The 120,994-nt window shown below is 34.3% G+C and overlaps 1 protein-coding gene and 1 long non-coding RNA gene across 2 annotated transcripts; both read right to left on the reverse strand.

Annotated features, from left to right (window-relative positions):
- Positions 1–4,754: 4,754 nt before the first annotated feature.
- On the reverse strand, positions 4,755–106,341 carry LIN28B (lin-28 homolog B). Its single transcript, XM_064487121.1, has 5 exons — positions 106,076–106,341; positions 105,064–105,251; positions 53,253–53,437; positions 50,326–50,406; positions 4,755–5,573 (listed from the first exon to the last, which is right to left on the reverse strand). Exons 1-5 carry the CDS (start codon positions 106,083–106,085, stop codon positions 5,204–5,206), a joined length of 834 nt encoding a protein of 277 aa, XP_064343191.1. The 5' UTR covers positions 106,086–106,341; the 3' UTR covers positions 4,755–5,203.
- Positions 106,342–111,229: 4,888 nt separating this feature from the next.
- On the reverse strand, positions 111,230–120,630 carry LOC135321590 (uncharacterized). The gene is made up of 3 exons (XR_010381458.1): positions 120,571–120,630; positions 112,882–112,930; positions 111,230–111,665 (listed from the first exon to the last, which is right to left on the reverse strand). It is a non-coding gene; the product is annotated as an uncharacterized LOC135321590 (long non-coding RNA).
- Between the last annotated feature and the right edge of the window lie 364 nt (positions 120,631–120,994).

The following is a 120,994-nucleotide window of genomic DNA, read 5'->3' on the forward strand; positions in this document are numbered from 1 at the left end:
TGCTTTCAGCTGCTGTTTTCTTCTGAGTCTTCAGATTCAGTCAATGGCTTGAAACGAATCTATATGAAGATTTGGGGGCTCCCTTCTTTGTGAGCCCTGGGGCTTGTCCCTCAACTTTCTGTTCTCTGGCAGCCCTGAATTTGTTTCCTCAGCTCAGTAAGACCACCACTTCCTGGGTGAGTTCTTCCACCCTGGGGCACCTCCGGGAACTGGGAAGTGACCACAGGGAAAAAGCTTGGGGCAAATGTTCTCACCGCTCATGCTTTTCCCTTTTCAGAGCTGGAAGTCCCTCACGTTCCTGGCTGCACTGGCGGCCCTCCACTACATTCAAAAAGTTGTTTTTTATACTCTGTCCCACCAAATTAATCTCTTTACTGATTGACTGAACATGCATTGTTTAGTTTCAACTCTGGCCTTTTGTTTATGCTGTTTCTTGTCCTGGATTCTCCTCTTTACAACCCCAACCACGCCCATCCTTCCTGCCCCACTGAATCTCACTTCCTCAAACCACACGTGCACTTACCAAAAATGTTGTTCTCGAACAATTTTTATTTCTATGACAAAACACTGCATGATGTTAAGAGAAAAGTGTAAAGTTGCAAACCACATATAATTTAAACAAATCATGAAAAATCTCCAAAACTCATCATAAATGCCAACGTTATATGTTTTATTTTTAATCAAGTAATTTCTTTAAACCTCAAAATATCCATAATTGACAGAATAAGACATTAGGCATGAAATGAGATTATAAAATCCACGGTCCGCAGAAAGGCAAACAGTACTTTTAGTCCGTCAAGATGACTGTACACGAGTGAAATGCCATCCCGAACACCTACGCCTTTTTTGTCCTTTAAAAACATACAGTTCAAGTGTTTTTTTTCACTTGTAAACAACATGAGCCAAAATGGACAATGAGGTAATCTAAATACTACTAAGGATAATTTTAAAACACTAGATAAAACACAATATTAAAGACATATAGAAATCAGTGTTCACTTTGGTCTCTGTTATGGTTAAACCTGTTAATACCCAAAAGCAACACAGACTGATTAAAGCCCGCTGGCGGTGGGTGCCAGTGGTTGGTAGATGTAAGTAATTCAAGAGGTAGTCAACACCATCATTTTCAAGCTGGTAACTAACTCTCACAAGTGTGAAGCCACAGATGCATTAAATGTCGTAACAGTTTCTCACAGTACGGTACTTTACCATGACATTGCAGCTCTGTTCCAAACAGACAATTTAAAAGCGATTCAGAGGTCAACCTCTCACTCTAACTGAACAACTATGAGACAGATCACAGGAACCACCACATCCGAAAGAGGCTGTTGACAGCGATGTAAGACAGAACTTGATGCTTTTAACAAGTTGTTCTTCCCTAAAACAAATAAATCTCATTAAGACATCTAGAGAATTAAAGTCATGCAGCTGCACTTGTACATACTTTCCCAAATTCCATAACCAAAGGGGAAACACACATATATATTTTATGATAAACATTTCTTAGAGAAAACAGATAAATTAATTTAAATTAACTTTAAGACTTAATGAGATTTCCCATGTCCTGTATAATTCATCTTACAGTGAATGTTACAACGTCTATTAACACTTATGGGCTTCTATTCACAAACTAAATACAGCTAGCAGTAACTGCGGGCCACAGTGGTGCAAAATAAAACTGGGCCAGAATATGAAAAAAAAAAAAATACCGGCAATAAAAACATCCTGTATCTGCAGATGGACCGATGCTAATAACATGATGTTTCTTGATCTTTTCCCCTACATTGCACGCCAAACTTCCAAGTTATAAGCAGGTAAAAATCTTTCTAAATCTTTCAACTGTAAAAATACATCCAAAGTCTTCTAGTAAAGACTAGAAATGCAAGTACAAAAATGTTTCTACTATAATCCGCCATGTAGCAGTGAATAGCTCACAGGGCTAAGAGATCGGTAGTGCATCTTTCTTAGGAATCACATTTGTGTTGACGTTGAGGGGTGAGGTCAAGGGGCAACTCATTCACAGACCTCTTGCCCAACCCCTTAGCAACTCCTGTAAACTGATGCTTCATGCAGACCCTACCGCTCAGTAGCTAGAAACGGCATTGCACATTCACTCCGTGTTCACTCCTTGGCAGCCAGTGCTAGTTAATTATGTGCCTGGGGCAATTACGCTGCGGTACGCTTGGCCTCAGGGCAGCATAGACACGAATGAAGCAGATTGGCATCTTTTATACTTTTGCCCAGCACACACACACACTCACACACCAACCTCTCTTCCCGACCTTTTCCCACTACCGACCTCTGGGCAAAGCAGCTATTTCCAAGATTGCTTGTGTGTTCTGTTTTACTTCAGTGGAAGAGTCCCCATAAGTCTTTAAACTAAATCCACGACAACATTTAAGGAAATGCTTGGAGACTTGGCTCACTAAATGAGATGCATGATTATTCACAAGTGTTTGTCAGAAACATGCAGTTGTGAATTGCTATCTATAATATAGATTAAAAGGTTCTGTACCAGAGAATTATCAGCCACTGTGAGGCTGGAGCAGCATAAAGGTGTGCTATGCATCAATAATGAGGTAGCCTTTTGCTGTAAACAGAATAATATCTCACCCATGTAAATGGACACTGTGCTTACATCAGTGACATTCACATATGCAAGGAGCTCAGGAAGTCTCCTTTAGAGTACTTTTCACATGAAATAAAAATAGGAGAACTGATATCTGGTATTTGGAAATTTTGATCAATGTCAAAACTCAGAGGTAGTTATTACTATCGTCAGTACACAACACTTATATAAAGGTCTGAGTTATTTGGTTTGTTTTGAGTAAGCAGGACTGTAGACTATTCTGTAAAGAAATGACAATATTAATATGGTATGTTCCCTGAGCAAAGTTCTTTGTCCTGAGTATGTTATGTAATAGTGATAATATTCTTATATAAAAAATAAACCCCAAATTTTAACCATAAGATAGGTTTGGTATGTGCTCTTAGTTCAGTCTGGTAAGATGCTTAAAATGATTTCAAATTGCACCCATAAGGTCCAGTTACAGTTTCTTTCTTCCTTTTTTTTTTAAACCATGATCTCAGCTCTGAACTGTTCCTATGTAAACAGGGAATGTCCAATTCTCAAGTCCATAATTTCCTATTTCTAATAAGGTCCAAGGAACTTTGGTTTGAATTTTCAAAGTGACGTCTTATGTTTTGCATTTTTACTGTTAACCTGCTTATTACACCTGCTAAAAATTAAGCAATGCCACTTTGATTTGTCTACATAATTTAAATAAGCTTACAATCCTCACATAAGGCAAGGAAGTACTTCTCTATAGCTATTTATCACATTCAATATCGTCAAAGGTAAGCTCTGCATCACAGCACACTGACACTTCAGTATATCCCATGGAGATTCTCACAAACACTGTCAACTCAAGCTGAGCTGGGAAGGACCGCGGCCCAGCCTGAGGCACGCTCTCCCTATGCGTGGCTTGCTTGCAGAAATGGTGGCAACCGTAGAAGCCTCCCTCTGGCAGGACACATCGGGGAGGGATCAGAAACTGTTCAGCAGAAAGTGTCTCACTTGAATCATGCTATTTTCTTTTTCTGATTATCTGAGCTTACACCAACAGGCTCATACAAAACTATACTTATTGCCAATGTTAATAAGCATTGTCACTGATCGGTACCTTCTTGGAGATGTTTCCGAAATTTATCCCTAACATCTAGAACCAGGATGACACCAAGATGAATTTTTTTTAATGACTGAAACCTAACGGGACCAATACCATGACTGGTTCCCAGGCAGATTTTTTCAATATAACAGGACCATCCTGAGAGGTTATCTCTGCCCCATCCCTGAATGTTCATCCTGAATCTACCATCTAGGGCCCTTTAGTATGAGTTACAAGGAAATTTCCAGAAGATCAACTGTATTGTATAAAAGACTTCTACCTCTCTGGTTGGAGAGGGCTGGGTACCTCTTGGCCCAGGCTCATCACGCTAGTTGCCTGCCACCAAACACTGTACTTCTTCATGTTATTCAAGGTCATACATATTGGGCAATTGTGAGCATTCACTTCATTTTCCTTCCCAACCCTGGCACTTTACAAATATCTGTGCTGTGTTGTTTGTATATTTTAGAAACAAGTCAGGTGACTCTCCAGGGGGAATAAAAACAGCCACTGAAAATATACACCAAACGATTGGAGTTCTCCTCCAAGGTCTTCAGTAGTAAACAAGGAGGCCCCTGCTCGAAGCGATGGTCAGAAGGATTGACTCAGTCAAGGGAAGCTGCTGTTGCCACAGTCCCTTAAAAACCTCACAACAGGTAAAAGATTATAATGAGCTGGTATCAAAATACCATTGAGAACAATCAAGTCACTACATTTATACATTTGCCCTCCCCTTCATTTCTCTTAATAGGCATCTAATTTACAATCAAAACACATGAATTAAAAACATTGAAATATCGGCACAGAAATTACACATTCATTGTCTTTTCTGGAGTTATGTATCCCAGATTCAAAAAAGTTTATGGCAGTCAGAGGCATATGGAATTAAGGTACTGCCTTCAAAGGGGTTGAGGGGGGGTGGACACACTGTATGGATATCAAGAAAAAGAGGCAATCCCAAATTCGGGAGAACTGGTGTCTTAAAAACCTTTAGTACCATATGATTGGCAGCTCTGAGATTTGAAGTATCCTTTGGTTCACACAAAAGGTAACAGTCATTTTTTTTCCTTAATGTAATATAAAGGGAATGGTATTTCAAGAAAACTCCAGGGGGTATTTTCAAAACCATCTAAAATACTTCATGTGGGTTTTCAGTTCTTGGGGATGTCCAGCTCTGTGAGTGTGGGTGTGTGCTTAATAGCTCTGTACACACATACATAAAGACAAGCCCTCTTTATACATGTGTCTACATTCTCTCTAAAATCCTCCTACACACACACACTCAAGCTCTCCCCCTCTCACACCTGCACATACAGATACTCATAGCATCTCATTCTCTGCGAGTAACGTGAAAACAGGACACCCTGCTCAAAGGTCATTTGCTTAGAGTGATTTGTCTGTTTACAGAAATTCACAGTTCCTCAACAGTAGTTAAAATCCCAGGTCAGCTGCTGTTTGTGAAATACTGTTCCCCTGTACTTGCATGAGGTAGACTTCCCAACTGGGGAGAGAAAAGGATGCGTTAAGGAGAAGGGTTATGTCTTTTTCCTCTTTTGAACGGAAGGCCCCTTTTTGCTTTGTTCTTCTGGTGCCGCAAGTGGCTTGGTGGACGAAGCGTCTTGGGGGGACCTGCCTGGCCACTCCGAGGTCTCGGACCTTGCCTCCTGCGGAAACGGTGGAGACGCGCAGCCGTGCCCTCCCCCCAGCTCTCGAGGGAAGGTCGAGGCGCACGGCTGGGACTCCGCCTCCTGTCTTCCCTGAGAACCGGGGGGCAGCTGCGCCATGCCTTTGTGCGGGCAGTTCGCCACCATGTGCGTGATGCTCTGACAGCAATGGCACTTCTTTGGCTGAGGAGGTAGACTACATTCCTTAGCATGATGATCAAGCCCACCACAGTTGTAGCATCTGCAACAAGAATAATGAACACATCTTGAGGAGGGCTCTATCATAAGATGCTTGGCAGAAAATAAAAAGAAAAATACCATATATCATTTATATGTGAAATCTAAAAAAAAATGAGACAAATGAACTTATTTACAAAACAGAGACAGACTCAGACATAGAAAACAAACTTGTGGTTACCAGGGGAGAAAGGGGGGGATGGAGGGATAAATTGGGAGTTCAGGATTTGCAGATACTAATTACAATATATAAACAAGATAAACAGCAAGGTCCTACTGTACAGCACAGGGAACTATATTCAATACCTTCTAATAGCTTATAATGAAAACGAGTATGAAAAGGAATATATATGTATAACTGAATCACTATGCTGTACCCCAGAAATTAACACAACATTGTAAACCAACTATACTGCAAAAATAATTAAACTAAAAAAACCCCTAAAATACACCAAATGTCAATGAGGGCAGCTTATTTTAATACACCTTCCTAGTAAGTATTAATGCTACTTAAAATATATTGCTTCAAAGATTATCATTACCAAAATGCTCCAGCAAAATTCTAACACTTGTACTGAATACAAAAGTCAATGAAAAGCAAGAATACTAAAGCATGAAAGACTCATCACTCCACAGAGAAATGATTCGACAGTGAGGTTATTGTAAAGGACGTTTAATCCACTAGAGGGCAGCCACGTTCAGCAAAAAACAAAAAAAAAAAAAAAAAAAAAACCAAAAAACACAACCACCAGCAAGCTTTAAAAAGATAGCTAAAAAACACAGCTGTTGACTTAATATGCAATGCCAATTCAACCAGCAATTGGGAAAATTACAGAACAAATTAAACTTTATGAGTTTAACATTTCTTTGGGTATTAATTATTTTGGCTGTGGAAACCAGTAAACTGAAAGAGTTTTTTTCTCTTTGTACACGTTAGTGCAGTGAAATCTGATAAATAAGAAAATCAGACATCTATCGTAAATGATACATGGGGAATTACCAAGTAATTTTAGAGCACAACAGAAAGTATCTGAATCAGAAGAATGCTATAAAAGAAAGCTTCTAGATACTTAGATTGGATTAGTAAAATTTGATGCTAGTTCGGTGACAGGAAAAACTTTTCTTTCTGTAGGAAGTTAGTTTTCCTTTTGCGGTAAATTCTTCTAAATTGAAATAAATATAAATCCATCCTTAATTAATATTAGAATGCACACTGGGGCACAGCTTGTACTATATGTTAGGAATTTTGACTTAGCTTCTAAAAGCTGAGAAATTATTCGGAAGATATATTTGCTCAATTTCAATCAGATTTTCTTTCCTTTAAAATTTTATATTAATAAACAATAAAATATAATAAAGTAGAGGAAATAAAATTTTATATTTACAAAGATTTTAATCTACTTGATTTTTTTTGCTTATTGATTTGTCTCCAAATGAAATGTTTAAGGGTTTCCTATTTTAAATTTATTTTCCAAATACACTTATGACTCCGTAATTCTCACTATGAAATACACACAATAGGTCACGACACTTTTTAAAAAATGATAGCAAAATAGGTAACTATCTTGAGAATCAGCTTAAGGCTACAATGACAAAATAATTAATTATATTAATTATCTGTGTGTGTGTGTGTGAGACTAGCAAGCTTATATAGCAAGCAGATACTACCATATATTTCAAAGACAAGCTACTCCTAACCCACTGGGAAGTATATGCAGGATACTTAGAATTTTATCTTCTGGGATAACTATAAGCTAATTTTTGTTACATGGCAAAAACTAGGATAACTTGTCCTAGTTATCAATGGCCTGCTCCTCTAGTTATCAATATTACCTTACAGATTTTAGAATGATGGATTCACAAGAATAATGGGCTTTTTTACTCTTTGCAGTAATTAACAAGTATTTATGTCAGGAAAAAAGAAAGCATCAGATTTTCAAAAATTAAAGTGAAAAATCAAGAAATCTCTTTTCATGATTAAATTATTATATAATCACATGCCTTAATATAATAAATTAATGAAACAATATTATAATGCAGTTTCAATACTGTTCAGCCATGTGTTCTAAGAGGTAATGCAAAATCAAAGAATAATAAAAATTATGATTAATGCTTGAAATTCAGGTCCCCTAAAAACACTCAAAAATGGCATCTTTAAAAAGTATTTAACCCTATTACTTATAATAATGTTTTCCCACATACTTCTCTTCTATAATGGATAAACGAATTCTTAAAATAAATTTGCTCATCTATAAAATATCTTCTTTTGAATTAAATTCACTTTCTTGAGGATAACATCCACTCAAGGGCTCATTTTTGAAGAGAGAGAAAATAGGTTAAAGGCTTGAGTAATAGAGGCGGCTCTCCTGTGGACACGTCAATTTTGTCAGTCACTTTGGTATCCAATTCAGGGACCCATTTGCCCACTCATCTACCAAGGGCCTGATGTCAGGACTCCATTTTTACAAATGGGGTCTTCCATCATACTGTGTGTGTGCATTTACCATTACATTTGGCTTTTAAAAGTTATTGTTAAGGATACTATGTAATTTTGGTTTCCTTGCATTTTGATCTGCATAGTTAATTCACTTCTTGAGCTTTTCAGATTTATGCTATCATTAGGCCAGACTGTTCTGCACTGAAAAGATTTGCATTCAGTGTAAATGTGTTTAGCCTTAAAAGGGGAGGAGGGGTATGTATTCTCCTCTTCTATTTAATCATTCAATGCCAGTCACTAAGAGTGCAGATCACACCCCATTATGAAACCCCTTCCTTCCCAAGGGACTGACACCAAAATGGAAATATTCAGCTACCTTTCGGCTCACAAGTGATTATCACACCACATACTCCTTGTATACAGAGCTCTACATAGTACCAGTCTCCTTTGTTCACCCTCCACACCTCTCCAAGTCAGCTTGCTTTTTTTAAGTTGAATGATTTTATGTGGTGATGCAAGCATTAAAACAGGTCCCAAAAGTAATTTTTAAAAACTGGGCTGACACTTACACACAGATAAAGAGCCAGCTCTGTTTGACTAAAAGTGCAATGGAAAAAAATATATCATAAGTGCTTCTAAGTATTTGAAAGTATTAACCTAGTAAGAATATATATATGGAAACAAATCTATATTCTGGGGGGTTAGATGGAGGCATTAGGGATGAGGACACAGTGATCTGTAAGCTTCTCAAAAGGAAGGAAACAATGAAAGAACAGTAAGTAAAGCAGTGTCAGAGAGAGAGAATAGAGTCGGAAAAGTGCAGGTGACAGGGCAGGAAGGAGGGATGAACACAGGAAAGGGTACATAAACATATCCGGGAAAGACAGATGAAAGGATCAATAAAATTTCCAAATGGGAGGCCAGAGAGGTAAAGAAAAATCACAGATTGGAAAGAATTTCAGAAACTAATTTGGAGAAACAACAACTGATTCTTTGAAGAGATTGTTTATCACTGTTAACCCTGATACAATCCAACTAAAATCCAGAAACGATGCTGATGATATTCATCAAGTCTACAGTTTTTGATTTTACTAAGTCTAAACACTTGTCATCTAATTCAGTTGTGTGTCAGTCATCCCAAGACCCAGTGCTGGGATGTGCTGGATCCCAGTCTGGAGGTGGGAGGGAGGTGCCGGGAGGAAATGCCATCAGAGAACCCAAGAGAGCAGACGAGAAGCAGAGGGTCCAGAGTGGAGTTTTTCGTCGAAGCAACCTGCCCACCCTGTACCTACTGAGGGTAAGAGACAGATTCTTAGGCTCGCCTTCCTGAAGGCTTCACTTTGTTCTCAGAGCTTCTAATCATCTAAATTTACACTGGGTATAGTTTACTCACTCCACAGGGTCTGCCCCAAGATACCAAGAGGAGAGTCAGAACACAGTGATGAACCAGAGCTGTAAACAGCAGCAGTGCACTGATTTTCCTCTATCAAAGCAACCTATTCTTCATGGGAATTTGCTTCTTTTGTTATTCTTATATCCAAACTCCTAAGGCTGTAAGGCAATTAAACAATAAAACATTTTAATAGAGTTCATTTTTATATATTTTTCCTAAGTACAGTGGTAAAGATATTGTTTTCAAAAATATTGGGAAGTAGGTTCTACAATATCAACGTTGTGTTGATGAAAAAAATGTGAGCCTCAGAGAGTTTACACGGAAGGAAATTTTATTTGAAAATAATAAATTTCACTTGTATTTTCATTATATAAAAACATTATACACAGTAATATTCATGTACATTTTATTACATGTAAGTCTAAAAAATACAGGGTCCTGAATTTAAAACACAGACACATATAGATTTGAAGTAGATTTTTCTTGAGATTTGGGTTACTGTTCTGTCACTATGCTGTGGGGAAGTGAGTGATCCCAACTATAAAATGAAAGGCTGCAACTAGTCCAGTCCAGACTTTTCACTGCCAACGCCCAGTTTTACTTCCATCCCTCTTGTACTTTATATGTTAAAAATTGTTGTCTTAAAAAATCAGTAAATCATTTTTCCATTCTCCTTAAATGTAGGCTTAAGACTATAAATCGAAACTTCAGGTTGACATGCTGTAATCAAAGCTATCAAACTGATTCAATGAAATTCCAGTCAAAATAAAGAAAATAAATTCCAGTCATCTTAGTTATTAGGTTATTAGCCCATGAAGTCACATTGTGATGTGAACAATTTATTTAGGTCTTGAAATAAATATTGCAATGAGATTCTGTTGGCTGGAGCAAATGTAAATTGCTCTTGGAGGGAAACTTGATAGCATTTTTCAAAATACTAATATACATACTCTCTGGCCCAGCAACTCTAAGAATTTGCCCTACAGGAATATTCACTGAAAAGCATAATGTTTTGGGTACTAAAACTTAACTAGAATGTTGTCCATATTGGTAAAAACAGAAAAATTAAATGAAAATAATGCCAAAAACAATAATACTTATCATCAAAACCAAGTAGTCTGGCTACAGTCTTTGCTCTTTACCACTGAGCTAACAATATGTAAAACTGAAGAAGAAATTAAAGCCCACATATACTGAGAAATACTCTATAGCTATTAAAAGGAGTGAAGTAACAGAATGTATTTTTTAAATGAGGTACATTTATATGTATTGACACGGAAAGATCTCTAAGACAAATTAAGTGAAAAAAGCAAACCACAGTATAATACATAAATACAGTATAATCCCATTTATGTTTCAAAAACACTATACATGATTATAAGTAATTGTTTGCAGTTTTAAATATGTGGGAAACCACTGGAAGGATAAACAGGACATTAACTGGTTGCACCTGGAGAGAACAGAGGTAAAGGTGAAGGGGGATGTTTGTTCAGTTTTACTCTACAAATTCTTGTGTACTTTCTTTCTTAAATAACAAAAAATTTATATATTGTATAACTGAAAAAAGAAGAGGAATAATAAAGTTGCACCTGCACTTTGTAATTTGACTTTCATTATCACTGTCAGATGACTGACAGTGAACCTGTATCCCAGCAATTCTAGAATCATCTTGGAAGCTTTCCAAAAAATACTTATGCCTGGGCCCTACTCCAGACCATTAAATCAGGATCTCTGAGCCCCAGGCAAGCAGTACTTTTTTTTTTTTTTTTTAAAGAAAGCTTCCCAGTTGAGAGTGAGCAGCTACTTGATACCCACAGCTGCAGACAAATCTGAGTTTAGCACTGACAGCCTCACCAAGAGAGCACTCCATAATCCCAACCATAAGGAATGTGGTTCAAAGCAGGATACTGAATACTCTGCAGACACTGTTTCAATAGTTCATCCATGCCTCAAAAGGAAGGAAGGAAGGAAGGGAAAAAGGAAGGGAGGGAGGGAGAAAAAAAGGTGTGTATGGATCTAATTTCTTTACTGTGAACTAAAAATGATTCCCTGAAACTTCTGGCCATAACAGCACAGAAGCCCACAACTTTTTAACATCACTGATCCCTGCTTATTTTGGAAGAACATTGCAAAAACCTACTGAGTTTAGTTTCACAAGTAGTTTCTCTGTTTCTGAGGCCATTACTCAATTCTTAGTTCATCAATCAAGGATGGGTTCAATGTATAGGCACCCATGTCATCAAAACGGGTGATAATTTACAGCTCTTGAATCAATTGCCCCTTTCTCTAAACTTCACCATCATTACCAATTAACATTTATTGATTTCCCATAATAACCCTTTTAATTCTCCACCTTCTGTTGCCTACATCTAAAATAATTCTCAAAAGCATATAAACTTCTTTACTATAGATGCTCCTGCAAACATTTCTAATAGCCAAATTCTGTTGACTATTACATAGAAAATGAATATAGATATAATAAAAAGATCTCTGCTTCTTATAAAGTCTTTTAGCCACAGAACTTTTTAAAACTCTAATATTTAAACTACATTTCACCTAGAAGAGTGCTTTCGATGAAGGTGCTACTGCTCACTCTGTTTTCTAAGCTTAGGAAAAATAAAGTGCATAATAGATGGTTTAAAACCTGCTTATTAGTTTGACTATCCTAAGGATAGGTTTTCAATATTTTTAAAAAGCAAAACTTAGTATAATTGCCATTCAGTTCTTTCTGGTAATAAACAGTAGATGTTTAGATGGCTCTGCATTGCCTAGTTTTAGTTATAGTAAGCCAGGGTCAGTCTTTTGTGAATGGAACTAATGTGAACTCAAAACTGCAAAACTGCTGGCAGTGGAAATGAACACTCCATGTCTCCTCTAGAGCTCAGGGTTCAGACCATTTACTCAACTGATCTGGGGTTTGCACCGAGTTCAGAGGGTATTTTTTTTACTTACCAACTGCTGTTCTAACCTCTTTTACTATCTGGTTCTATGATAAGCAGTTATCTAGATATCTGGCCTACTAGTGGATTCAACTGCTTACAATACCCATGCAGTCGTTTTCATAAATTCAAAGGAAAAACAGAAAAAACCAAACACTTAAGAGTATCTACAGTATGTATCACTCTGTACTAGATACTAATGAGATGGATGTGAATAGTTAGCTGATGGTTTTGTGTGTGTGTGTGTGTGTGTGTGTGTGTGCGCGCACGCGCGCGCATGTGTGTAGACAAATAAAATCTTGTTTGATGTCTTCTCCTGACTGCTTTTTGGATTGTCTTGTGTTTATTAGTTTTTTGACACTCTATCTTATTAATGCCATGGTCTTTCATCTGTATCATAACACCAGCTAAAAATGCACCCAAGTGTCTTGACAACCACCTAAAATATAGTAATAGCTCTATTCGCAAACCTTTCATCATCTTATAAAAACTAGAAGATGGAAAATGCGGGGCACAGATACATGATGAACGGTGGTGCAGGGTCAAGAGAAGTAGGGATGAAACATACAGCAGTTTTTAAATAGAGGAGGACATGAAAGGGGAAAGAACTCACTGGAGAAACTGGGGCAAAGCGAGCCTTTTTCATGTAAGGGCCCTTCTATCACATATGATTATAAGCCAGGCATCTTTGTATTTCATTCCATTATGTTTAAAAGCACTTGGTAGGTTGTGCAGCAATTCCACAGAACAATAATAGCTTGTTGAGAATTTGCTGCCTTGTATCATAACCTGAGGAGCGTACCCATGAATTCTAGGTCATAAGTTAAATCTGTATCGAAATAAAAATGTTCTCTCTCTTGTAGGTGACAAACAGTATCCCACACAGGTAATCTCTTCTGGCTAATGGAAAAGTTGAAAAGAACAAGGAGAAGGACATACTTATACACAGATAACTTAATGCTTTTCAATTTTTAGGAGTAAAAGCAGTTTGTTATAAAATAGGACCCAATCTCACATGCTGTGGGCACTCTGCCAGCTTGGCTTTCATGCTCCCATTACAAGTAAGGAGGGGTGTCCAGGTTAGGACCACACACACACACACACACACACACACACACACACACACACACACACACGAAAGCCAAATGTATTTTTGCAGGGGCAGCGCTGCAGCTATCCAAACTGCAGGTTTAAATTCATTCCTGTTGGAATCAAGGTCAATTTATCCACTATATTTGGTCACACTGACCTCTAGGCATAAAGTAGTTGTAGAAGATTAGTGCTGGTATTAAATATGAAGGAAAGAATTCAATATTTAACTTACCTTGAGATAGTTAAAATTAGGTATTTACTTAAATGGGAGAATCAGACTATAATAATCTGACTACAGAAATCTGAAAATGTCAGTTATGATAGCAGCCTTGGTGAAAACTTAAATCCTCCAGGGCCGCTTGCTTTCCACCAGACCATTTCACATTCACCAGTGTCAGAGGTGTGGCACCTGCTGTAAATAAGCACGGGCTTGGCCTGAAGAAAGACAATTCCATGACTACTTTTATATGTGTCAGCGTTTATAAATTTTTTTTTCTTGCCCATCACACGATTTCTTTTTAGGCTCTGGCTCAGAAAACCAGCCTCATTTTTATGGTTAACATTATTTCATAAATCCTTCTAAAGGATATCTTTCTCTTTGTCTACATTGAATTTTTTTTATTATTAAACATTTGGCCAGAAGCACAGACATTTTAAAAGAGGAATTTCATAAGGATTACTTCATAGGTGAAACAATAATTTGTTATCTGGAGAAGTAGGTGGAAACATTGAAACAATATATGATAGAATTTAAACACATAATAAAAATACTTCAGGTATTTAAAAAAAACTTAGGTATTCAAATAAGGATGGCAAAATTTAAAAGCTCATACTTTACAACACACAGTTCCTCTGTGAAAACACAGAAGGAAGAGACAGCATGAGAAATTTCTAAGGAAAGAAAGATGTATAGAGGTCAGGAATCAATTTTAGTAGCATGACTGATGAACTGCCCAGAAGAAGGTTAGATAACAGTTTCAGATTTATGCTGGTTATTTCCAAGCTGGAAGCAAAAAGAGGGCTAGATTAAAAGATGCAATCCTGGTTTTAGCCAAATGAGTCAAGGTTGCTATTTAGCCAAATTGGTTATTCAAAGCTAAGTTACCATGGCTTTACTACCTTTGATACAAGTAATAATGCTGGTAGTATTTGAGTTTCTACGAAGACAGTGTTAAAACAACTCCCTATCGTTGTACTACTTAGTTAATATTTTTAATATTAAAACTGAATTGTTATATTACTGAATTAGAAAGAACTGTGTGTAAACTTTCAATTTTGACAATGTTTATGTGAGTAGCATTAAAATATATTTACAGAGAACCTGTTGTCCTAGAGCATGTTGCTTGGTTATCTATCCAAAATGTACCCACAGGGTTAACTCACATGCAAGATGCAAAAGGAGACTGTCCAAAACCATCTCCCATCACTATAGCTACTCAGGGATCAGAAGGAGTTAAAACTCTTCTGCGGAAATCACCAAAGAAAGGCTTCTAATGATCAATAAGTTTGATCTCCCGTCCCAGCACCAGCTCCTGCTGAGGAAAATGATGAAGTATAGGTGAGATGTAAATGACCGCCTCCTTTCCCTCTCCAGCCCAACTGGTCTTCCTGTGAAGCTAAATACTGCTCTTTGCCAAGAATGAGAAGTTCTTAAATTGCTCACCATGTAGGTAGGTAGGTAAAAACTGAACAAGGAAAATTGCTACTACGTTCAGATAACTTTCATAAACTGTGATGTTATCTCCTCTCTGTGTAGGTCTGATCTCAAAGGGTAAGGCTTCAGGTAAAGTCATGTAAGGTATTCTTGGCCTCATGGCAACTTCTTTTTCCCTCCTTATTGGTTGCAGCTGCTCTTCACGTCACCCATGTGACTAAAGGTGGATGGATGGTCAAGCTGCCAAGGCATCCCTGCAGATCTCTTTTCTGATCACTGATCCCTTCAGGAATCTTGTTTTCCTATTTGAACATTTTAAGGCTGTGATGCTGCAAACACACGGCCACTTTTACAGAAAGAGACAGCTGTTGAGCCAAGGATGGAGGTCAGAGCTGAAGGTAGGTATGAGAAGAGCAGACAGGTCCTTGGACAGAGCCAAGCCAGGATTGTTGACCCATGTCCAAATAAGTGTAAACCACTACAACTAGATTCTGCACATTACAAATTTATTTGTGCATATTCTTGTCTTGAAGACAGTTCCTTTAGCATTTGAACAATGGAGTTTTCATCTCCTTTTGGTCATCCTTTGAATTTGGTTGGTAAAGTTTACATGAAGAATTTGGTTTATTCTCTTAGTGGGACAAAAGAAGCAAAGCCTTTGAATAATTCTTCTATGTTTCTCTAACAGAAAAAGCCTTGAAAAATATCTTGGCAGGTGTAGTGAAAGGAGGTAACATTCTTTGGATAATATTTGATCTATTTTACTCTAGAAATGTATGTATTTAAGAAAACTAATAAATATTTTACAATATGATAGCTGCAAATGGCAAAGCGCTATTTATTGATCACACTGAGTGTGAAGTTCTCTTCATATGTTTTATTTTTATAATTGAATACAAAATATGTGTATGGAAAAAGTTGTGCTTCAGTGGAAAACCATGCCTTGTCTAGACTCACTCACAATTAGGGATCATCTGATTCAGATTCTATGAGTTATTTTACAGCTCTTTAAATTGCCAATAACTGCAAAGTTATTCTTGCCCAAAAAGCGGCAAATTCTGCCTTGTCAGTTTCAATTGACTTTTCCGTGTGGAAAAAGCTAGTGTTGCTTCTATTTGCATGTTAATTTCAATATTCCTAATCGACAAATGTGTCTCCCCTTTGGATTTTCCTTTGAAAAGGTTATAACATCTGCTTGTTTCCCTCATTTAACTGAGCAAAATTTTTAACACTTTCTCATTTTATATCTGCTCGTGAGTTATGTTACCTTTTTTGAAAATTATCCTATAATACTCATACAGTAAATATATATCATAGAAGCCACTGCATGAGATGCAAAGATCATTATGAAATCATGATGACCTTGTTCTTTAAGCACACAGAATCTAGAAAAAAGATAAGATAAATGCACAACAAATTTTAACATTCAGGGTTATTGGACCCAATTTAAGTTTTTGTGTTTCTTCTCAGTGAACTAATTTTTCCTATACCGTGAAACATTCTGCTCTTTCATGATCCTGAGAATTACGCTCAGGAGTTTAAAATAATAAGAAAATTCAAACTTTTCCAAAGACACACAAATGGCCAACAGGTAGACAAAAACGTGTTCAACACCAGTAATTATTAAGGAAAGGCAAATCAAAACCACAATGAGATATCACCTCACAGCTGTCAGAATTGTTGTCATCAAAAAAATCCGAAAGGGATAACAAGTGTTGGTGAGATTGTAGAGAAAAGGGAACCCTTGTGCACTGCTGATGGGAATGAGAATTGGTGTAGCCACTATGGGAAAAAGTATGGAGGTTCTTCAAAAAATTAACAATAGAACTACCATAGGATCCAGCAATTCCACTTCTGAGTATGGACCCAAGGGAAACGAAATCTTTATCTTGAAAAGATACCTGACCCTCATGTTCACTGTAACATTATTTACAAAAGCCAAGACATAGCAACAACCTAAGTGTCTACCAATGGATGAATAGATAAAGAAAATGTGTTTTTTTTATACACACAATGAAATATTATTCAGCCATAAGAAGGGAATCCTGCCATTTGCAACTATATGGATGAACCTTGAAGGTATTATGCTAAGTGTAGTAAATCAGATACTGAAAGACAATTACTTTTGTGTGGAATTAAAAAAACAAAGTCAAACTCATAGAAATAGAGAATATAAAAGTGGTTGCCAGGGGTCAGGGGGTGGGAGAAATAGGGAGAGGTTGGTAAAAGGATACAAACTCTCAGCTGTAAGATGAATAAGGTCTAAAGATCTAATATACAACATAGTGACACAGATGATAATACTGTATTGTATAATCGAAATGTGCCAAGAGAGAACTTAAATGTTCTTACAAAAAAAAAAAAAAGAGAGATAAATATGTGAAGTGATGGATGAGTTAATTAATTAGATGGGAAGAATCCTTTCACAAGGTATACATATATCAAATCATCATGATGTACATTTTAAATATCTTAAAATTTTACCTGTCAATTATACCTCAATAAAACTAGAGTGGGGAGGGACATTAGAATTTTTCCCACTTGTTAATGCTTTTCCTCTTCTCTCATATTTTATATAACTTTCCCACTTCTTAACTCACTATGCTGGAAAATCACTGAAACAAAGGTCAGGAAACTTTGGCTCTTGGTTTTAGCTCTATTATTAACTAACTCTTCATCTCACTTGCAAGATGGCGCTAGTACTTGAATTCTCCTAATTCTCTTGATTCTCTCCCAGTTTAAACTATTTATGATCTTAGTCTTATAATATACAACTTAGCCTGATCTTATGAGTTTTCCAAGAAATATTTGCCAGCCCAGTAGTGGGCAATGGCAGGTACAACAGACCCAAATTTACCCAGTTGGGGTTGGCAAAGTGCATGCTGGGAACCAACAAAAGGATGAAGGGTACAAGTTTGCTCATAGAAGCATTACTGAAATAAGCTGGTCCAAGCTGGGAGGAGAGGCACCTGAGACCAGAAGCAATTCAGAGGATGAAAAAAGGGGGGATAGGGGAGAGATTTTAAATACCTAGACTCAATAGTCTCAGTCATAATTTCATAACCATAAATATCAATTTTACTGTATGTTCATTTGGAATCAAGATTATATAAATTATCACTCAATTGCCCTATGCAATCCTAGAGTTCAAAACTACTGGCAGAGAATTTAATCTATGTAACATTATTCTGATCTGCTTCCTTAATAATCTATTAATTATACAATTAAATAATTTTTGGATAACTGGCAAAAAACCATTTTAAATTTAAGGCTCTCACAGAAAAAAAAAGAAAACTAAAAAATGATCTGATCATCTAGAAGGATGATAAAGTTGAACTAAATCATGGCTATTTCATTATCCTTCTCATTGCACTGCCCAAAGGGCTGCCTGGTCTTTCCAGAAAGCATAAAAGACATCAGGAGACAGGGTTTTTGTCATCTTTTTCTGTTTAACCCTTCATTGAACACAGTTGAGAACCCAGACACTTTAATTTTCTGTCCATAATGGCAAAGAAAAGAGAACTGACAGAAGACATTTCACAATTGTTACATGAATAAGAACACAAAGACAAAAAGACAGACAGCAATACTCCAGACTCTAATGATGATTAAATTAATTGCACAAGCTAAATCTCAGATTATGAGTCTTCACATAATATATCCTAGAAATACATTTTCTCAAACTCAAGAATCAATGAATGAACACTATACTTCTATGGACAAAAAGGAAATGTATTATCCAGTTAGTCATTCTATAGGGAGGATGTCATCATGGAAAATTTTTTTGAAAGGAATATTTGCTAAAGGACATGTAACAGTATTCTTTCACATTTTATCAAGTCTGTGCTAGGGAATTTACTTGATATGGTTCATAAGTGGACATATACTGAAGGCACTGACTGAAAGGAGATAAACAGCATAGAAATGAAAAAGTTCACTAAACTGATCATTCTAATCAATGTCTAAAACTGAAAATATTGTTATTATAGAATGAAGAAAATGACCAGTCTTAATTCAACAAAATTAGCCACGAAAGCTTTCAAAGCATTGCATCTTGATGATATAAGTGCAAGAAAAACCAGAGGCAATAAAAAGCCAGAACCTCTTAGAGATATGTGTGAAATCTGGATCAATATTCATAAGATGGTTATGTTCCAGGCTCATCTATGAGCAATTATTTTTGCTCAAAGGATATTGCCCATTTTGGATATGTATATCTTCACACCAGAAAAATATGGATTAAATTGGGGTTTGTTACATTTAACTTCTTAATTTAATTAATTTCCAATCCAGTTGTTTCTCATAATATCTCTTTACTTTTATATCTGTAAATTATTTGTAAAATGGATTTTTAAAATAGGTTTCACAAGAGTCCATTGGACTCAGATTGTAACAGGTGATGGCTGTTCTTCCTGGTATATTGGTGGCTAATAACATGTAGAATTTGATGAATGGTGTAAGAGATATAAAGTGTTACATCTTTTCAAGAGAAGACATGATTACACGTATTGGGAGCAACAGGAATGGTTTTGTAAAGGAGTTGGCCTGGCTACAACAAGCTAGTCTTCTTGCCAGGTGAACATATGGCATGAATAAGAAGACAGGATTGGGAAACTGGAGGATGTCTTGGAAGGCAATTGGCTAGCTTGGAAAAGAAAACGGAAATCCAGATTACTAAACTGAATGTTAAACATACTTTATAATTTAATATCTTTAAAAATCTTTCATCTTATAGTTGAAAAAATTGAGTTTCAAAGTTGACACATACATGCCTCATGACCACAGACCTAATAATGGGGAGCCCAGGATTTCACCCTGTAACTCCAGTGATGCATGATAAATCACTTAATCTCTCCGGGCTTCCTCGTCCATAAATAAGTTTCATCGTTCAGGAATCCTTTTTCAAAGATAATAATTCCCACTTACTTCACATGGTTACTGCTGGTCTCAAATGAGATAAATATTTTAAAATTCTTTGCAAACTACAAAGCTCTATATAAATGGTAGAAACAATTTCTTTCCCTAATCTTGGATATTACATTCCTGAAGCACTTCCACTCCACTAGTGGTAAGATAACTAATAATAGAAGAACTAAAGTTCTCATAAATTACGGTTGGAGAAAGCAAAAATAAATAACAGGAAAAGCTTAAAATATCTCTCCCTTTTCAAGAATAGTAAAGAGAACAAACTAAATAGCCTAATAATGATATTTTGCATATTTTATGGATACTCTATAAGTAATTTGCATTTATCATTCCTTGTGTACTGGGATTTCTTTACTATCTCTTACTCTGCATTTTGATGAGATACTAGTAAATTAATTTGCTTTGTTGCAGATGCCAACCATTTTTTCTTGTATGTGAGTAACTGTGAAAGTATTCAGTATTTTTGTGATTTACATATTGGAGTCCCTAAAAATCAAATCTAGAGTAACTTTGTTTTAATAAATTCTATCAGAAAATTTTGTAGCTGAAGAAAATTGTAAAGACATTAATCTGTGTATAATACAGTTTTATATATGGGAAATTTGTTCACTATTCCTAGATTCTAGAAACCATTCTTTCATCTAGCTTGTAGGATAGATACTCTATTACACTGGTTTTCTTTCTACTTTCTGACATTATTTTCCTATCTTATTCTCAGTACCTTCATGGATTCACCAAGAGCTAAACATACACTTGTCTATCATCTCTCCTCTGAAAAATCTCTCCTTTAAGCAAACGATTTTCTTTATGTTGATCGCTCACAAATTATACCCACTTTGATGTCTGCCTGTAATCTCAAACTCAACTCATCTCTTCAAGGCCATTCTGACCCCTCATTTCCAGATGTCTTCTAGTATTGATTAATTATCCTTTAAGTTCCATAGTTCATCACTGCAGTCATAGTGTGTATTGCTACATTATTTGGTTGTCTCAAAGAAAAGGAAAAGCTATTATTAAAATCTTCTCTAGCATTTTTGTCCTTTAAAAGCAAAATGGAAACAGAAAGCTTACTCTTGGGTCAACTTTCCTAAGCCTATAAACAGTCTTTTCAATTTCCTATCAACTTGGGGATAGATTCCTGCCTCCCGTCTCTACGCCATGCCACAGACTGGTCATGCTAACTGACACTCTGTGTACATCTATCAACCCACTGGTCCACTCAATTACTAACCAGTGATGAGCATATTAGTATCACCTTATATAATGTAAATGAAACAAACAAAAATTTATTAAATTAGTCACTCTGTATTATTTTTAATAGTGCAATAAAAGAATAAAAACAATGAAAATGGAAAATAATTCTGAATTGTTGGATCCTAAAGATGGGAGAGAACTTAGTATCAAAAGGGCAGCTCATTAAAGTGGGTGAAGTACAGAGTGACTAATGTCAGAAAGAAATAAAAGCAAGAATTCCCACCTAGCATACTTTTTGTACCGATGTCACTGTTATGTACGTATTCTACTCAACATTGCAGAGTAATAGGCACCCACTAGGCTATCATACAACCCTGTGGTAGCAGCCTCATCTCCTGGGCAAAAACTATCAGACTCAGCTCAATTTCCCTTTATCTAGTCATCTTTTGGCAAATCTTTTAGACTCTTGACTAAGTTTCAGTAATCATTATAACATGAGTTTTCAGAGAAGCAGCAACAGGAGAACTAAAGTTAACTGCGTGTTGACGTGCATCTTTGGAGATACTGCTAATCTGAAACTTGAGGAGATGCTGAGGCTGAAGCCACAGATTTGGGAGACATTACTGAAAAGGCACACAGTAGTTAAAGTCATAGGACAGAGGTCAGCCAGCAAAACGTAAAGCGTGAGAAGAGAACTGCAGATAAAGCTTTCAGAAATGCTTCTATTTAATAATTTTCAGGTGGAAGAACCAGTGAGGTGTCTGAGAACCAACAGTCAGAGGAGTAGGAAGGCAAGAAAAGAGGTGCTTCCCTAGTTAAAAAAGAAAATACAGTTTTGGAGTGGAGAAAGTGGCTGATAGTGATCAAATTAGATGAGGTATTAAAATAAGTTGATGGACTCAGCAAGCAGGAGGCAGTAAGAAGCCTCAGAACATACAATGAACACAAAAGAATTAAGGAGCCATAACTGAACTGCAGTGCCAGCGCCCAACTGAGCTTCCTCAGAATCAAACATGCATATCTTAGGAAATAGGAATCCCTCAAGGAGTGGAGAAAAACCTCTTTTCAAAGCTGTATACTATATATTCTTTTGAAAATCACCAGAGTCCAATAGAAAAACAGGAAAAAGACATGAACAGGAAATGCACAAAGAGAAAGAAAAATGACCCAAAATACTTTTCAAAACTCACACTAATAAAAATAGTGTTTTGAATCAACCATACCCCCCCAAATCAATGAATTATTTTCCCATCAAAGTAGCATATAAAAATACTCTGATCATACCACTGAAAACGACTAAAGATACTGGACAAAGTATTTTTAAAACACCATTTGAAATGCATTACTGATCAGGCAAGAAAGCCAGGAATGCTTAGAAGTCAAAAAGGAAGTGAGAGGAAGGAAACCAGGGCAGTAAGTGGAACACTGAAATAGACTCTCACCATGGAGGCATCCACAGAACACTGCCAGCCTTAAGCTTTAAGTTTGTAAGGGGGATGCTGGAGCAGAAGGGTCAGGAAACAAAGTCTAGGATCTGCCTGGAAGCTAAGGGTGCCAAAGGAGATTCTGTCCCATAGAGCTGGACCCCTCTCCCCAGCTGCAAAAATCCTGCACCCACGATGTGAAGATAAATGAAAAATAAACTTCCCTGAAGAAGGGGATGGCATGGAAACTGTTCCACCCCCAACATGGGGCTGGAAGGAAGAGAAGACAAACCTCTGCTGAGAAGTGATAACCACAACCCAGGCAGCAGCTCAAGTGGGGATGTGGTATAAACCGAGCATGTCTTATAACATGGTTCACAGTTGGTACAAGTGTCTCCAGGTACATGATAAAAGCACGCACACACGCACGCACACACGCACACACACACACACACACACACACACACACACACACACACACACACACACACAATAATCCCTGGGGAAAAGAAGTATTTTTTTAGTCAGGAGTCAAAAAAATTCCCACACAGATAAAAGTCCAAGAAATATGACTGATTAAAACAATCATAAAAAAACAAAAGAAAATGGGGCACCATGAACTAGGGCTAGTAGAATCAGACCCAAAGACTTCAGATAGTAGGTTGATCAGATTCAGACTGTAAAATAAATAAATTTTGATATGTTTAAAGCAATGGTTCTTAACATTACCAGGCCCGTGTCTACTTTTTATAATAAATATTTTTGTAATGCCCCTATTGTTATCCTGAAGAAGATTTAAAGTAATATATTCTACATATACACATTAGGTATGCATATGTTTTATATTTATTTATATATACATAACTTAAGCATAAAATATGGGAGAAAAAAGTAATTTATAATAAAATAATACATATTTCAATAAAAAATGCAGTAACAATACCACACTAGAAGACACAATGAAATTGTCAGTGCTTGTACTTGTCTATGATAAATAAATAAGCCATTCCATACAAGTACAGGAAAATAAAAAAGGAGAGGTACAGGGGCATAGTAGAATAAAAATTAGTGTGAGTGAACTATATACAACAAGAAAGGAAATGACCTTAATTTAAGCAGCACAGCATGTCAAGTCAAATTTTAAAACAATCAATATGTAAAATATGAGAAAATACACTCTTCAAATGAGCTAGACCTTATTTATCAGTGCAGTATCCAATTCCCCATGTTGTAACATGGTAGAGATAGAGATGAAGTACAGCAGAAAACAAACCATACATCTTTTAACCCTACCAAATGCTGAGACATAAATTCAGTGTCAAATACATAAAAAGACCTTGGAAACCATATCCTTTCATAGGTGACAAGGAATAGCCGATGGACTAGAAAACAAAACAATAATACAAGAGCTTATAGAAAAATTGTTTCTGGAGACAGTATCACAGTAGGGCTGAAAAACAACTTGCAACCCCCAAATAAATCATTTCTACCTGTAATTCTTTACTTTCTGTGTTACAAACAAATTAAGAATATACAGGTTCAGTAGGCTTCTGGCCATGACAGACTCACTGTTGCTAGGCTTGCTCTCCTCCAGTAAACAACTAAAAAACTGGAAAAGATATCTGAGATAACAGTTTATAGGCACTGGATGGGACAACAGGCAGTGGAATGCACTATAGACGGGAAACATTCAAAGTAAGCACCATGTATGACCTCGCTTTCTGAGCAGACTTTCAGGACTAAGGTTCAAAGAGATGGAACCCAAGCATAGCACTGTGATGTCAGTGAGTGAGAGAATTAAAGATTTGAGCTAAAGGTTTAGGAAACAGTTGAAATTGTGGAACAGGTTACTGGAGAGAAGAAATCTGTGCCAAAGAGCCCCCTTGCATCCATACGCAGAGTGAGACTGCTAAGCACAGAAGAAAGAGGCTGCTATTATTTGGTGGAGAGATAAGCAAAGACGCAAGGTCACACAGTGCTGGGAGATACAGGAATGTTTCCCAGCCAGAGTGGCAAGATCACCACTGGATCTCTAATCCAGCAGCTTGGGCATTCAGTTGAGATCCCAGTAACTCATACCTTAGAAATAAGGACAATTCCTCAGAGGAAGGGCTGCACCTTAGGACTAAACACAAAACCAACGCAAATGTATACTAATTTAGAATAAAAACAAGGCCGGCAGAATAGAAATCTACCAGTAATTCAATTGCCTGCCACAATAAAACTCAACACCTTATAAAGAAGATAAAAATCTAGACTCTTTACAACTGTCAGCAACAACAATCTGCATACAGTAAAAGAATTACTAGACATGCAAAGAAGCAGGAGAAAGCAACTCACATTCAAGGAAAAAAGCAGACAATAGAAAAGACCCTGAAAAGACCCAAATGGTGGAAGTAAGAGAGCTCAAAACAGCTACGATAAATATATTCAACAACATACAGGAAAAGGACATGCTGGATAAACAACATGGGGAAACTTGGCAGGAAAAAGAAAGAAAACTATAAAAAATAAACCAACTGGAAATTCTAGAACTGAAAGCTGTATCTAAAATGAAGAGTTCACCGACTGGATAGAAGCATTGTGGAAACTGCAGAACAAGAATCAGTGAATTTAAAGATAGACTATAAAAGAAATAGTATGAACTGATTTCAGAGAAAATAAAGGACTGAAAAATATGAACAGAGCCTCTGTGACATGTGGTATAATATGAAATAAAGCATTATATATGTAGTTAGTCCCAGAAAAAGAAGAGAAAATGAGGCAGAAAAAAATACTTGAAGAAATAAAGGCTAAAAGGTTCCTAAATTTTACAAAAAACATCTTTAATCGACAGATCAGAAAAGCTCAGAGAAACCCAAACGTGATAAATACAAAGAAAATCACACCTTGGCACATGGTACTTACTACTAAAAACCCAAATAAAGGAGTAACGGAAACAGACATATTTCACACCATGAAATGCAGAAATAAATGACATTTGATGTCTTCTAAGAACTAATGGAGTCCAGGTAGCAATCAAACAACATCTTCAAAGAAAAAATACTTTCAACTGAGTATTTTGAATCTATTAAAAATATCCTTCAAAAATGAGAGTAAAATAAAGATATTTAAAACAGCGAAAAAAATGTGACAACGAATATATGTATGTTTATGTATAACTGAAAAGCTGTGCTCTACACTGGAATTTGACACAACATTGTAAAATGACTATAACTCAATAAAAAATATTAAAAAAAAAAAAGAATATCTGAGAGAACTTGTAGCCAGCAGACTTCCACAAGAAAAAATGCTTACCAAAAAAAAAAAAAAAAAAGGGAGGGGGCTGGAACTTCTTCAAGCTCAAAGGAAATGCTACAACATGAAAACTTCAACCTATGTAAAGAAATGAAGAGAACTGGAAATGGGCAATGTATACATAAACATAAAATGCTATCTATTTTCTACTCTTAATTATTTCTAAGATAAATAACAATATAAAGTAAAAGTAATGACACTGAATTGTGGAATTTATACGTTACGGCAAAGTAAATATAAGACACAATACCACAAAGGATGACATGGGGTGAATGAAATTATCCTTTTGTAAGTACTTACATTTTATAGCATGTGAAACAATATTAAGCAAAAAAAAAATGCAGGGGACGCATAAAGAAAAATAGCAAGCAAACAGCAAAGTAGTAGACTTGTATCTAATTATACCAATAATTAAATACAAATAGTCTCAATTCTCCAATTAAAAAGAAGAGATTGTCAGGTTTGATAAAAACCACGTTTCAGAAACCAGTTTTTAATTAAAAAAAGAATCTGGTTCTGTTTCCCTGGAGATCTCTGACTATTACTCCTATCTATTAAAGAAATTGACTTTGTAATAAAAAAAAATTTCCACAAAGAAAGCTCCAAGTCCAGATAATTTTACTGGTGAATTCTAGCAAACATTTAAAGAAAAAAATTTAAATAAATGATACAATCTTACAAAACCTTTTTTCTTATGAGGAGGGAAATTGTTTATAAGATGTTAACCCTAATACCAAAACCTGACAAATACATTACAAGAAAATAAAACTATACACCAGTATCTTTCATGAATATGGATACACAAATCATTAGCAAAATATCAGCAAGAGTCCAACAATATATAAATTATATAAATAATATAAAAAGATTAGGTATCCTGATCAGAGTTTATTCCAGAAAAACATTTCTGTTGGTACTATCATTCAAAAGTCAATTAATTGACTTAAAAGTCATATTAATAGACTAAAGGAGATAAAAACAACTGACATTTCAGTACCTTCAGAGAAAAGCATGAGAAAATCCAACATTCATTTGTGATTAATATTTTTCAGGAATTAGAAATAGAAGAAAACTTTCTCAACCTGACAAAGGACTACCATAATAATTAATAGGGAAATACTGAAATACTGAATATTTTCCTCCAAATAGAAGGCAAGGATGTCCATTCTCATCACTTCTAAATAAAAATTTACTAAAGTACCTAGCTGCTCCAGGAAGGCCAAAACAAAAACAGAAAACAAAACAAAACAAAACAAAATAAAACCCACAAAAGCAAAACAAAAAAGTGAAGAAATAAAAGTCATAAAGATAGAAAAGGAGGGGAAAAAATTATCATTTGCAGACTACATGATTATTAACATATAAAATCCTAAGGAATCTACAAAAGATAACAGAATTAGTAGATAAATACAGTAGTCAAGAAATCAGTTGTATTTTTATATATTAGCAATAAACAGTAAATAAAATTTAAAGAGATTATATATAATAGCATCAAAATACATAAAATAAGAATAAAGTAAACAAAAGATATGGAACTCTTTGAATACTAAGAACTATAAACCATTACTGAAATACATGAAAACTTAAAATAAATGGTTATACATCAGGTTAATGAATTCAAAAACTCAAAATGGTTAAGATGTAAATTCTCACCAAATTATTCTATAGATTAAATGCAATCCTAATCAAATATCCAGTTTACAAGTTCATTTGTAATTTATATAAAAATACAAAGGACCTTGAATGTCCAAGACAGTTCTGGAAAAGATAAACAAGTTTGAAGGACTGATATTACCCGATTTCAAGAGTTACTGTAAAGACATGACAGGGTTTTTCAATCTTGGCACTATGACATTAGGCCAGATAATTCTTATTGTGGGGGCTGTCCTAAGCATCATAAGATTTTTACCAGTATCCATAGCCTCTACCCACTAAATGCCAGTAGCAACCCTTCTCCTCAGTTGTAACAACCAAAGATGTCTCCAGACACTGCCAAATGTCTACTCCAGGACAAAATCAACCACAACTGACATACAGTAAACAAGATAGGACAGTAGTGGCATTAAGATGGACAAACAGGTTAATATAAGAGAACAGAATCCATAAACATGCTACCTTTATGCAGCCGTTTATTGTTTTGTTTTAAACTTTAACAAGAATGACTTCTGAGAAAATCCTCTCACTGACAGCACAGCACTGACAGTATTTGAGCTGACAACTGGACTTTGAAAAGCAGCCTGGCCATGCACTACAGGACATCAGACTTCCTTCTTGAGCCAAAAAATGAGTGATTTTAGCATGGTTCAAGTGTTTGCAGGCATGATAGCTTTTTAATTTGTAAATAAAATATAATTTAAGATGCGTGGATTTAGGGTCACCCAGAATTTAAACAGGCTTATCTATATAAAAAACACATAGAATAGACAGACAATGCCTTCAGGTTTTCCTATAATTTTCGGTCTGTGATAGGATTATTTATCTCTTTTTTTATTACTACTCTTAACAGTGTAACTGCTAGACTATTCATAATATATATACCTATAGCATTATTTTCCCTACTTTAACAATAACTTTCTAATTATATCATAGACCCAAATTTTACTTATTACACAGTTGTAGGTATTAAGTGTCAGAGGTAAATTATTTTTAATAAATATAAAGATATTAAATTGCTGCTATTAAAATAATTTCCAATGACTTATTAATTCAATTCTTAGAGCATGAAAAATAGATCAAGCTATATGAAGTAACAGTCTATAGCTATGATTAGATTTATGGCTTCATTATGGAAATTTAAATTTCTATTTATAGATTATACCTCAGGTTTATCAACTATAAAACTGGAATTCCTATACCTCAGTAATTTCATGAATTAAATAACTGGAACTCCTACCAAAGTATCAGTGGGATTTTCTTGGTAGTGATGAGAAGACTTGACAAAGTAACTTTAAATTTCACCCAGGAGCTAGAGGAGTATTTTAGGACAGTAATAAAGGGAGATCTGCTTTCTAGGTACTGAAAAAGGCATTACAGATATACAGAACTAAAAACAACTGGTGGAAGAAAAAGCAAGACAATACAAAATTAGAGTCCTGAAACATACACATTAGAAGTAATATATAGAAGAAATCATTACATAACAAAGAGGCTTCACAAATTAATGGAAAGTGTTCAAACAAAAGATACTGAGTATGGGGAAATTTAGAATAAACTTTTATATTATATAAAGTTACAAAATAAATTTTAGATGGATTTAAGAGTTAAAAGAAATAAACCAGAAAAAAATATCCATCAGTATTTATCTAATCGCTGGATGGGTAAGCAACAAAGGCAGAAACAAATGAAAGAAGAATTCACCAAATGAAAGAGCCATAAAATTGGATATGTCAAAAATGATCACAGATGAAGCAAAATTATTATTTGTAGGTGAAATATTTCATACTTTGAAAACCATAAATATATTGAAAAATTATTAAAATTACTAAAAAGAAGTTAATAAAGTGGCTGGTTACAAAATTATTATACAAAATCAATTCCATTTAGAAAAAAATTATATAAAAAAAAGAAGGTAAAAAAATGCCAATTTTAATAGTATGCACACACACACATAAACACACAAAGATAATATACCCCAGGACAGACTTTGTATATGTGTTTAGATTTACTCAAATTTTATTTTATGCTAACAAAGTACAATTTTCATTTTCTCTATTTAGTTCCTGCATGTCTCTTATTAAGCTTTATTCCTAAGTGTTTTCATGTTTGTTCCTTTGGTAAATGAAATGTATTCTTCAGCTTCTCTCCTCGACCCTCCATCCCTCCACACTCCTCTCTCCCTCAGCAGAAGGGTCGTGGTTTGATAGTTTGTTTACTGACAGCTCAGAGGAGCAAGAACTGTACCTTCCACAGTCAGAACCTCTGCTCAAGAAATGCAGCTCTGTACTCTTGTTAAGGGAAGAAAAACCACAACTGGAGAGAAAAAAAAAAAACAGTAACTCACAGGGACAACGTAATCTAATGAAGAAAGAAGCACTTTTAGAAAATGTGGCTCCCACTGAAATTCTCTGAAGAAACTTGTAACATAAACCAGTTAGTTTAGAACAGGGTTTAAAAGGCTCTCTGGAACTAAAAAACTGATTTGAAATTTTAAAATTAAATGGGAAGAACAGTGAAAGGAGATAGTCACACCTGAGAACTCAACATTCTGGAACAATCTTACAACAAAAAGCAAGACAGCAGATGGAAATGCTAAGAAAAAAGATAAGAAACTTTAAAGACCAATTTTGGAACTAACCAGTTGAATAAAAGGAGTTCTACAAGGAGAAAAGGAAACAAGGAAAGAACTCTGCAAAAAAACTACAGAAGAAAATTTCTAAATACATGAAGAAATGAATATTTTGTACAGGCGACACTGGTTTTGTACTAAGACTTTCTCAGTGAAGGGAGTAGTATGTTTTACATTATGACACAAGCTCCTAGTGCTATTGAAAAACGGAAACAGTGTGAAGACTGGCTACTTTGAACAGCACTGTTTTATAGATATCAGTTGTTTTTGCCTAACTCACCCAACATCTCTTTTCATAATAGCACCTTGGTTTTCTTTTAGAGAGTCCTCCTTCCCCTACTTTAAATTCTTGTGGTTTGGATGGGCTTACCTCACTCCTCAGCTCAAGGTGTGGGCAGATGAGTCCTGTCTAGCATTACCAGTCTGATGAATATAATCAGTCCTGGGCTTTTGTTAGAACTGTTGGTAATTCTGTCCCTCTTGGCATGTGGATTGAGCACCCAAATCCAGATGTATCTGAAACTGTTCTAATTCTTGGAATTATGAATTATGTGAGTCAAAAATTTTCTTTTGTCCTCCTTAAGCCAGTGGTTCTCAGACTGCACAGTGCCTCAAAATTACCTGGAGGGTTGGTTAAAAAACATAACCTAACAAAACAGAGCAAAAGACAGACGGCTGGGATCCATATCCTGGGGTAAGTCTTGATGAGGCTCGAGAATTTGCATTTCTAACAAGATTCTATGTGATGCTGATGATAGTCCAGGGGCCACAACTGTGGACGAGTGCCTTAAATCATTATGAGTTGGCTCATATTACCTACATCCCAAAGATTAGTGACCAACACAGCTCCAATTAGATAAAAAAATTAAATAACCCTTGAAGCAAAGGGAAGATTAAAATGAAAATTTTAAATTATCGAGAAGATAATGAAAATAATTAGAAATTCATTCTAAAACCTATACAGCCGAAGCTTTTCTTAAAGGAATACTTATTGTCTGAAATCCTTATTGTTTATAAAAATAAAGCCTGAAAATAAGCTAAGTATTCAACTTTATAAAACCAAAAAAGTATAACAGAATTAACAAAAGTTGATGTTTTACTGTAAAAACTGAAAGTAAAGAAATAGAGAAAACCAACAAAAGCAGCAAAAAATATAAATAAGACAAAAGCTAATTATCTGAAAAGGTAAATCCATGAGAAGCCTAAATAGGAAGAGAGAAAATAAAAATGTTAAATGCTAGGGATTCTTAAAATCCAATTGCATAATGGAAGAAACTAAAACAGTAAGAGAATCTTATTGCAACTTTATGTTAATACAGTAGAAAATACAAAGGAAGTATATAATTTACCAAAATATACCAAATTTGACCAAGAGGCAGCAGAAAAAATTAATAGATAAGTAATTTTTTTAAACTACAAAAGGCAAAAAAGGGCTTAGGTTTTTTGTAGCTTAGTTCTTCTGTCACCTTTTAAAGCTCTGGGTTCCAAATTATTTTGACTATGCAAACTTATCAGTAAAATATTTTTGAACACCCATCCCAGTATATGTATATTTGTTTGTATTTATAGATTATATGTATACTAGTATATATCATAAGACAAAAAGAATAAAATAAATATAAACTCATCATGATATTTTTTCCATGTATGAAGAAAATGAATCTATTATATTGTCTTTCTATTGGAGTGTAGATTTTCCACTCTGGAGACCACTCTTTTAGTTCTTATATATATTATCCCACAAGATAGAAATAAACAGAAAACTCCCTAAAATATAAAGCAGAATAACCTTAATAATAAGACATGATGAGAGAAACATATTGAAGAGTCTAAGTTCATGAAGACCAATAAATATTATGAAACTGAGTATATCAGTGTATCATGACTAAGAAGGGTTTTTTCCTCCAGGAATAAAAGGATTGTTTAACTTTTTAGAATCTATACTTAGAATTTTAATCTATATTTAGAATCTATATATAAAATGAAATTCATTTTATCAATAACTGGTAGTAAAAAATTACATTAATTATGTCAATTGATGCTGAAAAAGATTTTTGATATAGTTCAACAGCTACTCAGAATAAAAATTCAGCAAACGAGAAGGGAAGCAATTAAACATCATGCTTATTTACTGAAAAAGTAAGATTAAATTTGAAATATTAAAGCCATTTTCATTAAATCAGTAGATGCAGTGCCTGCTGTCAGCAGCATTTTCAACAGTGTTCAGTATATTCTAGTCCATTCCATAAGAAATAGTAGGTATGACTATTGGAGAAGAGACAAAACTATCCCCCAAACCCATAGTTTTTCTCTAACGTAGCAATAATCAGTTAAAAGGAAAAAAAAACCATTCAAAATAGTATCAAAAATTATAACACCTAAGAATAATCAAGAAAGGTATGAAATTTATATAAGTAACTTATTAAAGGACACAAAACTTGGAAAAAATGAGTCAATATAACCTACATACTCCTGCAATCCCATTCTCTTGTCTGCCTCTCCACAGTAGCATTATTATGACTTTAGGGTTTATCAGGTTTTTATATTTTTACCACACATATAAGTATCCATAGACAATACATAATATTACTTGATGGTTTTTAAAAAACTAAATAAAAATGAATAAATCTGCATGGGTCATTCTGCAACTTGCTTTATTATTCAACATTATAGTGGGATTTTTAAAAGCGTAATCCAGATTGATAAAGGTAATTCTAATCTGTTGATTTTAACTCTGTATCATTTTGAGAATATATTATAATTTAACCATCCTCTTGTTAACAGACACTTAGGTTGTTTCTGTATTTTTGCTATTACAAACAATGTTGCAATAAACATTATTTTTGCACAATTATCTTTGTGTACATATGACCGTGACCCAAGAGAAAACATTTTGCATCATGATTCAATAGTCACAAACACACATCTAGTACAACCCAAAAGTATATGAAACAATAGTTACTCTTACTACATGCAAAGCACTCTGATGATTTTTATTGTTTCATTAAAAATAGCAATAATACTTGTCTTAATTTACCAAATGAATATCAAAGGCCACTACTGGGTCCCAGCCCACAGTTTGAAAAAGACTGCTCTGGGAAATCCATCTAGAAGTGCAATCAAAGGATATGAACAATTTCCATTCCACCAGATATTGCCAGATTGCTCTCTCAAGTGGATTCATGAATTATGAGTCTCATCAGGATTGGGTGACATTCTTCACACTACTTAGTATAGTTAGACTTTAAAATTTCTGTTAATTCTATGGGAGTGAAATAGTATGTCATTTAAATTAATAATGCTGAGTATCTTTTTATTTGTTTACTGAATATTTATTTTTCTCTTTTATAAGTTAGTTTATTTGCTCATTTTTCTACTGGGTTTTCACTTTTTTTGACTTGCAGTCTTTTATATATTATAGACATTAATTCTTTATCAACTACATGCATTGGAAATATCCCTTCCCACTCTATACCGTATTTTCTTACTTTGTTTATATTATTGGTGCTGGACTATTTTATGTCAATTTACTTATGGCTGGTAACTATGTTTCCCAGAATCTTTTTTCTGGTTGGTTCTGGGTCAGAGTCAGCTGAAAGAGAAACTTCTATACAAGACATGGAAAGCAAAAATAAAGCAGAAGTCATTATTCATGGAGGGTCATTGGGGTCAGACATGGGAGCAGACACAGATCTGCCCTGCAGGTCTCAGCTTGTCCTCTCTGGTGCTCTGTGCTCAGCTTGTCTTCCCAGTGTTGGTCTTGCTGACCAGCAGTAGCCCGCCACTATCCCTTGTCTACAAACCCAGAGAGGCTGTCACAATGCAGAGGTGACCCAGACCTCCCAGGGGCTCCCTCTTCCCAGCTCCTCTGCCATACCAGATATATTTGGCTTTTTGGATTTCCCTGCAGGCTCTGATCTATTTATCTAGTCTAGAGTTTCTGAAGACTAGTTAGTGACTATTTCTCTAATGTACTGGCTCTTTGCTTCCCCAGTAACTCCCACATTTTGCATAAGATCTAAATTTCCAATTTTCATAACATTTAGAGTGGTTCTGTATTTTTGAGTGAAACATTGCCAGGTAGAAATTTTAAATTTTGAAGTAGTCAATTTACTCTTATCCTTTATGGTTTGTATTTTTTGTGTCTTGTTTAAAAAAAAAAAATTCCCAAACCTAAGAACTGTAAAGTTTTGCTTTATACTTTTAGGTCTTTAAATATAGTATGAGGTAGGGGTCCAATTTTACTTTTTCTCTATGGTCAGATACATTGTCAGAATCATTTATAATTTTTTCATGATTTTCTAAGATCTGAAATGCACCTCTGCCATATATCAAGATTTGTATATATTCTCATCCAATGGTCTACTTGTCTTTCACTGGGCCATCATCTCATTCAATCATATATACTCACATGGCTGTATAATAAATACAGAATATCTGGTAGGGGGAGCCTTCACACTTTGTGATTTTCATCTACAAAATTACGTTGTTATTATTGGCCCTATTAACCTCTGAATCAATTTAAAATCAACCTTTTTGGAATTCTGAATGAAATTACATTGAATCTATATACTAATACACAGGGAATTACCCTCTTTAAAATATTGAGTCTTACCATTCAGTAACAAAATACCTTTCTCCATTTATTTAGGTATGCTTTTATATCTCTCAGTATAAGTTTATCACTTTCTCCACGTAAGTCTTTCATAGTTTTGTTAGATTTATTCCTAGGTACAGTATATTATGGTTTATGTTCCAAATGTGAATCAAACTCCTTTTTTTTGAAATTACAGTTTCTAATTGTGAGTTCCTGGGGTTTAGAACTGTCCTTACATTCCAGATATTCAGTTGATCTTAGTTTGACTTTCATGTATTGAACTTACAACTAGCAATCTTGTTAAATTCTTTTGTTTATTCCAATTACTCCAATAATTCATCTGTAGATAACCATGGATATAAAATCATATTGATACAAATAACAAAGCATTTGTTTTTCTTCTTTTCCAATCCTTAGGTCTTTTATTTAGTTTTCTTCTCTTATTGCACTGGTAGCACCCCCAGTACTATCAATAATAAATCCAAGAGGGAACCCTCAAGATGGGGTACTAAAGCTGAGAGGACTAAAAGCAAATGCTTAAATCAGAGAACAGAATCTCAAGTCAGCCACTAGGAAAAAGAAAGAACTGTCTTAATAGCAGTTCCATACAATGGTTCTATAAAAAAGGAAATCACTGTCCCCAGAGGCATTTATTTGTGACAGTATACAATGAGTAATGAAGAAGACAGCTAGGTATAAAGAGACCCTGGTTCAAATTTAGCACAGGCAATTGAGCTCTTCTAACTATGATCATACACCTGCTTTCACAATTAATGAGGACAACTATAAAATTCAGTTGTCCTTAGTAGAAGATTCTTGAAAAACTGAGTTTTAAAAATAATTATTTAAAGTATAGATAATATTTTTAGCCTTCATGGATGAGTGTATTTTTAGCATTTCTAGAGATTATGAACATTTTCTATAGCCAATAAGAGTAAACAAGTAACTCTGTCCCAAAAGGAAGTGAAATATTTGATTTTGATCCTTATTACCCATATATTTAAAACAATCATACAATAGACAAGACTTAAAGAAAAATTTAAAGCTTAAAGAAAATTTTTAGACATCAAAATTCTTGAATTCTTACTTGACTTGTTCTAGATTTTCTTTTAAGAGAAATTCACCCCTTTTTAATAAAACATTTTCTAAACTTAATATTTGTTCTCTGCATATATCCAAAGGACCTACACTTTACATGTTAGCCCTTCATTATGTGAAAATGCATATGTTAAAAATTTTACTTTATATGGAAGTTTATTAGGAATCTGATTTTAGAAAAACAGAACATGCTTTACTAAGTTACTACTTCTTATTGATAGGTGCAAGTGGATTAAAATCTACTTATTAAAATTTGGTGACCCTATTTACACCAACAAAAAGAACAATCTCTTTATCATATCAAGATAATTCAAGTTGTCACTCCTTCAATCTGTTGAACCAAATTTCAAAAAAATAAAATTCCAATGTAAATTTATAAGAAGCTTTGCAAAAGGCTCTTCAAATTCATATGGACAGAATTTGACTTGTACCTCCTTATTAGTGGAGACTGAAGAAAGGCTAAAAACTTTGTAATTCTCTGGATAGTTACCTGGGCTTGAGACACAGGACTAGTATCTCAGTGGAGGGATTTAGCAAAGTATGGAAATTTTCTGTTGATTAGTCTTTATCTTAACCAGCCCTTACTGTTCATACAGGAACAGACTGGACCTCATAACAGACATAAACTTTAGAATTTATGTTTTCTAAAGTTTAAAAGTAACACTGTGAATGGTTATATGTTCATTAAAAATATACAAACTTAGTAAAAGGCTTAATTTATTTCCTTTTGTGAAAGGACCTCTAAGTTTAAAAACATTACTCATTTTCTATCATCCCTTGTATTAAAACCATACAATAAATATTTTCATTTTCAATAATCTCATTTTCACCAAGACCACAGTCTAAAGGAAGGAAGCTATGTAAAATTACTTCTTAAACCCATAATTTCTACTTATAATATTAGTAGAGTTCCTTCTGGACCATTTTTTTCTTTAGGTATTATTTTACTATTTATTTTGCTTAGAATAAAACAGCAATCAGAAAATCAACCCCAAACTGTGATTATTTGCCACTTGGCTTCTGACCATTCTCATCAGACATCTTGGGAGACCTATGCAGCGCCAAATGAAGCTCACCCCACACAATGTCTTGTGGAGGGTGATGAGAATGGCACATTGTCTGCCTAGTCTGAACAGAGGTCACAGCAGGGAGAGCATCTGCTAAGATAATGTGAATGAAGGAAACAACCATAATTGCCTCATTAAGAGATCTCTGGCCAAATAATCACAAGAAGAAAAGCTTGGAAAACCACCCTAAAATTAAGTCTATAATAAGAAAAATTTGGGGTAGAATTTTAAAAATGCAGGAGAATTAAGGAGACTTCAGTGTTCTACTAATTTTACTAACATCCTTAGTAACTATATAAATGAATGGAAACTTGGATGCAACAGTTCAGTTATTCAACTCCAGCCCTTGCCAGTCATTAGTAGGAAGCAGAAGATGCAAATTCACAGCTGTCCAGGATACAAACAAATGTAAAATAAAGGGTGGTGGGGAATTGCTTACAAGGGACCAAAACTTAGCAACTAAGATTAAAAAAAATTATTTTATTGAAGTATAGTTAATTTACAATACTGTGTTAGTTTCTGATGTACAACAAAAGGAACTAAGATTTAAAGTCTGTATTTTGAAATTACAATGAAGAACATACAATTAAAGACATAAGGAATATTTTAAAAGGGAAAGAGGTAAAATATAAAAGAGCCAACTCTAAGAAAGATATAGGGGGATAAAGGAAATTGTCTCTGCTTGACCAATTTACTTTCTTCTGCTTTCTATCTCTTCCTTTTAAAAACAGATTTTTTTTTTTCTTAAAAGTATATAGTTACAACCAAATCCTCAGTCACTTCAAACTATCAGCTTATATATATAATTTATCAACAGTGTTGAATAAAATATGTATTTTCTTATTCAACATTGTTGATAAATTAAAATTATTTCATAGTAAAAGCTAAGGTAAATATCGTCCCACTTTAATTTAAATTAAGCATTTAAACTGGAGAAAACACTAAAATGTATTGAAATGCTGACAAATTATTTTTGCCTTTCCTAATATTTTGAGATTAAGCTTAATGAACTTAATTTGTATTATACAGTTAATACTGTATAAATAGAATCCTGAAGTGAATTATGATTACTAAATTTTTCTGATTCCAAAAACCACAGTAAAATTAGCTTGTTACAACCATAAGCCAGGTTTAAAATAAGCAAACTATTTGATGACTTTGATGTTTTGCACCCAAAATGTGCTGGCTAATTTTTCCATTCCATTTACCATTCCGGTCTTTAAACTGCCTTAATCTCCTGCCCTCAGATGTTGACCCTGTAAGAATAGGGGTCATAGGTCAGACTAGACAGACCTCAAAGGATCTGGACTATCAATTCATGCCTGAGAGATTTCTCTTCCACAATAGGAACCCACTAAACAGCAAATTCCTAAATCTAATCACACAAGTATCAGGGTGAAACAGTTATTTATTGGAATTTCTCGATTTACATTTTTCAAACATCTCCAGCACCTAAGGAGCATTTTTCTTTTTCTTTTGGGAGCAGATTCTGGGATATAATAAATAAGAAAATAAAATCATTACAAGAACTTTTAATATAAAACAGATATCCTTAATAAAATGGCACCATAAACCTAAGTATGGATTTGTTATTTTCAGGAATGCTATGTGGATTTCAGAAACCATAGCACTAGAAGTTCTAACTATAAAGCACCCGGAAAACTTCATATTATACCACAGAGATAATGAGCAGAAGAGGTTATACTGCCATAGAGGTGGGTGAGGAGGTGGGTGGAGGAGGGTTCCTAGTAGTCAATTTTGGGCTCACTTGCTTTAAAGGTGAATTGGTGCATTAAACAAATATTTTTTTTCTTTTAATAAACAAGTAAAAATATACAGTCCGTCAACAGGGGCAGCCTAAATAGATAAAAACAAAATAAAAAAAAATCTTACAGCTTCCAAACCTTCCTAAAAATTTGAAGAATTTGAAATCACAAAACTATGGCCTTATAAAATAACCTTTCTATCATACATCTTCAATTAATTTGAAAAGAAAAAAAGGTAAGATAGCTCTTCTGAGCTGAGAATAATTTGGACATACACAATGAGTTTCTATTTATGTTCACCTTGGTCTTTGTGAAAATAAATGGTAAATATAACATAATGTACCATTCTAACACCATTTTAATACTGGACTATAAGGAATGACAAATTTCATAATCAGTTTTTAAGGGTAAATGAAGAGCATCTTAAAAATAATAAATTAACAAGTCTTTGTAATGTGAACAAATGAAAATAACTTCCTACACTTCCATGCTAAAAGCAGTAATACTGAACATCACAACAATTAACCTTCTTTCTAAACAAAATACCTTAAAACTTCAACTCATGTAGAAAATCAAGAAGCTTACTCATGTGCTAACGCAGTGATGCAAATGAATTATTGCCTGAAATGGAATGAAAGCAATAGAACATTGGTACTATCTTCTAAGTTATTTTAAAAATCTCTAGTCAACATTGTTGAAAGGAACTTGCATTATTATGAATAGCACTTCTTGGACTGTGTGGTTGGGTAAAAAGATGTGGAAGGTTAAGGAGAACAAAGAAGACAGTCACTATGCCTAGAAAAATATTAGAATAAAAAAGGAGGGAAAAAAGAAAACCATAGACAATTTTAAAAAAAAGATATGTATACACCCACTGTATATATCTATAATGTATACATCTATTTCAAATGTTTTTAAAAATTATCCATATTTTAATCCTGTAATTATTCAGAATTAAAATCATTTAACCTACACAAAGATTTCCAGACTAGTTGTTTCAGTCCACATCCTTTTTACTAATGTAACACATTCATTAATATAAACCAAAATTTTATTATATAAAATATTTAACTCTATATTATAGGTTGATATGATTATTTCATATAAATAGGAAAAATCAATAGTGACAAACAAAATCATCATTCTACTATCTTCCCCCACAATTTCATTGTGTTTGAATTTATTTCTTTTTCCTCAGAGTATATTGTGTCTTTTTAAATAATAAGGTATCAAGTATAAGCCAGTTTTTGAGAATAAGAATAAATTTTTAAAATTTTTTCTTAACAACTTTCATTTTAGTATAAAGAAAACTTTTAATAAGGGTCATTAAATCTCTTTATTCTTTTGAGAATAAACATAAGAAAAAGTAAACAGGAAATAAAAACCAAAAGTTATATCATTTAAAATTTTTAGAAAACATTTTAAACGTGGAGGATTCAAAATAAAATAAGGTAATATTGAGTACTATGGAGTAATCAGACACTGGTAACTGCACACTAAAATCAGCAGAATTAAGACAAAATGAAAAACTAAACCCACTTTCTTTTATAAATAGTTTACTTAAAATTAAGACAGAATTTTAAGATAGAATTTTAAAAATTATCTTATATTTCTTGCCACAGAAACATAAATCTTCACACAAAATGGTTCCATATATATATATTTGTATATGGATAGAACAAATAAGTTCTCATGTGGTGAAACCAAATTTTGAATTTGTTAAATATATTAATTCTGTGTAACAAAAACTTTATAAAGTATTAATATTTTTAACTTGAAATGACAGAAATTAAACTTTCTAATTTAAAAACATTTCAAGAGAAAAGATATTCTTTTCAGCAGACAGTGTTTGAACAACTCATATTATTCACAGGCAAAAAAGTGAGCCTAGACTTCAACCACACACCTCACAAAGGAGGAAAAAAACTTTGTGATTAATCAAATGTGGAGTTAATCAAAGATTTTTTAAAACAGGACACAGAAGATTGATAAATGTCTGTATCAAAAGTTAAAACTTTTGCTCTGTGAGATATGTTTAAGGGACTGGAAAGATAAACCACAAAGTCAGAGAAAATATTTGCAAATCACGTATCTCAGGACTTGTACCCACAATTTATATAAAGAGCTCTTAAAATGCAACAGTAAGAAAACAATCTAGTAAAAAGCAGGCAAAAGGTATGAACAGACACATCATCAGTGAGGATATGAGGATGACATAAAAACATTAAAAAGCAGCTAAGTATCAGTAGCTACTAGGGAAGTGGAAACTAAAACCATGATGAGATATCACTGCATGATTAGAATACTTAAAATTTTTTAAAAAACTACTGACAATACCAAATGATGACCAAGATGCAGAGCAATTAGAACTCTCCTATGTTGTTTATGGGAATGCAAAACAGTACAATAAATCTAAAAAAAAAAAAAATTGGCAGTTTCTTATAAAGTTAACATACATCTATAACCGCATTATCCAGCAATCTAACTCCTAGATAAATGAAAACTCATGTTCACAAAAAAACCTGTGCACAGATGCTTGCAGCAGCTCTTTTCATAATTGACAAACTGGAAACTACCTAAATGCCCTTCACAGATGAATGAAAAAACAGTGCTATATCCACACAATGGAATACTACTAAGCAATAAAAAGGAATAACCTACTGTAGTCCCCCCTTATCTGTAGAGGATATGTTGCAAGACCCCAAATGAATGCCTGAAACCCTGGACTGTATCAAACCCTATATATACTTAATACATTTTTTTTCCTATACATACAAACCTATGATAAAGTTTAATTTATAAATTAGGCACAAGAAGAGGTTAATAACAACAATAATAAAATAGAAACATAATAATATACTATAATAAAATTATGTGAATGTCGCTCAAAATATCTCGCTCAAAATATCTTATTGTATAAATTTAATAGCTTTTCCATCTTAACTATGCACTTTTCATACAGTTTGGGGAGCAACAGCAGAACTACCATGAATTTCTTTTACCTTCTTCCCAGTTTCAGACAGAAGATTCCTTCATATCATAGATCTTAGCAACCTCAGCCTATGATTTTTTTCTTTCATTATTAAGTCAAGAACTTTCTCCTTTTCACTGTAAGAAAGCACTTCGCGGCAACTCTTTGGCATATCCAAATTGCCGCATCACTACTCTTGTGCTTTGAGGCCATTATTAAGTAAAATAAGGGTTATTTCAACACAAGCACTGCGATACCACAAAGTAATCTGATAACCCAGGTGGTTACTAAGTGACTAATGGGCGGTATATGCTGGACAAAGGCATGATTCACCTCACAGGTGAGACAAAGTAAATGGTGCGAGATTTCATCAAGCTACTCAGAACAGTGCACAATTTAAAACTTATGAATTGTTTATTTCTAGAATTTTCCATTAAATAGCTTCAAACAGCTGTTGACCATGGGTAACTGATACCCCAGAAAGCAAAGTTGTGGATAAGAGAGGAATACTGCATTGATACACTCAAAAGCTTGGGTGATTTTCAAAGCCATTATGCTGAGTGAAAAAAGCCAATTTCAAAAGGTTACAAACAAACTGAGCCCAGGAGTAGTAAGCGGTGTGGTCCGCTCCCCTCCACTCTTTCTTGGGAAACAGGGGCATACCCTCAACAGACGGCGGGCAATGAGCTGGCCAGTAATTCCCTCCAGGTTTGTGTCTGAACCGGCTATGGTGGTCCTGGCGGCCCAGCACCTGCCTCCACCACCTCCAGCCACCACCTCCGCGTCTTTGGGTAAACGGCCGGAGGCGGCTTTTCTCCGGGCAGGCAGGCCTCACCTGTTTCTGGCGTCTCCAGCTCGGCGCCCATCGGCCCACGATGATGGCCAAGGGCAGCCAGGCCCAGGTCTCTGGGGCGCGGAGCCCTCAACCACGGAGGGTCGGCGCTGGCCGTCTGGAGGGCCCCGGGGCTGCGCCCTTGCTCCGTCCTCAGTCCCACCTGCTGTGAGGCTGCCCAGGCCGCTGTCGCCCTTGGCCTTCAGCCGCCTGCGCCGCCTTGCTCTTGGCTCTGCCTGAGGCGTCAGGGACCCTGTGAGAACTCTCAGCGAGCGCCTCTGAGCACGAGGGGGGCGGGGAGGCGGGGGCGCCGCCGGGCGCCCCCTGCCGGCCGCCCTGGGTGAGACCCCTGAGCCATGCCCCTTCTTTCAAGCCCGAGGATTTTTTTTTTTGGACATTAAAATACGCTTAGAACCGACTATATGGCACAGGGAAATATATTCAATTTCTTGTAATAACATATAATGGAAGAGAATCTGAAAAAAATTTATGTCTGTATATATATATAACTGAATCGCTTTGCTGTACACCTCAAACTAACATCATACATCAACTACACTTCAATAAAAAGCAAAAATTTTAAATTAAATTTAAATAAATAAATAAGTAAAATACGCTCACCAAAGACAAATAGGAAAATGCAAAGTGGACAGAAGGGGAAACAAAACAAAACAAAACAAAACAAACAAAACCAAACTGAGCCCAAATTAGAAGGAAGAAAACAAAGACCAGAGTGGAAATAAGTGAAACAGAGACTAAAAAGGCAAAGATCAATGAAACTAAGAACCAGTATTTTGAAAAGAAACAAAATAGATAAAACTTTAGCTAAACTGAAAATGAGAGAGAAGACATTACAACTGATAAAACAGAAATACAAAGGATCATAACAGACTACTGTGAGCAACTACACAACAACAAATTGAACAACCTAAACCAAACAGATAAATTCCTAGAAACATGTAACCGACCAAGACTGAATTACGCAGAAATGGAAAATCGGAGCAGACCACCAATTACTAGTAATGAGGCTAAACCATTAATCAAAGACATCGCAAGAAAAAAAGTCCTGGGCCACATGGCTTCACAGGTGAATTCTACCGAACACTTATAGAAGAATGAATACCAATCCTTCTTAAACTCATCCCAAAAACAGAAGAGGGAACACTTCTAAACTCATGAGGCCAACATTAACTTGATTCCAAAACCAGACAGGAATACTATTATGAAAATAAAATTATAAGTCAATATCCTTGATGAACATAGATGCAAAATCCTCAACAAAATATTAGAAAACCAAATTCAATGAGAAATTAAAAGGATGATACATTACAATCAAGTGGGATTTATTCCAGAAATATAAGAATGGTTCAATGTCTGCGAATGAGTCAATGTGATATACCACATTAACAAAATGAAGGGTAAAAATCATATGATTATCTTAACAGATGCAGAAAAAGCATCTGACAGAATTCAACGTCTATTCATGGTAAAAACTCTCAATAAATAAAATAGGCATTGAGGGAATGTATCTCAACATAATAAAGGTCATACCTGACAAGCACAGCTAACATTATACAATGGTGAAAAGCCAAAAGCTTTCCTCTAAGATCAAGAACAAGACAAGACACCATTCCTGCCATTTTGATTCACATAAACCTCTGGAAGTCCTAGATGGAGCAGTTAAGTAAGAAAAAAAAAAAAAAAAAAAAAAAAAAGCATTCCAAGTTGGAAAGGAAAAAGTAAAATTGTCTCTACCTGCACATAACATGATATCACCCATAGAAACCTCCAACGACCCCACCAAAATGCAGAACTAATAGATGAATTCAATAAATTTGCAGGATAAAAAAAAATCAATATACAAAAATCAGTTGGTTTCTATGCACTAACAATGAATTATCAGAAAGGAAAATTAAGAAAACAACCACATTTACAACTACATGAAAAAGAATAAAGATACCTAGGAATAAATTTAACCAAGGAGGTTAAAGATCAATACACTAAAAACTATAAGACAAATGAAATTGAAGAAAACACAAATAAATAGAAAGATATTCTGTGCTTATGGATTGAAAGAATTAATACTATTAAAATGTCCATATCACCCAAAGTGAGTTACAGACTCAATGCAATCCTTATCAAAGTTCCAACAGTATTTTTCACAGAAACAGTACAAACAATCCTTAAATTTGTATGGAACCACAAAACACCCTGAATAGCCCAGACAATCTTGAGAAAGCACAAAATCTGGAGGCATCACACTCCCTGATTTCAAACTGCATTACAAACTAACTATGGTATTTGGCATAAAAGCAAATATATGAACCAATGAATTAAAACAGAGTGCTCAGAGATAAACCTATACATAGATAGTCAATTATTTTACAACCAAAGAACCAAGAATATACAATAGGTAAAGGATAGTCTCTTCAATAAATAATGTTGGAAAAACTGGAGAGCCACATGCAAAAGAATAAGGCTGGACCACTGCCTTACCCCATACATGAAAACCAATTCAAAATGGATTGAAAACTTGAACATAGACCTGAAATATAAAACTCCTAGTAGAAAACATAAGGCTTAAGCTCTTTGACAAAAGTTTTGGGAATGACTTCTTGGATTTGACACCAAAAGCAAAGGCAACAAGAGCAAAAATAAATAAATGGAACTATATCAAACTAAAAAGCTTCTGCACAGCAAAAGGAAACATTAATAGAAAAGGCAACCTATAGAAGAGGAGAAAATATTTACAAATTATCTTATCTGAGAAGGGGTTAATATCCAAAGTATATAAAGGACTTATACCAGTCAATAGCAAACAAATAAACAATCCAATTAAAAAATGGTTAGAGGCCATTTACAAACTTATCAAAAAGAATGAAGTACCTAGGAATAAATCTAACTAAAGAGGTAAAAGAACAGCACTTGCAAAACTGTAAGACACTAATCAAAGAAACTGAAGAAGACAAAAACAGATGGAAAGATATACTCTGCTCATGAACTGGAAGAATTAACATTGTTAAAATGATCACACTAACCAAGACAATCTACAGATTCAAGACAATCTACAGATTAATTCAATGCAATCTCTACCAAAATACCACTAGCATTTTTCACAGAACTAGAACAAATAATTTTAAATTTTGTATGGAAACACAAAGACCCTGATTACTCAACACAATCTTGAGAAAGAAGAACAGAGCTGGAGTTATTATGCTTCCTAGACCTCAGACAATACTACAAAGCTAGAGTAATCAAAATAGTATAGTAATGGCACAAAACAGGCACATACATCAATGGAACAGAACAGAAAGTCCAGAAATAAACCTACACACTTATGGTCAATTAATGTATGACAAAGAACGTAACAATACAAATAGGGGAAACACAGTCTCTTCAATAAGTGGTGCTGGGAAAACTGGACAGTTACATGTAAAAAAATGAAATTGGAACATTTTCTCACACTATATACAAAAGCAAACTCAAATGGATTAAAGATCCAAATGTAAGACTGGAAACCACAAAGCTTCATGGGCAGAACACTCTTTGACATATTTCTGGATCTGTCTCCTAAGGCAAAGGAAACAAAAGCAAAAATAAACAAATGGACCTAATTAAACTTATAAGCTTTTGCACAATAAGAGAAACCACAACAAAACAAAAAGACAATCTACTGAACAGGACAAAAATATTTGCAAATGATATGAACAATAGGGGTTAATATCCAAAATATATAAATAATTCATAAAACTCAATATTTAAAAAACAAAAACAAAAACTGGGCAACAGACCTGAATAGACATTTTTCCAAAGACATACAGATGACCAAAAGGCACATGAAAAGATGCTCAACACTGATAATCTTCAGAAATATGCAAATAAAAACCACGAGTTACCACCTCACACCTGTCAGAATGGCTATCATCAAAAAGACCATAAATAACAAATGTTGGTGAGAATGTGGAGAAAAGAGAATCCTTGTACACTGTTGGCAGAAGTGTAAATTGCCGCCGCCACTGTGGAAAACAGTATGGAGGGGCCTCAAAAAACTAAAAATAAAACTACCATATGACCCAGCAATTTCACTCCTGGGTGTGTATCTGAAGAAAACAAAAACACTAATTCAAAGAGATAATGCACCACAGTGTTCACAGCAGCATTATTTACAACAGCTAAGATATGGAAGCAACCCAAGTTTTCACCAATGGAAGAATGGATAAAGAAGGTGTGATATATAAAAATACATACACATACACAATGAAATACTACTCAGCCATAAAAAGGATTAAAAGTTTGCCATTTGCAGCAACATGGATAGACTTGGAGAATATCATGCTTAGTGAAAAAATTCAGACAGAGAAAGACAAATACTGTATGTTATCATGTATACATGGACTCTAAAAAATTAAAACAAATGAATAAATATAACAAAATAGAAATAGATTCACAGACATAGAAAACTAACTAGTGGTTACCAGTGGGGAGAGGGAAGGGGGAGGAAAAAGATAGGTGTAGGGAATTAAGAGTTACAAATTACTATTTATAAAATAAACAGCACAGGGAATACAGCCAATATTTTATAATAACTTTAAGTGGAGTAAATCTATAAAAAATTTGAATCTGTATATTGCATACCTGAAAATAATATTGTAAATCAACTATGCCACAATTTAAAAAAAAGGAAAAATAATTTAAGACGGGCAGAGAAACTAAGTAGGCATTTTTCCAAAAAGGACATATAAAAAACCAACACAAACCTGAAACGTTGCTCAACATCACTAATCATCAAGGAAATGCAAACAAAAATCATAGCAAGAGATTACCTCATACATGTTAGAATGGCTATTATCGATAAGACCATAAATAACAAGTGTTGGCAATGATGTTGAGAAAAGGGAACTCTTGTGCATTTTTGGTAAACAAGTAAATTGATGCAGCCACTATGGAAAATACTATGGAGGTTCCTCAAAATATTAAAAATAGGGCTACCATATTATCCAGTAATTTAACTTCTAGTTATTTATCTGAAGAAAATGAAAACAGTAACTTGAAAAGATACATGCACCCCCATGTTCACTGCAACATTATTTACAACAGCCAAGATATGGAAACAACCTAAGTGTTCATTAATGGATGAATGGATAAAGAAAATGTGCCATGTATTTATGATAGACTATTATTCAGCCATAAAAAAGAATGAAATCTAGCCCTTTATTACAACATGGATCGACTTTGAGGGCATCGTTAGAAGTAAAATAGGTCAGACAAATAAAGACAAATACTGTATGATCTCCCTTATATGTAGAATCTGAAAACAAAAACAAAAATCAAGCTCTTATATACAGAGAACAGATTGGTTGTTGTCACAGGAAACTGGTGGAAACTTTAACATAGAGTAGCATTAGATTCCTATAAGGAAGTATTGTTTATTTTGGTATGGGTGATATTACAGTGCTATGCATCTGTAATATACTTTAAAGCTTTAAATAGTTTCCACAAAAATGTTTGTAATTATTGAAATATAAGATGTGAGTATACACAGGTATTGATCATACTATTTTTCCTACTTTTTTTTTATTTTGAAAATTCTCACAATAAAAAGTAAAAATAAAATAAAATAAAATGGAAGGAATTAATAAGCATAATCACAAAAAGCATTAGGAAAAAAAAAGTACAACAGAAATAAATCCAAGAGCTGGTTCTTTGAAATACAATACAATTTCTAATCAAAAAGAAATGTAAGAAAAAATTGGCAATGAAAAATAACTGGAAAATCCAGAGTATTTAAAAAATTTTGAGGCTACTTTATATAATCATGCTACTAAACATGAAAATCTGGATCAAAGTATAATTTTATTTTCATTCTTAAAACTGTCAGGAAGTACACATGGTTAATAACTACGGAATAAATCCAGAAAGTTACCAAAGATCTCTGAAGCCTTTTAAATACTTAGGGAGCAAATCAATGCCTTGGTAACTGTTTCAGCCATCAGTTAACACTTTCACATCTTGTTTTCTCATTGTTCCAGTTTCTATACAGGAGTCTCTATGCTTATTTCAGTATTTTATTACAGTGTCTCTTTCATTTTATGAAAATAAATGGCATATGTAAAACAGGAACTGCTAACCTTAGTGACAAAAATTACAGACATCCTGAACTTACTTGAAAATCAGATACCAAATGTGCAAAGGCTTTCTATCACAAAAGACACACAACAAACGTAAGCAGTTGGAGCAGTTACTCACCACCACTATCTTCTACCTTATCAGATCATTCCTTCTGGTACCCACCCCAACTACAGCAGTTCTTTGACTGCATTTGCAACCCACACACCATGAGCCTGACACTTATTCATGTCTTTAACCCTTACCTAGTTTATATGCTATGTCTGCATACATGCTCAGTGCTCTTGCTTCTCTCCCTTTGTCATTCTCAACTAGGAAAGCCCTAACACAGGTTAGATCCATCTTTCTGTCTACAGCCATGAAGTCAACAAAGGCTGGAGAAAACACACAATCATACTGACCGACTTGACTTTAAATTCTTGCCCACTAACCTGAAGTGGGTTTTTAAGATAGCCTGAAATTCTACCTTTTCCTCCTTAATGCATTCACTCTGCTATTTTCCTATTTTCTACCTTTTCCTTTCTTTTTAAATCCCCAAGCCTCCTCTTCTACCATCACTCAGTTGATGGCCTTGCTTCAAATTTCACTAAGAAAACATCATAAAAAGGTGAGAAATCTTACTTATCCCACCTTCACATCTACCTGCCCGTCGGTATCTGTACCTGTATGCTGTGCCTTACCTCCAGTTTTGAAGCATGAACCATCTGTACACATGCGGCTAGCTCTCTCAGTTGCTCTTTAAATCCCAATTCTCTCTCCCACTCAAAGAAATCACTCCAGCAATTGTCCTCCTCTCCTGCATGTTCAATCTTTCTTTTTCTGCTACACTTTTCCTGTTAACACATATACATGCTGTAGTTTCTTCCCCTTAGATACTGCTTCATTTTTCTGCTCCCATTTATAGGAAAACAAAAAATTGTCTATACTCACTATCTGCACTTCCTCTCTTTTCCTTCTCTGTTGAGCACAAATCCACTTGGGCTTTTACCCCCACCAGTGCACTGATTCTGATCTTGCCAACCTCACCAACAACTTCCTTGTTGCTAAATGGTCAAGACCTGTTACTGGATCATTTTCACCACAAGCACCATTTAACACATTGGATATCCTCTCTTTCTTGAAATACTTCTTTCCTTCACTTTTGAAACAAAACCCACTCTTGGCTCTCCTCTCATTTCCTCCTTACTTGGTAGTGCCTCCTACTAATCCTCCTAATCTTTTTGATCCCTAATGCTGGAATGGCCCAGGGCGCAGTCCTCTTGCCCTTTCTATGTATACTCACTCTGATGGTGATCTCATTCAGTCTTCTGGCTGTAAATATCATCTTTTTTGCTGATTACTGCCAAATTCTCATCTCCAGTCCTGGAACTCCATACTCATGCATCCATCCCATTAAGCTACATTTCCACTTGGATGTCTATCTGATTTTCTGCTCCTTCCCTAGTCTTCTTCATCTTGGTAAATGGTCCCTCCATCTTTCTGGTTGCTCAGGCCAAACAAATCTTGGAGTCATCCTGAACACTTGATTTTCTACAGTCTACATCTGATCCAATAGTAAGTGCTATTGTCTCTACCTTTAAAACACTGCAGGGCTTTTGTTCACCACCTCTACTGCTACCATCCCAATGGGAACCACCATAATCTCTTTCCCGCATTACCGGAACTGCATCCTTAGCGGTCTCTCAGGTTCCATCCTTGCCTCTCCACTTTGTGTTGTCTTCACAGCTGCCAGAATGATACTTTAAGGAGATAAATCAGCTCATGTTACTTTTCAATATAAGATTTTCCAATGACTTCCCATTTTTCCCCAAATCAAAGTCCTTACAATGGTCGACAAGACCCTATATGAAGGAATGTCCTGCTATCTTACTTCCCTACCCTCAGCCTCCACAATCCTTCCTCTGCTGAGCCTAGTGCAGCACATGTGTAAAACATGCCAGAACTAGAGTTAAAGATTTTATCTAAAAGACATGAAAAAATAAAGGGTTTTGTTTTCTTTTATTTTACTCTGCTTTACTTGAGTGTGTGTGTGTGTGTGTGTATGTGTGCGCGCATGTGTGTGTGTATGCTCTCTCTTTGGGAGCAAAAAAAATCACTTTAATAGGTAAGAATATCATTATACTTTCACACATTTTCGTGGACTTTCCTTTATACAAAATGAGCTCTTAAAAATCTAGATGAAAACTGAATTTCTTCTCTTACTACTGGCTTGTCAAATCAGTGTTAAAACGTGTACTAAGCATTAAATGCTGCAGAGGTAACTACTTAACAATCTGGAGAGGAAAGAAAAGCTCGATCCTTAGATTCCTCTCCTCAAAAATAAATTACATACAAAGAGAAGAGACAGTTAAATGTAAAAGATAAATTAGTAAAAATCATACAAGAAAAATATAGATGAATGCAGTATATTTTTAATTTGGCAGTTTGAAAAGGCAGATAGCAGTCAAGTCAGATAGCATTAAGGAGAGAGTAACAGATTTATCTGTATAAAAATTCAAAACTTCTATTTTTAAAAGTCACTATAATTAAAGCTAAAATATACTTCACAAGCTGAAAAATATCTTTCTCATCTATTTGAGACAAAGATTAACATGGTAAATATACAAAGAGAATGTGCGAAAATAGGGAATATATGTTGGTCTGCTCCCAGTTCCTGGCACAGAGCTCCTAAAACCCATGTAATTTCCTAAGTGATAAGAACACTAGGAACACCTCTTTCTCTAACATTGGTCTTTAACCTGTTCCTGAGACAGGGCTCCTGAAACCCTTGTGATTTCCCGGGTGATAGGAGGGTCTTCTGTTCTAATGAGGTGTCTCTGGGTGGGTTTCTGGATGGCTCCTGCATGAGGTCTGGTCACTGAAAAGACCATGCCATTAGAAGCTTGGATTTATCAGCCCCACCCCCAATTTTCTAGAGAGAAGGAAAGGGGCTGAAAATCAAGCCTATGTGATGAAGCCTCCTTAAAATCCCAAAAGTACGAGATCCAGAGAGTTTCCAGGTTGGCAAACACATCCATCCTGGGAGGGTGAAGTACCCCACCCCCATAAGTACAGAAGCTCCTGTGCTCAGGACCCTCCCAGACCTTGCCCTATGTATCTCTTCCTCTGGCTGTTCATCTGTATCCTTTATCTGGCTATTATATCCTTTAATAAGCTGGTAAGTGCAGTGTTTCCTTGAGTTCTGTGAGCCACTCTAGCAAACCTGAGGAGGGGGTTGTGGACACTTCTGATTTGTAGCCAACTTAGAAGTTGCAGGGGACTTGCAATTGGCATTTAAAGTGTGGTGGGAGCAGTCTTGTGGGACTGAGCCCTTAACCTGTAGAACCTGACACTATCTCCAGGTAGATAGTGTCAGAATTGAGTTAAATTATAGGACACCCAGCTGGCACTGTGGAGAACTGCTTTGTGTGGGGAAAAAACTCCACACATTTGGTGACCAGAAATGAAGTGTTCGGTGTAAAAGCAATGGAGACACAAAGGTAAGAAACATAATATGGCAGAACTGAGTTTTTCCTAGCATAGGAAAGAGGAAAACTGAGATGTTCTTCTAAAGAGAGAACTTAGAAATCAGTAATAGCAAATGAACATCTCAGTAGAAAAATAAGCAAAGGGCAAGAAACATGCAATTCATAGAAGAAAAAAATTAAAATTAAAACATATAAAAATAAATTTAACCTCTAATCAAAGGATGCAAAGAAAAAAAAATGAACTGCATTTCTTAACCTCTGTAATTGGAAAAGATTAAAAGATGACATTTTTCAACGAACAGTTTCACTTTTAAAGGGTTGTATATTGGCCCTAATCATTTCTGAAGAGCAATTTAAAAATAGATATCAAAATTTTCAAGGTGCATTGTTTTTGAACCAGATCTTTTGACTATTAGGTATTTATCCTTTAGGATATATTCAATTTTTCAAAAATGTACATATAAGGATTCTTACCATGGTGCTATTGATAAATTTAAAATATTGGAAATAGCCTAAATTTAACAATTAAATTAATTTAACATAGCCTTGTTTAAATTTTGGTACATTCCCACAGTGGGAATTTATGCAATGCTAAAGACTGACATGAAATATTCCATGATTTACCCTTAAGTGAGAAAAAAATGCAAGTTTCAAAAATTTTGCATATATATTATGATTCCCATTTATAGTTAGTATTTCCAGTGATTTTTTTTAATACTTGAATTTTATGTATATGAGTCATCTTTTAAAAACAGACAAAACAATAAATGTGTTTTCATTTGAAAAATAGGTAGGGGTGTTAAGATGTACAGAGGGGCACCTCTGCTGGGAACTTCAACTCCCCATTTTCGGTCTCTGACCTGTCTGGTGGAAGTGGTAGTCGGGGACTTTCCAGTGCTCAATGCTGAAGGCTCAGTTAAGTATAGTCTGCAGAGAATTCAAATTGCAAGATAGACTATATTTCTGATTAATTCTATTCAAATACTTAGTAGTAGCATTTTATTTTATTTTGGCTAGACTATCTAAAGTCCACTAACATAATAATAATGTAAATTAAACTTTCAGAAATGCTTTCCAAATACAATAAACTCACAAAACTAACAAAGTGAAATAATTACCTGTCTCCCTTTGGTTTTCTTTTTTGTAGTGTCTTCCCTTTGGGTCTTCTTTCACTTCCTAAACAGGGGCTCCCACCAGGTCCTGTTACCCGTATTGATTCAAGGCCTTTGGAAGATTTTTTAAATGTGAATTCCACTGGTTCTCCTTCTTTTAGGCTTCTGAATCCTTCCATGAATAATTTGCTCTGAGAAGAGCAGGGGAGGGAGGGAGAGAGAAAGAAAGATCATCATTATTAATACATTATAAATTATCTCTATGATTTAAGATTAACATAGCAACATATTCATTTACTAAGTATAATTTTTTTTTAAGTTCAGCAAAAGGCATACTATTTAAAAGTTTCCTGTTGTAATAGTGGCAGTGGGAGAATAAACTAATAACACATTTTAAGGCAATTTGGCAACACTTAAAAAATTTAAATGTGTTTATTTTTTGATTCAGCAACTCTACTTCAAGGACTCTCCTATGGACATACTCACACAATTTCCCCCCTACCCCCACCCAAAACCTGTATCAAAATTCACTACAGCACTGCTTCTGATAGAAAAATTACAGCTACCCTAATGTCTATCAATGGGAAAGTGATTAAATTATAGTAGTTATAAAATGTAGCATTATTGAGCTATTAAAAGATCTGTATGTATTAGCATGGGGAAGATAAACGTAATACAGTTGAGTAAAAAACTGAAGAGTAAAGAACAGTGTGTCTATCATAACATCATCTATGTAGATAAGTTTTTAAAAGATACACGTTTACTTGTAGAGGCATGCAGTCTGGAACAATAGACAGCATATCATAAACAGTCATTTTCTCCAGGGAAAATGGGAGGCTTTTGGATACACACATTATTGTATTGTTTGAACTTCTTATAATTTGAAAGGAAACATTTTTTTATAATTTGAAAGGTACTTGATAATGACCAAAAAAAGTTTCCTGATTGGAAAAATCTAACTTTGGTTACAAACATTAATTGGCCCTTTTGATCTAACTCTTTTCATCAAAGTGAATGTACCAATTCAAAAATATACTAAAATCACTAAATCATTCATTTTATTTATTTCTTCAAATCCCTCTGTGTACATTTTACAGATCTAATTTTAAGTTCCATGTAGCTTTTAAAGATTTTTCTGAATTTGGGGGTAAAAGGAAGCACATCAGAATATGGTAGGTCGAGACCTTGGTTCAAGTCTAGTTCTTTAAGTAAATAGCTATGCAGTTTTGAATGAGCCATTTCTCTCTTTTCTGTTTATCTGTCAATTTAAGGGATTTGAGTTTCCCCCCATGTGTTCTGAGAAACAATGGTTCTGAAAAAGATTCCATGAAAAAAGGATCTGGGGGTCAGATAAGGTTGTAAATTGCTATACGTAGTTTCCCCTTAGTTGATTTGTATTAACATATTAAAGTCTCTGAGTTTCCATACCCTCCCCCACCTCCACAGAAATAAAAATCTTGTTTAACTGTGCTTAACCCGGCAATTTCCCAATCTAATTGATCCCAGAGCCCTTTCTTTAAACTACAGATGACTAGCATACTTCGGGAAATGCTGGACCAGGAAATCTTCACTCCTCCCAAGTCCATGACTCTGAAGGCAGCTAAATAATTACAGGTAACCAAACAGTTATATGGAACAGATAAAAACAACACTTCAAATTTCAATGCAAAAGGAAGCTATTCATTGTGAAAGCAATACAAAACATGAAGACAGGGTTTTTAACCAGTTCCTAGTGCAGCTTATCTCACACTGTGACTTCATGTGGAAGTGTAATTTGGCAGCAACTTTTCTGCTCTCTGATGCTATGTAGAAATCAGAAAAAAAAAAAATCACAACTGCCTACTCTTTAAAATTAAAAAAATATAGTTTTTAAAGCTTTATATATTTCCAAATCTATTTTTTTCCCCAAGCTTTCCCCTCACTAATTATAAATAGTCCTTTACTTTCATTTCCTTTCTCACTTCCCACTCAAGAAAGTGCAGATGATCAAACCAGATGAAGTGGAGCAGAGGTCAACTACTGCAATTAAGAGAAGGAAGGGATAGCAGCTTTAATTAGAGCTATCATATGCTCATGTTATTTTCTATAATCAAAATTCTATCACTTCCTGATAGCTTTTAGTGTATGGGTATACATAATTTGATTTCATTTTCTACTATTATAATTTTTGATGGGTATCATTTATAAGTGAGCTGTTTTTCCATATCTAAAGTAAAATTCTACTCTTCCTAAGGACCACTGAGTTTTGGCTACTCTTCAAGATATTCTGAAAGAATACTTTTTTTTTCATTCTATCATACATTCTCCTCCAAATGAGTACATAAGGCAATTCAGATTCATAATAATTGATAAAAATAATAGTAATATCCCTAAGAAACTATAGTGGCTTTGAAAGAAAGACAAGAATTCACAGAGACTGTTCTATCTTTGCTATTACACTGAAATTGCTGTTAAATAAATGGGAAAGATTTGTTGAAAGATGAGGAATTGGCTAATTTTATTTCTTCACAAAAATCAACTTCTTCCCTTGCCTTGTCATTTTTCATTAAAGGTGCCTCCATTTTCCCAGTTACACTGGTTCTAATCCTTAGTTTTACCCAAACCATGTATTGAAGTGTGTGCATTCTTACTTCATAACGTCTTTCATTTGCTCCAACCATTTCATTGGATTGCCACTGCCCTACTTCTGGTGCCAGCTATTTCCCTCCTGGATGAGTAAAAGTTTCTTCACTGCTGTTTCAGCATCAAGTCTCCTCCCTACTCCATAGCATCTTCCACATCTGCGTATTTTCTCTGAATAAATCTCTGCCTGTTAGTCTCCTGTCTAAAAAAGCTACAATACTTCTCTTAAATTGTAGGTGAGACCACTCATAATGTTACCTCTACTCATATTTTCCACTTCCTTTTCCAACACCCTAAAACACAACTCCTCCACTAATAAGGCTGGCTGACTTGTACTTCCCTGAACAAGTGCACTCTTGTTCTCTGCACTCCAGCTTATGCTGGTGGGGATGCTCTCTTTTAGGCACAGCTGTCTATCAAAATCTTACTGAAGATTCAAGCCATAATTCATATAACCCTTTATGCAATCACCCTCAATTGCCCAAGTTGGAAATTCTCTCCTGTTCATTTAAGTGATTCTCCTACACAGTTTTTACAGTACACCCCTGTGTAATGCAGACATCTGTGCATGCCCTACTTCTATTTGCTCTTTTGGGTTTATCTTCTCCTGAAGGCCAGGCACTGTGATATATATCTTAGAATTTCCTAAAGGATTAAACTAATGCCTGCAAACTACCATCATTCAGTAAGTGTTTAAAAGAATTCAAGGTTTTGCACCAGTAAGAACCTTAATGGTTATTTGGTCCAACTCCCACTTGAAAAAAGGTGGACTGAATTCTAAGGTGTTAAGTGAATTGCTCATGCAAAGTCACACTTCCTGCTCCTACTGCTGCTACATAAAATAACTTCTCTTATCTTTAGTGTCAAGGTGACACTGCGCATGGTACCTCTGGAATAAAATGCTGATAGTATTATAATGGCTCATGGTAATAACGTTGTTCTCTGACTCCATTCAGAAGTTAATATGGATCTGGGATCTGTTTTTCTTGTTCTTCCTTCTTCCCATATTCTCTAATCATTCTCATTGATATGGCTCACAAAATGATGTTCTGCCTCTGTGAACCAAGAATGCAGGTTTATGTAGATTTTTGTTCAATCTACATGCAAGACCTCCATAAGGCAAGACTTTTTGGTGTTTGGGATTACACTGTCATCTGTGACATCTGTTTGGACAAAATAGATGTTTATTTTCTATTGGACAGAATCACAGTTATTGAGTGAATAAATAAACAAATGAATGAAGAATCATTTAGAAGAAGCTGCTGACATGCCTGCTGAGATATCAGGCACTTACAAAGGGGACAGGCCAATTTTGAATGTGCACATATTCAGTTAACTTATCTAACACCTTTAATTTGTGTTCCTCTTCCTCCAACCAAAGAAGGTTCCCCTTTCACCCACTTCCTTTTATTCCAAATTTTAAAATTCATTTTGGCACAAGTTTATTTCAGAATTATAAAAATACTCGCTCTCAGTTTCCTTGCTATACCTCCCTTCCCCCCCCCCAGTCATTTAAAAATGACTTTCAAAGAATGACATGCACATGGAGTCAAATGGGAGTCGTTCAAATACTATATTTTATTTGTCAAGTATTTCTACCCAAGGTTCCACTTAGTAAGAGGATCACTTATCTCCTTTGGCACCTGATTTTTCTCTCCAGCTGGACTGAGAAGGCAGTAAAGTGTTCCTACAGTTTTATTCTTGATTCTCCTTAGAAGTAAGAGTGTATTTTCTTCTCCAGGAAGCAGAAGCTGACTTCCAATTCAAGATGGCACGCTGAATAAACGTGTTTCATGCTACTCTTTAAAAGATATCAAAATGATAGTAAGATAGTCAAAATGAATAGATTCACAATAAGGAAGAGCATAAGAGGGGTGCCATCATTGGGAAGCAGAATTAAAGAAGTTTCTGGAAGTTAGAGAGACTGCTGGCTGATTAACTGAGTTGAAGGAGCCATATGTTAGCAAAACTAATAAAAGGAGCTGCAGCACAAGTAGGAACCAGCATTCCTAACAGAACTCACAGACTGTGCTGAGACACTACATGTGTAATGAAAGCAAGGGAGAGCAGTGGGCTTGAAAACAGAAGGATTAATGGAAAATTTGCATGTGGACTAGATACCCATTTCATTTTCCCACCTATAGATGTGAAAACAGGCAAACAATACCCCAACACAAATAACGTGAGGCCCTTCTCTTAAGAGACTGAAGGAAATATCTGGGCAACTTGTGAAATATTGGATCCTGCACACAAACCTCTACTCATGCTAACAATTAGGAGCCCGCTAGTGCAAGTGCTGTTTCCCTACCCACTCAGCCTTAAATCATTCCTACCCTTCGTTCTTACCCCTCATTCATATATCTGAAGGGTCAACCAAGAATCACAAAACATGCAGCATAATGAAGAAAGGCCGAGATAAATGAGGGAACAAAAGAAACTTTATACACCATCTAATTAGAGTATCTCTACAGATATTTGAGATAATATAATATCAATAAAACAAAAACAAAAACAACCAGAGAATTTAAAAAATCCTCTCAGAAAGTTAATAGTGATCATTGAAATTAAGTGGGTTAGAAACAAAAGTTTAGAAAATCTCTTGGGACACAGGGTAAACAGACTTCCCAAAATGAAATATATGAGAGAAAAGAGAAGAACAGAGTATGACTCCAAAAGGACAAACAGCAAAACCTGGACTAGAGCTCCTGAGAAAGAGAATACAGAAAATGAAGGAAGATAAATAATGAAATGAATAGTGTGAGAAAATTTCCCAGAGCTAAAGGGAATACCAAGGAGAGGTCTATACTGAATGGAGTATATTTTATGGAATATATATTATGTATGGAAGCTTTTACACATGAGGTACGTTTTTGAGTGCATGAAGAAAGAGATTTCAGTGGAGGTTGAAGACATTAATTCAAACTGAGCTAATGGTTTAACCACATGCTTGTAGAGCAGGACAGTTAATACATGTTTGGGCAAGGCAAGAAACTTACTTTAAGTGTATTAGTGGGTGACCATAAATGAGGCTGGAAAATGTACGTTGGAGCTGGCTAACGGAAATTTTTGATTGACACACTAAGCATTGTCTTCTGTATAAAATAAACACCTATTGATACTTTTTTGCTTTCACAAGCAGCAAGATCAAATCTGTGTTTTAAAAATATCTAATTTGTTTGGCAATACCATAGATGTCTGGAGACAGGAGGCGTGTGTGGGCAGGGATGCCTGTTACAAGGTAACTATCATGAAGTCTTAGTAAGAGGTGGTTACAACTAAACTAAAAAATGGAAGGAGGAACTGGTTTTGCAAAACACATTCTAAGTCATACATATTACCTGCTATAAAATATTGCTTGCCCCATGTGACAATTTATTGGTAAATGGGTAGTGATGTTGTACTAGTAATACAAGCATCTTTGCAAGACTCCTCCAAGTGCTTCACTCCAGAAAAGATCTAACACTAATTGGCTGGATGATGACAGCTCTTGACTTTCTCTAATTATAACAGCAGATTTAAGTGATTCACTTCACTGTTAAGCAGTACAATAAGAATTTAATGAAAAATTAAGTTGTAGAAGAATTACAGTTCAATAAAGCTGGGCGATAAAAGTATGCTAGAAAAAAAAAGATGTCTGGAATAACAGATAATATTAGTAGGCTGAAGAGTTAAAAATTCAAATATATTCCATTTCTTTTAAATAGTTCTATGAGGCAAAGACTTTTTTCTAAGGTATCAGTGGAAAAATATACAATTAGTACAGGGCAATTAACCTTTCTACAATATGCATAAGTCTTGGCCATTACTTAAGGACTATATGCTTTTGAAATACATGCCAAGATACTCTGGGAATCATTAAGCCTGAGGTACCTACAAGAACACAATAGAAATGTCACTAGACTAAGTATTAGGAGCTCTGGGATCTAGCCTTGGCTCCAGCAACAAATGTGTTGCACAACCATGGACAAATTGCTTACCATTGGGTGGGTCTCCCTCTTTTCTTTGTTATAGAACACAGCTCTCTTATCCTTTGTTAAAATATACTTTTTAAAGTATATGACTTCACTCTATGTAGACATATATCAAAATGAATGAGTAACAATTTTTTGACAATGCTGAAATTTCCTTTTATGTATTCTTACTTATTATTTCCCAATTTACTGAAGAGGAGCTAGCTTTTAGTTCTTACTTAACTAAAATCCCTTAAGAAACTAGAAGCTAAAGGAAATCTGGTGGCACTGTAGAAGCCAATGTTTACGAAGCTTTACCTAAATAGAGAAAATCCAGTTTAGCCCCAGTCAAATCACTAAATTTCACATAAACAGGATTTAAAATAATGAGATTTTTATTTCTACTTTTCTTGATATTAAAGTCAATCTTAACCAAATCCCATCATCTGGCCTGTACTTCAACACTGAGAAGAACACACTAAAACTGACAACACTACTGGAATGGTATTTAAAAAGGCGCAACAGAAAGCATGCAGGGATTAAAGCTGGATTTGAATACTGGTTTGAGTCCTAATCCTACTATTCACAACCTCAAACTGCATGACCACAGACATGTTTGAAAAAAAAAAAAAAAAAAGCCTGTGCCCCAGTTTCCTTATCTATCCAACTGGGGATAATAACATCTTCAGTGAACAAAAAATACCTTCTAGTTATTGTTAGATTCTAAAAAATTAATGTAAAATGCCTAGGACAATGCTTAGCAGACTGAAGAGCAGCTCAATACACGGCTTACACTATTTCTGTAAGAATCCAGTCTGCTCTTCTCTCTGCTAACACAGGTATGGGGGAGGTGAGAGGAAACAAACAGGTTCAAGAACCTACTCAAAAACAGGTACTGTCTGAATGCTTTCATTTGATCCAAACTACCCTTACTCCTGACCCTAACTTGGCAAATGTCTGCACATTACTGACTTTCAGTTTAAACATTATCTCATCTTCAAACCTCTTTATGTCATTCTTGAGCAAACACAGGTACTTCTTTTCAACTATACGTGGCATAGATCACCATTATAACACTTACCAGTCTGCCTTGCCATGTGTCTTGTTTTCTTCTAAGGCTACAAACTTCCCAAAAGGAAATATCACAATTTTTCATTTCCATCCCTACACCTAAAACCATCCCTGAAACACAGCAGGTGCTCAATATATATTCAAGGCAGAGGAGGAGAGTCAGGGTGGTGGGGAGTAAAGGCAACAGGGAGGGAAGAAGGACAAAGTAGCTGTGATTTTCTCTTTTAGATGAGGACACGAGAGACCCAAGGTCAAACCTGAGGAATGGTAGCGTCAGGACTCAAAGCCAGATCTTTTACACCAAAAGCCCTAGTATACTGTAAAGCCTAGTGTAACATTCTATAGGATGTTTCAGTTGGCCCTCAACACCACAGTCACAACATCAGGTTTAGAATATTGAAGCTTTAGCTGCTGGCAGGCTTCCCTACTCAACTCACCCAATCTTTTATTCCTTATTCTTTTGTTTGACTTTTTAAAATATTTCTGTGAAACTTCTTAGATGATATATTGAATTGTAAGAATTAGGTCCTTTTATTGTAGGACATTTTATTTTTATTGCCTCCCTTTGAAAACAAGAGGTACTTAATACATGATGGCTAAATAAAGAAATTATAAAAAATTCCTATCAAATCTAAGCTTCAGTGATATTCATGTTTCATCAAATTGAAAAAATTATAAATTTCTCTTACATATTAATGAATAATTATACATAATATATTATAATATATATTTAAATTAAGTATAGATAAATATACACATGCAAAAAAATTCTACATAGCTCTTATACTTTTACAAAAATTAACTCAACATGAATCAAAGACTTAAATTGAAAATGCAAAACTATAAAACTCCTAGAAGACACCATAGAAGAAAACCTAATAACCTTGGGTATGATGACGACTTTTCAAATACACCACCAAAGGCATGACCCCATGAAGAAAATAATTGATAACCTGGACTTCATTAAAATTAAAAACTTCTGCTCTGCAGAAAATAAAGTCAAGAAGATGAGTGGATAAGTCATAGACTGAGAAAAATATCTGTAAAAGACACATCTGATAAAGGACTGTTATTCAAATATACAAATAAGTCTTAAAACTCAACAATAAGAAAATGAACAACTCAATTTAAAAATGGGCCAAAGATCTCAATAAACATCTCACTAAAGAAGATGTATAGATGGCAAATACACATATGAAAAGATGTTCCACATCATATGTCATGGGGGAAATGTAAATTAAAATGAGATATGATTATACACCTATTAGAATGGCCAAAATCTGGAACAGTGACAACACCAAATGCTGTTGAAGATATGAAGCAACAGGAAATTTTATTCATTGCTGATGGGAACACAAAATGATGCAGTGACTTTGGAAGATAGTTTGGCAATTTCTTAACAAACCTAAGCATACTCCTACCATACAATCCAGCAACTGCATTCACACCTTGGTATCTACTCAAAGAAGTTGAAAACTTATGTCCACATAAAAACCTGCATAGCAATTTTACTCATAACTGATAAAATTAGGAAGCAATCAAGATGTTCTTCAATAGGTGAATGGATAAATAAACTGTGGTACATCCAGACAATGGAATCTTATTCATCACTGAAAAGAAATGAGCTTTTAAGCCATGGAGATATGGAAAAACCTTGATGCATATTACTAAGTGAAAGAAGGCAATATGAAAAGGTTACATACTGTATGATTCCAATTATATGACTTTGTGGAAAAAGCGTAACTATGGAGACAGTAAAAAGATGAGTGGTTTCCAAGGGTCTAGGGAAGAAGAGGGATGAATAGGTAGAGCACACGGATTTTTAGGGGAGTGAAAATACTCTGCATGATACTGTAACAATGGATATATATCATTATTCATTTGACCAAACTCACAGAATGTACAATACCAAGAGTGAATCCTAAGATAAATTATGGACCTTGGGTGATTATGATGCATCGCTGTAGGTTCAACAATTGTAACAAATGAACCACTCTGAACTATAAAGAACTATAAAGGGTCTCTGATTTTACCTCAAATGCAAGTCAAAAATTAGCCTGCTAGAATTTCACACATGCTGGTTGAAGGCAAAGATTCAGAGATAAAGAAAAGTTTGTTATTTGGAGCAATAGCAGTAACCAGAGTATCAGCACTTTTATGCTGGTTCTACAAGCCCCTAGTCCCACAAGGAAAAGTCAAATACAACTTACATACAGTGGGTTGGATTATAAGAGAGGAACACTGAGTTTAGGGAACCTGAATTTTTATAATGGGCAGTAAGCACCGTCCTATACTCTAGAAGGAAACACTAGCTCTATGTTCCAAGGCTGTCTGTTATATAAACATTTAAAGGAGTGTCAGTTCCTCATGCACAAAACGGGCAGCCAACTGGGAGACCCAGGGAAAACTGCCTCCCACCAATACCAAGTGAAAGCAGCTTTATACAAAGAATACAGATTGCAATTCCATTTATATGAATTTTCTAGGATAAACAAAACTAATCTATGATAGGAAAAAGCTAGAATACTTGTTGCCTGTGGATGGATGGGTGACTGACTAGGAAGCCTGACTAGGAAGGACATGAGAAATCTTTGTGGAGTGATGATAATGTTCAATGTCTTGAGAGTGGTTCAGGCTACAAAAGTCAAGTCATTTGTCAAAGTTATTGAATGGTGCACTTACAGGTTGTGCATTTCATTGTATATCAATTTTACCTCAAAAAAGATATTGAACTCTACTTAACGATATGTATGCTGAAGGATTTAGGGGGGAGTGTACTGATGCTTGTAACTTCTTTTGAAATGCATCAAAAAGACAGATTACTGATCCACATTGATAGATGTATAGTTACGTGAAAAACCAAGTATAGGAAAATGTTAATTATACAATCTAGAGGATGGATATAATGGTTCACTGTTGGCCTAATGTAAACTGTGGACTTTGGTTGATAATAATGTGTCTATGTTGGTCCAGCGATTGTACCAAATATGCCACACTGATGAGGGATGTTGAGGGTTGGGGAGTGTATATGTGTGGGTGGGGAGGGCTATGTGCAAACTCTGCATTTTCTCAATTCTGCTGTGAACCTGAAACTGCTCTAAAAAAAAAAAGTCTATTAATTAAGAAATAAAAAATTTAAAAAATGATTCACTGTTAAAAGTCTTTCAGTTTCTTTGTATGTATCAAATTCTTCATTTAAAAATTTTGTAAAAATACACCTTTGATAAAGAGATACTCTATGAGTGAGAGATATGTTGGCATAATTAAATTTTTAAAAAGGTATTAAGTTGAAATTTAAGTTATCATTATGATGTTTATAAAGTATTTAGTAAGACCAACATGGATATGGCTCTATACTGGACATTACCAACAAATTTCAGAAAATTAAATCTTCTAGTGACCTACAATCTGACATTTTGTATCATTTGTATGACTGGAAAAGGAGAGACACTGGAGGAGGTAGAGAGAGATACAGAGCCAGATATGAGTAAGAAGTAATGAATATAAACATGAATGGAGCTGAGAATAAATGAATATAAGGACTTTGGAATGAATTTGAAGATTTTCAGACTCTCCAATCTGTGCAGCTGGGCTGATCCGTGAATTTGAAAGGCAGCAGGAAGGTGATTTAGACAACACAGGAGAGCAAAGATCTTGAAACTAAAGAGAACAATACTATAGAGACCCTGCTCTCCTTTTGAGCATACTTTCTGAGGGGAATTACACTTGACCCTTTCCTCCAAGGCAGTTTCTGCCCTCTGCATGGAGCTGATTTGGCTTTGAGAAGAGTTTGATATTTACCCTTTATTACAATGATGGTTGACAGGGATGGGTAGCAGAGAAGATGAATCAATGAGAGGTGCCTCCACACTTTCCCCTTAGAACTGAGGAAAGAATTAGGAACTTCTCAAGCTGCACAGATATTAACAAAAACTCCAAACTTATCTTTTTGGCTTTATCCAATGCAGAAAAAATCAACTCAGCTTTCCACAACTACCTCTACTCACCCCCATCTGAGGCTCTTTGAAAGAGTGATTTTTAAGAGTGATTTTTTTTTCAAGCTTGCTACGTAAAAAACTCTGGAGTTTCGAGAAATGCTTCAGTGATTTTCTGATAATTGATGTGAATTTCTGTTTTTTAATATATTTTTAAGTATCTTAAGTTCTATAACATATAACAATCATATTATATACTCAAAATTAAATCAGTGGAATGCCTAACATTTTACTTGGTACCACTGGGTTTACATATTTTTGGGGTGTGGGGGAGTGTGAAGATTTCAGAAGTGTCTGCTGTTATCTTTCAGTGCATATGTTAAAAAGCTTGTGCTCTTGATTTAAAATAGTACAGCTCTGTATTGCTCTTTTATTAAAGTTTCTGGCTTGCTCATAATAGAACAGAAAAATCAAGCAAGTGCACTTACTGCTAGAATACACGTGATACACACAATTGTGTCAAGACCTGGACATACAGTGAGATTGTCAGCTATTTTTTAACAAGTGAACACATAACACGCTTTGTCATACCCACCTTAAGAGTTCTTCTTAGCTGAATATCAACATGTGTGTGATAGAAAATAAACGACTTTTAAAGCTAAAAGAATGATCTATTTCTTGTCTAAAAGCAGGATATTTAAAAAGAAATGTGTCTAGTCTTTAGACACTAGGCAAAGCAGTTTCCATTATCCTAACAACAACAAACTGTTCAGTTGTTTCCACTATGTGAACAGCGCCCAAAACTTTCCCATAAAATTATCATTCAAAGCCAAGCAAATTAGCTCACAGCGAAAAAAAAAGTGACAGTGAATATATGTATGTTCATGTGTAACTGAAAAATTGTGCTCTACACTGGAATTTGATACAACATTCTAAAACGACTATTACTCAATAAAAAAAGTTAAAAAAAAAAAAAAGGCAAGCAAATTATAACATTATTTGATGTTGGGGTTACTTCTTTTTGAAAATAAAACTTGTCCAAACACACATGGATTTCAAATAATGAAACCAAGCAGTTAAAACCTACTGATTTAGTGATGCATCATTACAATGTTACTGGGCTTACAAAGATAACATCAGTAATAAAATTAAAGCACAGTTTGAACATAAAGCCCCAAATAAAATAAATGTGAGTGAAATTTTAAACTGACTGAAGGGTACTAACATATTTGAGGTATTTTTAAAGTGACGACATAGAATAACTTACAATTTTTAAAAAGATATATTTAAAAATACACATATTTATTTTCAACCAATAAAGACTGTTTAGGTTAGCTGAGGGATCTAGTCATTTAAAACCTCCCAATTGTAGATAAACAGTAAGTTCATATTGTATAGCACAGGGAACTATATTCAATACCTTGTAGTAATCTATAATGAAAAAGAATATGAAAAGGAATATATGTATGTGTATGGATGACTAAAACACTATGCTGTATACCAGAAATTCATGCAACATTGTAAACTGACTATACTCCAATTAAAAAATATATATACAAAAAAAATTTTTTTAAGTGAGTTGTGATCATACCCCAAACCCAAAATGTGTCCTCATGAATTATGTTACAGGTTGGTAAGTGGGAGACACGGAAAATTATACTGGATGGCAATCCATGTGATGTGGTATCAAAGCATTTAGTAAAACTGTCCCATAACAGAACATCTTGGTCACTCTTACAAATGGACGATCAAGAATCACCAGACGCTTCAACAAGGGAGAAAGGAGGCAACACAAGCAAGCATAAAAAGAGTCTGGAGGAATTAGGGCAAGCAGGGAGAAGAAAGCCAAAAAACACTGCAGTTAACATCCTCAGGTAGATAAAAGATCATACAACATCATAAAACAAGTCAGGATTTTCCTGAAAACAAGAAAGAGCTCTTATAAAATTGAATATATCATTAGAGACACTAAAAGTTCAACAGAAGTATTAGAAAATTGATTAAATACCCCAAAAGGGAACAAAGATAAAAATGATGAACAATAAGAGTGAAAAGCTTAAAATCTGCATCCACCCATGGGAGTTACAGAAAAAAAGAACTAAGAAAGCTGAGGACTTTGAGAATAGTTCCAAGAACAAAAATGAGTTTTCATATTGAAAGGATCAAGTCATGAAAAAGATGAATTAAAAAACCCAGCATATCACTGTGAAATCTCAGAACAACCTAGAGTGGCAGGAAGCAAGGGACCTAAAAGTTTCTAGGGAGAAAGAAAAAGAAGGTGGAGTATTATAAAAAAGGAATAAGAATCAGAATGGCATCTGATCTGCAGCAGCAACACAGACTAGACGATAAATAGAATATTTGCAAATATGAGGGAAAAGTAGTTCCATATGAATTCTATACCTAGCCAAACTATCAGACACATGGAGTCTTGAAAACTCCACCTCCTTAGTACTCTTTCTTAGGAAGCAGTTTAAATATTTGTTCTATCCAGTCATGGGATAAAACTAAGAAAGATGAAGACATGAGATCCAGAAATAGTAAAGAGGCAAAAGAAATTTCCAAGATGAGAGTTAAAAAAAAAAAAAATCCACCAGCAAAAACATGGGGACAACAGCTATCCAGCAGGCCTGAACAGAGCAACAGAGTTTTTAGATTGAAGGTAAATCCAAGAGCAGATGCTCCAAGGAAAAAAAATGATACTGGCAGATGACTTGAGATGTATGAAGCTATAGGGTAGGTTTCCAGTTCTGTTGAAGATTTTGTAGACATGGTAATGATGTATATACAGAAAATTAAGCAAAAAAAGCAATTATTAACTCTAAAAAGTGTTTAAAAAGAGAAGAAAATCACAATATACTATGATCCTCTGTGAGTAACTTTAATGTACTATAATAAATTAATACTAAATATTTCTTTAGTCAAAAATTGTACCAAATTCTTTTTCTTTTTTAGAAGAACGCGGGAGGTAAAAAAGCTAAAAGTTCATCTTCTGCAATAGGAAGTCTACAGATAGTATCTGGAGAGAAAAAGAAATAGCAATATGAAACATGGCAGTAAATTCCAGAAGAAACAGCTAGACAATTTTATTTCTATTTCCTCCATAAAAAAAAGAAAGTGCTTTTCCTTTTTTCCTTCCAAGCCTTACAGAACTATTTGATCTTTTTTAACTACTTGGTTTTTAACTATTATTTTGATAAAGTTAAATTTCTTAAAAATCAATGATAAAGAGGGGGAGAAAGAAAGATCTTAACTCCCAAGTCCAATGCCTCCTCCTCCATTCTCCAGTCCTTGGTAAAGTGACCTCTGCCCCAAACTCTACAGAAATGCTCTCACTGCAAATCCAGTGGACTTTTCAATCTTCAGTTTTTATCATATTTGTCAGCTTTATAGCATTTGGCATGAATCACTCCCTCACTGCCCTTGGTATCCAAGACCATAAGGCCTAATTTTCTTCCTTATGCCTCTGGTCACTCTCCCTTAGTAACATACAGAAGCCCATCTTCCTTGACTTCTAAGTTATCATTGTTCCTAGAATTCCATCTTGGCCTTCTAACCACTGTATCTGGTTTCCGTGGGATACTTTCTGTATTCCCTTAATCTCAACTGCTACTTAGATAATAACTTCCATTTCAGTATCCCTAGCACAGACTACTTGACTGAGCTCCAGCTTCAAATACCCAACTGCTTACTATGTATTTCCACATGACTCTCCCTTTTTATGCCTAAAACGTAACTAACTCATATCCTCCACTAATAATAACAGCAAACACACATAGTGCTTACTTGCCAGGAACTATTCTAAGCATTTTACACACATTAACGCATGTGTAAACGAATCTAATGAAGGAAACGAAGGCACAAAGACACTAAAGTAACAAGCCCAGGACCACAAAGTTAATAAATGGCAAAGCTAGGGTTTTAGACCAGACAGTCTAGCTCCAAGGTATAGCCTCTTAGATACACACTATATTACGTCACCAGTCAAGGCAATGGTTTCCTTACCCAATGAAAAGTGACCATCATCCATCTAGTTGCTTTAGACAGAAACCTCCATCTCCCTCACCCCCACATCAATGGGTTGCCAAGTTCAATTCATACTGATTTTACGTCACCCCTTTACCCCCTTCCTCACATTTTCCTAATGCAAGTCTTCATCATATCTCATTTTAACTGGAATAATAGCTTCTCTTTGCTTTTAACCCATTCTCCCTGCTGCTTCTGGAGTGAACATCCCAAGGCACAGGTTTGCTCCATCTCTCTCCATACCTTCATGCTACTCTGCTCATATATACAGACTTACAACTTTGCAGTGTATCCCTGCACTGTTCAGCATGAAGTTTAAACCTGTTAGTCCTTTATTTTCTGGCCTCTGCTCATCTTCCAGGCTTAACGCTTACCATATTCTTCTATTCCTTCTCAATCCTTTACCTATTTATTTCACATCCCAGTGTCTGTGTGCACGCCGCTCACTCTGCCTGGTATATCCTTCCACTACACTCTTCTTGTCTACCTTGGTCAGGTCTCAGGTAGAGACCTTTCTGTTTTTGTAACACCTGGAACATGTCTATGACAGACTTTCCCATCTATGTGTCTTTCCCTCCGAACTGACTGCAAACTCCAAGAGATTTTGATATCAATTCATTTCACCCATCCCACAGGAAATGGAGACAAGCAGGTTATGCAATTTGCTCAAGGTCCCACAGCTAGTGATCAGGGGAAATGCTATTTAAATCCACACCTGCAAAAGTCCAAAGCTAATGAAGGTTTTTAGGCAGAAGGAGTGAACACAATGAAAGCAACACTTTAGGATAAGCTGCTACAATTTAAGACCAACAGAGTCCTTCTATTCCTGGGCAGTGGTTTAGCGGTTTCTACAGCTAACTGGTTATCTTAGAATGACTCTGAGTAAGGGCAGGGCTCCCTTGGCAGCCTCACTGGCACTTTCTCATTCTCTCTGTATAACCTCTTCCATTCAGAACCACAGGTCTTTTATAACAGTTGTATCTGAGGGAACAAAGTGCCCAGAATGAAATGTTGTAACAGAAGAGACTTTTAAAAATATTTTATTTAAAGCTACAATTTAGAGATAAAGAAATTAAATCTCAAGTTAACTTTGGAAAAATTAAAAGCCTGAAGTCTTATAACTAGTTAGCGGCAAAGCTGGGACAAGATCACGTTTCCCGTCTTCGGAGTTAGTGTTCTTTTTCGCTACCTACATGATGCTGTTTCCCACAAGCCCAACTTTATAGTATTTTACAGCATTAACACAGTGTATCTCTATTACTGATTAACTTGAATGAAACTCCCTCACAGTGAAGTTAGCTAACCCGACAATCAACTGTCATTATAATATCCTGTCAAAGTCACAACATCTGTCCAACCTGAAAAAAACACAATGATTTCTCTTCAATAAACCTACACTTTAAAAGCTATGGATAAGGGAAAATCAATGACTGCTTCAAAAGCTATATCCTCCAGAGGAGTGCTGACCCATAGTTTTATGCCAATGATAGAAATGCTCTGCATTTGAGCTGTCCAAGATGATAGCTGCTAACCAGCCACATGTGGCTACTGAGCACTTGACATACGGTTAGTATACCTAGGGTACCGAATATTTCACGATTTTTATTAACTTACATTTAAATAGCCATTCAGGCTAGTGACTACCGTCTTGGATGGTGTGGTTTTAGAGTTACATCATAGAGATCTGAGAGGTACTTTGCAAAGGAGGCTTGAAAATAGATCACATCTCTATACTATTCAGTACTATTAATGTAAAAGAATTAACATAGGTAATGACCATGAGATATGTTATTTTGAAATTTTTTAATTAACTGCATGACCACCTGACCACCTTCATTTTCCCACCTATGTATCAGAGAGCAGGATATTATGTGTCATTGGAGAAAATCTTAACGGCTGATGCAAGGTTGTGCAAAAAAATGAACAAACCCTCATCCCTTAAAAAAACCAGAGGATCTCTTCAAGCGGCCAGCCTGCTCCAGTGATCACAGAAGGGTCACAAAGCCCCAGGGGATCTTTCCAGGCATGAAACAAGTTCCACAACTCTGCTCTAATTCTTTCACTGGATAAATCACTGGATACATGTAAGGCAATGTTCCCGCTACGCCACATCACAATTTCTGTATTATTACAAATTGTCCCAAAGAATCAGACAGAAAAGAAAACGATGTAACTTTAAGCAAGGGCTTCATTAATTTCTGACTATGCTATGTATTTTATCCCTCCTCCCCTTTCTCTAATGTTTAAATACTTGCTAAAAAACACTAACTTTCAGCTAGGCATATGGATTTTTTTTTTTTAAGTCTCTCTCTCTCTTTTTTTAACCCCAACAGAGGAACTGGGGATTGAACCCAGGGCCTCATGCAAGTCAAGCGTGGATTCTGCCACTGAGCTATACATACCCCTCAACCCTCCTGGATATTTTTTTTAATATCAAGAAAATCTTGGAAAAGGGCTCATTTTATTCATAGGTCTATCATAATATTTCTTTTATTAGCTTATCATCTTCCAGTAATACTGTTTCAATTTGTATGATATTTTCACTAGCATGTTTACCCTATATATACATTCTCCTGTCTTCTTTATCCATTCACTCTGAATATTTCATTGCCCTTGCTAACAATTCTTCCGTTCTCTTAACACATGTCCCTTTTTCCCTTGGAATCTTGATAATTTTTTTTTCCCCTGAAACTCATAAAGCCTAAACAGCATTTTGGAAATGAACTATCTCCTGTTGAAAAAAAAGGCATATTCACAGAAATTATTGGTCTCTAAATGCACTCGGACCTCTCCCAGCTTTTTTACCTAGCTCTGTTAAGGCTCACAGGATCAGAGATAAGAGAGTATGTGGATGGCTCAGTACAATCAGTTACTACCATAAATAAGTCAAGCATAAATCTTGCTGACAGTGGGAAGTCTGGACCAGGAAATAATACCAAAAGAAATGCCATCTTCAAGCACAAAAAAACTGTGATTTGTGTATGTTCCAAGGGCAAATGATTTATATGTGTTTCAGAGCACAGCATGTAGACACTGTGCATATCCATATAAGTGTGGTGTTCAGCTTACTTTAAAACAAACATAGTAACTCAGGGCCAAGGCTACCACAGACAGGCTTCTAGAATGTTTTCGTAGCAATGGGCATCTGATTGACTTAGAAGATCCTCTTGTTTCCTTTCTGCATAAGATGGTGGCAATGAGTGAAGCAATGGCAGGAGCAGGTCAAAGGCTTCTAACAAGATGAGACAAAACACTGAAAATACAGTAAAATATACACAAAGATGTCAACCTATTTATGTTTTCATGTCAACCATCTGTGAACTATTTCTGAAATTTAAGGCAATTTGTAATATGAACTGGGGTTTAAGGAAATGGAATTCTTTGAAAACAAGAGGAGATATACCCAGGTAGTCTGAATACGGCCTTGGTCACATCACTTAAGCTCTGTAGAAAATAACGGTACCTAAGTTGCGTTGTGCTAAGAATTAGATGAGTTAACGTATCTCAACTGCTTAGAACAGTACCTGGCATGTAGTAAATCCTAGAGTTAGCTGTTATTATTCTAGGGTAAAGAAGCCTTTTCTATTCTTTTTTAATTTAATATTTAATATAAATTAATAAAATATTAATATTTTAAATCCCAAGTTCTGCTTTTTTCTTTACATATTATTTTAAACTTAAGTGATTTTACCAGTTAAATTAAAAATATGAGTGCAATAGAAACTCAGTTACAACATACCTTCTATTATATAAACAAAGGTCTCTTCAACAGTTAGCCAATAAGGCCAAAACTAGTTCTGACCACGTCTGCATTAAAATGGGATTTGGGCGGGGAGGGTATAGCTCAGTGGTATGGCACATGTTTAGCACACACAAGGTCCTGGGTTCAATCCCCAGTATCTCCATTAAAATAAGTAAGTAAATAAATAACCTAATTACCTCCCCCCCCAAAACAAACAAAGAAAAATTTTAAAATAAAAGGGGATTTTGTACGTAAATTTGGTAACATTTTAAGGTATTTATAAGTAATCACTTGTTTTTTTTTCTTATCACAAATAGTTCCTGCTAATTTTATAAAATTATAAAATATAAAATTCACAGATAAGAAAAACAGAGGGTAAAAATTACCTGAAATCCCATCATACTACCATTACCATTTTTTAAATCACCTGTTACCACTATTAACATTAAACTTCCATTTTTTCATATGCATTGACAGATAGAGATCTTTTTTTAAAACATTGAGATCTTATGATACCCAATGTTTTATACTCTACTATTTTTCATTTAGCAAAGTAATGAGGAACTTTCCATTGCACTGAACCATTTAAAGGTGCAAGTGCACCCTTTTTCCAGGCAGACTCTTATTTGAAACTTCAGTATAAAAAACAAAAAGACAATCATATGACCAGAGATTTCACTTTAGGGTATTTTTCCTAAGAAAATAAAAACACTAATTTGTAAAGATATATGCACCCCTATATTCACTGCAGCATTATTTACAATTGCCAAGATATGGAAGCAACCTAAGTGTCCATCAACAGATGAGTGGGAAGGGGTAGACTGGGATTTCAAAACTGTAGAATAGACTACACTGTATAGCACAGGGAAATATACACAAAATGTTATGATAACTCACAGAGAAAAAAATGTGACAATGAGTGTGTATATGTCCATGAATAACTGAAAAATTGTGCTGAACACTGGAATTTGACACAACATTGTAAAATGATTATAAATCAATAAAAAAGTTAAAAAAAACCAGATGAGTGGATAAAGAAAATGTGGTGTACACACACACACACACACACACACACACACACACACACACACGTGGAATATTACTCAGCCATAAAAAAGAATGAAATCTTGCCATTTGTGACAACATAAGTAGACCTAGAATCCTTATGCTTGATGAAGTAAGTCAGACACTGAAAGACAAATACAGTATCATCACACTTATATGTAGAACCTAAAAAATAAAACAAAGATAACAAAATAGCAACAGACTCATAAATACAGAGAACAAACTGATGGTTGTCAGAAGGGAGTGAGGTAGGGGGATGAGTGAAATAAATGAGGAAGATTAAGAGGTATAAACTTTCAGTTATAAAATAAATAAGCCATGGGGATATAATGTACAATACAGGGAAAACAGTTAACAATACTGTAATAACTTTGGGAACAGATAGTTACTAGACTTATTATGGTGATGATTTTATAGTGTATAAAAATATCAAATCACTATGTCGTACACCTGAAACAAATACAATATTGTAAATCAATTATACTTTAATAAAAACAAAACAAAAACAAATAGAGACAAAGCTCCTCTGGTTGAAGCAGAATGAAGTTGGGCTCAGCTTCCCCCTCTCCCAGGGTCCTCCAACTTCCTCCAAGGAAATCAAGGGCACTTCTGAATACAGTTTAACAATCTAAGTTTTAAAACATCATTTAAAAAATTGGTTACACAGTATTACATTACACGAATGTTCACAATGTAACTAATCATCTAATGATAAACATTTAGTTGCTTCCAATTATTTATTATGAAAAATACCATGATAAAAACCTTTGTGTACATCTATTCTTATTTACAGGATTTTGACATGTACTTCCAAATAATACTCTGGAAACTTGTATTGGTATACATCTTTGCCAGAGGTATATGAGACTGACCATTTCTCTGCAACTTTACTAACACCAGTATGATCATTAAAAGAATAATAACTAAACTTTAATCTATTAAATGCTGTTTTAAACTTACATTTCTTTCCTTTCTATTTATAGGTTTATGATTTCTATATTTCTGTCCTTTGCCCATTTTCTACAAGGCTGCTTGTCTTTTCTAAGTCACAAGGCTTCTTTATACTGCAAACATATTAACCCTTTGCACCTCTGCATTGTATTTTCTTACTTTCTAATTTGCCTTTTAATTTCCTAACAAGTTTCTATAAGGTATTTAAATCTAATTTAAAAATAAAAATAGAGTTAATATGAAAAAGACCCATGGTCAAGCACAACATAAAATAAATCTGGATTACCCTACCCTTCAGATACATACATATTAATTTTATACATAATTTACTCACTTTACTTAAACCTAAAAGACTCCAATGTGTAACTGAACTGTGCTTTATGAAATTAAAATTTATTTGAAATAAAAGATTTCACTCATTAAACAGCCATTGTTACTTTTATAAACAATAGATCATCTAAATATAAAATTGACTTTAAGTGTCAATGTCAGTGAATGATTAATGATATTAGACCCTAAGAGGAAATGAACGAGCAAGAAGAAATGAATTTTTCATACATGCAGTTGTAACATGACACAGCTGGCACATCTGGAGAGAAAAAAGCAGTTAAGTATAAATGGTAAAGGTCAAAAAAGTTTTAAATCACAAATACTTACTTGATCATTACTGTCTATATTTTAACAATAAATTAAACTACTATACCAAGAATAAAATTAGATGAAGTAAATCATCTACTCCTAAATTATTTTAGGGTACATTCATTGTTAAATACATTTCTTGTTAAAGTGTAACAGTGAAAAAATATAAATAAAATAAAATATTAATTAATTTTACATCCTTTTTTGAACTTTAGCTTTATGAATCAAATGTAGACCCAGGACTTGAATTATATGACAGGTCAAATTCTACTGCAGTGAACTTCAACCATTTCTAAATTTTTTCTTTATGAAGTTTTACAGCATGAAACATTTCTTAAGTGGGCCAAGAATTAGGCATGTTAGCTTTAATATTCTCTTATAATATGGTTTGATTTGTATTACACATTGTATCTAAAACTATTCTATATATGATGAAAACAAATTAGATAACAAGTAGTTACGTTTTACAGTGTAAAAATGTTTAATACAATCTTTGAACAATCAGACTTATCCAATAATGGAATCATTCTCCCCTCAGGTTATTACTGTGTAGAAATGAGAGGTTTTTTTCAAAGGCATCTAGAAAAGACATCCTATCAAAAAGGCACCAGGGAATAAATTAAGGATGAAAGGTTAGTGCTGCTTCCGATGACTACCACCAACACTAATGGGGATGCCAGGCAGCTAACCCCAGAAGTGTCACTAATGCTCTCAGGCTAATTTGTATGGGAGGTGAACCCAGTCATATGCAGATTTTAAATTTTGAGTTCAGTATAAGTATGAACTTCTTACCACTAGCAAGTTCTACTGCCATTTCTGTTTTCTACCATTGTCACCAAATGTCAAAACTTTCAACCTAAAAACACATTATCATTCTAATAGTCAGGAATACCTTTCAACTTTCATGGTATCATATAAAAATAGTGTTGGTGGGTGTTACATACTTTTGTTGCTCCTCTATCATCCAACAAAGAAACTATGTACATAGGCATAGTTCAATTTTGTCACTGTCAAGGGTCCAGAATTTTTTATTTTTCTCTTCCTTTACTCCATTGATCAGTAATAGGGGCTTGTTAATTCTTCCTCCAAAATGTTTGCCATTTCCTTTATTTCACTGCTTCTACTGTCTTTCCCCTTCTGAGAAAACTGATAGCCTCACATACAACTACCAGAATGAACTTATTCAAACTAGGCAAAAATACTGAATAACGTGTATAATGGCACACTGAGAAAACCTTTTTGTTATCAGAATATTAAATTACAATAATGTAAGAAAGGATATGGACAAGAAATTTTAAGAAAAATAGTTAGTATAAGGTATAGGTAAGGTAAACTGTTCATTAAAATTATGTTTAGATATTTAATAATTTTAAAAGCAGTTGTATCATCCACAGACACTCATTTCATCACACCATAACCCGATTTAGGAGTCTACCTGAACTATATTCTAAGTAGATCATTTAAAATGCTCCACATAACTCAGCATGTGGCCCCCCAAACCTGTGTCTCTCCTGTTCACTCAATCACCCAAGTCAAAAATCTAGTAGTAATTCATATACTTCCTTCAAAACCAACAGTTTATGAAATATTTTTGATGTATTTTTGATGTTTTCCTTAACATCTATTTTTTCCTGTTTTTATCCAGTGTTAACTACCTTAGTTAAGGTCCTCACCACCCTCCCCCTTAAACTACCTTCCCTAGAGTTCTCTTACCTCCCTCAAATCCATCCTCAATATAATACTGCACAGAAACCATCTAGCCTGAAAACCTGTTCAAATTAGTTCTCTGCTTAAAATTCTTCAATGATTCCCTAGTGTCATTAAGTGAAAGGCCAAACCTTCCACCTCTCCCACATCTTCAGTTGACTCTCTCACACTGACCCTCACCCTACGGCGACACTCAACTATTTGAAGTGTCCTAAAAATGCAAGGCTTTGGGTATAAGCACCCGCTGCTGAGAATCACTGCCTTAGATGTCTGACTGACAGATACTCTCCTCTTACAAGACTCAGCTTAATAATCACCTCACATAAAATATTTTAACACTCTGGCAAATCAAGCATATATTCCCCTTTTGAATTCCAATGTAATTCCCGACAGCATTTGCATCACTTCTGTATTGGTAGCTTTTTCTCCTATTCTGAATTGCAAGCTTCCTGAAGACAAAGCCCAGGACATGACAAAATTCATCTTTGTATCCTGAATATTTAACACAATGCCTGGCACAAAACAGAACTAGTAAGTTAAATAACTGACTTGCTAATTCATAGCAGAAGACAGATTCTTTTTTTTGCATCAATCTTAAGAGTAAGGTTAAATTAAAGGATGTTCTATCATGCACTGGTGTACTTTAATGACATCTTTAGAAATGAATAACTTCTTTGCAAAATGCTAAAAGAAAAAGAAACTTTACCAGATGATCAGTTTATTGCTTTCAGAATTGCTACTTATATTGATGCTCACAAAAAATAAACAAGATTTAAGATCCTACCTTTTAAATCTTGAAATGAACAAATTAAACGATGGCTATTCATTCAATAGTAAAAATAATCTTAATAATGCTAATTAATATAAACACAAAATCAGGCACTTAAATGTGAAAGAAACTATTTTAAAGCTTTAAAAACAAAACAAAGGAAAACAACTTTATCTCAGAGTTGAAATTGTTGTAACCACAGTAGAAAACAATTCAGCATTTCTTTTTTTAATTAAAAACTTGATAAATTTATTTAATAGTGTATTACATACAGCCCAAATAAGGGCTTTTTTGAACATACATGTTTTCATTTTCATATTCTTTTTCACCTTAAGTTACTACAAGATATTGAATATAGTTCCCTGTGCTATACAGTATAAACTTGTTTATCTATTTTATATAAATTGGTTAGTATCTGCAAATCTCAAACTCCCAATTTATCCCTTCCCACCTGCTTCCTCCCACCCAGTAACCATAAGTTTGTTTTCTATGTCTGTGAGCCTGTTTCTGTTTTATAAATGAGTTTGCCTCTCTCTCTCTCTTTTTTTAGATTCCACATATAAGTGATATCATATGGTATTTTTCTTTCTCTTTCTGGCTTACTTCACTTAGAATGACAATCTCCAGGTCCATCCATATTGCTGCAAGTGTCAGTATTTAATTTCTTTTTCATGGCTGAGTAGTATTCCATTGTGTAAATATACCACAGCTTCTTTATCCAGTCATCTGTTGATGGACATGTCTTGGCTGTTGCAAATAGTGCTGCTGTGAACATTGAGGTGTGTGTATCTGTTTGAATTAAGGTTCCCTCTGGATATATGCCCAGGAGTGGGATTGCTGGATCATACGGTAAATCTATTTTTAGCCAGAATATATAAACAGCTCATACAACTTAATAGTAAAAAGCAAACAACCCAATCCAAAAATGGGCAGAAGACCTAAACAAGTAATTCTGCAATGAAGATATACAAATGGCCAATAGGCACATGAAAAAATGCTCAATATCGCTAATTATCAGAGAAATGCAAATCAACACTACAATGAGGTATCATCTCACATCAGTCAGAATGGCCATCATTAAAAAGTTCACATATGATAAATGCTGGAGAGGGTGTGGAGAAAAGAGAACCCTCCTACACTATTGGTGGGAACGTAATTTGGTGTGGCCATTATGGAAAACAGTATGGAAATTCCTCAAGTTAGCATTTCTTAATCAAGTTGAAAAGACACATAGCTTATGACTCAAAAATTCTATTTCTAGATATATACTCTAGAAAAACTTTTGTATACGTATACCTGAAGAGCTGTAAGAGAACGTTCAGTAAGTATTGTTTATAATAGCAAAAACATCTAAAAATCAATAAATAATAATAATAGAATAATTATGATGTAATCAATAAGAAAATACCATAACATCAATTGTGAATATATGAATATCCATATATAAGTATGGATTAACTACAGCTATATATATAATAAGTCTTAAAATACTAAGCATAAGAAACCAATTTTAAAATAGTAAAAAAATAAATAAATAATGACTTAATTAATTTCTAATTTTCTTCTAATCCCAAAGAAACATAAGTGGGAAAACTATGGTATGACTACCTTTATTAGACAGGTAGGTAAATAATTCTTAAAATTAAAAATTAAGCTGACAACTACTAAACAAATTATTTTCTATAAGATAAAAATGAAGAATCTAAGTCAGCACCATCCCACAGAACTTGCTAAGATGGAAATGTTCCACATTTGTACTGTGCAATACAACAGCTACTGGTCACATATAGCTACTGAGTGCTTGAAATGTGGCTGCTGCAACAGAGAAACTAAATTTTCAACTTTATTACAGTTGGGGGGAGGGGGGTGGGAAGGGATAAACTGGGAGTTCGAGATTTGCAGATACTGACTGGTATATATAAAACAGATAAACAAGTTTATACTGTATAGCACAGGGAAATATATTCAATATCTTGTACTAGCTTACAGTGAAAAAGAATATGAAAATGAATATATGTATATTCATGTATGACTGAAGAATTGTGCTGTACACCAGAAATTGACACAACATTGTGAACTGACTATATCTCAATTTAAAAAAATTTTTAATAAATAAATTAAGTTAAATGTAAAGAGCTATCTTTCATAAGTGGTTATCACATTGGACAGCAGAACCCTAAATATTTCCTTCATAGAAACATAACCTAGAAGAATAGGTATGCAATGCATACTCTAAAATATCTAGTTTTGGTATCTTAATAAATTGATTTTCTTTAATAATTAGGCTATATTAATTTATAACATTCTTTGCTTTTTAACTCTCATCGTTAAATAAAACCTCAGATGGATGGAAAAGTGCTTTGGTTATAAGAAAAGACATTTTATGTATTATTCTAGGTCCTTTCACATCTAAAATCTCCACTGAAACCATATAACTACTGAAAACATACAATTAATATAATATATTGGAAATATAATAGGAAAGGCTCTGTTGTCACAGATGAGAATACTGGCTCTAGCACTTACTGATTCTATGACTTCAGTCAAGTCTATTTAAACTTCTGAGCTTCAATCTTCTCATTTTAAAATGAAATAATATCTGAGATGAATACCAAGATTAAATGAAATGAAATTAACTTTCATTATATAGTTTCTGACCCTTATTAGAAACTTCCTAAATGGGATTTGCCTTTCCCACTCCCTCCTTTTCTCCTTTGACCTGAATAGAAGGCTTTTGCTCTCTCTGCAATAACCAAACCATGCCATTTCTCTTACTTTTCTTCATATTTTAATTCCGAGATTTGCTTTCTGAATAATTTAGAAAAACCATAATATTAAGCACTGTGGCATCAGAGAAGTATTCCATGCTATAAATTATACAGTTTTAATATACAGCAGTTTATCACATTAAAAAATTTTGTCAAAGTAATTTATATGCCAAAAAATCATAGCAGACATTAATATAGCTGTTACATGAACTCAGAAATGTTGTATAGAGTGCAATGTTGGACAAACCTAAAAAAGAAAGGTGTTCAACTTCTTTATAATCACGATTAAGAAAAAAATAAAAAGGAAGGACCAATCAAAATTTATCTTGTTAAAATGCATTTATTTTCTATTTTTTCTATACATTTCAATAATGGAACTAGGACTGTATTTAATAAATTTAGCTTTATAGCACTTAACGTTACATAATGAACATATTTTCAGTCAATAGGTATTCTTCAAATTATTTTTGATGGCTAATATAATATTTTAGAGTTAACTAAAATGTTTGGCACATAGTAAGTGTTCAGTAAATATTTGATGAATGACTAGTTTAAAGTTTTTCCATTATATGGACATAACGTAATAATTCAATCACAGGCTGATTTTTGTACATCTTTCTTCATGCCAATATTTGCATTATTATCAAGAATGCAATAAATTTTGCCATAAATCTTTGCTTAACGATTTCTTTATAAGCCAGGTTTTTCAATAAAGGATAATTCTTATTTACTATTGAATCTCAACGTTTTTCCCTCTACCTTGGTGAAACTCCCTCTACTTGAGTAAAGATATTAGTTGGACTACTGTTCGGGCATAAGGCTCTATATTTTATACATTTGTATTAGGTATTTCATTTTTAGATAATGTTCAGATATCTTTAAACTGATTTTTCTGAACAAATATTTAAAAAATGTTCAAAATAAGTTGTCTCTTTAATTAATGTATTTTAAGTAAATAATTACTACATAAACTTAAAATTAAATGCAACACAATCTTGTCTTCACTATTTTATTTCACTATTCTCTAAATGTTAATATCTTCACCCCATTATTTTAAGTTGCTAATTCAAGAGATTAAATTTTTATGTATACTAAAAATTAATTTCTATTCTTAAGGAAATAGCTAGCTATTGGGCTCAGATATAATTTTTAAAGTTTTATCACTATATAGAAAGTTTTAACATAGCCATCATTATGTTTAAATGAGATATATTTAGTCTTTGTGGTAGGCAGGATTCTATCACTCCTAACTAACCCCAACCCTTATATAACTCCCCCCTTTATGAAGTTGATGGGCTGTCACTCTTGTGATTATGTTACATATCACATACAATCACAGTTAACAACCAACTGAATTAATCAAAAGGGAGATTAGGGGGTGTGTCTTGGGCTTCATATAATCACATGAGTGTTTTAAAAGCAGAAAGTTTTCTCTGGCTGGTGACAGAAGGGGAAGTCTGAGAGATCAGAAGCAGGAGAAGAACGTGACCCACCAATGCTGACATGAAGATGGAGGAGGTGAGGATGTAAATATGGCCTCCAGGAGCTGAGAGTGGAACCTGTCTGATGGCTGATGAGAAAATGGAGACTTCAGTTCTATAATCACAAGGAACTGATTTGTACCAACAACAGGAGTGAGCTAGAAAGAGAGCCCTGAACTAGAGATGACAAGCTGGCTGACACCTTGATTTCAGCCTTGTGATATTCTGAGCACCCAGCACCAGGGAACCCAGCCACACTGTGCCAGACTTCCGACCTACAGACCATGAGCTAATAAATGACTATTGTTTTAAGTCACAAGGTTTGTGGTAATAGAAAGCTAATTCAGGATCGAAGTGGGAGGAAGGAAAAGAGGGGGAAGAGAAGGGTAAAAAAAAATGTATAGGTCATAAACTGCAGGAAGTAGTGCCCAAAGTAGTGCTCAAGGACTATCCTACAGCTCAAAAAGAATAGTCCCAGGGTGATAACATCTCTTACGTAGCATCTACCTACCAATGCAATGTGGAAGGCTAAAAACAAATAAAAGCCTACACAGAATGTTAAGTCACTGGCGTTTGTTCTCCACATTCTTTCTTATCTTCGAGTACCTCTCTTCACCCACTCATATTATGAAGTTCTTAAAACCAACAGTAACTCACTATCTCTACCAAAACAAAAAAGCATCTGGGTGATCACTAGTACATATTCACTAGACTTAAATAAAAATTAGCTTCATTTGAATGTTACTACACTCTCCAGGACAGTGGGTCCCACTAGCTGTGTAGGAACTCAGAAGACATTTAAAATACTCCACTGCAAAAATGTAAAATATAAGAACAATGTTTACGCTTGCAAGTTGTCTTTCTGAGGATCTTCCCTTTATTCAGAGATGACATCCCTCTCATGAAATGACAATAATTACAAATGTCCTGACATGGCAAAACAGGTAACAGGCAATGCAGCAGCATGCTGGAACTGGCATGTACCAGCTTTTTAAGATAGCTGACTGTTAAATTTGCAGGAATTCCATGAGATAGTTGTTAAATACAGCCACTGATAAAAATTAAATTATAAAGATAAAATTAATTATATTAAAAAAAGATTCAAAAGTTCTGACTTTCTAATATTTTATTACATTTTACTATTACCTATATGGTGAGGTTATTTATACCTCTTGCATCTGTACAGTTGTATGTGGTGAGACATTTTTCTAGTTGAGAGCAGGGTTAAACTAGCGATAGATAATCTAGTAACTTGCAGGTGTGTTCTGAGGATACGTGCTGGTAAGGAAACTATTCATTACTGGACCATGACAAGTATACAAACTGAGAAAAGCATTCGTACAAAAGTATTTGGTCTGCCAGAGATCAGAAATTTTAAAAATTTTTTAAAAATCTGGAATCACTGCTGTAAGATACCAAAGTTTGCCAGGACAGTGCAGTTGATATTGTCCTGTTGAGCAACTGGGGTAGCTGCCTTCAAGCAAACCCTGCTGCTTCTCAAAAAAGGCAACTAGCCATAAAAAAAAAAAGTAAAATTTTGCCCTTTGCAGCAACGCAGATGGACTTGGAGGGTGTTATGCTAAATGTAGTAAGTCAGACAGAGAACGAGAAATACTGTATGATATCACTTATATGTAGAATCTAAAAAAGAAAACAAACTAGTGAATATAACAAAAAGGAAAAAGACTTACAGATACAGAAAACTAACTAGTAGTTACTATGGGGAGCAGGAAGGGATGAGGGCCAGGCAAGACAGGGGTAGGGAATTAAGAGGTACAAACTGTTATGTATAAAATAAATAACTTACCAAGGATATATTGTACAACACAGGGAATATAGCCAATATTTTATAATAGCTAGAAATGGAGTCTAATCTTTAAAAATTATGAATCACTAGGTGGAACACCTATAATTTATATAATATTTCACATCAACTATATCTCAATTAAAAAAGTAAAACAAAAACAAAAACAAAAACAAAAACAAGGCAGCCAGGTGTCACAGGCTAGAGGCCATTCCCAGAAGCAGCTAGTGAAGGATGAATGTGTATCACTTACTGTTTTTCTTTTTACTCCACGTGACATAGAAACCACCCTGGCCAAACAAATTTCAGCTTCCCTATACCATCACCACCATTTACCAAACTTGAGCTATCTTTGCTCGCCTTTAAATGCCCAGATGCATGGTTGATTTTTCTAAATACTTATCTGATTTTAGTTCATCTGTTAGGCTGTATATAATGATCGGCCCCTTTCTCCCAACTTTTCTGGATTTCTTGAATACTGTCTCTGGTTTTATAAAATAAAAGTATACCACTAAAAATGTTTAGAAGATGTTTAAATGGCCTTTAATTTCTTTTAACTTAAGGGTAAATTATGAGCTAAAGGGTAAAGATGTTAATATTGATTGAAACCGTATCACTACACAATAATAATTTTATAATAATTAATTGGTTAATTAATATTGATTAATTCTTGGCCGTCACCCAAGAATTTCCAGTGTTTGTTCCCATGGAGCCATGTACCATGAGACAATTCTTACGAAAAAAAGCAGTACCAATGTGTTAATGTTCAATAAGTATGGAAAATACCATATTCTACATCTTTATCTTGGAGACTGATAGCATACTTTAGTACAATAAGGCTTTGAGAAATCATATATTAAATGAAGAAAGAGACTGAACTTTGTGTAAACAAGAATTTCCCAAACTTACTGAATAGGACTTTTTTTTTCCCTTTCAGGGAACGCTTACTAAAATACCACAGAACAACCTGTTTGCAAAACATGCTTCGGAGACTGGCCATCATTCAATCTCACCACTGAGCCTAAGGACATCTAAATCAACTCCTTCCCGTAATAATCCTGTCTATATTCAGTATCACTATGTGCAAACACCTTTATATAATGCCTAAGGAATATTCCAAATATATTTTGGTCATTTTGTAAATTTTATCCTCAGATCTTATAACATTATTATCAGACTAACTGACTATTCAAACTTGTCCATGATCTAGAGACAAATTCTTTTAACTCTGTATCTAAGAATAACAGTACTTGACATGTTTAAAGAAGTATCCCTATAAAAAAATAGCAAGACAATAACTCTCCCTGTTTTTTCTTGATCTCATTGCATTAGTTTCTAAGATAGCATGGTTTCCTTTGAAGTGCTTTGGAACTGCTTTGCCTTCGTTTTTGTAGGAAAGTCAACAAGTATTAGGAAAGAGATGTGTTTATTTTAATTTGCAGTCATTCCCTTCTGAATAGGAAGCAGCTTTATAAATTAAATGTGCAAGTATCAGAATTAGCTGTAATCATGGAGGTTATTTGAACTAAATGAAATTGGTTCCTCACTCTCCAGTTCAAATGAAGTAACTGAAAGCCAAGAATTAAAAGTTTATAATAAAAAGGTAAAGTTATAGGAATAGAAGAAGAGCAGATACAAGCTAGGCAGAAATGGGCAAATGATTGAAATTTCAAGCTAGTTTTCTTTTGTTAAAAGCAGCTTCACGGGTAAAGAAAAATTGATTAATCAGAGAAACTGACAAGGATCACAGGAACCTGGTCAATTTCTCTTAGCAGCCAGCTCCATGTGTTAAAAGACTTTGAAGCAGAAAGACACGGATTATCAATTTCCTACAGAAGCTCTCTGCACCAGGAAGAGGGAGTGGGGGTGGAAGCTGAGAAAGAAGAGAAAAACACACACACTCATACACACACAAAGTGGTGAAAGGAGCAAAAATGAGTAAAAGATTTTAAAATTGCAGTGTTTTAGAAAAGATGGGAAAATAATAGCACAAAGGCAACAAAGGCTAAGGTAAATTTATAATGTGGAAGAATATGTCCTGCATCCTTTGTGATGCTTTATTTTTGCTAGCTAAAATAAGATGTTCTGGAACCTCTGGTGGTGTCCAACCACAATTCTGTTTAGCATTATCTTAAGAATGGGCCAAGTACCCAGGAGACAAGAGAAAATTTATAGCATGATATATATAGCAGAAAATGACAGCAATAGGCATACCTTTTAATATATGGTAGGAATAAAATTAGTAACATTAGATTAGGGACAGTCTGTTCCTAGTGGCTGAGAAAATGAGTAGGATGGCCAACAATTTAAGTAGATATCATATGAAAAGGTTAATTCAGTTTGAGTGTAGAGGGGGAATCTCAGTGTTTAAAGAAGATACATGGGTGACAGCTAATAAATACGTGGATGAACAGATAATGAATCAATCACTCCTGAGAAAGGAACACTTAAAGAGGGTATAATAAAGGCTGTTTCCTTTCACAGCAAATAAAAATTGTTCCTTTAACATAGGCTTTTAATTCCTATAATGCAAGACAGACCTGAAGTATATTCACCACTTAAAATTAGGTCAGCATATAATCTTCTGGGCATAAAAAGGAATATTTATTTTTTGTGTATCTCTGAAACCGATTTGGGAATTTCAAGTTGAGAGGGGCTCTTGGGAACTCCCTATGTCATATAAAATTTTCACACTCAAAAAAAGGACTGTTTCTACCTTTTAATAAATATCTGCATCATTTTCCCTGCCCAGAATGCTTTTACTCTATTCTGTGGTCAAACCTCTTCCTTTCTCAAAGAAATAAAAATTCACTTTCTCTCAATTGCAAATAATACCGACAAGGTACTTATCATGCTTTGGTTATATATACTGATTCATCAATACTTGAGTAAACCAATAAAATTTAATAACAATTATTTCATGGCATTTCATTAAATTTAAGAAAACTGTATTATAGAATTTTAAATGATATATTTTAGAAGGGAAGTTCATATCTAAATATTGTCGGCAGAATTAAATTCCACAACAGCTAGCAGAAAAAAATATTAACTTGCCTAAAACTGAAAACTAGCCAAAGATTTAGTGATGACCTCCTAAATTTTTATATAAAATAAATACAACATCCAAATCCTTCCTATATTTAACATCTGAAAAATAAAGACATATTAATATAATTGTTGGTTTTTCCCACAAATTTTCCCAGATGACAAAACTTTCCAAATTAATTTATAAACCCGTTTCTCCTATTATAATTTAATTAGCTCTAAACTTCTCTAATTTATAATCAGCAGTAATTTGACAAAGGGAATTGAAAGTTATTTTCCCTATTTGTAAAAAAAAAAAAACAACTTTTAGGCAAATAACATGAAAAAGTAAATGATTCAAACATAGCATTTGTTTTTAAATTATAAACATGAGAAAAAGAGTAAATAAAAAATACACTAAAAGGTAAGCAGGAGTTAACTCTGGATGGCGAGACAATGGGTGATTTTTTTTACTGTATTTATACTCTGTCTAAATTTCCCATAATCAACATGTACTATATTTACCATCAAAATAATACAATATATAACATTCTGAAAATAAAAATGTTAAAATGTTTCATAGTTAGCTTTTAGTCCATATTGTTACTTAAATATGAACTTGTTTCTTATCCCAAATTTTCAGGCCCTCTAAAATCATTTTAGACTGTATTTCTGTCAAAACAAAAGATTATAGGTATTAATTATGAAGCATTATATATTTGGTAAATCACTTACCAAAGTCATTAAATCAGAGGGTCTCAAATAGGGGCAATTTTGTCTTCCAGGGGGCATTCAGTAATGTTGGGGGATATTTTTAGTTTTCACAACTGGGGAGGTGAGCTCCTGGCATCTAGTGGGTAGAGGTCAGAGATACTGCTACATTTTCTACAAAGCACAGTATGGCCCCTCACAACAAAGAATTATCTGGCTCCAAAGCTCCAACCTGACCCAAAGTACTGAGATTGAGAAATTCTGCTGTGAATCATTAACCTCTACTTCTCTTTAATAACACTACTACTGTATGTACCTCATTTTTTTAAATGAATTTAGAAAATTTTAGAATGCTCTAGAATTCGGACTTACAGTCATCATCTCATAATATTATTCTCATTTTTTCCTTTTCCTCAAAATAAAACGCTTTCTTTTTTTATGCATATGTGCCAGTTCTCCTGATACTGATTTCCTGATTTCAAATATTACTATGAGATTTTTTTAAAAATTCAAGATGCTATAGTTTGTACTGAATTTTGTTAGTCTATGTTCTTATTTTTTTATAGTGGAGGTCTAAGATTTAAAAAAAGATGGTGGAATGGGAGTTAGTGCATGAGGCACGTATTTTCACTCATTTTCTTTTGCTGATTGCTATACCTCATATTAGGTATCCAATAATTATTTGTTGAATGAACTGACTGAGCTAAGTCCCAACAGAGATTGCGTAATACCAGATTCCCACTGGAAAGTGATCTACCCACAGAAGTTCACCACAGGAAGATCCCAACACCAAATCATACATATCATACACCTGCCTTTAATGCCAAAGCTTCTTTATCTGGTTTGTCTGACTTTCAGGTCCTCGTTCTTTTAGGTATGGACCCAAGCAGCTAATCAGGACTCTGTTCTGATCATTAAGATCTCAAGTACAGATGACAGAAGTTGTGTGGCATTTTGAGATTATAAAAACAACAACTTACTTACTGATTGAACATGAGGAATAATGAAGAGTCATGAGTCAGAAATGACACTAACTTTTCATATGTGAGTAAACCAATGTGGTGGAAAACTTGATATAACTGAGAGGCATGTCCTCCAGACTGGAAAACAGTATATTTGAAAGGAATTGTTACTGGTGGAATTTCTACCCAAGAAACTAGAATAAAGCAGAGAGAAGGTAAAAATCACAGAAGTAAAAGTTTGTTAAGTCTGTTAAGAGTAAAATGTAAATAACTGCTCCCTCAAAACTGAATAAGCCAATTTAAGTCTCATCCCTGCTCCTGGATTTACAAGAGTTGCCAGGAGAATGCTATGTGCTACCCCATATGTTGGAGGTGAAGTCAACTTTCCCAGGGACATAGGGAGACGGAGGTGGATACATGAACAAAAGAATTGATCCTTTTGATCAGAAGGAAGACAGGAAGAACTGGATGCTGGGCATGCAACCAATATTGTTCAATATTAAAACCTTAGCTCATTTTCACACAAGCAGATATCAAGACAGACTAGCCCCACCCTATACTTGTGGAACTGACATCCATCTAGCATGCTCTTTACTTTTGTATTTAACTAAGATGCTAATATTTATATTTTCTCCATTAAGTTTCACATTCTGTGGTTAGACTCATTTATCTACTAAGTCTTGGTCCTGTCATATCTCATACCAGATATCCTTCTCTGTATTATGTCAGTTGTAGCATATCTGCATTTTTTTTAATTTAAAAAAAGAAACAAAAAGAGAAGGACAGTCAGAATACCCTTTATTCCCCCTTTAGGCACTAGGCTAGACACAAAATACATTAACTTGAATCTTCACAGCCTTATAAAATTAACATTGTTATCTGATTTCTAAAGATGGGAAATCTGAGGTGAGGAAAGGTAGTGCGGCAAAATTCAAACTAGTAAGCACTAGAGCTAGAATTCACACCCAGGGCTTTCTCACTCCAACATCTCCACTATTTATATTTAATATCACCTCACTTCTCTAATGATATTGCCACTTAAAACATTTATTAAACATCCATGTCAAGTTCTCTGGACTTAAAAGAGAATTAGACATATAGATCCTTCCCCTCCAATAAACTGCAGACACTTTAGAATTATCAACAAACTATAGCAATAAAAAAGCAAAGAAGCCATGAGCTTTTCTGCTAAAAAAAGAAAAAAAAAAAAAAAAAAAAGAAAGGGCAGAAGCCCCAACGTGTTCTGGGCCCAAAAAAGCAGTATTTACCATGTATAGCTCAATACCTAGTGAACACATAAAAGGTAACTGAACCTAAGTTGAACACTGTTTCTTAAACAAGAGGAGTTTAGATATGCTCTCTTGGATAATATCTGTAGCTTTTTATCCAATAGAAGACAGGGGGAAATAGTCCCAATTTTTTTTTAATACTCAAGAAATGTTTTTGAGTAGAAATTATGAAAAGCATGCACCTATATATTGCAAATTTTGGTCAAAACAATTCTACTTAGAGTTTACAATTTAATAGGAGATGAAAGGAAACAAAATGTTAACAGAAGGCAAGTAACTATGAGAGTTTTGGAGTTCATAAGCAAGCAAGTCTAGCTAGAATGATGAGGACCGGCCTCAAGGAAAGAAGGACCTGAATCTGGGGCTGGATTCTATAAAATGGCAGTGATTTCCAAAAGTGAATGTAGGAAGGAATTTAGGGGAAAGACAAAGTATTATTTGTGCAAAGGGGAAGAGCAAAGAAATGTAGCGTTCATTTACAAAGTGACTTGACAAAGCAAACAATTTAAGTAAGTATGAGAAGGAAGACTGGAAACGTAGATTCAATCAGATCCTGAAGAGCTGGGATGCCTGGCTAAAAAGTCTAAATCCTGTTTGAAAGCAAATAGCCAACAAAGCTTTTCTGGGAGTGAATACTTTAAAGAAATTTACAAATAACAATGTTCATGGTGAGGACCAAAGGATAAACCTATCGGATCTTAAGCTGGCCCTGGCTTGGTTTGAGTTTCACCTTCTACCATGCCCTTTGCCTGCTCCTTCCGCCCATAAAGCACCTGGCATCCTACCTATGCACTGGCTCTTTCATCTTTCCTCATCTTTGCAGAATTACAATATGGAATGCCCTCTGGGGCTGCGAAGTTCCTAGGTATTTCTAAGGCCCACCTCAAATGGTCTCTTCCTTTGTAATGCCTTCCTCACTACTAAAAGCACAGGCAATTCCTACCTGAATGCTCTTATCCTAGCACTTATCACTCTGTGCTAACTGCTAGTCACATACGCACACCCCCCAAACTGCAAGCTTCTTAAAGACTGGGATTGGATATTACTGATCTTTGTAATCCTAATACATTGTAAAGCTAATGCTCATTCTCCCTCCTGCCTCCGTACACCCCTATTTTGCTCTGTTGGAATATTCTTTTCCTTGTTTTTTGCTACTCATTTTTCAACCCTCATCACAAATTTACTGCCCCAGAGAAGCCTTCCTGATCTGGAGACTAGGTCAGGACCCTCACGGTTATGTACTCACAGCATCAGGTACCTTTTCTTCATAGCACTCATAGTGGTTTTTATTTTACTTTCATTTGTGTGATCTGATTGTCTGTCTCTCCTACTGTTCTTTAAACTCCATGATGTCAGAATCCCTCCCCGCTTTCAGCTCACAATTGAATCTCCAGCACTGAGCATAAGATAAGCACAGTAATACAAAATTATAACAGCTGAAAATGTGGCTGGAACCCAGAGATTCAAGAGCACTGCTCTGGAGTCATACTGCTGGCTCAATTGTGTGAAATTAGGAAACTAGCCAGTCTAAGATCATTTTTTTCATCCGTAAAAATGAGACAATAATAGTAACTATCTTTTAGAGTTGTGAAATTTAATGGCTGGTAAACACTTAGCACAATACTTTGCACATGCACTCCATAAAACTTACAGGATACTATCCTTATCATTCTGTTATTGTTACTGATGCCACGATCACTATCATTGCTACAGTACTGATTGGCTGTAGCTGAAGGGTTCTGTTGTGCTGGCAGAACAGAAACCTTGATTGAGGGGAGTTACACCAGACTCTCTGGATGATCGGGAGACAAGATCAAATGATGGCAAACTGGGGTCTATTCCCAGGGAATGGTTGTAGTAAGAACTTAGTATTAGCCAGTAGTTAAAACAAAACAAACAAATGTTTGCTGATCTGGAGAGGGGCTAGACTAATGGAAAGGAGTACATGATTATATCTAGCTGCATTTTTAAGGATATTCTATCAAAAGATTGCTTATACTTACCATTTTTATATTACCTTCGGTATGCTTGCAATTATGTTACAGTTTTGTATTTGTCCTATTAGTAAATACCATTTGGAAGTTTCAAAGTATCTCTGGTTCATTCCATAAAAGATAAGTTTTATGCAATATTCACTTTTATCTTTCAGGTATAAATAATATCTTCTAAAATCCTCTTTAAGCTAATTGTGAGATTCCATGACCTTTCTGCTTACTTTTGTCAAACTAGGATCAACGAGTACGAGAGACTTACATGCACACTGGAGCCACATAAAAGGATTGCCCTTTAAGATGAAGAAATACTAGCAGAAATACCTACAGCACAATAAAAAAAAAAAAAGTGGGCCCTTCAGCAATCTTACACTACAGTTTATAATGTTTACATTCCTGAACCTGCATTTTCTTGCTCACCTTGAAACAACAAAAAAAGGAATTCATGAACAATCTCTCTAAGGAAGCAAAGAATTAAAACATTTCCAGATCTATCGATATCAATTTATTTTCATTGTTAGCCTGTATTTTATGAGTCAGTTCATGGTTTAAAAAAACTCTCTAGGCAAAAATGTGCTAGATACACAAACACTATCTTTAGATGACAAATGATACAGAGTAAAACATTTCATATATACTTTCTTTGGAAATTTAGGAAAATATTACAAAGTGTTTAGAAATGTTAAAATTATCTAATCATCCATTGATTTGTTCAGAACTCAAATCTTCTCTTCAATGTTAGGAAAATCACTGGCAACAGCCTTTAGAAAAAGTATAAAAGGTTTAACCAAAGCTAAGAGAGAAAAGTGGTGATGGACTAGATCTGACTTTGCTAATGCCTAAAACAGACAAAGTAGACTTCTTTTTTTACATAACACCACAATATCCACCTCTACCAAAAATAAATTCTAAATTAATTTAAAATACATTAGATAAACTAATATCTGTTATTAACCTCTTCTCAACTACACTCTTCTCCAAGGGATGATACTTCTGCTAAAGACAGACACTTTCTGCTGAGTGATTGCTTTTTCCTGGTATCTCTAGAGCTAGGGCCCCAGGCTTCCTTCCCGAAGGGGAGTGGGGGAGGGGAAAGAGGAGAGAAGGACACTAAAGAGAGACCACTTAGGGCCTTAATAATTCCTGTGGCAACCAAACAATGTTAGGGCAGGGAATAATTTGGGGACAACATAATGCTTTAATAATTAGATAATTTCTTTTCTCAACTTACAGCTAAAAATTGAAATATATATGTGTATGTGTTTATATATCAAAATGATGAATTCTATCCTATTAAAATCTTACTCTGAAAACATTATCCCATGTCTTATGAGATTTTCCAAAAATCCTTTGGATTTTGTAAATTCGGGTAATTGAATACATGTTGAATGCTAAATCTCATAGACAATTCTAGATTACCTCTAGGGATATTAATAATTTAATAGTGACCAGATACTTTAAAAAGTAAAGGCAGAAAATGTGGAAAAGTAGTTTATACCTAAGAAGACAATTTCCCAAACGTTATTTGTTAAGATTTTTAAATTTTAGAGTATCTTTTAAAAACTAAATACCCAACCCTAAACTGAAGAACATGTACTGAAACAAATGTCCTTATTTACTTGGCCTTTCACATATTTCAACAATTTGAAAAATTATTTCCCATTTATTAGAAAGTTTATTTTAGGAGAAAGAAAACCCAGAAAGCAAATCATTCATCAACCATGTATTTACAATAACCCCCATGAAAACAAGCAGCAATAGCCCCACAAGTACATGAGCCTTGTACTTCTGATTAAACATGAAGGCACTTCAAGCCATATGAACTCATTTTAAAAACTACTTTTCTCCACACAAGTTAAAGTAAACTTTTGCAGGAAGAAAATAGAGTTATAAAGTCATAAAGGGGAAAGCACTCAACTTTTCAGTTTCTAACATCGGACTTTGTTAGGGGGTGAAAAAAAGCATGTGGCATACAAAAAAACCTAGTAGTAATTTTTTAAAATTAGACTTTGTTTCTTAATCCTTTTATTTTAAACTCACAGTGACACTAAGATACTAACTGGCTTATTTCAACAAAAAATATCGGTACTAATTTGAATACTTAATAGATTGTGGGTGTTTTATGAATACTTTGCTATTCACATAATAAATGAAGGAGTATCACAGATTTGAAAGAGTCAGTATCCTAAACTTTCCCCAAACCAACTACTACTGACAATTTAAAAGTTTAAAAAAAATCAATAAATATTTAAAAGTTAATAAATGAAATAAACTGAAGTTCAAATATTCACCTGTAAAGCACATGCAAAGTAAATCATTTACTATACATTTCAATGTCAATGAAAGCATGGACCAGCACAATACAGAATTCATATCAGATCCTAGTTTTTGAGAAACTGATAACCCAGTGTTGTTAAACTTAAGCAGCTTTTCTTTATATCTCAACAAATTTTTCATATTAAAAAATGTTTACTAACCAATTTATCTTGGATAATAGTAAAAATCAGATTAACTATTATTGCCTTTTAAGATCTACAAGACTATGAAGATGTAAGGAACAATTTTTTTTTCTGTAAAAATAGTCTAACATTTTATTACAAAACAACATTTTGAATAAAAATGCATACAGGATTGTAAAATACTATAGGATTCTTCTTAGAAGTCCATTGAAAGTACTTTCATGAAAATATCATGTGTCAAAGAACGTTATATTTTAAAAATCATTAAGAGTACACTTCTTTTAGAACTACTGGTTTAAAAAATATTTTAGACAGCTATACTGTTTACTAAAATAGAATTTAAATGCTTGGAAAAGTAGATTAACAACAAATCAAAATAACTTTTAAGTTTTTAATGGTAAATTATAACATCATGACTAAATCACCAAACTGGGACTAAACATCAACATTTATCCTCATGTTATCTAACTTCACAGTAAAATATTAGTCTGATGTAAATATTCTAAGAGGTGGATTGCATTTTCTCCCTACCAGCTAGTTACACTGCTTATTATTACAGAGAGAGGAGGCAGAAGAGGAGCAAAAAAATATGTATATCTAACTAGTTCCTTTTCATATTTACATGAATTCTGGAAAATATTTCTTTTTTTCATCTCAGCAATTTTTTTCCTTGATAAAATCATCCCAAACACCACCCCTACTTTCTCTATACTGAGTTCTGAGAAATACGCTTCAGTTTAGAAACCTCAAATGATGCTACAAGATAACTGAGAGAAAAATAAGTACACATGGTGCAGATAAAAAGATCAGTATTGTTTTTTAAGCCTAATTTAGTAACCTTTTTTGGCTTCCTAAAAAACTGCATGGGTGTAAAATAAGGTGCAGTTGTTCAAAACAAATATTGTAATGTATAAAACACATAAATTAAATAAGAGGCACACTAGAATACATATTTCATGTAAATGTAAAACTTTGATATCTTATGTATTTTGAGATTCACTTCAACCCCATGTAACTAACTCAAAGGGAAGTCACATGACTTACAAATGAAAGAGAAAGAACAGTTTTCTTTCCTTTCCTTTCTACAGGAAGAAACAAAAGCTGGGTATTAGCTATCCAAGGCCAATGGGTGGGGCCTGCAAGCCAAAAAGCTGAAATGGATTGAGGTTAATCTTAATGGGGGCCCGTTAACCTTCTGAAAGCATCAAAAATGTGAAAAATGCAACCAGTGCTGGCATGAAATAACAAGCATTTAATGTAAATTAGGTTTTACAACTAGAAAATTCTACAGGGACATAATTCAGTTTATAAACACTACTGCTGCTCTTGTTGGGGGTAAAATCACCTAACTGATTTGCTACACAGATACACACACCATCCCCCACTGGCACACAGATACTTCACAAGCTTCTTGAATAAATAGGAGTATCCAATGTCCAGGGTGATGGGTGGTCCTGAGGTCCTGAACCAGAGCTGTATACTTTTAAGGGATGCTGAGATAAGAACAAAGTGTTTTGTGTTTGTTTAAACCTGGGTCTATATTTAAAGTCTTTACACCATTATTGATACAGTTCATAAACTTGTGCTATAATTGATTCAGGCAAATTTTAAGTGTTGGCATAAATGCTAGAAATTAAGCACATAAAACCAAAGTACTTTGGCGCTTTTATTGATCTGATTCAAATTAACTAATTCAATTTACCTAAAAGTAATCACATTTCTAAGGTGTGAAATCTCAACCCGAGACAGAATATCATATTGCCACACTTTCACTACCAAAAGGATGTTTTTCTAATATCTAATGAAATAATATGTATTTAAACAAAATTACTTACATCAAATAAGCGGCAATGCCATGAAAAACTCCTACAAATAGTGAAATTAACCCATGTGGAGTCACAATCAAGCATCAACAATTATGCCCATTTTTATTCTCCAGGCTTTATTATTAGTCTACTATAAAGAGATTTTTTTGCAAAGCAGAAAGGCAGGATTTACAAGTGGCCCAAGGAAAAGATAAGCGATGAATAGTTCTGACCCCAGTTTCTCTGGTTTGATCAAGTGGGTCTGCAACCTGAGCCAAAGGGCGCAAATTCCTCACCATTCAAAATTCTTCAATGGCATGGGGGAGGAAACAGTGAAAGGGGCAAACATGCAAATCCAACTGTCCTTAGATTTAGTATTCAGCTAAAATTTGTAATTAGTGAGCTAAAAAAAAAAAAAATGAGGTCAAAACTGTGATTAAATTTCTGACTCATAGTTTAACCAGTCCTACAAAGAGAAGCTTTTTGTCTCTTCTTGTTAGACATGAAAAAAGATTCATTCATTTATCATTTTAAATGTTTGGCTTATGCTGAACTGTGTTAGGTATGTGTCTCTAGTATCTTTTAATCTATTTAAAGGAGTTGCTGAAAAGTGGAATTAGTTTCCAAGCACCAGTGTTTCCATACTGTAAGCAAAATGATGTATTATTAAAATCCTAGCTGGGGAAAAAAGTTGATAGAATTAATTCATTCCAAGTTTTAAAACACATCAATGATCTATTAAGTATTTAAAGTGATAGATATAACTGGTGTTGGCAGATTTCTGTTACAGACTGAAATAAGGATACAGATAATTCATTTGAATGAAAACATGTTAAAAGAATTTAGGAATTATAGAATCTAGGAACATTCTAGCTACTAGCAGTAATGGCTTAGGTAATTGCTTACAAAGCTTAAGAAATGGTCATGAACAAATCATGGCCAAAGTAAATTATTTTGAAATTTACACAGAGTTTTTATATAATGTAGAATAAAACTGAACAAAAATCTTACAGTTATTAGCAAATTAAACTTACAAGATTTTGAAACAGAAGCTAACTTTAACAAAAGTAATACATTTCAGTAGGGTTTGATTTTAAAACATGTCTTATAACAAAAAGTTAGAGCAGCTGGTAAAAATTAAGTATATTTTTTAATAGCATCATAAAATAATTCTCAGCAATAGTAAACATAGTTTCTATGCATGAAATCTGAAAACTGTATATTTTATGACTGATGAAAAATCACTGTATTTAGCTCAAAAGTTTAAAAACATTTATTGTTTCATTATAATAATCCCCAAATGATGGCTGGAGGATGCATAATTAAACTTTGTAAAAAGAAAGTAAATAGTACACAGGAAAAATGAGCCTTTGCTTCATACCTTGTATGAAAAGAATGAGAATTGGAAAAATCTTATTTAAAAGTTTGCTAAAAGGAAGAAACCAGAAAGAATACATAGCAATCTGGAGGGAAGAACTCTTAAATCTATCATTGAACACTGCTTTATACTTAGTATGTGATCAATAAGAGTAATTGACTAGATAAATTATTCAATCAGAAATTTTTCTAAATACTTTTATATAACAGTAAGCCATCTTGCTGGGTTATACCTCTATGAATACTTGTACAAAAACTCAGGTGACACAGAAGTTCACTAAGCTTCTAACATGAAGTATGAGTATCAATAACCCTAATTATGCCCTTTAGGTAAGCAGTGAATTTATATTGTATGAAAAAATACCATAAGGATAAATGAAATTAAAATTGAAGTTTAGTTAAATGTATGCTAATTAATCTCATTTTCACAAACACAGAAACTACTCGTAAAAAGATCACTGCCAAGCAGAAATAAAGAGAAACGACAAAAAAGAAAAAAGAAAAAAAAGAAAAGAAGTGTGGATTGTTCTTGATAAGGGATACTGAATTGTAGCTTATATCAAAAGAGGCAAAGTTAAATGGAACCAGGTTAGTTAAGCAGTTAATATGACATATCAATATTGACTAGGACAACTGAGCCTCCCTTTCAAAGGTGACTACAAATGGGCACAAGGGAACATTTTTGGGGTGATGAAATGTTCTGTATCATGATTGTGGTGGTGGTTACACAATTTGTCAAAACTCATCTCATTGTATACTTAAATTTGGTGAATTTTATCCTATGTAAATTATACCTCAATTAAGTTGACAGGGCAAAAGAAATGATATGAGCTTACAATCTTCTAAAAATTCTGACAATGATTTATATAGTGAAAGTATTAATAAAAATACAGTCCTTGAAATAAAGATTAAATTAAACCTGGGATGGTTGCAATTCTTAAATTATTTTCACATATGCTTCAATTGACCATAAGATACTACTGACCACATTTTAACGTTGGGAACACTGAAGCTCCTCAGAAATGACTAGCCAAAAGTAAGAAACCCACCAAGTGGTACAGTCAAATTCAAACCTTCATTTCTGATACATTCTCACCTCACTCTACCACATGACATCTCCTTTGTAGTAATAACTATGGACAAACATTGCTGAGATCTTACTATCTGCCAAACTCTGTGTTAAATGCTTTACATGTGTAATAACATTTAATCCTCATAATAACCCTGTACAAAGTGGGTACTTTTTTTTGTCACTTCCTTTGTAACATACTCAGACACCAACAAGGTAACTTCCCCTACAGACATATAACAAACTGGGATTTCAACCCTGATCTATTAGACCAGACTCTATACCATTGTATAGTATCCCACAAGGATTAAATATTAATAGAGCAACAGGTATTAAATTATCACAGCCGGTCTATTTAAGACAACATTTTTTCCTTAGGCTATACTGAAGAATACACACATATATGGATACGTATACCTGAATACACAAGTAAAATCTCACAACACAACAAACTATTAAAACAAAAATATCTGCATAACAAAATTATTTCCAAGCCTCAGTTTATATCATGATGTTTTAAACAATAGTTTACCATAAAATTATAATAAAAAGGCTTGCAGTTCCCTATAACAGAAATTAAGCTATTAATATTATGGAACACATTTTGCCCAATTTTAAAGATACTATATAAAAGAAGATACCAATTTAATTTTTCCCTATGAATATATGCCACTAAACATAACTTATCCATGATTCTAGTGTGGCAAAGACTAGTTTACTTACATTTATTCAACACATACTTGCTAGGCTATTTGTATAACAGTATCTCTTCTCTTCATAACAACTGAAGTTAGGTATTGTTATTCCAGTTTGCAGCTGATTGTAGACAGAAAAAAGACTAAAGCTATCAATTATCTATAAATCTTATTTGAGGCAGTATTTCCAAATTGTCAAATATTTAGATATGGGAGGTCAATCATCAGATAATCTTCCAACTTGTTGCTAGATAGAAGATTAATCCTGACGTATCTAAATGCAATATAACAAACACTCTGGTTACTCATTTGATAAAAGTACTCTTTAAAAGATTATTTCTAAATGTACCCCACTGACCTACAGTGTATTTTCTTGGACAAATTACTATTATCAGTTTTTTTCTGGTATTAGCAGATGTTATAATGAAATTATTTTAGAGAAGAATATAAATCACTTAAGTTTCTTATGGACAATATATGTTAAAATGCCAAAACCTTTAGCAACTACATATTGAACAAGCTGAACTTTCAGTTACTTAAAATTCAGTGAGAAATATCAATATTTAGTTCCAAATCAAGTCTGTAGAACATCATATTGAAAGTAATAAATTTCCAGTTTAATTAAACAGAAATATTTGTTTAAGTTATACTTGGTTTAGAAATAAAAATATAGTAACCATATTTGTAACTAGTAACTTTTATATTTACCACAAATAACTTTAAACTTATCTCATTTACAATACCAACAAAACTGCTCAGTTAAGATAAACAAAACTATCTGTAATATTTATGTAATTTCTGAACAGGAATAAGAATTCAACCAAATTCAAATAATAAAGATTTCTTGCTGCCCAAAAGCAACAAAATTCACAACAAAGGACTAAAATGTTGAGTGTAGGTAACCTAAGTTTTTAACTTTTAAAAACCCAAGAACTCTGAAATGAGTTAAAGATAAGTTACAGATATTATGCTAAATACTTGCCACTTATATATTTGTTTAAAGAACAATTCTTGGATCAACTGCCTTCATTTGCTATGAATGGTCTTTAAAAAAGAAGAATCAAAAATAAGAGGAAAATATTTAAGAGTTACATCGATAATCTTTAAAATGAAGTGGGAAGACTATGTCTTAATTATTCACCCAATTCACATTTCATGTTTAAAATGAATGAGAGTATCTTTTAGAAGTATTCAAAAAAGGTCTTGAAAATGGACCAACATTTGAAAATCAGAAGGAAAGTATCCAGTATCTTTTAAGACAATTAAAGTCTTATAAAATTTTTACTTAAATGCTTTTAAATGTGATTTGATGATTAAATGGCTTTAGAACATTTCATTTGGGATTCTCCTGAACTGTCAACAGAGTAAATAATCTTGAAAATGTGGTAGCTTTAGGAAACATTTTCAAAATATTAAACTTACTAACAAATGAGCTGTAACTGTTATATGATCAAATTTTTTTAATTCCCAAGATTTCTCTATCTAAATATATTTTTGATACTGACATTTTCAAAGGTCCCAAGAATAATAAAAATCACATCTAGTCTGCATGTGAGAAGTGTTTTCATGTTAAACTATGACAAAAGGTAGCTACCAAAATGGTAATTAAATAATTATGAAAAGCCCTTAAACATGAACATATTGGAAAAAAAAACTTAAGCATTAGCATATTGGAGTAAATTTATTTTCATAACTGTGTAACCAATTAGTGTTCAAAACACTAAGACATGAACTCTATGTCACACTAATTGAACTATGTAAAATACTTCAACTTTCAAATATTTAAATATTAGTCATCTCTAAATATTTTCATATCCTATACAGTCAGTAAAAATGCTTTCAACTTATCTCATTTACAATAATTCTTATTTCTTCGATTTCCATTACTCCTTGAAATGTTTTCTGAGCAAAGTAATCAAAGAAACATAAATATATAAAATCTTTGTAATAGAGATTTGTATTCTCCATAAAAACCAACATATAAACCAGAAATAAAGAGCATAAGAAGAAAACATCAATACTTGAAAAGTAAATGAAGAATTCAAAACCAAATTAAAATAAATATTTAAGCTTACTGAGTAATGGTAACTAAATTGCAGTCATTTTGAAATTACTCTTTGGAAAAAAAATTATTACATAAACTGTGAAATAAATGAAATACATTTATGTCAAAAATACTTTGTACCATATTTGATGGCAAAGAATCTCAAATATATAACCCAACAAGAAAATACTATTATATAAATGAGCTAAAGAGAGTAATAAGGAGAATGGATTCTAGCCCTCCCCTGAACAAATAAAGTTCAAATGATCATTTTATCTAATTAGTTAAGATAATGACTTTGAAAATAACAGTGGATGCAAATTTTTAAAAACTTACTAATAACAATAAACTGATAGGAGTATTAATTATTAGCACTTACAAAATAATTAATTCTAATTGATGAAATCACCTTAGTAAGAACTTAAGACTTACAAATCTGTATTAATCATGCATATTCTTACTTCAATTGAGAAACAAAACTGTTTTGCATTAGATGTTTAAGTAAGAAATTCCTACAAATTTATCTTATTTACAAACTAAATCATCATGAAAAATTTTAAATATTAAAAATTTTAAGGAACACTTCAAAAACAGTGAGCTGTGACAAAATTCACAAATATAATATTTATACATTTTGTTAAATTGCTTTAAAATATTGAATGCTATCGATGTTTCAGTATTAAAATGTGTAATAATACATCTCTTCATTACAAATCCATAAAAATACGATCATTTAAATCACAAGTGAACATTAGGAAGCCCAGTGGAGACTGTCCTTTTAAACCAGTGGTCCCACACCATCCTCAAACAGCAGAGTCTCACTACATTTACCAACAAGTCTGAAGATAGAGAAAGTACAGCACCTAAGTCTTGCGTTTATTTTTGAGGAGTTGGCAACATCACAGAAACTAAAAGAAAGTTTGATTGTACTACTGCCAACAAATTTTAAATAGAATTACATAACTGTAAATGTACAGCTCTATTTTAAGAATGCACTCACACATAAACTCTCTTCATTTCATAGCAACAGAATTGTTTTTGATGTGCAGCTTTTTGCAGTCAAGATTTTTAAAGGAGGAAAAGACATCCTCAGTACCCTAGCATGAATTTTTAAATATTATCTTAAAGAAACTAAAATCATTTTTTAATTTCCCCAAATACATATTATTAAAAACATGTTTCAAAACACTTTTAAAAAATCCAGACACATGTACTTTTAAACAGTCAAAAAAGACTATTTCATATATTTAAAATAATGACTAGATACTGTTCCAGTTGAACATTTAAAATTTCTAATTATCTATGATGCCTATTCTTTCATAACAAAATAGCATAGACACATAATGGAGAAAAAAATCTAATTTATAATTATACATAAAAACTACTATACTTTCAGAAACGTTCATACAGCAGATATGGCAGCTAACATAGTAACTTTTAAAATGTTTTAAAAACTTTCATAAAATGGTCCTGAATTGCAACCTGATGGTGGTAAGTGATGCTCACATGATACCTGCACACATCAGTGATGGCCATCTAACTGTTACTTGTAGTTATTTGGCTAAAGTTAGTAGGATCCTGCCTTCTTCAAAACAATTATTCTTATGATTTATATGTAACTTAGATAAGTTTCCAGAAACCCTTTCACCTAGGCATCGAAGTCGAGAAGGAAAAAAACAAACAAACAAACACAAAGCAACTGATTCTAAACAATTTTCCCTAGGAAAAAACAGAAATACATTTCAAAAAACAAATACTGTAATCATCAAAAAGAAAATGTCCTAGAATGCCACTTTCTAATTTTAAATTTAAAGATTATTACTGCACTAGTTTTTTAATCACAAAATTGCTAATACCTAAGTTTTATTGACTTTTTACATACTTCTTCCTAATGATGTATCCAGATATATTCTTATGAACAATACAAATATACATATTTTGAGAGAATTTTTATCACAAACATGATTTTAATATTGTTCTGTTAGTAAATACATCATGTTTAAGTAAATCTAATACAAAGAATCACTGTTTGTTCTCTAGAAACTGTTCCCTATCTATACAAAAAATATTTTCCAGCAATATAGCATTTAATTCAGACAATATAGGAATGTTTCATCAACATGTAACCATTAAATAGCTTAAATTTGGATGTCTCATGCTTCTAATCATTAAAGTCAGTTAGTAAAATGTCTAATATTTGAATATATTAAAAGGTAAACAGAGAAAATCAAATTATAACAAGGTGAACTCAGACAAAGAAGAAAAGGGCTATTTTTTTTTCATTCATCTATAAAACAAATTTATGAGATTGTAAAAAACAATTTAACAACCCAAAGAAGGTTCAAAGGAGGGAAAGCCAGAGCCTGAGAGAAAATGGATTTGTCAATGATTTCAGCCATTCAGGTTAGGGAGGGAAAAAAGCAGAAAATGTGGCTTCATTTTGCCCTATAAAGTAGGAGGCATAAAATCCAGTAGCCTGTCTGTGGACCTCTATTTATGTATTTAAACCCTGTTTCAATTCACAGATTATGCTGATCCTACCACATGTAAACAACCAATAATGATGGCCAGGCCTTTAGGAAAGGAAAACACACACCACACAGCAAGGTCAGGAAGCTACCAAGTACACAGGACAACAGATCAAAACAGAATGGTTTCATATGTTTCTATTGTTTATATACTTAATTTGAAGATGATATTCCTTATGGGGGAAAGGAGGTTGTAAATTATTGCTGGGAACATGCAACACACTATCAAACAAAACACATAATTTTCATGCAAATATACCAAGTATTTCCTGCATGTATCTACGTCAGGCAACCAGTAGTACAGATACGCATTCATCCAATTCTTTTTACTTCAGATGTCCAGCTAAAATAAACCTCTTTAGTCCTAAATTCTTTTACTCCTATTTAAAAATTCATTACAGATATTTTATATTTATTTAACTTCTTTCGATGAAATAATCAAGTTTGCAAACTGTAAATACCTTTTTCACTAAGAGATTAAGCGAGAGAGAAGTGAAAGGGGAGAGGTATTAATTTACTTGTTTCTGGGCAAAATTTCAAAAATGAGAAGCAATGACATTCAATTTGGTATTTAAGTATCTTAAAAAATTACAACACACTATAAGCAGTGGTGGAAATTTACCCCAAGTAGCCGACTAGCACATTTTAAACACACAAACTAGAGCCGCCTCTGGCCACATGTTTTTTTGAGTGCAGTCTCTTAAAGAGACAGTGTCCTTGGACCTATGCCCTACAGGGAGCACATTTCTAAAACGTTTGATTAGCAAGAATCCTCTCTTGCATTTCAAGTCCCTACTAGGCCAACAATGTTCTACGTTATTTTACTGTGAAATCAAATTATTTTAATTTGAATCTACAAATGACTACCAGGCAGGCAGAGATGAAAAAATAGGGGAAGATACTGTGATTAGAGGTGCCTAAATTAAGGGGACACGTAGGTTACTTATAACAGCAATTTGGCTTTTTCTTTTAACTTAAAATGATCACTGTTTCTTCGTTCATCTCCCCCTCACTGCCCAGGCATACACCAGAGAATGTATTGTAACCAATAACACCGGAAGCTACACCACGGCAATTTCTCTGTCGAATGAAGAGGGGAACTTGCTGAATAAAGTCAGCCAGCACCCAGCAGTGAAATTTCAAAGAATTCATTTTCTGCTCAGAAGAAGACACCCAGGAAGGAGCCCATGCACATACGCTAAGAACTGGATTCACTCGTGACTGTAAGGAAGATTTTGAAGGGCACCTTATCATAAGTCCACTGGCAAAACTACCAATCAACTCCTCCAGATGGAAAAAGGTGAAGACGGAAAAAACGAAAAGTTTGGCTTACTTGGTGTACAAATACATCGACAGGAATATCCAAGGGGCTTCCCTCTCGGTTTACCATGGAGATGAATCCAAATCCCATCCGCACATTGAACCATTTACAGTGGCCGGTTCCGTGCAAAACCTGGGATTCCTCCTCTGCCTGCTCCGGCAGCTTCCCGGGCTCTTCTCCACCACCTTTGGTTGCCCCGCCTGAGTAGAACAGGACAAAAAAAGTCAGTTAGTCTGTATTCCCGCACTGTTCACTGGAAGAGGGGGAAAAAAACAGCTTGGGATGAGGGTAGGGGATGGGAAATGGGAAAAAAAGCTATTAAATGGTTGATTCCTTCTTTTTTCCTGCAGAAAATATTTAAAATGAAAGGGTTAAAGGGGAAGTGGGGGAGGGAGGGAGCCACACTGTTCTATCGATTACAACTTCCACGTTTCTGTACATACGTGTACTTTTTCATTTAACTCCGTTTTTCAGCCACATATTACAGTACAGCATGCAATACTTTACTTGCATATTGCTGATTTAACACTGATCCCATTTACAAAGAAAAAATTTTCAGCGAAAGTACTCTCCCGCGGGCACGAGGAGGAAAGAAACCGTGAAGATGGTTAGAACGAGTTAATGCACATGCGGCTGCAGTGAATCCAGGGTTATTTGCAATGTGCATTCCCCTCCCCCCCAATAACTTTCAATTAAAGTTGGGGTGGAATGGGGGAGGGGGCAGGTGTACAAAAGTTTTCTTGGGCTCACTAACTGAAACTGCGCTTAATCACACTCAAACAATTCAAACAATAGCCCCCTGAAAGCTTTTCAAGTTGTGAATCAGTGTGGGCGGTACAAAACATTTTTGGAGATCTATAACAATAGGTTGCAGAAAGCCCCACTGCGCGATGGGGGGTGGGGGTATTGCCCAGTATTGGGGTAAAAGGGGAAGAGGGGGACGGGCAAAGAAGGGTGGGAGAGGGGGATGGGGGGAGAAAGCAAGAGAGAAAATCACAGTAAAACAATAGAAAAGAAAATTAACCTTCGGCCATGTTGCCCCACGGGCCCTCTGCTCCAAACTCGTGAGATGAAAACTTTCCCTTTGGAACGGAGTGATCTTCTGCATCAATCTAACATCTTGATTTTGTGCGATCACAAATTTAGCTCGCATGGTCTAATGTGCTTTCCCTCTTTTGATTTTTTTCTCTTCTCTCTCCAGTTTCTGGCCCCCTGAGCACACGTGACTTTGTCAATTACATGCTTTCTTGCTACTAATTTCACCTCGGATCCTTAAGGGGCTGGCAAGAGGAAGAGATAACCAATCGCCATTTCATCTATGCTGACATCAAAATAATTTATGAATGAACACGAAAAACTCAAACATGTTATCTTTAAGACAATTTGGGACGCTTCTTTACGATAAATCAGAATGCTGATTTCGTGCTTTTACTTAAACACAATGGAGAGCCCTTGTGAATCGTCGATTTAGAAAAACGGCAGTCATATATGTGCACACGCGTGCCTTACACACAAGCCTGTCTAAATAATCTCATTTAGGGGGGAAAAGCCATTAAATAAAGCAACCGATGTTACGCTTTTTTTCCTCTAAGAATTCAGCTGCTCGGTAACAGTAAACCTGCTTGGGACGCAAATTTCATATTTAATTCAATTCTTATAGGAAATACATAATTTACAAAAGATCTAATTAAACGTAATTACATATTCATGAAACTTTAGATAATGGTAACCTATAGCTACAATAAGACAAAAGCACAAAATTACCTGACTGTGCTCTGAAATTTTTTTCAACTTTAAAATAAAATCCTACCGGAAAAATCGCTTATCACCTTCATGTAGTCAAATTGTGTTTAGGTTTACCATTTCGGAACATTTTGGAGGGGGTTGGTAAGGAATTGTACTTCACAGGTTTGTCCGCCATCTCTTTCCGGGGGAGGAGATGTGATTAATGACTTCCTAAATAACAGCCCAGTTTTCCAGCCTAACATAGAGTGAACCTCAATCAGTGGCGATTGTTCCCCAAGAGCAAGGCGACGTAGGGCAGAGAGGGGGAGGGGAGCGCCAGGCAGGGGAGGTGAAGAGGAGCCGCCAGCACTGGCGGCTGCAAAGCGGGAGAAAGAGGTGGGGGAGAAAACGGCAGGCGCGGGCAGGGGGAGAGGGTGAAAAAGAGGGGCAAGTGGGAAAAAAGGGTAACTTCCTATCGTATAGACTGGACTCTGACATTTAAAAAGTCCACTACCAGGGGATGGAAGAGTCATATAAACGAAAATTTAATAATAGATTAGGCTCCCACCTTCCCTTACCCGGCCCGCCCCCAGTTTGAAAATGCTTACCCTCTACCTTTAAAATTGGTTCAAACGATTGTTGATTACTAGATGCTGACACCAATATTGCCTCCCTCATCGACTATTACAGTAAATACTATAGGTCAACTAGAAAAGCTTGACTTCCTTTAGAATATGAAATACCACCAGAAATGCTTGATTTCCTTTAGAATATGAAATACCACCTATTTTTGAAACAGTAAAACGCACCACCACTCTTTCCCCACCCCACCCCCCACTTTCTTAAACAAGCAGTTTACGTAGAAACTGTACAGATACCACTTCCCTTCAGCAAAGCTACCAAGTTGACCCTCCCCCACCATACCCGCAATCCCCCTCCCGGTCTCGCCAAACATGTCCACACTCCTAACTCTTAACATTGTTTCACACAAACTAAAACACAGGGATTTTGAATGGAAAAGCTTTTGAAAACCCACATAATGCACTCTTTTGCACCTCCTTTCCATACTAAAAAACGAAATGTAAATTTATGTTCAGATCTGAAATAAATGCATTTATATAAATGTTATTTTCAACTGTTTGTGGTAAAAGGCGTCAATCGAGATTGATGAATTGGAAAGATATTTAATCTGTTTATTTCTTTTGTTGTTTCTCAAGAAAGAAGGCAAAGCCTTCTCATTTTATTTATTTGCAGGGGGAGGGATAACGATGTGCCAACTGGTACAGAGGAAAGAAAAACTAAAAATCCAAATGATTTTGCTAGAGTCCCAAAAAGCTTGAAGCTCTCAAAAATTTATTTGCTAACAAAATATTTATTAGGCATTATTTTAAGAGCAGAAATCAACTGATTACACCGACCTTAATGAAGTAACGAATGATGGTATTCTAGGTTCAATATTTTGAATAATATGAAAGAGAAAAACGACTTTTAATAACTTGTGTATATTTTCTTATTTTAAATGAAAGAATTGCTTTTAAAATCATCTTGTAACGGAAAAATAATCTGAAAAAGTATTCACGCAAGTTGAGGGAAATGTTACTATTTATGTAAAATTATCATAAAATTCACAGGCCAGTATAATCTATTTTTGTTATTGACACATTCATGGTAAACAATATTTTATCCGTTTATTTTTAATTAGAAAATTGTTTAACCATAAAAATCAGAGATGTGTAGGTGGTTTCTGAATCTGTCTTCCTTAAATGTGATGAAATTCCAACCTATAAATACACAGAGGAAAAGTGTGAAATACTGTAAGTGAACCACATTGAATGGTATGGTTATGAGATTCAGTCTTGCCTGATTGGGGGCCTCCAGTATTAGTGGAATTAAGGTAGGGTTCACTGGACTGGTCACTGGTGTCAGAGGTTATCGACTCATTCATTTCCTGAGAGGGACATCGGCCTTTCAAGTCAGGTAGAAGGCTTTTTCCAACTGGGAACTTTGAGAAATCCTCTAACATTCATTCACAAAGAATTTAAGGCAAATTCATTTACATACCTGGGGGAAGGGGGGAGGGTAAAAAAGAAAGGGTAAGAGTTGGGAAGAGGAGAGGGTGGGAGAAACAGGGAAGGGAACTGGGAAAAGAGGGAAGAAAAGTGAAGTGACAGAAAATATCAGTCCCCATTTCTGGGATATGGCACAGTTTTTTTTTTAAATAGATTCGTCTTTTCTGCTCCCCCCCCCAATCTTTTGAGCCTAAGATTCTTTTATAAAACTGACCATAATCTCTTTAAGCTCATAGAGTGCTTCTTTCACTTAAAATGGTCCCATGAATTTCCTAGAACGTTTTCCAATTTGTCACCTTCCTGAAGTCTTCTGGTTTTAATTTTTTTCTCATTTCCTACTTGTTTTTAGTGCCAGAAAGACCCATGCTTGACTCAAAACGCATGTTTTGTACTTGTGGAAGCCAAATGTTTCAGTAGCTTGATTTATCATACTTCTTTAAAAATGTCTTTAAAATGAGTTCAAGTAGGTACAAAGAATCGTCAAAGCACTAGGACGGGGGTGGGGGGATCAAGGAAATAACCTATCATACGCCCACTGGTTATCACAATCTAAGGTTTCTACATTTAAAAAACGAAGTGCACATTTTCTTTCTCTATCTTCCCTCCTTTTTTTTTTTTTTTTTTATAATTCCAACAGTACAATGCAAGGAGTCGAAAGAGGTGTCAGAGCACACCGTCGTTGTTTTCAACTATAAGCAATGAGTGACTTGTACTAAAGCAGAAACAATGCTTCGGTTCTTCTTAAAACTAGGAGGAGGGGCTGCGGCGAACGACTCCACCCGTGCTCTCCTCCTGGCAAATAAGGCCGGGGTCTGCAGCCCCGCGCCGCTCTCGTGACCGCGGACCTTCACGCGCACTCTGGCCCCGGGGTCGCCGAGACCCCCGGCCAGCGGATCTGCCCTTTCCCTCCACCGCCCGCCCCTACCACTTCCACTCCCCTTTCTCTCTCCAGTCACCTTTCCCTCTATTCACATCACCACCTCCTCTCTAGAAGTCCAGCCAGTCCAAAGGTTGATGATTTCTCACTAATTAGGGGACTTTCACGTTTGTCATTTTGTTCCGAAGAACACCAAACAAAAGAAACCTCTGCCTTCACCAGGATGAAGGCAACACTTGGCACAATCTACTACTTTTACTGCATTTCCAGATAATCTATTATTTATAATCTGACCCCTTTATCTGTGAGATGTCAGAGTCTCTGCAATCAGAAAAGTCAAGTCAAGGGGAAGGGGGGGCAGGAGAACCCGAGAAAATGTCCACACACTCCCCCTTCCCCAGGCCATGCCTAAAATGGAGCTGTCTTCAGACAGACCCCTGGCGCCGTCCTTTCGGGAAGCCGCGAAAATGCCGCCGCGCGCCTTTGGAGAATCAGGAAAAGCCGTCGGCGGGGAAGCGGGTGGGGGGCGGGGGCGGCTGGGAGGCGATTTTAAGGAACCCCCTCTCCGGGCGCGGCGTGAGGTTTCCCGCCCCAAAGCGGCGGACCCTCACGTCGGGCAAATTGCTGATCCCTCCCACTGCGTTTCATTAAACTTCTTCCCTGGCAAATAACTTCCTTGAAATTTTTACAATACTGAGTTAAATGAAAGGAGTACTCAGCTGGGTGTGTTGGTCTTATAGGAGAGGCACTGCAAAATATGGGGGCTATTGATTTTTGTTTCCAGAGAGCAAAATTCCGTTCTCATTTAATTTTCTTGTCTGGAAGCAAAATGCTCTCCCTGAGCACAACTGATTCATTTTGAAAATTTTTGCATGGCTGTAAAAATCTCTTAAAATTTTTCTTTAAATATCTTAACACATTTCCCCAGGTGTAATTAAATAAATTATGGAAATATAGGACCCGATTAGCATAAATTAAAATTTGCCAGACAAAATGCCTTTATATTTAAAAAAACAAGCATTTGCAAATGTGTCCTTCATCTTGGTCTGTTAAGTTTCAGCAAAGTAGAGCAACAAAATTAATTCACAAGAGGGGCATTATTTTAACACCACCATTTTGTAGAAAGCTTATTTTTTAAAAACTGGAATAGCAAAAAATCCTACTCTATTAACATACTTCTTCAATTAAAAGGAAAAATAAAATTTTTATTATTACTCCTCTCAAATATTTTCTGAACTAGGATTAACAAATACTTTCCTAAGTGGTTTTAATTATAACAACAATAGGTTTAGAGAAATCATTTAATAAGCATTACGTGACTTGCCCAGAATAGCACGAAAGCAAGATTCTTAGTGTTTTATTTGAAAAATGAATCCATATTTTTCACCTGTACTACTTGAACACGTATGCCTCATCATTTAAAGTTCTTTTTGGAATAAATATTCTGAGTGTAGAAATTACACTAAATAATGTTAACATACAATTTTCCCCCTCTCTCAAAGCAATGAATGAAAGTTTATTCTTTAAATCTTAATCTTATTAAAACAGATAACTGAAATAAGAGTCTGGACTGTTTCCCAGGTATTTCCTTTAATATTTTCACTTCGGGTTCATTTGAGGGAAGAGCACAGGTTGATGGAAAATGGGAAGGGAAAAAACAGCACAGGAGTAGAAGAGGAGGCAAATGAGAAGAAATTTTTAGGCTTTAAAAGATGTCTGTGTGGAAGGCAAATCCGTGGAGAAAAAGCATCCAGCTAGAAACTGGAGCCCAGAGTTCTGGTCCCATTTAGTGACCTTGTGACCTCGGATCAATAAGCTTCTCTGGGCCTTGAGTTTCCTCATCTGCAAAATGAGGAGACTGGAGCATTCATGTCTGTAGTGTAAATGTCATCTCTGGAACCAGCCTTTCTTTTGGTGAAAGTGGAATCTCTCCGGACCAACCCCTTTTTAATCAACAAGGAAACACGAACATGAAACTTTATTGCAGTCACTTAACACATTGGTGTTAACATTATTTCCCAACAGAAAAGAAAAGGGCCTCTGGACCGCCTCCAATTTGCACCCAGAGAAAAACCACAATCAATAGTAAGGGGAAATTAGTTGGTACATTAAAATATGGTAGTAACTTTTCAGAATTCTATTTTTCATGACATTCTCTAGAGCATCATCTCTATGTCAAAGGATTCACTCTAGAAAAAAGTCAAGTATTTGTCAAAAGGCAATGCCTATCAGTGGTTTCCTCATTACACCTTTTGATCCCTACTGCTTTCCTCTTGCTGTCTACAATCCTATATTTGATAAGCTTAACAAGAAAATAACATCTTTTTACTTGTACTTATAAATGCTCATAAATTTTCTCATCTCATAGCTCTTAAGTGTGTTTTAAAAGTAGTAGTCAAGAGCCAAGACTTTAAATTCATGAGCAGAAGCCAAAGTAACACATTATTACTAAATAAAACTGCTACTGAAAAAAGTGTTGTCAGTTTTCAGTTAATTTCAGTAATATAAGAAAATATTTATACACAAAAGTCTAGGTTTTACAATATACCTAAATAAATAAAAGGATATATATATTTTTAAAGTGTAGGTTTAAGATATTATAAGTTCACATGACTCATTTTTGCAGTATAAGGAACAAATCTGATACATGTTCATGAAAAGCAAACTAAATGGAGCTTCCCTAGATTAGGAAAATTATATAGTTTCCTGGAAAATGTCTAATATGTTGTGCTACTTATGTTATAGTAAATTATTTGAAAACAGTAGCCAAGTCTCTATCTTTGAATTCATTCAACAAATATTTGTGAGTGCCTATTTTGCTACAGGTTTTATAAAAATATACAAACCACAAATACTTTTTATTCAGCTCCATAAATATTTAAATACCTATTATGTATCTTGCATGAGTTATGGAAAAGGGAATCACAAAATCCAATACTACTAAAATCAAGAGGAAAAGGAGTTAATTAAAAGATTTCATCCATGCAATTCTGGTAGGAGTATCAGTTTATACATGAAGTAATCTGGAGCACAGTGGGATATGGTACCCATTTTGCCAAAGTGGAGAATTCCTGAGGGCTGTCAAGTTTTCTCATATGCCTACAGTATCTTTTTAAATAAATATCAGATAAGTAAAATATTTAATTAAAAAAGACTAACCTGGGGCTGATGAAACCTGGTTGAATGACCTCATTGTCTTCTGAAGAACCTAAAATCAGAGAGCTCAAGTCAGTACTACATTAATTGCTTATTTAATTGCCTCTTCTTCAGCTTAATGGCTCATTAGAAAGCAATAAAATGCTTAGGTTTTGACTCTGTGAAGTGACCTGTAAACTTTTTTTTACAATTTAAGACTCACCTAGCAAAATTAGATAACCAGTTGGCATAAACTTGCCTTCATTCTAACTAAAGGACAGTAGTTTAAGAAAACATCTTAAAGACCATTAAGATGCCATTAAAAGATTCAGATTTCAAAATGCAGTTTTAAATTTTTTAATATTTAATTTTAAATTGTAATTTAAGAATCCCAGTCATTTTTTTAAACCACAGTTAAAAATGAACCTAACCTACAATATTGTGTTTCTTGATGAAGTAAGTACTGATGTTTCTAATACATCCACTGACAGATGTCACAACACAATATAACTTGCAATGAAGAGGTCACCCAGTCATGAAGTAGAGCAATTGGAAGAGAAGCTCCTGATGACCACTGAATTATAATTTTTATCCTCAGGTCAGAGTTATTAGGGTTTGGAAAATGGACTGGTTTGCACATGCATCCACTCACCTGCTATCACACAGGGTTCCTTCCTTCCTTAACTAAGTTTTACAAACTATATCTACTATGTCAGCTCACAAAAAAACAAACTATTATGTGTAAATTCCTTAAGTTGCAACCCTAATTTTCTTCTCAAAACGAAATGGAGGCTTTTCTGTGCAGAGTTCTACTGAATGTTAACCCAAGATTCTTCTTACAAAGGATGACAATCCCACTGAATAAGATTTGAAAAGAATAGAGGAAGAATGTGAACAAAAGGCACGTGAACCTCTGTACATTAAATCCTTCAGTTACCCTGTGTTTACAACCAAAAGGCAGAAGATAATGACAGACCCTAATGTTAACGAAATTCACTATTAAAACTTATTGAAATAGTTTTACTTTACATTGAGCCTAAGTCTTATTTTGCACATTTGGTTTATGTGAGGGTGTATTTAAATATTATTCATAAAGTGCAGCAAAAACTAGCTCATGTTTTTCTATTTTAATAGCCCACAATCCAGGCTTAATCTTATCTGCTTATATTTATAGAAAAGTTCCAAACAACATATTCTAAAGATGTGGGGGAAAAAAAAACTCGAAAGTGTCTGCAAAATTTTTTTCAAATAATTCAGATAAATTATTATAAATAGTATGAATGGTGATTTAATAAAGTGAAAATCAAATGGTGTAAGGAAGTTAGCTAAATAACATTATTTAATTTGAAGAGCTGTAACTATGAGCTTTCTGAGTTTAAAGAAAGCCAGTCGATTTGAATGATAAAAATGTTCAGATTTTTCACTATCCAAACTTACACATGATGTTTTTTGGTCATTGATAGTTTTAGTATCATCCTTTTCAAAAGAAAAGTAAGGTGGAATTATTTTACAGACATTAATATATTTCACAGATGTTAAGTAAGGATTTTAAAAATTTCAAAAACAAAACAGTTGGAAGAGAAAATAGAATTAGTTTTAAATACAGATATTAAAATCCATCCATCCAATGTTTACTGAACTATGATAGGAATGAGACAAGCTGTTATATAAAATATTCACAATATTAAATATTCACGTTCTTACTATAGGTGACTATTTTTTGAAATGAAATAGTAACAATAAGGAATGAAAATAATTCTTTAAATGCATGAATACTCCAAAAACAGCTATTTGTAAATTTATTCACAGATATTTTTATTAAGTATTATACTTTTTGTAAATGTTAAAAAACAAATATTTAATTACAACTGTGATATCCTAAAATTCATTTATTGGCCCCTTCACAAGATCATCATTTAAGTCTCCACTTAGATCTTTTTCTTATTGTTTCATACTGAGTACAATGCCTCTACTATGTAATACTGTACTGTAATTGACTGTAATAACCGATGAAGATGTTCTCTCCCAACTTGATTCTATGCTCTGTGGTGGGAGGGAGTATGTATATTTATCTCGTCATTGTAATCTTAGCATTCTTTTGAGTTCAATACACATTTTTTTAATGAATCAGTGACTTACTGAATTTCAGAACCTGGGTTAAATATCTCTAGGATACTTTTGTGAATTAAATGGACTTGTATACAAATTTTTCCTAAAAATCATCATTTCACCAAAAGAGAGTGTGATAAGCAATTAATCATTTGATCATTGTAAATATAAAATATGTACATATAAAGTGACTTCAATAATTTTAGTTTAAATATAAGGTAGACTTACTGTTATAAAACTGCCTAACTTAAACACTCTTAATTTCATATTTCCTCCTATCAAAATATGTAACAATATTCTTCTCAAGTACATTACATACTGTTAATCCACTACTGTAACAATTCAATGTAAAGGAAAATGATTACTACTATGCATTAAACATTGTAATTTATTTAAAAACTGCCAAGCTGTCAACCCAGAGAACTGAGTAGTAATAAATAAAAATAAAATACTACTACATAACATATTACTGAGAACTTTATTTCAATTCAATTTACATCGTGTTAGCTTTTAGTTCTAATATTAATAAAGTGCAAAAGTTACTTTAGGTTGGCAAAAATGATCTGGCAATCAAAAATATTCACCATAAAAAAAGGAAAATTATTTCATTATGTATTCTCACCAAAACAATTTCTCAACATTTAAAAAATGTTTAAGGTAACAGATTTTTGTTTCTCTTGTTATCAGTATTATCTAAAATAATGTAAGTGTAAAGCACATTATAGTTTACTAAGTATTTATTTTACAGTTTGTAACAAAAATTAGTCTGTTTACAATATGTTTCAGCCATAATTGAATTACATATATTTTTTGGAAAGCAAAGTAGGCAGTAATGTTACTTTCCTTTCTTAGAAGAATAGTTGGGGGAAAAGTTTTTAACTGATTCTACTTAAAATTATAGAGCAAACATACTACAAACACCAGAGTAAAACCTAAAGCACAGTATTTATTTACATTTACTATAAAGATAACATATATACATATGAAATAAAACATCAGATGTGGAAGCTCAGTATTGAAGTTGCTTTATGAAAATGGTTTTTTTCACTGTCCCCTAAAGGAATGTTTAATATGTAGTAAAAATCTTCATTTTAATTATTTTTTGCAAATCAGTCAATAGACTAAATTCTAGTGTTACCTAAGCAAAATCAGGATAAATTATTATGTAATTTAACTGAACATCCTACTGTAATTTTATATAAAATTGAAAATGCTGTAACTTCAATTATATACAGATACAGAAAATGAAAGAAAATAATCTACTTTAAAGTTAAGACAAATAGTTACATGTGATTTTCACGCAGGTGTTAAAATGCAGTGTTAAAACAGGAAACTTCACTGAAATATTTTGAACATTATCTTTGGAGAATGGAAAAATTTGTATTATTTAGGGAAAACATTTCAAAATTACATTGCTTTTTATATTTATGAAACAAAAATAATTGTTTATATCATGTAAACAGTTAACCTTAAATTGGAGGCTAGTATTTGTAATACTGAATCACAGAGATGACTTTAACTTCCTCATTTTACAAATGGAAATTTTATTGGTTTCATAGAAGATATGGGCAGCTCTAGCATTCTCTTCACATGCTGTAGCAAAAGATAATTTATTCCAGATAATAAAAAATTTCAATGAGAAATAATTTAAGTCAACTGGCATATTGTCAAGGTTGTTTAAAGGCAACAATGTTAATTGGTAAGCACAATTCTTTAGCTTCAATGTGAATGTTGTAACACAATTGAGCCATGGCACAGTTGGTTTTGCTAATGCAAATAGTTTGTATTTTCCACCATATTAAACAACAATTTTATATAATAAAGCTCATACCTGACTCATTGGTGAGGTCATAGTGAATATAAGGAAAAGAAAAAAACAATAGCAGTTCTAGATTAAAAAGAGTCAAAATAATGGCAAAAGTCCTGTCTTAAAGAAGCTAATCACATATACTTTGAAGGCCCACTATAACTTAAAAAGTTTAAAGTATCTTCTTGGTATGATAAACAAAACTAATTCTAATTTAGCCCGAATATTACTATATATTCACAATGTTAACAAAAAATTACATTTAATATACACTTTAAGTTTTAATATACAATATTATTGGCTAACATTGATATCACAAGAGATTAACAACTAAATGAGAACTTTTAGTGCATTTGAAATAGTTTCAATAAACATTTTATAAAGATCGAGATATTTTAGAGGCTGCTCATTTTTACATGACTACCAGTGATCTAATGGTGTAATAATTTTTTTTTAAAAATCAAGATTTTAACCAAGAAATTAATGAAAAAAAGATAAAACAGATTTGCAGATTTTTCCCTAAAATTTTGTATCTACAAAAAAGTAAAGTCTGTTTTTAACCAATACAGTACAGAATATTTTAATTGAAACATTTTTGTAGAGTCTGAAAAAAATGTTACGTAAAACAATTGTTTGAAAAATATAAAAGCTTTTTGGATCTTCCATTCCCAAATAAGAAATACTGATTTGAAAATATCTAAAAAATTTAAAACATGTTTTCCACCATTAGAACTGGTCATTCAATACTAAGTCCTTTTTTCTATATAATTAAGCTTTTGTTCAGCCATGAAAAAACTAGAAACTGATTGCTTGAAAATGAGCTGCATGCCCTTTGTCCTGGTTTGTCACCTTTGACCCTTAATTTGATGATCCTTTATGTCAACCCATTCTATTTTTAGGAAAATAATGTCAAACTTCTATGCCTAAAATAGTACTTTTTACTGAAATATTAAACATATTACAACATTCCTTTTCAGGTGATTTCTATAATAGTTTCATACCAGTGTTCATTTCATACAATGTAGAATACAATAGTATTGTTAGGAGTGATAGCCTGGTGTTTGTCCTGCTTCAAACAATAGAAAATTTCCCTAAAGTGCTAAGTTAAGATCATTATAATTTAAAAATTTATACTTTTCTCTTTACTAAGAAAACAACTATATTACTATTGCTTCTAAGTGGAATTTATTTCATGAATGATTTAGTTTTATTTTTGATAACCACATGTTTTGATGTTGGTTTTGACAGTGCCAGTCTGACAGTGATATAAAGCTGAATTAAAAATTGCAAACATCAAGTTCACACTCAAGCTTATAGTGGTATCACCTAAAATTGTACAGTTTTTAAGAGAACTCGTTAGTTGCTTAAATTGGTTTAAAAATTTTGTCTTCATCTGCAAGTGGCAGCTTTCAAAAAGAGAGAAAACCTCTAGCATTGATTGCATTGATTTTACTGACATTACTCAAAATCCATGTTATATTAATATACTTCACAGATAAAATTTCTCTATCACAATTTTTGGTTGACTTCAATACATTTGGGTAAAAAGGTACATAAAAAGTATATATGAAATATATGTATACATTTCCTACAGTGATGATGCTACTTGAACATCTACAGTTTCTGTGTACAATTTTCAGTCAGATTTAACAGTGACCAATATGGCTGTCTTGGTTCAGCACTATGGTCAGCGACTTCATAGATCGTCATTGTGTCAGAGAAATCTAACACAGTGTACATGTACATACTGGGCAAGTTTCTCAAACCGATGTGATTCTGTACTTCATATATTCGTAGATATTTTCATATAAATCAATTTTAAGTTTTGTAATGTAAAGAATTTTCATTATTCTGCTTAGCAAACTAGAAATTCTTTACCTTCTGGATCATCAAAAAGGTACTTAATTGTAAAGAAAATACAATCCCTTTAAAAGGGAAGAAAATCAAGCACAGGTTCTAAAGCAATTAAACATAAGCACTTTGGGGCACTTATAGACTACAGAATTTTAAAAGAAAAAAATATTCTACTAAAAATTACCACATAAGAAAACTCTTAAGCTGATCAAAATTTTGTAAAGTCCCTTTCATAATCAATAGCTTTAATTACTTCTGAACTGATTAATCTCTGCATCTCTATTTTCCTTTTTTTTCAGTCAGCTCCACTAGAGATTAAGATATATGTTTACAGATAATTTCCTTACCTGAGCTTTCTAATATAGTCCCCAAATTTGGTAGTTTGGAAGAGTACTTCAGTTATTTTAAAGAGACAACAGTCCTATACTTAAAGACTGTTATCAAAAAACATGTATATATGTTTTATTTAGTAACTTATTTTTCTCTTAATCATGATTTGCGTCATTTTATGTCATTATGTTAGCAATGTGTTATAAAAAAAAAAGTTACATGATCAGATACCAAACATCAAACTGTTAGGTTAAGATCTGTTTAATCTTCTTTGTTCAGAAAACACAGAAAAAAAAAACCCTTAAATCCACGATATTTACTAAAATTCTAGTGGTTCTTTTAAATTTAAATGGACAACATACTCTAAAATAAGTCATCCTAAAAACTAACTTTGAGCACTACCATTTTAAAGCTCAATCTGCTTCACTTACAAAGAGGTATAGTTAACTGCATTTTTCCCCATCATACAGTCAATTTTTAATTTAAATCCTGATTAATTTCACAAACAAATTTTTCACTGTTTCTGAAAGAAATCAGGCACAGACATATAAGACACTCTACAATTTGACAAGGATTAATGATAATTGATCGTTGAATCATTTGGTTCCAGATTTATTGAGAAGCACCTATAAACAGTTCTAATAACCAATATGCACTACAAATTGACGCAGATCCTACATTCTTTTGACATTTTATTATCAAGCTGATCCTATTTGTAAAATGGAAAAAGTTAAATAAATCATTTTATTCATCTGTAGTACCTTCCCCTCCCCACCAAGTACTAGAAAGAGGCCTATGTCAGTTTAATTACTAAAGCTCTTTAGGAAATTTAGGGACACTGGATTGTCCTCTTTCATACATGTAGAGATAAAGAATATGAGAAACAAGAGTTGTGCCCAAAATGGACAAGGGTCTAATCATTATCCTAATGGACCACTAACTATTACATATTGTATGGTTAATTTATAATATGATTCCTCTATTACATCTGTGCATATCCATAGCAGAAAAAAATGGCATAAATTTCATAACAATCAAATTCAATTTATATTTTGAAAATCACATAAACCGGCATAAATTCCCAATAGTTCAATTTAAAATTTTAAAGCTTCCCTGAAATCCTTATAAAATTAAATTGTGATGTTCCATAACTTATTGTTGGACTTTAAAAAATCTGTTTTACTAACAGATGCATTTTTTAAAAAGCATTATTGCATTATCACCTAGCTAAACATGGTAATAATATGCACAAAAAAATGAAACGAGGATTTTTTTGATATGAGTAAAAATCATTTTAAGTCATACTTTTCCAAGGATGTTGTAAAATGTTTTAAATTCATTCCAATACCAGTTGTCATGTGTAATTTTAACTTCCACAATATTTTGACCAAGAAATAAAAATTACACCACCAGAATATTTTCCCTCGCATTAAGAACTGTTAAGTATAAAAATCCTCACTGAAGATTTTAATTCTATAAACAGTAATAATACCTGGTAACCTCAAAATCCTATGGATGAAAAAAAATCCACAGAAAGGAACTCAAAGAAACACAGGAACCTAAGATTTCAGTCTGTTACATGAAACAATTCAAAATGGCGGACTATTACTTACATTTAAGAAATTTCCGCAATGAGGACACTAAATACATACTGTAAGATGTTACTCGAAAACACTCAATATTTACCAACGTGCAATTAAAAAAAAAAAAGTTTTTGGAGTACAAATCCTCGTTAAGGCACCCGCATTCAGTGTTCCAGTCAGTAGTCAGTTACTGCTTCTGAGAAGGTATCGATTCTTCTTTGGTTTTTCTCTTTTCAAAGGCAACCTAAATCCAAGTGCGTTTTTCTCCGTTCTCCTCAAATCTTTAATTTTAATTCACGAATTTACATTACCAATCCCGAAGCAAAAAGGATCCCCGACGCCTGCCGGCTACAAAGCAGCTCCGCGGCGGAGTGCGCGAAGGGCAGGAGCGGACGCCCCCTGGCGGCGCAGCCCCGCTGGCCCGAGGCGTCCACCCTGGCCGCGCGGACCCGCA

The sequence above is a fragment of the Camelus dromedarius genome, chromosome 6, assembly GCF_036321535.1.
Source record: "Camelus dromedarius isolate mCamDro1 chromosome 6, mCamDro1.pat, whole genome shotgun sequence".
Lineage (NCBI taxonomy): Eukaryota > Metazoa > Chordata > Mammalia > Artiodactyla > Camelidae > Camelus > Camelus dromedarius.

Bases quoted from the DNA above. Each gene is read 5' to 3' on its own strand.
- LIN28B (XM_064487121.1), bottom strand. The intron at 53,438-105,063 runs GTAAGCCAAACT...TGCTCTTCTCAG, and splicing joins TCGATGTATTTGTACACCAA to AGCAAATTATTCATGGAAGG. The intron at 5,574-50,325 runs GTAATGCGGGAA...TTCTTGTTGCAG, and splicing joins CCGCTAAGGATGCAGTTCCG to ATGCTACAACTGTGGTGGGC.